Source organism: Macaca thibetana, chromosome X (assembly GCF_024542745.1).
Source record: "Macaca thibetana thibetana isolate TM-01 chromosome X, ASM2454274v1, whole genome shotgun sequence".
Taxonomy (NCBI): Eukaryota; Metazoa; Chordata; class Mammalia; order Primates; family Cercopithecidae; genus Macaca; species Macaca thibetana.
This window is the reverse complement of record NC_065598.1, coordinates 79,649,217-79,793,395: the sequence shown is the minus strand read 5'-3', so window position 1 is coordinate 79,793,395 and position 144,179 is coordinate 79,649,217.

Here is a 144,179-nt window from a genome sequence, read left to right as displayed (position 1 = left end):
AGCTATATCACCTTAAATGCCTATATGTACACAAACCTGTCCTAGGAAATAATAACAGAAATAACACAAGTCAGAGAATTATAATTTCCAAAGAATTGTTTTCAAAACATTCAGCACATAAAAAGAAACTTTTGTACACATAAATGATGCCAGCTTTAAATGCAAAAAAAGTTCTTAAGGAAAATTAAACATAATACTCCAGGGAACACATAAATGTTAAGTTCATTGCAGCACTGTGCACAATAGTAAACACATGGTATCAACCTAAGTGCCCATCAATGGTAGATTAGATAAAGAAAATGTGGGAAGTGCTGGCAAGATGCCCAAATAGGAACAGTTCTGGTCTGCAGCTCCCAGCAAGATCAACGCAGAAGGCGGGTGATTTCTGCATTTCAAACTGAGGTACCTGGCTCATCTCACTGGGACTGGTTAGGCAGTGGGTGCAGCCCAAGGGGAAAGCCAAAGCAGGGTTGGGCATTGCCTCACCCCAGAAGTGCAAAGGGTCGGGGAACTCCCTCCCCTAGCCAAAGGAAGCCATGAGGGGCTGTGCCCTGAGGAATGCTGCATTCCCACCCAGATACTATGCTTTTCCCATGGTCTTTGCAACCTGCAGACCAGGAGATTCCCTCGGGTGCTTCCACCACCAGGGCCCTGGGTTTCAAGCACAAAACTGGGCAGCCATTTGGGTGGACACCAAGCTAGCTGCAGGAGTTATTTTTTTCATACCCTGTGGCTCCTGGAATGCCGGTGAGACAGAACCATTAACTACCCTGGAAAGAGAGCTGAAGCCACGGATCCAAGTGGTCTAGCTCAGCAGATCACATCCTCAGAGAGCCCAGCAAGCTAAGATTCACTGGCTTGAAATTCTTGCTGCCAGCACAGCAGTCTGAAGTCCACCTGGGAAACTCCAGCTTGGTAGGGGGAGGGGTGTCTGCCATTACTGAGGCTTGAGTAGGCAGTTTTCTTCTCACAGTGTGAATAAAGCCACCGGGAAGTTCTAACTGGGGGAAACCCACCACAGCAAAGGCGCTGTGACCAGACTGCATCTCTAGATTCCTCCTTTCTGGACAGGGCATCTCTGAAAGCAAGGCAGCAGCACCAGTCAGGGGCCTATAAATAAAGCTCCTGTTTCCCTGGGACAGAAAAACTTGGAAAAGGGGCAGCTGTAGGTGCAGTTACAGGAGATTTAAAAGTTCCTGCCTGCCGGCTCTGAAGAGAGCAGCAGATCTCACAGCACAGCGCTCGAGTTCTGCTAAGAAACAGACTGCCTCCTCAAGCGGGTCCCTGAACCCCATGCCTCCTGACAGGGAGACACCTCCCAGCATGTGTCAAAAGACACCTTATACAGGAGAGCTCCAGCTGGTGTCTGGCAGGTGTCCCTCTGAGATGAAACTTCCAGAGGAAGGAACAATCAGCAATATTTGCTGTTCTGTAGCATCTACTGGTGATACCCAGGCAAACAGGGTCTGGATTAGACCTCCAGCAAACTCCAGCAAACCTGCAGCAGTGGAGCCTGTTAGAAGAAAAACTAACAAACAGAGAGGAATAGCATCAACATCAACAAAAAGGACATCCACACAAAAACCCCATCCAAAGTTCACCAACATCTAAGACCAAAGGTAGATAAATCCATGAAGATGAGGAAAAACCTAAAGGCTAAAAAATCCAAAACACAGAATGCCTCTTCTCTTCCAAAGGATCACAACTCCTCACCAGCAAGGGAATAAAACTGGATGAAGAATGAGTTTGACGAATTGACAGAAGTTGGTTTCAGAAAGTGGGTAATAACAAACTCCTCTGAGCTAAAGGAGCATATTCTAACTCAATGCAAAAAAGCTAAGAACCTTGAAAAGAGGTTATAAGAATTGCTAACTAGAATAACCAGCTTTGAGAAGAAGATAAATGACCCGATTGAGCTATAAAACACAGCACGAGAACTTTGTGAAGCATACACAAGTATCAATAGCTGAATAGATCAAGCAAAAGAAAGGATATCAGAGATTGAAGATAACTTAATGAAATAAATGGTGAAGACTTGATTAGAGAAAAAAAGAAAGAAAGAAAAAGGAACAAATAAAGACTTCAAGAAACATAGGAGTATGTGAAAAGCCCAAACCTACACTTGGTTGGTGTACCTGAAAGTGACGGGGAGAATGGAACCAAGTTGGAGAACTCTTTTCAGCATATTATCCAGGAGAATTTCCCCAACCTAGCAAGACAGGTCAACATTCAAATTCAGGAAATACAGACAACACCACAGAGATACTCCTCAAGAAGAGCAACCCTAAGACATATAATCATCAGATTCACCAAGGTAGAAATTAAGGAAGAAATGTTAAGGGCAGCCAAAGAGAAAAGTCGGGTTACCCACAAAGGGAAGTCCATCAGACTAACAGCGAATCACTCTGCAGAAACCCTACAAGCCAGAAGATAGTGGGGGCCAATACTCAACATTCTTAAAGGAAAGAATTTTTAACCCAGAATTTCATATCCAGCCAAACTAAGTTTCATAAGCAAAGAAGAAAGAAAATTCTTTACAGACAAGCAAATGCTGAGAGATTTTTTCACCACCAGGCCTGCCTTACAAGAGCTCCTGAAGGAAACACTAAATATAGAAAGGGAAAACTGGTTCCAGCCACTGCAAAAACATACCAAATTGTAAAGCGCATCGACACCATGAAAAAAACTGCATCAACTCATGGGCAAAATAACCAGCTAGCATGATAATGACAGGATCAGATTCACACATAACAATATTAACTTTAAGTGTAAATGGATTAAATTCCCCAATTAAAAGACAGTCTGGAAAATTGATTAAAGAGTCAAGACCTATCTGGGTGCTGTATTCAGAAGACCCATCTCATGTGCAAAGATGTACATTGACTCAAATTAAAGGGATGGAGGAATGCTTACCAAGCAAATGAAAAGAAAAAAAAACAGGGGTTGCAATCCTAGTCTCTGATAAAACAGACTTTAAACCAATAAAGAGTTAAAAAGCCAAAGAAAAGCATTACATACTGGTAAAGCAGTCAATGCAACAAGAAGAGCTAACTATCCTAAACATATATACACCCAATACAGGAGCACCAAGATTCATAAAGCAAGTTCTCAGAGACCTACAAAAAGACTTAGACACCCACACAATAATAGTGGGAGACTTTAACATCCCACTTCAATATTAGACAGATCGACGAGATGGAAAATTAACAAGGGTATTCAGGCGTTGAACTCAGCTCTGGACCAAAAGGACCTAATAGATATCTACAGAACTCTCCACCCCAAATGAACAGAATGTGCATACTTCTCAGCACCACATTGCACTTATTCTAAAATTGACCACATACTTGGAAGTAAAACACTCCTCAGCAAATGCAAAGGAACCGAAATTATAACAAATAGTCTCTCAGATCACAGTGTAATCAAATTAGAACTCAAGATTTAGAAATGTATTCAAAACTGCACAACTACATGGAAACTGAACAACCTTATCCTGAATGACTAACAAAATTAAGGCAAAAAAAAAAATAACAAAATTAAGGCAGAAATACATAATTATTTCAAACCAATGAGAACAAATGCACAATGTACCAGAATCTCTGGGACACAGCTAAAGTAGTGTTTAGAGGGAAATTTATATCACTCAATGCCCACAGGAGAAAGCAGGAAAGCTCTAACATCAACACCATAACATCACAATTAAAATAACTAGAGAAGCAAGAGCAAACAAATTCCAAAGCTACCAGAAGACAAGAAATAACTAAGATCAGAGTAGAACGGAAGGAGACAGAGACATGAAAAACACTTCCAAAAATCAATGAGTCTAGGAGCTGCTTTTTTGAAAATATTAACAAAATAGATAAACCACTAGCCAGACTAATAAAGAAGAAAAGAGCGAAGAATCAAATAGACACAATAAAAAATGATAAAGGGGATATCACCACTGATCCCACAGAAATACAAACTACCACCAGAGAGTACTATAAACACCTCTACACAAATAAAGTAGAATATCTAGAAGAAGCAGATGATTTCCTGGATACATACACCCTCCCAAGGCTAAACCAGGAAGAAGTCAAATCCCTGAATAGACCAATAATATGTTCTGAAATTGAGACAGTAATTAATAGCCTACCACCCAAAAAAATCCAGAACCAGAAGGACTCACAGCCAAATTCTACCAGAGGTACAAAGAGGAACTGGTGCCATACCTTCTGAAACTATTCCAAACAATAGTAAAAAAGAGATTCCTTCCTAACTCATTTTACGAGGCCAGCATCATGCTGATACCAAAACCTGGCAGAGACACAACAAAAAAAGAGAATTTCAGGCCAATATCCCTGATGAACATTGATGCGAAAATCCTCAATGAAATGTTGGCAAACTGAATCCAGCAGCACATCAAAAAGCTTATCCACCATGATCACATAGGCTTCATCTCTGTGATGCAAGTCTGGTTAAACACATGCAATTGAATAAACGTAACACATCACATGAGCAGAACCAATGACAAAAACCACATGATTATCTCAACAGGGGCAGAATAGGCCTTCAACAAAATTCAACAGCCTTTCATGCTACAAACTCTCAATAAACTAGGTATTGATGGGACAAATTTTAAAATAATAAGAGCTATTTATGACAAACCCACAGCCAATATCATACTGGATTGGCAAAAACTGGAAGCATTCCCTTTGAAAACTGGCACAAGACAGGGATGTCCTCTCTCACCACTCCTATTCAACATAGTGTTGGAAGTTCTGGCCAGGGAAATCAGGTAGGAGAAAGAAATAAAGAGTATTCAATTAGGAAAGGAGGAAGTCAAATTGTCCCTGTTTGCAGACGACATGATTGTATATTTAGAAAATCCCATCGTCTCAGCCCCAAATCTCCTTAATTTGATAAGCAACTTCAGCAAAGTCCAAGGATACAAAATCATTGTGCAAAAATCACAAACATTCTTATACACCAATATCAGACAAACAGAGAGCCAAATCATGAGTGAGCTCCCAATCACATTACTACAAAGAGAATAAAATACCTAAGAATCCAACTTACAAGGGATGTGAAGGACCTCTCCAAGGAGAACTAAAAATTACTGCTCAAGGAAATAAGAGAGGACACAAATGGAAAAACATTCTATGCTCATGGATTAGAAGAATAAATATCGTGAAAATGGCCATACTGCCCAAAGTAATTTATAGATTCAATGCTATCCCCATCAAGCTACCACTGACTTTCTTCACAGAATTAGAAAAAACTACTTCAAATTTCATATGGAACCAAAAAAAGCTGTATATCCAAGACAATCCTAAGCAAAAACAAAACAAAACAAACAACAACAACAACAACAAAACAAAGCTGGAGGCATCATGCTAACTGACTTCAAACTATACTACAAGGCTACAGTAACCAAAACAGCATGGTACTTGTACCAAAGCAGACATATAGACCAATAGATCAGAACAGAGACCTCAGAAATAACACCAAATATCTACAATCATCTGATCTTCAAAAAATCTGACAAAAACAAGCAATGGGTAAAGGATTCCCTATTTAATAAATGGTGTTGGGGAAACTGGCTAGCCGTATGCAGAAAACTGAAACTGGATCCCTTCCTTACACCTTATACAAAAATTAACTCGAGATGGATTAAAGACTTAAACTTGAGACCTAAAACTATAAAAATCCCTAGAAAAAAACCTAGGCAATACCAAAATGACAAATGGGATCTAATTTAACTAAAGCTCTTCTGCACAACATAAGAAACTGTCATCAGACTGAAGAGGCATCCTATAGAATGGGAGAAAATTTTGCAATTGATGCATATGACAAAGGGCTAATATTCAGAAACTACAAAGAAATTAACAAATTTACAAGATAAAAACAAACAACCCCATCAAAAAGTGGGTGAAAGATATGAAAAGACACTTCTCAAAAGAAGAGATTTATGCAGCCAACAAACATGAAAAAAAGCTCACCATCACTGGTCATTAGAGAAATGCAAATCAAAACCACAATGAGACATAATCTCACACCAATTAGACTGGTGATCATTAAAAAGTCAGGAAACAAAAACTAGAGAGGATTTGGATAAATAGGAACACTTTTACACAGTTGGTGGGAATGTAAATTAGTTCAACCATTGTGAAAGACAACGTTGTGATTCCTCAAGGATCTAGAACCAGAAATACCATTTGACCCAGCAATCCCATTACTGGGTATATACTCAAAGGATTATAAATCTTTCTACTATAAAGACACATGCACCCATGTGTTTATTGCAACACTATTCACAATAACAAAGACTCGGAACCAACCCAAATGTCCATCAAAAATAGACTGGGTAAAGAAAATGTGGCACATAGACACCATGGAATACTATGCAGCTATATAAAAAGATGAGTTCATGTCTTTTGCAGGGACATGGATGAAGCTGGAAACCATCATTCTTAGCAAACTAACACAGGAGGAGAAAACCAAACACCATATATTCCTATTCATAAGTGGGATTTGAACAATGAGAGCACATGGAGACAGGGAGGGGAACATCACACACTGGGGCCTCTTGGGAGGTTGGGGAGGGTTTGGGAGGTATAACATTAGGAGAAATACTTAATGTAGATGACGGATTGATGGGTGCAGCAAACCACTATGTCATATGTATACCTATGTAACAAACCTGCACATTCCGCACATGTATCTCAGAACTTAAAGTATAATAAAAAAGTGTGGTACATATACACCATGGAATACTATGAAGCCAAGAAAAAGAATCATATCCTGTCCTTTGCAACAACAAGGATGGAGTTAGAGGCACTTATTCTTAGCAAATCAATGTAGGAACAGAGTAATCCAAATACCACATGTTCTCACTTAAGGAGCTAAATTATGAGAACACATGGACACATAGAGGGGAACGCCACACACTGGGGCCTATCAGAGGGCAGAGGGTGGGAGGAGGGAGAGGATCAGAAAAAAAAAAAAAAACTAATCGATACTAGGCTTAATGCCTGGTTGATAACATAATCTGTATGACAAACTCCCATGACTCAAGTTTACCTATATAACAAACCTGCACAGGTATTTCTGAACTTAAAATAAACGTAAAAAAATTAATGAAACAGCCTTATTGCTTACATGGAGAAAATTTTAGTGATCTGACTAGAAGATCAAACCAGAAGCAAAATTCTCTTACTCTGTTTATAATATAATATTTACAATATTAGTAAGTATATGTGTAACAATATATAGTACTATATATAATATCTAAAACTGTTTTATTGTATGTATTTACACATTATACAAAATTATATATTACTATTTGCAAATTATATATATTACATATGAGAAACTGTTATACACACATTATTTTACTCCTTGTCCTAGTAGTTGCAGGTTTATTATTTGTACCGTGTTATTCATTTACTCATTCAATACATATTTACTGCCCATATAGTAGGATCTCAATCATTATTTTTTATTAAATAAATGCATATAAAACATCATGACAGAGACTGGAAACAGAAAAGTAAATATTTGATGGTCTCTCTCTTGACTAAGATAAGATGACTATAAACACATGAAATTAACACAAATACAGAACCATCTATGAGACAGTGTTATGATGCACATATGCACAGGTTGCTGTGGGGATTCATAGCAAGTGATCAGTTTTGTTTTAGTAATTAATGAAGGCTGAGAGGAGTGGTGATACGATGAAGAGAGTATACCCTTCAAAGTCCCAGAGATAAAGATTTGAATTTTAATGCTGATGCTAGCTTTGACACTGTACTCAAGGACTCTAAATTCTGTAAGAGGAGAAGCACAATGGCTTTTGCTTACAGAATAGAGCATGAAAACACTCAGAACAATACTTGGCAATTCATATCAATCCAGTATGTCCTTCTTAGAAGTGAGTGTATATTAGCTGTCCATTGCTGCATAAAATGTATCCCCCAAAACTTAACAGCTTAGAATCCACATTTGTTATCTCAGAGTTTGTGCTGGTCAAGAATATGGGCACGGCATATCTAGGTTCTCTACATCATGGTCTCTCATAAGACTGCAGTCAAGATACTGGTCAGGACTAGGGTCTAATCTGAATTTTTGTCAAAGGAAGGATCCATTTTAAATTAAATGTACCTCTTTTAAAATCTGAGAATGGGCAATTTGGTTACAAAGTAAAGTGATACATAAAGCAGCTGCGATAGATATTCTACAACCTAAATATTCTGTTTTTTCAATAATATCTTTTTATCTGCTTTAAGTTAACCTTATCTTTCTATTTATTTAACTAGAATATTGAGCTTCTTGCATTGTACATATTAGTACAGAAAGCCTGATGTTTGCTACTTCAGTTTTGACAAAGTATTACAGAAGGTATAATGATTTTGAAGTACATCTTATGAGGAAAACATCATGTGGAAGTTGCGGAAGCATATTAGTTTTTTAACGCTGCTGTAAAAAAAAAAAAAACCCACAAAATTAGTAGCATGAAATAAAAATGTAATATTTTACAGTTCTGAAGGAACGAAGTCTTAAATTCAAGGTATTGGTAGGGCTGCATTACCTCTGTAGACACCAGAGGAGAATGTTATTCTTTTTTCCATCTTCTAGAGGCTACCTGCATTCCTTGGCTTGTACCCCTTCTTCACATTACTCCGAACTCTTGCTTCCATCATCCTGTTTTCTACTATTAACTCTGATCCTCCAGCCACCCTCTCATGAGGAACGTCACTACATTGGGCCTATCCATATAAGCCCAGATGATCTCCTCATCTCAAATTATTTAGCTTAATCACATATGCAAATACTCCTTTACCATGTAAAATTATATACTCGTAGGTTTCAGGGATTAGGATATAAAATCTTTATTTAGACTACCACATGGTTTGCAAAATGCAAGACAGAACAGTGAAAGACAGCGGGTGTCTATTGATAGATTTTTAAAGGTGTCTTTGTGCTCTTGAAATAATATGTAACAGCCATTAATCTAGACTATATAAACATATGAAACTTTAAGCTGCATTTAAAACTCCATAGATACTAACCACAATGACATTTTCTTCTTTTACTAATCTCTTTTGAGAAATAAATTGATAGACCCTGAGGAAAGAAAAACCAAATTTCTCAGAAAATTGTAGTAGGCATGGTTTTATTTTTGCAAAAGTACAGTATATGTGGAATAGAAATGTAAATTAAGTTGTGTAGCTCCTGTGGACAAACACAGTAGTAATAAGTGAAATTATAGAGAAGTACACTTTAACCCAAGGATATACTGCCTAGTAATAAGAGTCATTTCCTTCAGAAGAAAGTGACTTTTCAATGATTAGAATAGTTTTCGAAGAACCTGAATAACCAATGTATTAGATAAGCATACTTAATTCAGAGATCAGTGGATCTCAAACTGTGAGAAATTTTTAATTAGAATATATTAAAATAAAAAACTTTACACATACCGGGCCTATCGAGGCATAGGGGGCTGGGAGAGGGATAGCATTGGGAGAGATACCTAATGTAAATGATGGGTTGATGGGTGCAGCAAACCAACATGGCACATGTATACCTATGTATCAAACCTGCACGTTGTGCACATGTACCCTAGAACTTAAACTTCTTAAAAAAAGAAAAGAAAATTTTATGGTCTTATCATAAAAATACATTAACCAAATGTAAAGCTCTTTGTATCTAAATATCTTATTTAGATATTATGTTTTCTTTAATTTTAGAAATAAAATGACCTTTATTTTATGAAATGATTATAATATATTATAATAATTGTGGTTGCTGTGACTATACATGACAACTAAAATATTAGAAACCATAACAGGAACACCTCTCTTTATTGTACTTTGCATTATTGCACTTTGCAGATATTGTGATAATTACAAATTGAAGATTTGTGGCAATTCTGTGTCAAGTAGGTCTATTGATAAATTTTAAAACAGCATGTGTTCATTTTCTGTCTCTGTCACATTTTGGTAATTCCTGCAATATATCAAAGCTGTTCACAGTTATTACATCTGTTATAGTGATCTGTGATCAGTGATTTTTTTTTTTTTTTTTTTTTTTTTTTTTTGAGACAGAGTCTCTCTCTGTCCCCCACGCTGGAGTGTAGTGGCGCGATCTCAGCTCACTGCAAGCTCCGCCTCCCGGGTTCACGCCATTCTCTCGCATCAGCCTCCTGTGTAGCTGGGACTACAGGCGCCCGCCACAGCGCCCGGCTAATTTTTTGTATTTTTAGTAGAGACAGGGTTTCACCATGGTCTCGATCTCCTGACCTTGTGATCCGCCCGCCTCGGCCTCCCAAAGTGCTGGGATTACAGGCGTGAGCCACCGCGCCCGGCTGATCAGTGATTTTTAATGTTACTATGGTAATTGTTTTGGAGCTCAATTGTGCCCATATAACATGGAGAACTTAATCAACAAATGTATGTGTTCTGAGTGAGCAGCTGACTAGCTTTTCCACTATGTCTTTTCCTCTTCTTGGGATACTTTATTTCATGACACATAATAGTATTTAAATTAGACCAATAATAAACTTAAAATGGACTTCATGTGTTCAAGTATAAGGAAGAGTAGCATATCTTTCGCTGTATATCAAAAGTTAGGAATGATTAAGCATAGTGAGAGTGAGGAAGTCAAATTGAAATACAAGATAGGCCAAATTATAGGCTTTTAACCCCCAAACAGCCACATTTTGAATGCAAAAAAAAATTTCTTGAAGGAAATTAGATGTATTACTCTAGTGAACACATAAATGATAAGAAAGTGAAATAGTCTTATTGCTAATATGGGGAAAGTTATAGTGGTCTGAATAGAAGATCAAACCAGAAACAATATCCCGTTAAGCCAAAGTCTAATTCAGAGTAAGGACCCAATTCTCTTCAATTCTGTGAAGACTGGGAAAGGTGAGGAAGCTACAGATGGAAAGTTTATAGCTAATAGATATTAGTCCATGAGGTTTAAGGCAAAAGGCTACCTCTTCAACATAAATGTGCGAAGAGAAAAAGCAAGTGCTGATGCAAAAGCTACAGCATGTTGTCCAGAGCAAATAGCTAAGATTATTGATGAATGTAGCTACACTAAGTAACCGATTTTAAGTTTAGACAAAATATCTTTGTACCGGAAGAAGATGTCATCGAAGACTTTCATAAACAGAGAGGAGAAATCAATGTGTGGCTTCAAAACTTCAAAGGACAAGCTGATTCTCACATTAGGCATTAGTAATCTTGGTGACTTTAAGTTGAAGACAATGCTCATTTACTATTCTGAAAATCATAGGACCCTTAAGAGATATGATAAATCTACTATGTTTGTGCTCTATGAGTGGCACAAAAAAATCTCAATGACAATACAGCAGTTTTAAACATTGGTATACTGAATATTTTAAGCCCACTGTTGAAACCTACTGCTCAAGAAGAAAAAAGATTCCTTTCAAAATATTACTGCTCACAATGCACCTGGTCGACCAAAATCTCCGCTGGGGATATACAAAGAGATTCATGTTGCTTTCATGCCTTCTAACTCAATATAAATCTTGCCGCTCATGAAACAAGGAGAAAATTTGACTTTCAAGTCTTATTTAAGAAATATATTTTATAGGCTATAGATGTCGTAAATAGTGATTCATCTGATGGATCGGGACAAAGTAAATTGAAAATCTTTTTGAAAATATTTAACATTTTAGATATCCATAAGAATATTTTTGATTCATGAGAAGAGGGTAAATTATCAGCATTAGCAGGAGTTTGGAAAAAGTTGATGACAAGGCTCATGGATAACTTGGAGGGATTCAGACGTAAGTGGAGGAAGTCACCATAAATGTGGTGGAGATAGCAAGAGAACTAGAATCAGAAGTGAAGTACAAATATCTGACTGAATTGCAGCAATCTCATATTGAAACCTGAATAAATTAAGAGTTACTTCTTATAGATGAGCAAAGTGATTTCTTGAGCTGGAATCTACTCCTGGTGAAGATACTGTGAATATTTACAAAATAACAACACAGGATTTAGAACGTTAAATATACTTAGTTGTTCAAACAGTGACAGGGTTTGACAGTATACACTCTAATTCCTTTTACTTCTCTCTTTATTCTAACCTCCACCCTCAAGTAGATAGTGGTGTCTTTTGTACCATTCATCGCAGGCCTGTGTACTCACTGTTTAGCTCCCTCTTAGAAGTGAGAACGTGTAGTATTTGGTTTTCCGTTCCTGTGTTAATTTGCTAGGATAATGGCCTAGAGCTCTATTCATGTTGCTACAAAAAAACATGATTTCATTTTTTTTTGGCTGCATAGTATTCCACGGTGTATATGTACCACATATTCTTTATCCAGTTCACCAATGATGGACATCGAGTTTTGTTCCATGTCTTTGATCCTGTGAATAGTGTTATGATAAACATACTAGTGCATGTGTCTTTTTGGTAGGACAATTTATATCACTTTGTATATATAACAAGTAATAGGATTGTGGAGTTGAATGACAGTTCTGTTCTAAGTTGTTTGAGAAATCTTCAAACTGCTTTCCACAGTGGCTAGACTAATTAAATTTCCACAAGCAGTGTATAAGTATTGCCTTTTCTCTACAACCTCTCCAGCATGTGTGTATTAGTTCATTTTTGTATTGCTAAAAGAACTATGGGAAACTGGGTAATTTATAAAGAAAAGAAGTTAAATTGGCTCATGATTCCACAGGCTGTATGGGTAGCATGGCTGGGGAGGCCTCAGGAGACATATAGTCATAACAGAGGTGAAAGGGAAGCAGGCATGTATTACATGTCTGGAGCAGGAAGAAGAGAGAGCAGGGGGAGGTGCTACACATTTTTAAACAACCAGATCTGGTGAGAACTCACTTACTATTACTAAAAGGGCATGCAGGAAGGCCACCCCCATGATCCAATCACCTCCCACCACTCCCTCCTCCAACACTGAAGATTACAATTCAACATGAGATTTGAGAGGGACACAAATCCAAACCATACCAATCTGATATTATGTTACTTTTTAAAAATAGCTATTCTGAATGGTATGAGATAGTATCTCACTGTGGTTTTGATTTGTATTTCTCTAATGATTAGTAATGTTGAGTATTCTTCATATGTTGGCCACATAGTATACCTTCTTTTAAGAAGTATCTGTTCATGTTTTTGCCCACTTTTTAATGGGATTGTTTGCTTTTTGCTTGTTTATTTACTTTTTAAATATATTCTGAATATTAGACCTTTGTTAGATGCACAGTTTGCAAATATTTATTCCCACCCTGTAGGTTGTTGGCTTACTCTCTTGATAGTATGTTTTGCTGTGCAGAAGCTCTTTAGTTTAATTAGCTCTCATTTATCTAGTTTTATTATTAATTATTATTATTTTGCAACTGCTTTTGGAGACTTTGTCATGAAATCTTTGCCAAGACTTATGTCCAGAATGGTATATCTTAGGTTTTCTTCTAGGGAATTAATGCTATCGGGTTTTACATTTAATTTTTAATTCTTTGATCTATTTTTTTTTTTTTTTTGGAAAGGGGGTCTCATTCTGTCACCCAGGCTGGAAGTGCACTGGTGCCATCTCAGCTCACTGCAACCTCCACCTCCCAGGTTCAAGCAATTCTCCTGCCTCGGCCTCTCGAGTAACTGGGATTACAAGAATGCCTCATGATGCCTGGATAATTTTTCTATTTTTAGTAGAGATGGGGTTTCACCATGTTAGCCAGGCTGGTCTTGAACTCCTGACCTCAAGTGATCCTCCTGCCTCAGTCTCCCAAAGTGCTCGGATTACAGGCATGAACCACTGTGTCTGGTCAAGTCTTTAATTGCTCTTAAGTTGATTTTCGTATATTTTGAAAAACGGGGGTCCAGTTTCAATCTTCTGCACATGGCTAGCCAATTATCCCAGCACCACTTACTGAATAGAGAGTTCTCTCTCCATTGCTTGTTATTGCCAGCTTTGTCAAAGATCAGATAGTTGTGGGTGCTCAGCTTTACTTCTGGGTTCTCTAATCTGTTTCATTGGTCTACATGTCTAGATTTCTATCAGTGCCATGCTGTTTTGATTACAGTAACCTTATATTATGGTTTGAAGACAGATAGATTGGGGCCACGAGCTTTATTCCTTTTGCTTAGGATTACCTTACCTATTTGGGTTCTTTGTTGGCTTGATATGAATTTTAGAATAGTTTTTTCTAATCATGTGAAACATGACATTGGTAGTTTTACAGAAATAGCATTGAACTTGTAAATTGTTTTGGGAAGTATGGCCGTTTTTACAATACTGATTATTCCAATCTATGGTTATGGATTGTTTTTCCATTTGTTTGTGTCATGCATGATTTCTTTCAGAAGTGTTTTGTAGTCCTTTTCGCAGAGAACTTTCGACTCCCTGGTTAGATGTTTCACTAAATATTTTATTATTAATGTGGCCATGGTGACTGGAATTGAATTCTTGATTTGGCTCTCAGCTTTGACATTATATGTATATAAAAGTGCTACTGATTTTTGTATATTGATTTTGTATCCTGAAACTTTACTAAAGTTGTTTTTTTGTGATCTAGAAGCCTTTGCACAGAGATTATGAGGTTTTCTAGGTATACAATCATGTCATCTGAGAAGAGAGATCGTTTGAATTTCTCTAATCCTGTTTGGATGACTTTTCTTTATTTCTCTTGCCCAGCTGCTCTGGCTAAGTCTTCTAGCACCATGTTGAATAGTAGCAGTAAGAGTGGGCATCTTTGCATTTGGCCAGTTGGCAGAAGGAATGTGTCCAGCCTTTGCTAATTCAGTGTGACGTTGGCTGTGGGTTTATCATAGGTGGCTCTCATTATTTTAAAGTATATTCCTTTAATGCCTAGTTTGTTGAGGGTTTTTAATATAAAGAGATGTTGAATTTTATTGAAAACCTTCTTTATGTCTATTGAGATGATCATGAGATTTTTATATTTACTTATGTTTATGTAATAATTGTCATGTATTGATTCAACCAATCTTGCATCCCTAGAGTAAAGCCTACTTCATTATGGTAGATTATCTTTTTGATGTGCTGCTGAGTCTGATTTGCTAGTACTTTGCTAAGGACTTTTTGCCTAAATTCATCAGGGATGTTGACCAGTAGCTTTATTTATTTGTTGTGTCTTTGCCAGGCTTTTGTATTGCTGTTATGTTGGCTTCATAGAATGAGTTAGGGAGGATTCCATTCTCCTTGTTTTTTTGAAAAAGTTTCAGTATGATTTATATCAGTTCTTCTTTATACATCTGGTTGTATTTTGTTGTGAATTTAACTGTTCCAGAACTTTTCCTGTCTTGAAAGGTTTTATTATTGACTCAATTCAGAACTCCTTATTGATTTGTTCAGGATTTTAATTTATTTCTGGTTCAAACTTGTGAGGTTTTATGTCTCCAGGAATTTATCAATTGCTTTCAGATTTTCTATTTCGTATGCACAGAGGTGTTCATAATAGTCTCTGAGAGTTTTTTGTATTTCTTTGAGGTTCCTGATAACATCACCTTTGTTGTTTCTGACTGCATTTATTTGGATCTTCTATCTTATTCTTTATTAATTTAGCTAGCTGTCTATAATTCTTATTTATTCTTTCAAATAACAAACTTTTGCTTTTGTTGATATTTTGAATCTGTTTTTCTGTCTGAATTTTGTTTAATACAGCTCTGGTTTTGCTTTTTTTTTTTTTTCTTCTGCCATCTTTTAGGTTAGTGTATTACTCTGTTTTCATGCTGCTGATAAAGACATACCTGAGACAGGAAAGAAAAATAGGTTTAATTGGACTTACAGTTCCACATGGCTGAAGAGGCCTCAGAATCATGGCAGGAGCTGAACAGCACTTTTTACGTGGCGGTGGCAAGTGAAAATGAGAAAGAAGCAAAAGCAGAACCCCCTGATAAACCCATCAGATCTCATGAGACTTATTTACTACCACAAGAGTAACATGGGGAAGATTGGCCCCACAATTCAATTACCTCCCTCCCACAACATGTGGGAATTCTGGCAGATATAATTCAAGTTGAGATTTGGGTGGGAACACAGCCAAACAATATTATTCCACCCCTGACCCCTCCAAACCTCATGTTTTTACATTTCAAAACTAATCATTTCTCCCCAATAGTACCCAAAATCTTAACTCGTTTCAGCCTAAACCCAAAATCCATAGTCCAAAGTCTCATTTGAGACAAGGCAAGTCTCTTCTGCCTATAAGCCTATATTTCAAAAGCAAGTTAGTTACTTCCTAGATACAATGGGGGTACAGGTATGGGGTAAATACAGGCATTCCAAAAGGGAGAAATTGGCCAAAACAAAGGGGATAAGGGGTCCATGCAAGTCCAAAATCCAGCAAGGCTGTCAAATTTTAAAGTTCCAAAATGATCTCCTTTGACTACAGTTCCCACATCCAGGTCATGCTGATGCAAGAGGTAGATTTCCACGGTCTTGGGCAACTCTGCTCCTGTGTCTTTGTAGGATACAGCCTCCCTCCTGGCTGTTTGCATGGTCTGGCATTGAGACTCTGCAGCTTTTCAAGGCACACAGCACAAGCTGTCTGTGGATTCACCATTCTGGTGTCTGGAGGACGGTGGCTGTCTTCTCACAACTCCACTAGGCAGTGCCCCAGTAGAGATTCTGTGTGGTGGCTCTGATCCCACATTTCCCTTTCAAACTGCCCTAGCAGAGGTTCTCTATGAGAGCCCTGCGCCTGAAGCAAACTTTTGCCTGGGCATCCAGGCATTTTCAGACATCTTCTGAAATCTAGGTGGAGGTTCACAAACTTCAATTCTTGACTTCTGTGCACCCACAGGCTCAACACCACATGGAAGCTACCAAGGCGAGGGGCATCACCCTCTGAAGCCACAGCCTGAACTCTAGGTTGTCCCTTTTCAGCCATGGCTGAATCAGCTGGGATGCAGGGCATCAAGTCCCTAAGCTACCAATGGCACGGGCACTCCGGGACTAGCCCAGAAAACCACTTTTTTCTCCTGGGGCTCTGGGCCTGGGATGGGAGGGCTGCTGTGAAGGTCTCTGACATGGCCTGGAGACATTTTCCCCACAGTCTTGGAGATTAACTTTAGTCTCCTTGCCACTTATGCAAACTTCTGCAGCCAGCTTGAATTTCTCCTCAAAAAATGGATTTTTCTTTTCTACTGCAGTGTCAGGCTGCAAATTTTCTGAACTTTTATACTGTGTTTCCCTTTTAAAATGGAATGCTTTTCACAGCAACCAAGTCACCTTTAGAATGCTTTGCTGCTTAGAAATTTCTTCCACCAGATACCTTAAATCATCTCTCTCAAGTTCAAAGTTCCACAAATCTCTGGGGCAGGAGCAAAATGCTGCCAGTCTCTTTGCTAAAACCTAATGAGACTCACCTTTGCTCCAGTTCCCAACAAGTTCCTTATGTCCATCTGAGACCACCTCAGCCTGCGCCTTATTGTTTATTTCACTATCAGCATTTTTGTCAAAGCCATTCAACAAGTCTCTAGGAAGTTCCAAACTTTCCCATATTTTCTTGTCTTCTTCTGAATCCTCCAGACTGTTCCAACCTGTGCCTGTTACCCAGTTCCAAAGTAGCTTCCACATTTTCAGGTATCTTTTCAGCAGTGCCTTACTCCACTGGTACCAATTTACTATGTTAGTCTGTTTACATGATGCTGATGAAGACATACTGAGACTGGGAAGAAAAAGAGTTTTATTTGACTTATAGTTCCACATGGCTGGAGAAGCGTCAGAATCATGGTGGGAGGTGAAAGGCACTTCTTACATGGTGGTGGCAAGAGAAAATGAGAAAGAGGCAAAAGCAGAAACTCCTGATAAACCCATCATACCTCGTGAGATTTATTCACTATCACAAGAATAGCATGGGAATGACTGGTCCCATGATTCAATTGCCTACACCTGGGTCCCTCCCACAACATGTGGGAATTCTAGGAGATAAAATTCAAGTTGAGATTTGAGTGGGGACACGACAAAACCATATCAGTTAATTTTCTCTTTTTTTTTTCTTGATCTTCTAGTTGTGATGCTAGGTTGTTAATTTGAGATATTTCCAACTCCTTGATGTAGGTGCTTAGCACTACAAACTTTTCTCTTAACACCTGTGTCCCAGAGATTCTGGTATATTGTATCTTTGTTTCATTAGTTTCAAAGAATTTTTTTTCATATTCTCCTTAATTTCATTGTGTATCCAAATGTCATTTGGAAGCAGGTTGTTTACTTTCCATGTAATTTTATGATTTTGGGAGATGTTATTGGTATCTATTTCTATTTTTATTGCACTGCGCTCTGAGATGGTAGTGTGGTTGGTATTATTTTTGGGGTTGCATTTTTAAAAAATTGCTTTATGGTTGAACGCGATCTTAGAATATATACTATGTGCAGATGAGAAAAATGTATTTTATTCTATTGTTGTTGCATGGAGTATTGTGTGGATGTCTTTTAGGTCCATTTGGTCAAGCATCAACTTTAGTTCTTGAACATTTTTGCTAGTTGCCTGCCATGATGATCTGTCTAATACTGTCAGTGGAGTATTGAAGTCTCCCACTATTATTGTGTGGTTAGTTAAGTCCCTTTGTATGTCTCTAAGAACTTGTTTCATTAATCTCGGTGCTCCAGTATTGGGTGCATATATATTTAGGATAGTTAAGTCGTCTTGTTTAATTGCACCCTTTATCCTTATGTAATGCCCTTTCTTGTCCCTTTTAATCATTGTTAGTTTAAAGTCTGTTTTGTCTAAATTAAGAATAGCAACTGCTGCTATTTTTTTGTTTTGTTTTTGACTTGCTTGATAAAACATTCTCCATCCCTTCGCTTTGAGCCTATGGATGCCATTTCATGTGAAATGGGTCCCTGAAAGACAGCATACAATCGTGTCTTGCTTTTTTTTTTCCAACTTGCCACTCACTGTCTTTTAAGTGAGTCATTGAGCCCATTTATATACATAGTTAATATTGATATGTGACAATTTGATCCTGCCATCATGTTATTAGCTGGTTGTTATGTAGACTTGATTGTATAGTTGCTTTATAGTGTCAGTGGGCTACGTACTTAAATCTGTTTTTGTAGTGGCTGGTAGCAGTATTTCATTTCCATGTTTAGCTCTTCTTTTGGGGCCTCTTGTAAAGCAGGACTGGTGGCAGTGAATGCTGTTAGCATTTGCTTGTCTGAAAAGTATTTTATTTCCTCTATTATGAAGTTTCCTTTGGCTGGATATGAAATTCATGGTTGGATTTATTTTCCTTAATGATGCTGATATTAAGCCCCTCATCTCTTCTTCTGGCTTTTAGGATTTCTACTGAAAGTTTGCTGTCAGCCTGATAGGATTGCCTTTGTATTGATGTCCCTTCTCTCTAGCTGTCTTTGAGATTTTTTCTTTTATGTTGACTTTAGATAATGTGATGGCAGTGTGTCTTTGGGATTGTCCTCTTTTGTAGTATCTCTCAGCAGTTCTCTGAATTTTCTATATTTGCATCTCAACCTCTCTAGTGAAGCTGAGAAAATTTTTATGGTATCCTCAAATATATTTCCCAATTTTCTTGCTCTGTCTCCATCTCTTTCAGGAATGCCAGTGATTTGTAGCTTTGGTCCATTTACATAATAACATATTTTTCAGAGTTTTTCTTCGTGTTTTAATTTTTGTAAATTTTCTCTCACTTTGTTGAGTTGAGGGAGTGATCTCCATGCTCAAATTATTTCCTGAGATTGGTCATTTCTATTATTAATATTTCTAATCATATTCTAATTTTCCTGCAGTGATTTCTTTTTATTTTCAGAAATTCATTTTGGTTCTTTCTTAAAATAGCTATATAGTCTTTCAACCCTTGGACAAATTTACTGTATTCCTTGGATTGAGTTACAACCTTGTCCTGTATGTCTATGAAATTTCTTTTCATCCAGATCCTGAATTCTAGGTCTGTCACCCCAGCAATTTCATTCTGGTAAAGTCAATTGCTGAGAAGCTAGTGTGGTCATTTGAATGTGGGAAGACACTGGCTTTTAGTTACCAGAGTTCTTGCACTGGTTCTTTCACATCTGTGTTGGCTGACATTAAATTTTTGAAGTTACTGTCTTTTTGGTGGAGGTTTTTGTTATTATATTAATATTATTTTATGTCCTTGAAGATTTAACTTTTGTAAAAGTTGGGTTTAGTTGATTGGCTTCATTTATGGATGCTTTCAGGGAGCCAAGACTCAGCTCAGCACTCCTAGTCTATGTATTCTAACCTTGGGAGTCTGGGACCAGGCTTGCAGCTTTCTTTTCTGAAAACTCAGGTTTAAGCTGACAAAGGTTAGAGCATCGTAAAGGATTATGGTAAGGATTCACAGAATGGCTCCACCACAGCCATTCCCATGCAAATTCTCTGTAGTTCTTTGCCAACTGTCTGGGAAGATTTCTTTGCCAGTTCAGATATCTGTGGGGTCCATAGGGTCTCCACAGCTAGGATTCCGGACGCCTATGGTGAGAATGGCCATTCCAGGCCTATATAACTCATTCATTCCCTAGAAGTTTCTCAGTGCCAGGAAAAATTCCTGGTGTCTGTCAACTCTGTGCAGCTTTCCCATCTTCTAGCTCTTTCAGCCTAGGTTCTGCATCCACCCTGCATCCACTCTCAATGCCTTGTTTCCAAAGATCTGTTTGGAGCATGCTGGTCTACTTGATGCTCTGATGACTTTCACTGGGAGAAGCTCTTCCTGGCTGCATCTAGTTGGCCATCTTAGCCTTCTGTGATTGCAGTTTTGAAATAAGTTCTACTGTGTGTAAACTGCTATGAAATAGCATCACATGTGATATAGAAATATTTAGGGACTAGATGTAGCCAGGTGGCACAGCTCCCATCAAGGAATTGAAATGACTGTCATGCTCCTACAAGACCCTCAAGGGGAAGGCACTAAGAGTCGAACAAGGGAAGAAAAACAAGCTGAACTAAATGGAGAGAAGGCCAAGAACCTACAAATGGTTACAGTGCATCCAGATTCATTCCTGGCACCCAAAGACTCTGGGGAAATGTGTGAGGTGAACTGGCAAAGAGCAAGCCACTCTTACTATGATCCTGTGGAAGCCCAGCAGGAGGGACAACTTGACCACCATGGACAATCAAGTTGGGAGGGAGAGCTGCTTAGATAAGTGATAGGAGCAGCAAGCTAGCTGATGTAGAGCCCAAAAGGTTTGGTGCAGGAACACCTGTAATAGAGCATGGCTAGGGATGGTTATACCCCTAGGAGACTTTAGTCATAGGGAAATTGCCAGTCCTCAATTCTGCAAGGCACTATTACCCATCAGACTGAACCAATTTGATTTGAGCACCCCTTGGTCTGCTGGCCTCTCCCAGAGCCGCAGCATGGCCATGCCTGCTTGCAGGGCAGCCTCAGGTTCCCTATGGGCCCACACCATGGCTTCTGTACTGGTGGACCATTCCTGAATGGTAAACAGCTCCAGTAGGGCAACCTCTATGGCTACTAACCAGCCCACAGGCTTCCCCGACACACTGCAGCTTCTGTCCTGCCCATGGCAACCCCCTATATAGTTTTGCTGGTGTATAATTGCATAGGAAGGCTTTGCCATCCATGCCCTGCCAGCATGGGGGAGTACAGAGAGAACCTTCGTGGGCATAGAGCCAGCCAGCCCCACCCCACCAGTCCCTGACCGTGGCACTAACAGCAAATCCTCCCCACCCCTGGACAACCACTCCTGCTTATAGGACACAAATAAGCCACTTAGATCTGCACCTGCCAGCATCCTGCCCCCAAGCCAACACGACCTCCAGTGCAACCATGCACACAGTCCAAAGCAGGGAACTCCCACCCCACCCAGCTGCATTGCCTCTGCCACTGTGGTGAACACTCACAGGAAGGCAGGCACCCCAGCACCCACTAGCACTCTGAGGCATCTGCCAATACTGCTGCTTCTAGCATGTGTAAATGAGAACAGAATCCATTGTCACTGCACTACAAAACACTTTGGTTAATACCATCTATGAGTGTGCAGTTACCACAGTCCAGGATGACCTCAGCCTCCCCAGAGCAGTAGATTTCTAACCTCAAGGATCAAGGGAACAAAATCAGGGTCCAGTAAAAATAATCAAGAGTTAGAACATGTAGTCCAGGAGTGGGGAGATAACTTTGGATGCCTAAAATCTCCCAGAAATGCATCCAGTCAGCTGAATCCACCTTATACTGTAATCAAACCCTCAAGGTAATAAAATGAAATAAAAGAAAAAAATCCCATCCAAAGTTCAGCAACCTGAAACATGAAAGGAAGATAAGCACACAAAGATGTGAAAGAATCAGTGCAAGAATGCTAACAACCCAAAAAGTCAGAGTGTCTTCATTCCTCCAAATGACTGCGTCATCTCTCCAGCAAGGGTTCTAAACCAGGCTGAGATAGCTGAAATGACAGAAATAGAATTAAAATATAGATAGGAACAAAGATCATTGTGCTATGGGATTATATTAAAACCCAATCCAATTAAGCTAACAATTATGATAAAACAATGCAGGAGCTAACAGACAAAATAGCCAGTATAGAAAAGGAAACAGCCTACCTAATAGAACAACAACAACAACAAAACTGCAAGAATACCGTAATAAAATCACAAGAATCAATGTGAATAGCAGAATATACCAAGTGGAGGAAAGAATCTCAGAGCTTGAAGACAATTGTCTTTCTGAAATAAAGCAGACTAGAATAGAGAAAAAGAGAATAAAGAGGAATGAACAAAACCTCCAAGATATGTGGGATTATACAAAGAAATCAAATCTATGACTCACTGGTATCCCTGAAACCAAAGGGGAGAATGGAATCAACTTAGAAAACATATTTCATAAAATCATCCACGGGAAGTTCTCAAACTCAGCAAGAGAATCCAACAATCAAATTCAGAAAATGCAGAGGACCCCGATAGATGCTTTATAAGAAGATCATTCACAAGATACATAATCATCAGATTCTTCAAGGTTGAAATGTAAGAAATTACATTAAAGGCAGAAAGAGAAAATGGTCAGGTAATCTACAAAGGGAAGCTCACCAGACTAACAGCAGACCTCTCACCGGAAACCCTACAAACCAGAAGAGATTAAGGGCCAATACAGAACATTTTTAAGTAAAGAAATTCCAACCCCAAATACATTCAGTACAACTAAGTTTCCTATGAAAAAGAGAAATAAGATCTTTTTTGGAAAAGTAAATGTTGAGGGAATTCTTTACCAGCAGTCCTGCATTATAAGCACTCTTGAAGGAAGCATTAAATATGGAAAGAAAAGGCTGTTACCAATAACTACAAATACACACTGAAGTACACATACCAGTGACCCTATAAAGCATCCACATAAACAAGTTGGCAAAATAACCATCTACCATCATAATGAAAGTATGAAATCCACACATATCTATACTAACCCTGAATATAAATGGGCTAAATGCCCCAGTTGAAAGAAACAGAGTGGCAAGCTTGATCAAGAACCAAGAACCATTGGTTTGCTGTCTTCAGAAGACCAGTCTAAAAGGCAATGACACACATGTGCTTAAAATAAAGAGGTGAAGAAAAACATATCAAACAAATGGAAAACAGAGAAAAGCAGGGATTGCAATCCTAGTTTCATACAAAAGAGACTTTAAACCAACAAAAATAAAAGAAAGAATGACATTACATAATGGTAAAGCATTTGATTCAACAAGAAGGTCTAATTATCCTAAATATATATGCACTAAACACAGAAACACCCAGATTTATAAAGCAAGTTCTTAGAGACTTTCAAAGAGATTTAGACTCCAAAAATAATAATAATAATAATAATAACATTGGGAGACTTTACCACCCTTCTGAAAGTATTAGATCATTGATAAAGAAAGTTAACATATTGATGTTGTGAACTCAGCACTGCATCAAATGAAATTTATAGACATCCACAGAACTCTGTACCTAAAATCAACATGATATACATTCTTCTCATTGACACATGGCACATTACCTAAAATCCATCACATAATTGGAAGTAAAAAAACTGCAGAAAATGCAAAATAACTAAAATCATAACAAACTCTCAGAAATCAGCACAATTAAATTAGACATCAAGACTAGGAAATTCACTCAAAATTATACAATTATATGATAATTAAATAATCGGTTCCTGAGTCACTTTTGGATAAATAATAAAATTAAGGCAGAAATCAAAAAGTTATATAAACAATGACAACAAGGACACACGTCAGGACCTCTGAGACACAGCTAAGGCAGTGCTAGGAGAGAAATTATAGCACTAAATGCCCACATCAAAGAGTTAGGAAAATTTCAATTTAACAACCTAACATCACAACTAAAAGAACTAGAGAACCAAGAGAAAATCAATACTAAATCTAGAAGAAGACTAGAAATAATCAGAATTAGAGCTTAGGCTCTGGGCGTGGTGTCTTATGCCTGTAATCCCAGCATTTTGGGAGGTTAAGTTGGGTGATCATTTCAGGTGAGGAGTTAGAGACCAGCCTGGCCAACATGGTAAAACCCCGTCTCTACTAAAGATACAAAAATACAAAAAAATAAACAGGCATGGTGACAGGTGCCTGTAATTCCAGCTACTTGGGAGGCTGAGGTAGAATTCCTTGAACCTGGGAGGTGGAGGTTGCAATGAGCCAAGATCATGCCACTGCACTCCAGCCTGGGTAACAGAGCAGGACTCCATCTCAAAGAAAAAAAGAAAAAAAAAATTAGAGCTGAACTAAAGGAGATTGCGACATGAAAATCAATTCAAATATCAACAAAATCAGTAGCCTAAAAAATAATTAAATAGATATACCACTAATTGAATTAATAAAAAGTAAATGTAAATAAACACAGTCAAAAATGACAAGGCAAATGTGAGGACTGATATCACAGAAACATAGCCATAGAATGAAAAATTATCATCAGAGAATATTATGAAAACCTCCATGCACATAAACCAGAAAATCTAGAAGAAATGGATAAATTCCTTGACAGAGTCTCCCAAGACTAAAAAATAAAGAAATCCCTGAACAGACCAATAACAAGTTGTAAAGCTGAGTCAGTAACAAACAGCCTACCAATCAAAAAAGGCCCAGGGCCAAACGTATTCAAAGATAAATTCTACCAGCTGTACCAAAAAGAGCTGGTACAATTCATGCTGAAACGATTCCAAAAAAATGAGGAAAAGGAACTCCTCCCTAACTCGTTCTATAAAGGCAGCATCATCCTGATACAAAAACCTGGTAGAGACACAACAAAAAAAGAGAAACTTTTAGGCCAGTGTCCTTGATGAACATCAATGCAAAAATGTTCAACAAATACTAGCAAACTGAATTCAGTAGCATACAAAAAAGTTCATCCTCTATAAAAACATAGGCTTTATCCCTGGGACACACGGGTGATTCAACATATACAAATCAACAAATGTGATTCATCATATAAACAAAACTAAAGGTAAAAATCACATGATTGTCTCAATGGATGCAGAAAAGCCTTTCAATAAAACTCAACAGGTTTCATGTTAGAAACATTGAACAAACTAAGTATTGAAGGAACATATCCCAAAATAATAAGAGCCATGGATGACAAACTCACAGCCAACATCATCATGAATGGTTAAAACTAAAAGCATTCCCCTTCAAAACCTGCACAAGACAACGATACCCTCTCTCACCACTCTTAATCAACATAATATTGGAAGTCTTGGCCAGAGCAATCAGGAAACAGAAAAATAAATGAATAAATACATTAATTAATGGCATCCAAGTAGGAAGACAAAAAGTCAACCTATCCCTGTTTGCAGATGACATAATCCTACATCTAGAAAACACCATAGTCTTAGCCCAAAACCTTCTTAAGCTGATAAACAACTTCAGCAAAGAATCAAGATTCAAAATAAACTTGCAAAAATCACTAACATTTCTATACATCAACAATAGTCAAGCTGACAGCCAAATCAGAAAGGCAATCCCATTCACAATTGCCACCAAAAGAACAAAATGCCTAGGAATACAGCTAACCAGAGAGGTAAAAGGTCTCTACAAGGAGAACTACAAAACACTGCTCAAAATAACCAGACATGACACAAACAAGTGGAAAAACATAACATGTTCATGTATAGGAAGAATCAATATCCTTCAAAGGGCCATACTGCCCAAAGCAATTTATAGATTAAATACTATTCCTATGAAACAACCACTGACTTTCTTCACAGAACTAGAAAAAAAACTTTTAAAATTCATATAGAACTAAAAAATAACCCAAATAGCCAAGGCAATCATAAACAAAAAGAACCATGCCAGAGGAATCATGCTCCCCAACTTTAAACTATTCCACAGGTCTACACCAACCAAAACAGCGTGGTACTGGTACAAAAACAGAAACATAGACTAATGGAACAGAATAGAGAGCCAAGAAATAAGGCCACACATCTTCAGCTGTCTGAACTTTGGCAAACCTGACAAAAACAAGAAATGGGAGTCTGTTCTATAAATGCGGCTGTGATAACTGGCTAACTATATGCAGAAGATTGAAACTGGACCCCTTCCTTACACCATTATACAAAAATTTGCTCAAGATGGATTAAAGACTTACATGTAGAACCCAAAACTATAAAATCCCTAGAAGACCGCCTAGGCAATACCATTCTGGACATAGAAACAGGCAAAGATTGAAAGATAAAGTCACTAAAAACAATTGCAACAAAAGCAAAAATTGACAAATGTGAACTAATTAAACAAAAGAACTCCTGCATAGCAAAGGAAGCTATCAACAGAGTGAACAGACAGCCTACAGAATGGGAGAAAATGTTTGCAAAGTATGCATCTGACAAAAGTCTAATATCCAGCATCTATAAGGAACGTAAACCAGTTTACAAAAAAAAAAAAAAAAAAAAAAAAAAATACAACCCCATTAAAAAGTGAGCAAAGATATAAACAAATAGTTTTCAAAACAAGACATATATGCATCCAACAAGCACAACAAAGAGCTCAACGTGACTGATCATTAGAGAAATGCAAACCAAAACCACAGTGAGATACCATCTCATACCTATCCGAATGGCTACTATTAAAAACTCCAAAAAAACAAAACAAAACAAAACAAAACAAAAAACAAAAACAGATGCTGAAGAGGTTGCAGAGAAAAAGATATTCTTATACACTGTTAGTGGGAGTATAAATTAGTTCAACTATTGTGGAAGACAGTGTGGTGATTCCTCAAAGACCTAAAAACAGAAATACCATTTGACCCATCAATTGCATTACTGGGTATGTACCCAAAGGAATATAAATTCTTTCATCATAAAGGCACATACATGAGTATGTTTGTTGCAGCAGTATTTACAATAGCAAAGACATGGAATCAACCTATATGCCCATCAATTGTTGACTGGATAATGAAAATGTGGTACATATACACCATAGAATACTATGCAGCCATAAAAAAGAATGACATCATGTCTTCTGCATGAACATGGATGGAGCTGGAGGTCATTATCCTCAGCAAAATAATGCATGAATAGAAAACCAAATACTACATGTTTTCACTTATAAGTGGGAGCTAAATGACAAGGACACGTGGAGATATAGAGACAAACAACAGACACTGGGGCATACTGGAAAGTGGAGACTGGGAGGAGGGAGAAGATCAGGAAAAATAAGTAATGGCTACTTGGCTTAATACCTGGGTGACAAAATAATCTGTACAACAAACGCTCATGACTTAAGTTTATGTATATAAAAAATCTGCACATGTATTTATGAACTAAAATGTTAAATTATAAAACATAAAAAATGAAATATTTAATGCAAGTAAGACTCAATTCACGTGATAAACTTAATTGTCTTACTTTCAGGAATTGCCACAGGCACCTCAATCTTTAGGAATCACCAGGCTCATCAGTCAGCAGTCATCAACATTAAGGCAAAGCTCCAGTAAAAGATTACCACTCACTAAAGTCTCAGATGATCATTAGTTTTTTCAGCAGTATTTTAAAAATTAATATATGTACTTTTTAGACATAGTGCTACTTTATACTTAATAGACTATGATGTGGAGTAAATATAACTTTTGTATGTACTGGAAAGCTGAAATAATTGTGTGACTACTTTTATTGCAATAGTCACTTTACTGCAATGTGTTGGAACTAAACCCAAATTATCTCCAAAGTATACATGTGTTTGTTCCCAAAATGTTAATGTTTTAGTCTTACTTATTGTGACACTGGAATACTAGAACTTCTATGCCAGATGGCAGCTAAAGTATCTCAAACTATTGAGATTCTTTGATTCCATGACTTATTGGATTCCGTTATTTCAAACAGTATGCTGCTACTGTTTATAGAGTACTCAGTATGTGACATACACCCTGATAGGCATTTTCTATATATCATCTCAAATTCTAATAATAAATTGATACTTATTATATATTATCATTTTACACTTGATAAAACAGAGGCAGTGAGATTAAATAACTTGCATTGGCAAAATTAATAATAAAGCAATGATTCAACCATAGATTTATCTGACACAAGGCTATTATTTTTCCCTTGACATATGAGCTCTCTTTATTTGCTATTTAAACTGCAACTCTCCTCCAAAAATGTATCATCCTTACCATTGGAAAACTTCTACTTATAATAAAGCAATCTTTTAGCTTCACAATAATAGCTAAAAGCTTCAAAGAATGAATATATTTGAGTAGGAACTTTTCAGATATTAAAGAAGTTATACTTACTTGGGCTCTGGTAATTTGATTTTCTCTGATAATGTACTCTTTGACACATTCTTGCTAATGAACCTAACTTTTATACAAAAAAGAAACACACCAAAAACTAAGATTCCACATACACACACAAACCTGTTAGAACTAATAAAATCAGTAAAGTTGTAGGAAACAAAAATCAACAAAACAATTAGTAGCATTTTATATGCAAATAAACTGATAATGAATTTAAGAAAACCATCCCATTTATGGATAAATAGATAAATAAAATGTGGTGTATATACACAATGGAATATAATTCAGTCCATAAAAACATGGATGAACCTTGGAGGACTTTGTGCTAAGTGAAACAAGCCAGAAAAAGAAGCAAAAAATATTGCAATATTTCACTTATTTGTGAAATTTTAAAAAAAGATACAAAAATAGAGAATAATTCTGTAGCTACCAAGGGCAAAGGAGGGGGAGGAAATGGGAAGATTGTCAGAAGATACAAAGTAGCAGATACGTAGGATAAACAAGTCTAAATATCTAATGCATAATATAAGCACTATAGTTAACAAAATTATAGTTTATTTTAGATTCATACTAAATTAGTAGATTTTAGCTGACCTTGCCACAAAAATATTTGAAAATGGGTAACTAAGTGAGTTGCTGGATATGTTAATTTGCTTTACAAGAGTAATCTTTTAAACTATCTGTATGTATATATGTATCCAGTAAAATCTTATCATATACCTTATGTATACACAATAATTTTTTTTAAACAATTAGTGTTTTTTGCTTCACTAGGTAATATAGTATAATACTTTATCTTCTTGAAATTATTGACTTTATAAGTTTTTCTGCACTACTGTACACTTGCCATTCTATAACTTGCATAATATTTCACATCCCAGTGTGCTTGTTTTCCTACTAAATAGCAGACATGCCCTAGATCATGGAGTAATCTGCACTCACTCTATAAGAGGCTTTCGAGGTAACTTCAAAAGTACAGTCACAAAAGTCTCAATCTATACATTTTTTATTCAAAATTACAATTTTGTATTTGGTTTTTAACAAATATTGTGTATTAAATGACTATTCATAGTAAAATTTTCTACAAAAATTGAAAATACGTAGTTTATAAAAAGTTAGATATTTCTGGATTTTTTTAGACCAATGTGTGCTATTTCATCAAAAATGAGTAACACTTCATCCTCAACTTTAGTTCAATCCATATAATATTTATTGCATGTACACTGGATGACAGCCGACAGAATAATTGACCAGAGCTAGGAGAAAAAACTATTTTTAAAAATGGCTGAAAGAAAGGTGGGGGGTCACTAACAATAGCTTTTTCTTCCTCTTTCAGAATTTTGCCTAACTCTTCATGCAGGGCTTTATCCAGTGGGGTCTGCCAGACTCAATAATATAATATTTAAATAAACATAACATGGAGATCTATTAACTACAGTAGAAATATTATGCTCATCATTCATACGCTTCTCTAAGGAGAGGCCTCCCATGTTTTTTTCTAGAGAAACTGGAATTAAACCCCTATGAGAAGGATAGAATATGGAAGACCTTAGCAGATAAGCTCCTTACAATTTGTGGGAGAAATGCTTTCAGCATGTCAGCTCTTTTAAAGGATCCCAATGCAACAGACTAGAAATAATTGTCACATCTGCATTTTTGGAAATTTTACTATCAAAGTGTTACTATCAAAATATTAAGAGTTTTTCATGATCACCTTATACTTAAAAAATATGTATATACAAATATAGGTTCAAGATGGATAATTAGATGAAGCTAGGGTGCACCTCTTCCATGGGGAAGAACCGAAATAGCAAGTAGATATTGAAACTTCAAATAAATAGTCTACAATAAAACAATGGAATTCAACAGCTAGGAGTTACAATCTGAGGATAAAAGAAAAGGAAGCAAGGCTGCCTGCTTGATCAGAATTGCTGGGAGACAGGAATAACTTCCAGACTTGAGGAAGGAGTAAGTGAGAGATTTCTGGGGCTCCACATTGCCTTACAGACCTTTATAATCCTAGGTATAGAAGAGGTACTTGACCATTAGGTTCCCAGACTGGTGTAGAAAGCTGTCCAGAGATTGTGCGGGGGCATTTCTCAAACTTACATGGAGTTCTACAGGCTTCCAAGCACTGGGTAGCTGCAGCCTGGCATCATTCTGACAGCCCATCTCCAAAAGCTCTGCATCCTGCCCTGGGGATGCTGCGGCCGCCACCAGCTACAGCAACTGGTGCCAGGGAGGGAAACATGAGAGTGAGCACTTTCACACACCCCAAGGATAATTACTGATACTGCCACTGCAGGCTACTGAGAGACCAACGTGCAAACAAACCACATGCCTTACACCTATCTACCTCCCTCAAAGTTGTTTGCCTAGATGTTCCTTCTGAGAGGGGCCTGCTCTTCCTTATGGAAGGTCCAGAGTGCAACCATTATTGCCCTACCTGAATATTCCATAGGTGGCCTAGGACCATTCTGCCCCTTTCTGTCACAGCCAACTCCTGAACCCAGTAGACCTGTGGACAACTTCACTAACATGATCCCATCCTTCCGATAATTGAGCATGCCATCCAGGGTCCTAGGAATAAGATTTGTTACCCGATCTCTAGTGGAGGAGGACCCTCCATAGTCAGAACTGAGAGGAGAGTATAGCATGGGTTTATGCTGTGGCATAGGAGCTGAGGACCATGCTCTTCACTAAACTGGACCAGGAAGGATATGGCCTGGGAGCTGCAATTTCTGCCCAGGGCAAGAGTATTGCAGCCTGGGGTCCTTTAATAATCTCTAATGCAGACCACGTGGGTCTGTGTGAAAAGTTTTGGCCAGCTACCAGTAGCCAGACACTGGTTGGAAACTCACTTGGTCAGAAGCATGAGAGTTAGGAGAGTCTCAATATCACTTCCTGGGACAGTAGAAACTGGGCAACCCATCTGTCCCTGTGTGGGTTCTTTGGCACGTAAAAGATGCTTCCACCCCTCCCTGGAAATTTGTTACAGTGGCTTGATAAATGCTCTTGAAACCCATTAGGGTCTGTGCTTGCAGCTGCTGTTAAGGAGCCTGGGCACAGGCTTGCCCAGCCCAGCCCTACCCAGCCTTTTCTTCCCCAACCTGTCTCAATGGCAAAACCTAGGACAGAGACCCCGAAGAGTTCCACAGTCCTGTACATCACCTCGTAAACCAGAGGAGTTCTCCCAACTAGAAAAGTTCCAAAAACCTCACTGCCACCACCGCAGCTGCTTCTTTCCAGAAAATGTCATTTACTGGCCAGGAAGTCCAGCTGCAAAGCCCATTACAACATCTGCTGACACTAGTGCAGTGTTTGGCTAGTTCTTACACACAAGCACCACCTACTGGTATGGAAGTTGAAATGCATAATTCAATGCAAACTCCTGATATAAGTGCAATGGTGGATTCACTAGGGAATGAGATAAGCTTCCTGAAATCTCCACTGTACTAGCTCCACCAGAGGCAGAGGGCCTGCTCCCACATCCAGTACATTACTACTATAACCAACATTTATTAAGTAAACCACCCAAAAGCTATCTATAACCAAGAAACTCATGCAGACCCTTGTCAATGAAAGCACCCAGAACCAAAAACAAAAGGACCTACACGAGATGCATTAAACTTACATGCTTGTGGAAAAAACTACCATCAAAATGAAAGTAATTCAAAAATAATAATCAGACTGATGAGAAGGAACTCCAGAAACAATTCTGGAAGTAAAAATACACAGAGTGTTGCAACACCAACAATGGATCACATAAGATTTTTAGAAAATATTTTAAACAGAGATATAGACCAATGGAACAGAACAGAGTCCTCAGAAATAATACCACACATCTACAGCCATCTGATCAATATTTTAATTTTGCTCTGATATTTCGAATATTTCATTCTGTTTAAAATATTTTCACTTATAAGTGGGTGCTAAATATTAGGTACATATGAACATAAAAATGAAAACCATAGATGCTGGGACTACTAGAGAGGTGAGAGAAGGAGGGGATCAAGGGCTTAAAAACTAACTACCCATTGGGTACTATTGTTGTCGTCTCACCAATGCACCAAGATGTAGCAGGCTCTGGTGTTCTGAGAAAATACCCAGAGTCCTTTGTCTCACATCCAAGGTGATAAAGAAGTGTGGACACCAGGGTGAGGTTGGAGTGATAATTAAAAATATGCAGACATTAAATGCCAAGCTCAAAATAACCAACATATCTAAGAAAAAACTCAAAAGAAATTAGAAAATACTCTGAGATAAATAAAAATGAAAACACGAGGGATGGAGCAAGATGGCCAAAGAGGAACAGCTCCAGTCTCCAGCTCCCAGCGCGAGGGACACAGAAGACAGGTGATTTCTGCATTTTCAACTGAGGTACTTGGTTCATTTCACTAGGGAGTGCTGGACAATTGCTGCTGGTCAGCTGCTGCAGCCTGACCAGCCAGAGCTGAAGCAGGGAGAGGCATCACCTCACCTGAGAAGCACAAGGGGGAAGGGAATCCCTTTTCCTAGCCAGGGGAACTGAGACACACAACACAGGGAAAATCGGGTAACTCCCACCCCAATACTGCGCTTTACCAAGGGTCTTAGCAAATGGGCCCATGAAGAGATTATATCTCACACCTGGCTGGGAGGGTTCCATGCCAATGGAGCCTTCCTCATTGCTAACACAGCAGTATGCGATCTAACAGCAATGCAGCAGCGAGGCTGGGGGAGGGGCACCTGCCATTGCTGAGGCTTAAGTAGGAAAACAAAGCCCCTGGGAAGCTTGAACTGGGTGGAGCTCACAGCAGCTCAAGGAGGCCTGCCTGTCTCTGTAGACTCCACCTCTGGGGACAGGGCACAGCTAAAAAACAACAACAAAAACAAAAAGCAGCAGAAACCTCGGCAGACACAAACGACTCTGTCTGACAGCTTTGAAGAGAGCAGTGGATCACCAAACATGGAGGTTGAGATCTGAGAATGGACAGACTGCCTGCTCAAGTGGGTCCCTGACCCCTGAGTAGACTACCTGGGAGACATCCCCCACTAGGGGCAGACCGACATCTCACACCTCACACGGTGGAGTACACCCATGAGAGGAAGCTTCCAAAGCAAGAATCAGACAGGTACACTCGCTGTTCAGCAATATTCTATCTTCTGCAGCCTCTGCTGCTGATACCCAGGCAAACAGGGTCTGGAGTGGACCTCAAGCAATCTCCAACAGACCTACAGCTGAGGGTCCTGACTGTTAGAAGGAAAACTAACAAACAGGAAGGACACCCACACCAAAACCCCATCAGTATGTCACCATCATCAAAGACCAGAGGCAGATAAAACCACAAAGATGGGGAAAAAGCAGGGCAGAAAAGCTGGAAATTCAAAAAATAAGAGTGCATCTCCCCTGCAAAGGAACGCAGCTCATCGCCAGCAATGGATCAAAGCTGAACGGAGAATGACTTTGACGAGATGAGAGAAGAAGGCTTCAGTCCATCAAACTTCTCAGAGCTAAAGGAGGAATTACGTACCCAGCACAAAGAAACTAAAAATCTTGAAAAAAGAGTGGAAGGATTGAAAACTAGAATAATTAATGCAGAGAATGCCATAAACGAATTGACAGAGATGAAAACCATGACACGAGAAATATGTGACAAATGCACAAGCTTCAGTAACTGACTTGATAAACTGGAAGAAAGAGTATCAGCGATCGAGGATCAAATGAATGAAATGAAGTGAGAAGAGAAACCAAAAGAAAAAAGAAGAAAAAGAAATGAACAAAGCCTGCAAGAAGTATGGGATTATGTAAAAAGACCAAATCTACGTCTGATTGGGGTGCCTGAAAGTGAGGGGGAAATGGAACCAAGTTGGAAAACACTCTTCAGGATATCATCCAGGAGAACTTCCCCAACCTAGTAGGGCAGGCCAACGTTCAAATTCAGGAAATACAGAGAACGCCACAAAGATATTCCTCAAGAAGAGCAACTCCAAGACACATAATTGCCAGATTCACCAAAGTTGAAATGAAGGAAAAAAATGTTAAGGGTAGCCGGAGAGAAAGGTCGGGTTACCACAAATGGAAGCCCATCAGACTAACAGCAGATCTCTCGGCAGAAACTCTAGAAGCCAGAAGACAGTGGGGGCCAATATTCAACATTCTTAAAGAAAAGAATTTTCAACCCAGAATTTCATATCCAGCCAAACTAAGTTTCACAAGTGAAGGAGAAAAAAAATCCTTTACAGATAAGCAAATGCTTAGAGATTTTGTCTCCATCAGGCCAGCCTTACAAGAGACCCTGAAGGAAGCACTAAACATGGAAAGGAACAACTGGTACCAGCCCTTGCAAAAACATGCCAAAATGTAAAGACCATCGAGGCTAGGAAGAAACTGCATCAACTAACAAGCAAAATAACCAGTTAATATCATAATGGCAGGATCATGTGCACACATAACAATATTAACCTTAAATGTAAATGGACTAAATGGTCCAATTAAAAGACACAGACTGGCAAACCGGATAAAGAGTCAAGACCCAGAGAACAAAAAAAAAGCAGTGGTTGCAATACTAGTCTCTGATAAAACAGACTTTAAACCACCAAAGATGAAAAGAGACAAAGAAGGCCATAACATAATGGTAAAGGGATCAATTCAACAGGAAGAGCTAACTATCCTAAATATATATGCACTCAATACAGGAGCACCCAGATTCATAAAGCAAGTCCTTAGAGACTTACAAAGACACTTAGACTCCCATACAATAATCATGGGAGACTTCAACACTCCACTGTCAACATTAGACAGATCAACGAGACAGAAAGTTAACAAGGATATCCAGGAATTGAACTCATCTCTGCAGCAAGCAGACCTAAGAGACATCTACAGAACTCTCTACCCCAAATCAACAGAATATACATTCTTCTCAGCAACGCATCACACTTATTCCAAAATTGACAACATAGTTGGAATTAAAGCACTCCTCAGCAAATGTACAAGAACAGAAATTTTAACAAACTGTCTCTCAGACCACAGTGCAATCAAAATAGAACTCAGGACTAAGAAACTCAATCAAAACTGCTCAACTACATGGAAACTGAATAACCTGCTCCAGAATGACTACTGGGTACATAACGAAATGAAGGCAGAAATAAAGATGTTCTTTGAAACCAATGAGAACAAAGATACAACATACCAGAATCTCTGGGACACATTTATAACAGTGTATAGAGGGAAATTTATAACACTAAAGGCCCACAAGAGAAAGCTGGAAAGATCTAAAATGGACACTCTAACATCACAATTAAAAGAAGTAAAGAAGCAAGAGCAAACACATTCGAAAGCTAGCAGAAGGCAAGAAATAACTAAGATCAGAGCAGAACCGAAGGAGATAGAGACACAAAAAACCCTCCAAAAAATCAATGAATCCAGAAGTTGGTTTTTCGAAAAGATCAACAAAATTGATAGACCGCTAGCAAGACTAATAAAGAAGAAAAGAGAGAAGAATCAAATAGATGCAAGAAAAAATGATAAAGGGGATATCACCACCGACCCCACAGTAATTCAAACTACCATCAGAGAATACTATAAACACTTCTATGCAAATAAACTAGAAAATCTAGAAGAAATGGATAATTTCCTGGACACTTACACTCTCCCAAGACTAAACCAGGAAGAAGTTGAATACCTGAATAGTCCAATAGCAGGCTCTGAAATTGAGGCAATAATTAATAGCCTAGCAACCAAACAAAGACCAGGAGCAGATGGATTCACAGCTGAATTCTACCAGAGGTACAAGGAGGAGCTGGAACCATTCCTTCTGAAACTATTCCAATCAATAGAAAAAGAGGGAATCCTCCCTAACTCATTTTATGAGGCCAATATCATCCTGATACCAAAGCCTGCCAGAGACACAACAACAAAAAAGAGAATTTTAGACCAATATCCCTGATGAACATCAATGCAAAAATCCTCAATAAAATACTGGCAAACCGGATCCAGCAGCACATCAGAAAGATTATCCACCATGATCAAGTGGGCTTCATCCCTGGGATGCAAGGCTGATTCAACGTACACAAATCAATAAACATAATCCAGCATAGAAACAGAACCAAAGACAAAAACCACATGATTATCTCAAGATGCAGAAAAGGCCTTTGACAAAATTTTACAGCCCTTCATGCTAAAAACGCTCAATAAATTCGGTATTGATGGAACGTATCTCAAAATCATAGAGCTACTTATGACAAACCCACAGCCAACATCATACATGTTCATAAATCATCCATGGGCAAACCTGGAACAATTCCCTTTGAAAACTGGCACAAGACAGGGATGCCCTCTCTCACCACTCCTATTCAACATAGTGTTGGAAGTTCTGGCTAGGGCAATCAGGCAAAAGAAAGAAATCAAGGGTATTCAGTTAAGAAGAAGTCAAATTGTCCCTGTTTGCAGATGACATGATTGTATATTTAGAAAACCCTATTGTCTCAGCCCAAAATCTCCTTGAGCTGATAAACAACTTCAGCAAAGTCTCAGGATACAAAATTAATGTGCAAAAATCACAAGCATTCTTATACACCAGTAACAGACAAACAGAGAGCCAAATCAGGAATGAAATTCCATTCACAATTGCTTCAAAGAGAATAAAATATCTAGGAATCCAACTTACAAGGGATGTAAAGGACCTCTTCAAGGAGAACTACAAACCACTGCTCAGTGAAATAAAAGAGGACACAAACAAATGGAAGAACATACCATGCTCATGGATAGGAAGAATCAATATCGTGAAAATGGCCATACTGCCCAAGGTTATTTATAGATTCAATGCCATCCCCATCAAGCTACCAATGAGTTTCTTCACAGAATTGGAAAAAACTGCTTTAAAGTTCATATGGAACCAAAAAAAGAGCCCGCATCTCCAAGACAATCCTATGTCAAAAGAACAAAGTTGGAGGCATCATGCTATCTGACTTCAAACTACACAACGAGGCTACAGTAACGAAAACAGCATGGTACTGGTACCAAAACAGAGATATAGACCAACGGAACAGAACAGAGTCCTCAGAAATAATACCACACATCTACAGTCATCTGATCTTTGACAAACCTGAGAAAAACAAGAAATAGGGAAAGGATTCCTTATTTAATAAACGGTGCTGGGAAAATTGGCTAGCCATAAGTAGAAAGCTGAAACTGGATCCTTTCCTTACTCCTTATACGAAAATTAATTCAAGATGGATTAGAGACTTAAATGTTAGACCTAATACCATAAAACCTCTAGAAGAAAACCTAGGTAAAACCATTCAGGACATAGGCATGGGCAAGGACTTCATGTCTAAAACACCAAAAGCAACGGCAGCAAAAGCCAAAATTGACAAATGGGATCTAATTAAACTAAAGAGTTTCTGCACAGTAAAAGAAACTACCATCAAAGTGAACATGCAACCTACAGAATGGGAGAAAATTTTTGCAATCTACTCATCTGACAAAGGGCTAATATCGAGAACCTACAAAGAACTCAAACTAATTAACAAGAAAAAAACAAACAACCCCATCGAAAAGTGGGCAAATGATATGAACAGACATTTCTCAAAAGAAGACTTTCATACAGCCAACAGACACATGAAAAAATGCTCATCATCACTGGCCATCAGAGAAATGCAAATCAAAACCACAATGAGATACCATCTCACACCAGTTAGAATAGTAATCATTAAAAAGTCAGGAAACAACAGGTGCTGGAGAGGATGTGGAGAAATAGGAACACTTTTACACTGTTGGTGGGATTGTAAACTAGTTCAACCATTATGGAAAACAGTATGGCGATTCCTCAAGGATATAGAACTAGAAATACCATTCGACCTAGCCATCCCATTACTGGGTATATATACATAAAGGATTTTAAGTCATGCTGCTATAAAGACAGATGCACACGTATGTTTATTGTGGCACTATTCACAATAGCAAAGACTTGGAATCAACCCAAATATCCATCAGTGACAGACTGGATTAAGAAAATATGGCACATACACACCATGGAATACCACACAGCCATAAAAAAGGATGAGTTTGTGTCCTTTGTAGGGACATGGGTGCAGCTGGAAACCATCATTCTCAGCAAACTATCACAAGAACAGAAAACCAAACACCGTATGTTCTCACTCATAGGTGGGAACTGAACAATGAGACCACTTGGACTCGGGAAGGGGAACATCACACACCGGGGCCTATCATGGGGACGGGGCAGGGGGAGGGATTGCATTGGGAGTTATACCTGATGTAAATGACGAGTTGATGGGTGTTGATGAGTTGATGGGTGCAGCACAGCAACATGGCACAAGTATACATATGTAACAAACCTGCACATTATGCATATGTACCCTAGAACTTAAAATATAATAATAATAAAAAAATAAAAAAATAATGAAAACACAACAAGTCAAGACCTATGAGATACTTTTAAAACAGATTTCAGGAGAAAATTTATAGCTTTAAATACATACATTAAGAAAATGAAGGATCACTAATAAAAATTCTAACTTTGTACCTTCAGGAATTAAAACATAAAGCAAGCTAAAACCAATGGTAGCAGAAGGAAAAAATAATATTAGGGTGGCATTAAGTGGAATAGATCATAAAAAAATGGATAAAATTAGTGAAACCAAAAGTTGGTTCTTTGCTCACACCAATAAAGTTAACAAAAGTTTAATGAACTAACCAAGAAAAAAAGACAGAAGACAAAAATTTTGTAAATCAGAAATAAAATAGAGAACTTTACTACCAACTATAGAAATAAAAACGATCATAATGAAATACTGTGACAATTACATGTCAACAACTTAGATAAACAAGATTAAATGAAACAATTCCCAGGAAAACACAAACTATAGTTACTGACTAAAAACGAAATAAAAATCTGAATACATCTATAAGAAATTAAGGGATTAAACAAGTAATTAAAAATGAAGTAGAGTCGAGGAGTATATGGCTCACTGGTGAATTCTGAAAATTTAAATAATTAGTAACCATCCTTACCAAACTTTACCAAAAAAATGGAAGAGGAAGATATATTTCCCAATTCATTTTATAAGAATAATTTTACCCTGGTTTCAAAACCAAAGACATCATATAAAAAGAAAATTATGATGAATATCTCATGAACGTAAATGCAAAAATCTTCAATAAAATGCTAACAGAAAAACAATGTATAAGAAAAATCATACAACATAATCAAGCAAGATTTACAAAGAGATTCAAGGTTTATTAATCATATGAAAATCAACAATGTAATACACAACATTAATTGAAAAACAGGCAAAAGCCTCATAATTATCTCAATAGAGACGTAAAATTATTTGAAAAAAATCAACATCATTTTTCATAAGCACTCAACACATTAGAAACAAAAGGAACTTCGTCAACCTGATAAAGGGCATCTCAGAAAAAGCTACAACTAATATAATATTTAATGTGAAAGGCTTAAAGCTTTCTCCCAAGATTGGGAAAAGGCAAGTATGTTCCCTCTTGTCAACTTTATTCAATATTGTACTGAAGACTCTAGCCAGGGAAATTAGGCAAGCGAAAGAAATAAAAGACATCTAGATTGAAATTTAAGAATTAAAACTACCTTTATTTGCAGATAACATGATCCTGTACATAGAAAATCCTAAGGAATAGACACACACACACACACACACACACACACACACACAAGTCTATTAGAGCTAATAAAGTATTATAGTAAGGTTGCAGGATACAAGAGCAATATGAAAAAACAATCATATTTCTGTACACTTGCGATAAACAATTTGAAAATGAAATTAAAGGAACAATTTCATTTTCAATAGTATCAGAAATAATAAAATACTTAGAATAAACTTATCAAAATAAATGTGAGATGTGCACAAGGAAACTCCAAAACATCTTTGAAAGAAATTAAAGAAAACCTGAGTAAGTGGGAAAACATTCTGTGTTTATGCATTGAAAGACTAATTACCATTTAAAAAGTAATTCTCAACTAAATGATCTACAAAATCAAAGCAATTCTTAAACAAATTCCAGCTCACCGTTTTCATAGAAATTTACAAACTGACTCTAAAATTCGTATGTAAGTTCAAGGGACCCAGAAAAGCCAAAAAAATTCTGAATATTAAGAACAAATTTGGAGGACTTACATTTCCAGATTTTAAAACTTAGTACAAATAACAGTAGTCGAGACAGTGTGGTGCCGGCATAAGGAAAAACATAGATCAATGGAAAAACATAGATCAAAGTCCAGAAGTAAGTTGTCATATTTATAGTCACTTAATTTTCATCAAGTGTATCAAGATAATTTAATGGAGGAAGGATAGTTTATTCAAGAAATAGCTCTGTGTTAACTAGATATCCATATGCAAAATAATAAAATTAAACTCTTACCACATATCATATTTTAAAAATTAGCTCAAAATTGAGTACAGACCAAAAGGTAAGAGCTAAAACTATAAAATTCTTAGGAAAAAAGTGGCAAAATTATTTGTGGCATTGGATTAGGCCATGGTTTCTTAGATATGACAGCAACAGTTCAAGCAACGAAAGAAAAAGATAAATAGGACTGAATAAAGTTTAAATATGTGTTCATTAAATAGACATTAGGACGAAAGTGAAAGGACAAACTTCAGTGCAGAAGAACATATTTGCAAATCACATATCTGATAAGGGTCTAGTATACGGAATATGTAACAAGCTAAACAAAAGACAAATAATATAACTTAAAAATGAAGGGTCAGAATAAACATTTTTTCAAATAAAATGTACAAATGATCAATAGGCACATGAAAAAACGCTCAACATCAGTAGTCATTAGAGAAATACAAAGTAAAACTGCAATAAAAACTACTTCAAACCCACCAGAATGTCTGTAACAACAACAACAGAAATATCACAGAAAGTAACAAATGTCAGAAAGGATACAGAGAGATAGGAACCTTCATACATTGGTGGAATATAAAGTGATATAGTCACTGTGTAAAACAGTTTAGTGGTTCCTCAAATAGTTAAACATAGTTACCAAATTACTCAGTAATTTTACTTTTAGGAATATGTATGGAAGAATTGAAAACATACATCCACACAAAAACTTGTTCATGAATGCTTGTAGCGTCATTATTTCTATTAGCTAACAATGAAACAACCCAGATGTACATCAACAGATGAAATGGATAAATAAATTGTGATATATTCATACAATGGAATTTTATTCAGCGCTAACAAATCAAGTTATTTGTATCAAATTCTGTATTGATGCATGTTACAACATAGATAAAATTTGAAAATATCATGCTAAGAAGTCAGACACAAAAGGCCACATATTTTATGATTCCATTTATATAAAATGTCCAGAACAGGCAAATTCATTGACACAGAAATATTAGTGGGTGCCAGTGGATTGGAAAAGGGAAATTGGCAGTAATGCTAATGGGTACAAGAGTGATTAAAATGTTCTGGAATTAGATAGTGGTGATTGTTGCACAGCTTTGTAAGTTGTACACTGTAAAGGGGTTGGTTTTATGCTATGTGAATCATATCTCAATTTTTAAAATGCATGGGGAAGAGATAGTGTCAGCACAAGTTACAAACCATTATTAGTCTATACTCAAGGAAGATTTCATTGCCTCTTTCATAAATATTTGTATATTTGTAATTAACATCCTTATCTACTTTTATATTTCATAAAAGATTTGAAAGGATTTACATTAATGATGGATACTAAATATTTAAAATTAAAATTAAAAACTTGCAAAATATAAAAAAGAAAGGGGAGTTTTGGCAATTGAGAATCAGATATAGTTCTGAGATTTCTGGCAACCAAGACAAAAAAGGAAATAATAAACTGTATTAGGTCATAATCCAATAAGAAAAAGCATACTACTCATTGGGAGTGAGAAAATTTTCTTGTGTCCTCCTAAGAAGAATGATAGATCTCTAAGTTAGGATAACATAAAGTTATAAGTGTTAGACAATTTATATAACAGTACTTTTCACTCAAGTTGATGAATGTTTCAACTGTTTTCTCACATTGATTCTTGAGAAGGGCACTCTTGATGAATGACATCAGGTAAGCATATAAGTGAGTATTAGGCAGAAAACCAGTTGAGTTGGGAAGCTCAGTTTGTGCAGAAAGAGCCAGGTTAGGTGAATATGTGAATATGGCTGGGGCCTAGGTTGGAAATGCTGGTCAGTTTGTTTTGCTGGGCCCATTGGAGCCTTGGTACATTGGACTTCTATTTGTCTGTGGCATAAGGAGTATGTTGGGGAAAGTAAAGCTTTCAGCAAAGCAAGTCCCTTGCCTTTGAGTGGCATCAGTCACAAGCTCCAAGTTTGCCATAAAAATATGAGGTGACAACTTCTCTCCCAGAAACCCTGGAGGTCCTCCTGACTATAGAAGGAAGAGTGCTAGGAAGGCCTGCCTGTAAGGAAACTTGAGTCCTTCGGAATTTTACCATGGAGAAAGGAGAGTTAGTTGATCCAATTTTCTTTGATTCTTCCCTAACGTTAGACTAATTTGCCACTGAAGGACCCCTCCAGGGGCAGACCTGACACTGACTTTTATCTCCTGCAACCAGGTGGGCCATCTGTTCTTCTGGCTGATATCTGGCTGTTGGATAAAATAGAAGTCATGCACGGATGTGCTTTTCCAGTGACTGGTACCTAAAAACAGAGGTGACCACGTTGTCCCAGCACTTCTCCAAAGCTGTCACTAAGGAAGACTTAGTAGTCTATTTGCAAACAGATTTGACCCGTTATTCTCCTGAATTACTCAGCTTTGTAACTTTTAGTGGAATGCTGATAGCCTTTTCCAGTGGGCTGACATTAATATCAAAGGTTTCTTCTGGGCCTGGAATGGGAGCTCTGTTGAAAGCTAATCCTAAGGGGGTCTCTGCACAGCTGATAAGGGAAAAAAAAATACCACTGAGGCTTGAGTTTTCAAAATAAATGACACTAACTTATGTTGACATTTCCTGTACTTTATTTTAAAAACCTGAAAGAAAACTGTTAGTGAAGTCTGCTGTAATACAGACTGATAAAAGGAAAATATTTAAATTTTTAAAAGCAAACAGAAATAACTAAAAAAAAAATCCATCCTAAATTCAAAATAACCTGCAGACGCTTAGAATTCAGACTTCTGGCCTGTGAGACAGAAAACTGTGAGACAATAAATTTCTGTTGTTTAAGCCATCCAGTTTGTGATACTTCATTATGATTACTCTAGAAAACTAATACAATAAATTTAACATTTCATAATTACAGTTATGTTCTGCACAACGATATTTCACTCAATGACGGACCACATATACAACAGTGGTTTCAGAAGGTTATAATGGAGCTGATAAATTTTTGTCACCTAGTGACATGGTAGCAATTGTAACACCACAGTGTAGCACATTACTCATGTGTTTGTAGTGATGCTGGCATAAAAGAAACCTACTGCACTGACAGGCATTATAAAAGTACAATATAGAACATACAATTATGTACAGTTGTAATACTTGATAATGATAAACAACTGTTACTGGTTTTGTATTTATTATACTACACATAATATTGTTATTTTAGAGTGTACTTTTTCTATTTATTATGAAAAGTTAACTGTAAAGCAGCCTCAGGCATGGCGTGCAGGAGATATTCCAGAAAAAGTCATTGTTATCATAGTAGATGATAGCTCCATGTGCGTTATTACCCCTAAAGACCTTCCAGTGGGATGAGATGTGGAGATAGGGGACAGTGATATTGGTTATTCATGATCTTGATATTGTGCAGGCCTAGGTTCATGTGTGTGTTTGTGTATTAACATTTAAAAAAAAATTAAAAATTTTAAAAATTAAAAATAGAAAAAAGCTTATAGAATAAAGTTATAAACAAAGAAAATATTTTTATGCAGTTGCACAATGTGTGTTTTATGGTAAATGCTATTGCAAAAGAGTCAGAAAGTTAAAAAAGTTTATAAAGTTAAAAAGTTGCAGTAAGCAAAGATAATTTATTAATAAAGAAAGTTGTTAACGTAAGTGTAGTGTAGCCCAAGTGTACAGTGTTTATAAAGTCTACATTAGTGAACAGTATTGTCCTACAACTTCACATTCATTCATCACTCACTCACTGACTCACCCATAGCAACATCCAGTCCTGTAAGCTCCATTCATGGTAAGTGCCCTAGACAGGTGTGCCATTTTTAATCTTCTATACCACATATTTACAGTACTTTTTGTTTGTTTATATTTAGATACACAAATACATACCTTTGTGTTAAAATTGCCTCCAGTATTCAGTATAGTAACATGCTCTTTAAGTTATACAGGTGTGTAGCCTAGGAGCAACAAGCTATACCATATTAGCCTAGGTATGTATTAAGCTATACCATCTAGGCTTGTAGAAGTAACACTCTGTGATGTTTGCAGAGCAATGAAATAGCCTAACACATTTAGGCATTCTTACTTGGCTCATATGTAATCCATGCATGAAGGCATAAAATATGTTGACAGCAAAATTCCAGTGTGCCAGCAAGTGTGCAATTTGAGCTCCAGAAGCTTCTTAGGAACATGTATTAGGTTGGTACAAAAGTGATCGCAGTTCTTGTCATTACTTTTAATAACAACTATCTCATAAATAAGTTCTGAAGGTTAAATATAAAGTGCCTGTAATAGTACCTGATACAGAACATATGTGGTTTTAATGGCAAAAAAAAAAAAAAAAAAAAAAAAAAAAACACAATTACTTTTGCATTCACCTAAAGAGGGGGATTCATTTGACAGTGAAACATTGAAGTAACTGTAGATTAAATGACTTCTCAATTATTCAGTGGGAGATTCTTCCAGATAGCATTCAATTAGAAATTATTTTATTTCTGTTCAAAGTCAGACACATTTATATAACAGCAGTACAAGCAGACATATTTGCAGAATTACATTTACTTATATATGCTTATTGCAATATTGTATGCATTTCATCATGTCGTTCTGTTACATGTTAAAAGTTTTGAGTGGTGTGTGTATGGGTACGTGTGTATGTATGTATATATCTTCTTTTGCACACTGTGAAAACTCACATACTCCAGGAGAGGGGATCATAGTTTAAGATCTTAATTAGCAACTACCCAAATTAGTAGTGCATCTTTCAGCTGAAGGGATGAGGGAGGCAACATTTGGGAGTAGGTTGAAGACAGACTACAAAGATAGGAAAAAATTGGTTACATCTTTATCTAAGAACATTCCTGAAAGAGATAATATAGGTGAGAGAATACTAAGCAACTTGGTGTGCCCCAGGTAATCTTGCAACACACTGACATTTTTTACTTCTGTTCAGTTACTTCCTGCAGAAAGTATAATATGAACATTGGGTCGCCAGGAGTTGGTTTGCCTCGATCCCTGGGGTTGGGAGAATCGTAAAGAGTTGAAGTGGTTTAGAGTTTTTTAGAATTTTCTGGAATGTATTCTTCAGATCCTCATTGTAATAATGCCCCTGAGAAGATTTCCAACATATAAACTCTACTCTAGACCAGAAACTTTATTTAATAATTATGGATGTGTTTATCTGAATATGGAATCATTTGTATCTTGCCTGGTTGCTGTAAACTGTTAAACATTTCCTCTCCCGGTAACATTAACAATGGTCATATATTGTGTATTAGGTACTATTGTAGGGACTTTATATTTAACCTTCAAAACACCTTTATGAGATAGGTGTTATTATTTTCATTTTACAAAAACATTGAGAATTTATGGAAGAAGACAAGGATACCCACTCTAGCCACTGCTACTCAATACAGTTAACCAGGGAGATGAAAGATCTCCATGAAAATAATTACAGAATACTGTTGAAAGAAATTGAAGATGACACAAAGAAGTGGAAAAATAGTCCATCTTCATGGATAGGAAGAATTAATATTGTTAAAATTGCCATACTGCCCAAAGAAATTTACAGATTCAATGCTATTCCTATCAAACTCCCAATGACTTTCTTCACAGAACTAGAGAAACCTATGCTAAAATTCGTACAGAACCCAAAAAGAGCTTGAAAAGCCAAAGCATTCCTAAGAAAAAAGAACAGACCTGAAACATTACATTACCTGACTTCAAACCATGTTACAAGGCTACAGTAATGAAAATAGCATGATACTCATACACAAACAAACACATAAACCAATGGAACAGAAAAGAGAGGCCAGAAATAAAGCCACACAACTGCAATCATCAGATGTTCAACAAAGTCAACAAAAACAAGCAATGGAGAAAGGCATCCCTATTAAATAAATAATGCTGGGATAACTGGCTAGCCATATGCAGAAGACTGAAACAGGACTACTTTCTTACACCATTTAAGAATTTAACTCAAGATGTATGAAAGACTTTAATGCAAAATCTAAAATTATAAAAACCCTTGAAAAAAACCTATGGTTTACTATTCTGGACATAGGACCTGGTAAAGATTTCATGATGAAGATGCTAAAAGCAATTGCAAAAAAAAATTGACAAATGGGACATAATTAAACTAAACGGCTTCTATACAGAAAAAAAAAAAAAAATCATCAACAGAGTAAACAGACAACATGCAGAATGGAAGAAAATACTTGCATACTATTCCTCTGACAAAAGTCTAATATGCAGAATCTATAAGGAACTTAAACAGATTAGCAAGCAAAAACCACGCAAACCCATTAAAAACAGGACAAAGGAAATTAACAGACATTTCCCAAAAGAAGGCACACACACACAGCCAACAAGCATATGAAAAAATGCCCAACATCACTAATTACTAGAGAAATGCAAATCAAAACCACAATGAGACACCATTTCACACCAGTAAGAATGGCTATTATTAAAGAGTCAAAAATAACAGATGCTGGCATGGTTTTGGAGAAAAGAGAACATTTATACACTGCTGATGGGAATGTAAATTAGTCCAGTCATTGGGAAAAGCAATTTGGCAATTTCTCAAAGAACCTAAAACAGAACTACCATTCAACCCGGCAATGCCATTATTGAATATACACCTAAAGGAATATAAATCATTCTACCATAACAACACATGAACACGTATGCTCAACAGGATGATCTACTTAGCATTATGTTTAAATATAATACTTGGTGTCACTGTTCCCAAATCAATGGCGTGGTAGAAAACAAAGTGTAACGAAATGGGATTGAAGCTGGCTGAATTTAGAGATGAAGTAGCCTTAGAAGTAAGTGTTAGAAAGTTATCTTAAAACCTGGGTTTTTATGGGCCTACCGTCTTTTGTGGAGACAGACAGGGAAATAGATTTATTTCTTCCATTAAAACTGCACACTTTATGAACATGTGACAGCAATAACATTGGCTAACATCTATAGAGTACTCACTATGTATCAGCAGAGTCATCACATTGTCCAAATCTAAAAAGCATAATTCACGCTATATTCTATGTAAATGGCATCCCCTGAAATTGGGTAATTAGTAGTACTGGATGTGAGGCACTGTTCTAAACACTTTACATATACTACCCCAATATAATACTTATAACAACCCTAGGAGGTATGTACCATTATTATATCCACTGGACTGATGAAAGAGCTGAGGTATGGAGAATATAAGTAACTAGGTCAAGGTTACATAGCAAGTGACAAAAAGTAGATTTAAATATAGCCAATTTAAATGTAGAGGCCATGATCATAACCACTACACATACTGTCTCTACAAAACTAGAAAAGTGTTTATGGATTTAGAAATGAAGAGACAGCAGTGCTTGGATGAAGAGCATCTGAATGAAGTTAGGAGGTAAAATGTATGCCAATGCTTTTTTCACATTTGCTAAACCTGAGCCACACATTTGATTCTGAACTTTTGAGCTGTCAGTGCAGAGGGAAAACCTATCAACTGTATGAGCTGTAATATCTTAACAACAAATATTGTTACTAATGTCAGATAACTAGTCTCTCATGAGACCTTTTCAAGAAGACATTGTGAGCAGTATCAACAGGACCTTGACAATAAACACAGCAACTTGTTTAAGGGCTGTTTCTAACAATTTCCCTTATTTTACTTCAATGCCTTAATACCAAAATGATCTTCCATAAAAGATTTTATTGATCTATACTATGTCAAAATAAAGTAGCCCAGCAGTCCAGATTAACAATTCTCTGGTGACCTGGATTAAGCTAGAAATAGATTGTAAAGCATCCAAGGGGAAGTCTCCTTCAGGGACTTCACTATAAATACAAGCTTTCTCAAATTAGATTTTGAAAGTGGTGAGCAGCAATACATGCCAAGTTATTCTGTGTTAGAACCTGACCTTTCTCTTCCTTCCTTCCCTTCCTTCCTTCCTTCCTTCCTTCCTTCCTTCCTTCCTTCCTTCCTTCCTTCCTTCCTTCCTTCCTTCCTTCCTTCCTTTCTTTCTTTCTTTCTTTCTTTCTTTCTTTCTTTCTTTCTTTCTTTCTTTCTTTCTTTTCTTTCTTTCTTTCTTTCTCTCTCTCTCTCTCTCTTTCTTTCTTTCTTTCTTTCTTTCTTTCTTTCTTTCTTTCTTTCTTCTTTCTTTTTTCTTTCTTTCTTTCTCTTTCTTTCTCTCTCTCTTCTTTCTTTCTTTCTTTCTTTCTTTCTTTCTTTCTTTCTTTCTTTCTTTCTTTCTTTCTTTCTTTCTTTCTTTCTTTCTTTCTTCATTTATTTTTCTTTCTTTTTTCTTTCTCGATCTCTTTTCCTGAAGGTCTCACTCTCTCACCCAGACTGGAGGGCAGTGTAACCATAGCTCACTAAAACTTCAAACACCTGGGCTCATGTCATACTACCACCTCAGCATCCTGAGTAACTAAAACTACAGTTGCATGTCACCATCCCTGGCTATTTATTATTTTATTTTATTTTATTTTATTTTATTTTATTTTATTTTATTTTTGTAGAGATGGAGTCTCACTATGGTTCCCCGGTGGGTCTTAAACTACTTGCCTCAGATTTTGCCAAGATGGCTAACTAGACTCAGCAAGGTGGAACAGCTGCCACCAAGGGATGCAGACTACTAGCGTACTTCTAACAAATCTTCAGAGAGAAGGCACCAAGATGGATGGAGGGAAGTCACAGAAGCTGGGCTGAATGGGCAGGAATCTGGGAACTCTACCTGGAACTATTGTGCACCTGGATTCATTTCCTGCCCCCACAATGGATTCAGGGAAATAGGTGAGTTAACAAGGAGCAATGTATTCTCACCATGGGCCTCTGGAACTCCAGCAGGAGGAGATACTTCGACCACTATGGACACTCGGGTGGCAGAGACTGCTGCTTAGAGAAACGGTAGGGGCAGCATGCCAGCTGATGTGGAGCGCAGAGAGATTAGTGTGAGAGCATTTGTAGCATAGCACATCCAGAGACGGCCATCCTTTTAGGTTTGACTTGTCCCTATAGGAGACTTTAGCCCTAGGGGAACTGTCAATCCTGAATTCTGCAGGGTGGTCTTACCCATCAGACATGGCCAATCAGACCTGAGCACCACTTGGTCTGCTGGCCTCTACAGGGGTTGCTGGCTGGCTACACCTGCTTGTGGGGCAGCCTTGGGTGCCCTGGGGAGTCACATCATAGCTTCTGTGCTGGTGGACTGTGCTTATCCAGTGAAGAGCTCCAGCAAGGTGGCCTCCATGGTCATGCACCAGCCTGCATGCTCCCTTCCACACACTACAGCTTCCCCTAGACCCACGGCAACTACTCACATTACTTTTCAGGTCCATGTCTGCATAGGTGGATTTTGCTTTTTTGGCCCACCAGTGTACTAGGGTGCATGCACCCTTCCCTGCTACTACTGTGGAGGGAGTTCAGACACCCCTTGTACCCCTGCTAACTGCCATTGCAAATGGAGACTTGGCAGGAAAAGAGCCAGCCAGCGCCACCTACACCAGCACCACATCCTTGCACTAACACTGCCTTGGAAGTGAGATAAGGTGCAGAAAACAGCAGATACTCCCCTGTCCTGAGTGACTACTCCATTTTGTGACACACAGAGAAGGCACACAGACCTGGACCTGCTAACACCGAGCCCCTGAGAAAAGGCCACCACCAGCAGGACTGCACAGTCATCAGCAGGGACCCTCCCCCATACTCCCACCCATGAGATGCATTGCCTCCACGACTGTGGCGAATGTCTGCATGGAAGCAAGCACCCAAACACCCACTAGCACCCTGCAGCAATTAGTGAGTGTGCACCACACCATACTGCTGGCACATGTGAATGAGGATATATCCCACTGTTCACAGCACTATGAAATGCTTTGGCTGACATGACTCATCAAAGGGCAGTGGCCAGGGCATCTGGGAGCAACTTGGTTTCCCTTAACTCAGCACAGTGGGTTTCTAACCACAAGGAGCCAGGAGAAAAAAGTCAGGCCTAATACAAGTCCCTGAGAGTTAGAGCACACAATCCAGGAGTTAGGAGCTTAGTGTTAGCCCCATAAAACAATTCAGAAATGAAGCCAGTCGGCTGAATACAGTTTATACCAAAGTCAACATATCAAGATCATCGAATAGAATAAAAGAAAGAAACAACCATCCAAAGGTCAGCAACTTCAAAGGCTGAAGTGACATCAACCCACAAAGATGAGACAAAAATATATATATACAGCATGAAAACTCTGACAACTCAAAAAGCCAGAGTGCATACTTTCCTCCAAACTACTGCACTACCTTTCTAGTGAGAGTTCTGAACAGGGCTGAGATGGCAGAAATGACAGAAATAGAACTCACAAATATGAATAGTCACAAAGATAATTGAGATGTAGGAATTTCAGGAAGCTAAGAATCATGTTGAGACTTCTACGAGGGGCGGAGCAAGATGGCTGAATAGGAACAGCTCCAGTCTCCAACTCCCAGCGCGAGCGACACAGAAGACCGGTGATTTCTGCATTTTCAACTGAGGTACTGGGTTCATCTCACCAGGGAGTGCCGGACAATCGGTGCTGGTCAGCTGCTGCAGCCCGACCAGCGAGAGCTGAAGCAGGGCAAGGCATCACCTCACCTGGGAAGTGCAAGGGAGAAGGGAATCCCTTTTCCTAGCCAGGAGAACTGAGACACATAACACCTGGAAAATCGGGTAACTCCCACCCCAATACTGCACTTTAAGCAAACGGGCACACCAGGAGATTGTAACCCACACCTGACCGGGAGGGTCCCATGCCCACGGAGCCTCCCTCTGCTAGCACAGCAGTCTGCGATCTAACCACAAGGCAGCAGTGAAGCTGGGGGAGGGGCGCCCGCCATTGCTGAGGCTTAAGTAGGTAAATAAAGCCTCTGGGAAGCTCGAACTGGGTGGAGCTCACAGCAGCTCAAGGAAACCTGCCTGTCTCTGTAGACTCAACCTCTGGGGACAAGGCACAACTAAACAACAACAAAAGCAGCAGAAAACTCTGCAGACACAAACGACTCAGTCTGACAGCTTTGAAGAGAGCAGTGGATCTCCCAACACGGAGGTTGAGATCTGAGAAGGGACAGACTGCATGTTCAAGTGGGTCCCTGACCCCTGAGTAGCCTAACTGGGAGACATCCCCCACTAGGGGCAGTCTGACACCCCACACCTCACACGGTGGAGTACACCCCTGAGAGGAAGCTTCCAAAGCAAGAATCAGACAGGTACACTCGCTGTTCAGCAATATTCTATCTTCTGCAGCCTCTGCTGCTGACACCCAGGCAAACAGGGTCTGGAGTGGACCTCAAGCAATCTCCAACAGACCTACAGCTGAGGGTCCTGACTGTTAGAAGGAAAACTATCAAACAGGAAGGACACCGATACCAAAACCCCATCAGTACATCACCATCATCAAAGACCAGAGGCAGATAAAACCACAAAGATGGGGAAAAAGCAGGGCAGAAAAGCTGGAAATTCAAAAAATAAGAGCACATCTCCTCGGCAAAGGAGTGCAGCTCATCGCCAGCAACGGATCAAAGCTGGACGGAGAATGACTTTGACGAGATGAGAGAAGAAGGCTTCAGTCCATCAAACTTCTCAGAGCTAAAGGAGGAATTACATACCCAGCGCAAAGAAACTAAAAATCTTGAAAAAAAAGTGGAAGAATTGATAGCTAGAGTAATTAATGCAGAGAAGGTCATAAACGAAATGAAAGAGATGAAAACCATGACACGAGAAATACGTGACAAATGCACAAGCTTAAGTAACCGACTCGATCAACTGGAAGAAAGAGTATCAGCGATTGAGGATCAAATGAACGAAATGAAGCGAGAAGAGAAACCAAAAGAAAAAAGAAGAAAAAGAAATGAACAAAGCCTGCAAGAAGTATGGGATTATGTAAAAAGACCAAATCTACATCTGATTGGGGTGCCTGAAAGTGAGGGGGAAAATGGAACCAAGTTGGAAAACACTCTTCAGGATATCATCCAGGAGAACTTCCCCAACCTAGTAGGGCAGGCCAACATTCAAATCCAGGAAATACAGAGAATGCCACAAAGATACTCCTCGGGAAGAGCAACTCCAAGACACATAATTGCCAGATTCACCAAAGTTGAAATGAAGGAAAAAATCTTTTTTTTTTTTTTTTTTTTTTAATTTATTTATTATTATTATACTTTAAGTTGTAGGGTACATGTGCATAACGTGCAGGTTTGTTACATATGTATACTTGTGCATGTTGCTGTGCTGAACCCATCAACTCGTCATTTACATCAGGTATAACTCCCAATGCAATCCCTCCCCCCTCCCCCCTCCCCATGATAGGCCCCGGTGTGTGATGTTCCCCTTCCTGAGTCCGAGTGATCTCATTGTTCAGTTCCCACCTATGAGTGAGAACATGCGGTGTTTGGTTTTCTGTTCTTGTGATAGTTTGCTAAGAATGATGGATTCCAGCTGCATCCAAGTCCCTACAAAGGACTCAAACTCATCCTTTTTGATGGCTGCATAGTATTCCATGGTGTATATGTGCCACATTTTCTTAATCCAATCTGTCACTGATGGACATTTGGGTTGATTCCAAGTCTTTGCTATTGTGAATAGTGCTGCAATAAACATACGTGTGCATGTGTCTTTATAGCAGCATAATTTATAATCCTTTGGGTATATACCCAGTAATGGGATGGCTGGGTCATATGGTACATCTAGTTCTAGATCCTTGAGGAATCGCCATACTGTTTTCCATAATGGTTGAACTAGTTTACAATCCCACCAACAATGTAAAAGTGTTCCTATTTCTCCACATCCTCTCCAGCACCTGTTGTTTCCTGACTTTTTAATGATTGCCATTCTAACTGGTGTGAGATGGTATCTCATTGTGGTTTTGATTTGCATTTCTCTGATGGCCAGTGATGATGAGCATTTTTTCATGTGTCTGTTGGCTGTATGAATGTCTTCTTTTGAGAAATGTCTGTTCATGTCCTTTGCCCACTTTTTGATGGGGTTGTTTGTTTTTTTTTGTAAATTTGTTTGAGTTCTTTGTAGGTTCTGGATATTAGCCCTTTGTCAGATGAGTAGATTGCAAAAATTTTCTCCCATTCTGTAGGTTGCCTGTTCACTCTGATGGTAGTGTCTTTTGCTGTGCAGAAGCTCTTTAGTTTAATGAGATCCCATTTGTCAATTTTGGCTTTTGCTGCCGTTGCTTTTGGTGTTTTAGACATGAAATCTTTGCCCATGCCTATGTCCTGAGTGGTACTACCTAGGTTTTCCTCTAGGATTTTTATGGTATTAGGTCTAACATTTAAGTCTCTAATCCATCTTGAATTAATTTTCGTATAAGGAGTAAGGAAAGGATCCAGTTTCAGCTTTCTACTTATGGCTAGCCAATTTTCCCAGCACCATTTATTAAATAAGGAATCCTTTCCCCATTTCTTGTTTCTCTCAGGTTTGTCAAAGATCAGATGGCTGTAGATGTGTGGTATTATTTCTGAGGACTCTGTTCTGTTCCATTGGTCTATATCTCTGTTTTGGTACCAGTACCATGCTGTTTTGGTTACTGTAGCCTTGTAGTATGGTTTGAAGTCAGGTAGCGTGATGCCTCCAGCTTTGTTCTTTTGACTTAGGATTGTCTTGGAGATGCGGGCTCTTTTTTGGTTCCATATGAACTTTAAAGCCGTTTTTTCCAATTCTGTGAAGAAACTCATTGGTAGCTTGATGGGGATGGCATTGAATCTATAAATTACCTTGGGCAGTATGGCCATTTTCACAATATTGATTCTTCCTATCCATGAGCATGGTATGTTCTTCCATTTGTTTGTGTCCTCTTTGATTTCACTGAGCAGTGGTTTGTAGTTCTCCTTGAAGAGGTCCTTTACATCCCTTGTAAGTTGGATTCCTAGGTATTTTATTCTCTTTGAAGCAATTGTGAATGGAAGTTCATTCCTGATTTGGCTCTCTGTTTGTCTGTTACTGGTGTATAAGAATGCTTGTGATTTTTGCACATTAATTTTGTATCCGGAGACTTTGCTGAAGTTGCTTATCAGCTTAAGGAGATTTTGGGCTGAGACAATGGGGTTTTCTAAATATACAATCATGTCATCTGCAAACAGGGACAATTTGACTTCTTCTTTTCCTAACTGAATACCCTTGATTTCTTTCTCTTGCCTGATTGCCCTAGCCAGAACTTCCAACACTATGTTGAATAGGAGTGGTGAGAGAGGGCATCCCTGTCTTGTGCCAGTTTTCAAAGGGAATTTTTCCAGTTTTTGCCCATTCAGTATGATATTGGCTGTGGGTTTGTCATAAATAGCTCTTATTATTTTGAGGTACGTTCCATCAATACCGAATTTATTGAGCGTTTTTAGCATGAAGGGCTGTTGAATTTTGTCAAAAGCCTTTTCTGCATCAATTGAGATAATCATGTGGTTCTTGTCTTTGGTTCTGTTTATATGCTGGATTATGTTTATTGATTTGCGAATGTTGAACCAGCCTTGCATCCCAGGGATGAAGCCCACTTGATCATGGTGGATAAGCTTTTTGATGTGTTGCTGAATCCGGTTTGCCAGTATTTTATTGAGGATTTTTGCATCGATGTTCATCAGGGATATTGGTCTAAAATTTTCTTTTTTTGTTGTGTCTCTGGCAGGCTTTGGTATCAGGATGATGTTGGCCTCATAAAATGAGTTAGGGAGGATTCCCTCTTTTTCTATTGATTGGAATAGTTTCAGAAGGAATGGTACCAACTCCTCTTTGTACCTCTGGTAGAATTCAGCTGTGAATCCATCTGGTCCTGGACTTTTTTTGGTTGGTAGGCTATTAATTGTTGCCTCAATTTCAGAGCCTGCTATTGGTCTATTCAGGGATTCAACTTCTTCCTGGTTTAGTCTTGGAAGAGTGTAAGTGTCCAGGAAATTATCCATTTCTTCTAGATTTTCCAGTTTATTTGCGTAGAGGTGTTTATAGTATTCTCTGATGGTAGTTTGTATTTCGGTGGGGTCAGTGGTGATATCCCCTTGATCATTTTTAATTGCGTCGATTTGATTCTTCTCTCTTTTCTTCTTTATTAGTCTGGCTAGTGGTCTGTCAATTTTGTTGATCTTTTCAAAAAACCAACTCCTGGATTCATTGATTTTTTGGAGGGTTTTTTGTGTCTCTATCTCCTTCAGTTCTGCTCTGATCTTAGTTATTTCTTGCCTTCTGCTAGCTTTCGAATGTGTTTGCTCTTGCTTCTCTAGTTCTTTTAATTGCGATGTTAGAGTGGCAATTTTACATCTTTCCTGCTTTCTCTTGTGGGCATTCAGTGCTATAAATTTCCCTCTACACACTGCTTTAAATGTGTCCCAGAGATTCCGGTATGTTGTATCTTTGTTCTCATTGGTTTCAAAGAACATCTTTATTTCTGCCTTCATTTCGTTATGTACCCAGTAGTCATTCAGGAGCAGGTTGTTCAGTTTCCATGTAGTTGAGCGGTTTTGAGTGAGTTTCTTAGTCCTGAGTTCTAGTTTGATTGCACTGTGGTCTGAGAGACAGTTTGTTATAATTTCTGTTCTTGTACATTTGCTGAGGAGTGCTTTACTTCCAATTACGTGGTCAATTTTGGAGTAAGTGTGATGTGGTGCTGAGAAGAATGTATATTCTGTTGATTTGGGGTGGAGAGTTCTATAGATGTCTATTAGGTCTGCTTGCTGCAGAGATGAGTTCAATTCCTGGATATCCTTGTTAACTTTCTGTCTCGTTGATCTGTCTAATGTTGACAGTGGAGTGTTGAAGTCTCCCATTATTATTGTATGGGAGTCTAAGTCTCTTTGTAAGTCTCTAAGGACTTGCTTTATGAATCTGGGTGCTCCTGTATTGGGTGCATATATATTTAGGATAGTTAGCTCTTCCTGTTGAATTGATCCCTTTACCATTATGTAATGGCCTTCTTTGTCTCTTTTGATCTTTGATGGTTTAAAGTCTGTTTTATCAGAGACTAGTATTGCAACCCCTGCTTTTTTTTGTTCTCCATTTGCTTGGTAAATCTTCCTCCATCCCTTTATTTTGAGCCTATGTATGTCTCTGCGTGTGAGATGGGTCTCCTGAATACAGCAGACTGATGGGTCTTGACTCTTTATCCAGTTTGCCAGTCTGTGTCTTTTAATTGGAGCATTTAGTCCATTTACATTTAAGGTTAATATTGTTATGTGTGAACTTGATCCTGCCATTATGATATTAACTGGTTATTTTGCTCATTAGTTGATGCAGTTTCTTCCTAGCCTCAATGGTCTTTACATTTTGGCATGTTTTTGCAATGGCTGGTACCGGTTGTTCCTTTCCATGTTTAGTGCTTCCTTCAGGATCTCTTGTAAGGCAGGCCTAGTGGTGACAAAATCTCTAAGCATTTGCTTATCTGTAAAGGATTTTATTTCTCCTTCACTTATGAAACTTAGTTTGGCTGGATATGAAATTCTGGGTTTAAAATTCTTTTCTTTAAGAATGTTGAATATTGGCCCCCACTCTCTTCTGGCTTGTAGAGTTTCTGCTGAGAGATCTGCTGTTAGTCTGATGGGCTTCCCTTTGTGGGTAACCCGACCTTTCTCTCTGGCTGCCCTTAAGATTTTTTCCTTCATTTCAACTTTGGTGAATCTGGCAATTATGTGTCTTGGAGTTGCTCTTCTCGAGGAGTATCTTTGTGGCGTTCTCTGTATTTCCTGGATTTGAATGTTGGCCTGCCCTACTAGGTTGGGGAAGTTCTCCTGGATGATATCCTGAAGAGTGTTTTCCAACTTGGTTCCATTTTCCCCCTCACTTTCAGGCACCCCAATCAGACGTAGATTTGGTCTTTTTACATAATCCCATACTTCTTGCAGGCTTTGTTCATTTCTTTTTCTTCTTTTTTCTTTTGGTTTCTCTTCTCGCTTCATTTCATTCATTTGATCCTCAATCGCTGATACTCTTTCTTCCAGTTGATCGAGTCGGTTACTGAAGCTTGTGCATTTGTCACGTATTTCTCGTGTCATGGTTTTCATCTCTTTCATTTCGTTTAGGACCTTCTCTGCATTAATTACTCTAGCCATCAATTCTTCCACTTTTTTCTCAAGATTTTTAGTTTCTTTGCGCTGGGTACGTAATTCCTCCTTTAGCTCTGAGAAATTTGATGGACTGAAGCCTTCTTCTCTCATCTCGTCAAAGTCATTCTCCGTCCAGCTTTGATCCGTTGCTGGCGATGAGCTGCGCTCCTTTGCCGGGGGAGATGCACTCTTATTTTTTGAATTTCCAGCTTTTCTGCCCTGCTTTTTCCCCATCTTTGTGGTTTTATCTGCCTCTGGTCTTTGATGATGGTGATGTACTGATGGGGTTTTGGTGTAGGTGTCCTTCCTGTTTGATAGTTTTCCTTCTAACAGTCAGGACCCTCAGCTGTAGGTCTGTTGGAGATTGCTTGAGGTCCACTCCAGACCCTGTTTGCCTGAGTATCAGCAGCAGAGGCTGCAGAAGATAGAATATTTCTGAACAGCGAGTGTACCTGTCTGATTCTTGCTTTGGAAGCTTCCTCTCAGGGGTGTACTCCTCCCTGTGAGGTGTGGGGTGTCAGACGGCCCCTAGTGGGGGATGTCTCCCAGTTAGGCTACTCAGGGGTCAGGGACCCGCTTGAGCAGGGAGTCTGTCCCTTCTCAGATCTCAGCCTCCGTGTTGGGAGATCCACTGCTCTCTTCAAAACTGTCAGACAGAGTCGTTTGCGTCTGTGCAGAGGTGTCTGTGTGTCTTAGTTTACTGTGCCCTGTCCCCAGAGGTGGAGTCTACAGAGACAGGCAGGTTTCCTTGAGCTGCTGTGAGCTCCACCCAGTTCGAGCTTCCCAGCAGCTTTGTTTACCTACTTAAGCCTCAGCAATGGCGGGCGCCCCTCCCCCAGCCTCGCTGCTGCCTTGCCGGTAGATCACAGACTGCTGCGCTAGCAAGGAGGGAGGCTCCGTGGGTGTGGGACCCTCCCGGCCAGGTGTGGGATATGATCTCCTGGTGTGCCTGTTTCCTAAAGCGCAGTATTGGGGTGGGAGTTTCCCGATTTTCCAGGTGTTGTGTGTCTCAGTTCCCCTGGCTAGGAAAAGGGATTCCCTTCCCCCTTGCGCTTCCCAGGTGAGGCAATGCCTCGCCCTGCTTCAGCTCTCGCTGGTCGGGCTGCAGCAGCTGACCAGCTCCGATCGTCCGGCACTCCCCAGTGAGATGAACCCAGTACCTCAGTTGAAAATGCAGAAATCACCGGTCTTCTGTGTCGCTCGCGCTGGGAGTTGGAGACTGGAGCTGCTCCTATTCGGCCATCTTGCTCCGCCCCTCCGAAGGAAAAAATCTTAAGGGCAGCCAGAGAGAAAGGTCGGGTTACCCACAAAGGGAAGTCCATCAGACTAACAGCAGATCTCTCGGCAGAAACTCTACAAGCCAGAAGAGAGTGGGGGCCAGTATTCAATATTCTTAAAGAAAAGAATTTTCAACCCAGAATTTCATATCCAGCCAAAGTAAGTTTCATATGTGAAGGAGAAATAAAATCCTTTACAGATAAGCAAATGCTTAGAGATTCTGTCACCACTAGGCCTGCCTTACAAGTGACCCTGAAGGAAGCACTAAACATGGAAAGGAACAACCGGTACCAGCCATTGCAAAAACATGCCAAAATGTAAAGACAATCAAGGCTAGAAAGAAAATGCATCAACTGGCCGGGAGCGGTGGCTCAAGCCTGTAATCCCAGCACTTTAGGAGGCCGAGAAGGGTGGATCACGAGGTCGGGAGATCGAGACCAACCTGGTGAACATGGTGAAACCCCGTCTCTACTAAAAAATACAAAAAAAAAAAAAAACTAGCCAGGCGAGGTGGCGGCGCCTGTAGTCCCAGCTACTCGGGAGGCTGAGGCAGGAAAATGGCGTGAACCCGGGAGGCGGAGCTTGCAGTGAGCTGAGATCCGGCCACTGCAACTCCAGCCCGGGAGACAGAGCGAGACTCCGTCTCAAAAAAAAAAAAAAAAAAAAAAAAAAAGAAAAAAAGAAAATGCATCAACTAACAAGCAAAATAACCAGTTAATATCATACTGGCAGGATCAAGTTCACACATAACAATATTAACCTTAAATGTAAATAGACTAAATGCTCCAATTAAAAGACACAGACTGGCAAACTGGATAAAGAGTCAAGACCCATCATTCTGCTGTAATCAGGAGACCCATCTCACATGCAGAGACATATATAGGCTCAAAATAAAGGGATGGAGGAAGATTTACCAAGCAAATGGGGAACAAAAAAAGGCAGGGGTTGCAATACTAGTCTCTGATAAAATAGACTTTAAACCATCAAAGATCAAAAGAGACAAAGAAGGACACTACATAATGGTAAAGGGATCAATTCAACAGGAAGAGCTAACTATCCTAAATATATATGCACTCAATACAGGAGCACCCAGATTCATCAAGCAAGTCCTTAGAGACTTACAAAGAGATTTAGACTCCCATACAATAATAATGGGAGACTTCAACACTCCATTGTCAACATTAGACAGATCAACGAGACAGAAAGTTAACAAGGATATCCAGGAATTGAACTCATCTCTGCAGCAAGCAGACCTAATAGACATCTATAGAACTCTCCACCCCAAATCAACAGATTATACATTCTTCTCAGCACCACATCGCACTTATTCCAAAATTGACCACGTAATTGGAAGTAAACCACTCCTCAGCAAATGTACAAGAACAGAAAGTATAGCAAACTGTCTCTCAGACCACAGTGCAATCAAACTAGAATTCAGGACTAAGAAACTCAATCTAAACTGCTCAACTACATGGAAACTGAATAACCTGCTCCTGAATGACTACTAGGTACATAATGAAATGAAGGCAGAAATAAAGATGTTCTTTGAAACCAATGAGAACAAAGATACAACATACCAGAATCTCTGGGACACATTTAAAGCAGTGTGTAGAGGGAAATTTATAGCACTAAATGCCCACAAGAGAAAGCAGGAAAGATCTAAAATTGACACTCTAACATCACAATTAAAAGAACTAGAGAAGCAAGAGCAAACACATTCAAAAGCTAGCAGAAGGCAAGAAATAACTAAGATCAGAGCAGAACTGAAGGAGATGGAGACACAAAAAACCCTACAAAAAATCAATGAATCCAGAAGTTGATTTTTCGAAAAGATCAACAAAATTGATAGACCGCTAGCAAGACTAATAAAGAAGAAAAGAGAGAAGAATCAAATAGACACAATAAAAAATGATAAAGGGGATATCACCACCGACCCCACCGAAATACAAACTACCATCAGAGAATACTATAAACACCTCTACGCAAATAAACTAGAAAATCTAGAAGAAATGGATAATTTCCTGGACACTTACACTCTTCTAAGACTAAACCAGGAAGAAGTTGAATCCCTGAATAGACCAATAGCAGGCTCTGAAATTGAGGCAATAATTAATAGCCTACCAACCAAAAAAAGTCCAGGACCTAATGGATTCACAGCTGAATTCTACCAGAGGTACAAGGAGGAGCTGGTACCATTCCTTCTGAAACTATTCCAATCAATAGAAAAAGAGGGAATCCTCCCTAACTCATTTTATGAGGCCAACATCATCCTGATACCAATGCCTGGGAGAGACACAACAAAAAAAAAGAGAATTTTAGACCAATACCCTGATGAACATCGATGCAACAATCCTCAATAAAATACTGGCAAACCAGGTTCAGCAGCACATCAAAAAGCTTATCCACCATGATCAAGTGGGCTTCATCCCTAGTATGCAAGATTGTTTCAACATTTGCAAATCAATAAACATAATCCAGCATATAAACAGAACCAAAGACAAGAACCACTGATTATCTCAATAGATGCAGAAAAGGCTTTTGACAAAATTCAACAGCCCTTCATGCTAAAAACGCTCAATAAATTCGGTATTGATGGAACGTACTTCAAAATAATAAGAGCTATTTATGACAAACCCACAGCCAATATCATACTGAATGGGCAAACCTGGAAAAATTCCCTTTGAAAACTGGCACAAGACAGGGATGCCCTCTCTCACCACTCCTATTCAACATAGTGTTGGAAGTTCTGGCTAGGGCAATCAGGCAAGAGAAAGAAATCAAGGGTATTCAGTTAGGAAAAGAAGAAGTCAAATTGTCCCTGTTTGCAGATGACATGATTGTATATTTAGAAAACCCCATAGTCTCAGCCCAAAATCTCCTTAAGCTGATAAGCAACTTCAGCAAAGTCTCCGGATACAAAATTAATGTGCAAAAATCACAAGCATTCTTATACACCAGTAACAGACAAACAGAGAGCCAAATCAGGAATGAACTTCCATTCACAATCGTTTCAAAGAGAATAAAATATCTAGGAATCCAACTTACAAGGGATGTAAAGGACCTCTTCAAGGAGAACTACAAACCACTGCTCAGTGAAATAAAAGAGGACACAAACAAATGGAAGAACATACCATGCTCATGGATAGGAAGAATCAATATCGTGAAAATGGCCATACTGCCCAAGGTTATTTATAGATTCAATGCCATCCCCATCAAGCTACCAATGAGTTTCTTCACAGAATTGGAAAAAAGTGCTTTAAAGTTCATATGGAACCAAAAAAGAGCCCGCATCTCCAAGACAATCCTAAGTCAAAAGAACAAAGCTGGAGGCATCACGCTATCTGACTTCAAACTATACTACAAGGCCACAGTAACCAAAACAGCATGGTACTGGTACCAAAACAGAGATATAGACCAATGGAATAGAACAGAGTCCTCAGAAATAATACCACACATCTATAGCCATCTGATCTTTGACAACCCTGAGAAAAACAAAAAATGGGGAAAGGATTCCCTATTTAATAAATGGTGCTTGGAAAATTGGCTAGCCATAAGTAGAAAGTTGAAACTGGATCCTTTCCTTACTCCTTATACGAAAATTAATTCAAGATGGATTAGAGACTTAAGTGTTAGACCTAATACCATAAAAATCCTAGAGGAAAACCTAGGTATTACCATTCAGGACATAGGCATGGGCAAAGACTTCATGTCTAAAACACCAAAAGCAACGGCAGCAAAAGCCAAAATTGACAAATGGGATCTCATTAACCTAAAGAGCTTCTGCACAGCAAAAGAAACTACCATCAGAGTGAACAGGCAACGTACAGAATGGGAGAAAATTTTTGCAATCTACTCATCTGACAAAGGGCTAATATCCAGAACCTACAAAGAACTCAAACAAATTTACAAGAAAAAAACAAACAACCCCATCAAAAAGTGGGCAAAGGATATGAACAGACATTTCTCAAAAGAAGACATTCATGCAGCCAACAGACACATGAAAAGTGCTCAACATCACTGGCCATCAGAGAAATGCAAATCAAAACCACAATGAGATACCATCTCACACCAGTTAGAATGGCGATCATTAAAAAGTCAGGAAACAACAGGTGCTGGAGAGGATGTGGAGAAATAGGAACACTTTTACACTGTTGGTGGGATTGTAAAGTAGTTCAGCCATTATGGAAAACAGTATGGCGATTCCTCAAGGATCTAGAACTAGATGTACCATATGACCCAGCCATCCCATTACTGGGTATATACCCAAAGGATTATAAATCATGCTGCTATAAAGACACATGTACACGTATGTTTATTGCGGCACTATTCACAATAGCAAAGACTTGGAATCAACCCAAATGTCCATCAGTGACAGACTGGATTAAGAGAATGTGGTACATATATACCATGGAATACTATGCAGCCATAAAAAGGATGAGTTTGTGTCCTTTGTAGGGACATGGTTGCAGCTGGAAACCATCATTCTCAGCAAACTATTGCAAGAACACAAAACCAAACACCGCATGTTCTCACTCATAAGTGGGAACTGAACAATGACATCTCTTGGACTCGGGAAGAGGAACATCACACACTGGGGCCTTTCATGGGGAGGGAGCAGGGGGGAGGGAATGCATTGGGAGTTATACCTGATGTAAATGACGAGTTGATGGGTGCTGACGAGTTGATGGGTGCAGCACAGCAACATGGCACAAGTATACATATGTAACAATCCTGCACGTTATGCGCATGTACCCTAGAACTTAAAGTATAATAATAATAATAATAAGAAGAATCATGTTGAAATAATACAGGAGCTGACAGACAAAAATAGCCAGTATAGAAAAGAACATAACAAACCTGATAGAGCTGCTAAACATACTGCGCAAATTTTATAATGCAATCTCAAGTGTTATAGCAGAATAAACCAAGCTTAAAGAAGAATCTCTGAGTTTGAAGACTGACTTTCTGAAATAAGACAGGCAGATAAGAATAGAGAAAAACAATGAAAAGGAACAAGCAATACCTCTGAGAAATAAGGGATTATGTAAAGACGTAAAATCTATGACTCATTAGTGTTCCTGAAACAGGTGGGGAGAGTGTAAATAACTTAAAAATTATATTTCTGGATATCATTTATGAGAATTTCCCCAACCAAGATAAAAAGGAGAGGCCTGCTAAATATTCAGAAAATGCAGAGAACCTCATCAAGGTATTTCACCAAAGATCATCCCTAATGCACATAATCATAAGATTCTCCAAGGTTGAAATGAAAGAAAAAATGTTAAAGGCAACTAAAAAGGAATGTCCTATCACCTACAAAGGGAAGCCCGTCAGACTAAGAGTGGACATCCCAGCAGAAACCCTACAAGCCAGAAGAGATTGGGGACCAATATTCAGCATTCTTAGAGAAAAGAAATTCCAACCCAGGATTTCGTATATGGCCAAAGTAAGCTTCACAAGGGAAGAAATAAGAAAAATAAGATCCTTTTAAGACAAGCAAATGCTGAGGGAATTTATTACCAGCAGACCTGCCTTATGAGAGTTCCTGAGAGAAGCACTAAACATGGAAAGAAAAGACCATGACTGGCCAATACAATAACACATTTAGGTACACATTTAGGTTACTACGCAGATTCTATAAAGAAAACACACAATAAAGAAAACACACAAACGAGTCTGCATAGTAACCAGTAACATCCTGATGACAGAATCAAGTCCACACATTTCAACATTAACCTTGAATGTGAATGGAATAAAAGACTCAATTAAAAGGCATAGAGTGTCAAGTTGGGTAAACAACCAAGACCCAATGGTACACTATCTTCAAGAGACCCATCTCGTATGCAGTGACACACATAAACTCAAAATTTAAAAAAAAAAAATAAGGGGGGGGGGGAATCTACCAAGCAATGGAAAACAGAAAAAAGAAGGAGTTGCAATCCTAATTTCAGACAAAACAGACTTACATCAACAAAGATGAAAAAGACAAAGAAGGGCATTACATATTGATAAAGGGTTTAATTCAACAAGAAAACCTAACTATCTTAAATATATGTGCACCCAACACGGAAGCACCCAGATTCATATAGCAAGTTATTAGAGACCATAGAAGAGATTTGAGACTCCCACACAATAATAGAGAGAGAATTCAACACCACACTGACAGTATTAGACAGATCACTGAGGCAAAAAGTTAACAATGATATTCAGTACCTAAGCTCAGCAAGGGATCAAATGGTCCTGATAGACATCTACAGAACTCTGCCCCCCAAAACAACAGAATATACATTCTTCTCACGGCGTCGTGGTATGTAATGTGAAATCAATCACATACTCGGACATAAAGCACAACTCAGCAATTGCAAAAGAATTGAAATAATACAAACCGCTGTCTTGAACCACAGCACAATTAAAAAAGAATTCAAGACTAAGAAAATAGTTCAAAACCCAATGAGAACACATGGACACAGGGAGGGGAACATCACACACTGGGCCTGTTTGGGGGTGGGGACCTGGGGGAGGGATAGAGTTAGGAGAAATATCTAATGTAAATGACAAGTTGATGAGTGCAGCAAACCAACATGGCACATGTATACCTATGAAACAAAACTGCACGTTGTGCACATGTATCCTAGAACCTAAAGTATAATAATAAAAAAAGTAAAAAAAAAAAAAAGTTCAAAACCATAAAATTACATGGAAATTGAATAACCTGCTCCTGAATGACTTTAGGGTAAATAATGAAATTGAAGCAGAAATTAAGAATTCTTTTAAATTAATAAGAAGAAAAACACAACTTATCAAAATTTGGGGGACACAGCTAAGTCAGTGTTAAGAGGAAAATTCATAGCACTAAATGCCCTCATCAAAAAGTTAGAAAGATTGTGATTTAACAACCTGACATCATAATTAAAAGATCTAGAGAACCAAAAGAAAACTAACCCAAAAGCTAGCAGAAGACAAGAAAGGACCAAAATCAAACCTGAATTGAAGGAGATTGAGACATGAAAAACTATTCCAAAGATCAGCAATTTCAGTAGATGGTATTTTGAAAAAGTTAATATGATAAATAGACCACTACCATCAGAAAATATTATGAAAAAAAACCTATGCACATATAATAAAAAGTCTAGAAGAAATGGATGAATTCCTGAACACACAAACCCTCTCAAGACTGAACAAGGAAGAAATTGAATCTCTGAAGAGACTAATAATGAGCTCTAAAATTGAGTCAGTAATAAATAGCCTACTAACCAAGAAAATCCCAGGACCAGACAGTTGAGGAGGGGGAACTCCTCCCTAATATATGAGGCCAGCATCATCCTGTTAACAAAACCTGAGAGATACCCAGCAACAAAAACTTCACTCCAATATCCTTAATAAACAATGATGCAAAAATTCTCAACAAAATACCAATAAACTGAATCCAGCAGCACTTCAAAAACTTATCTAGCACAATCAAGCTGACTTTATCGTGTAATGCAAGATTGGTTCAACATACACAAATCAGTAAATCTGATTCATCATATAAACAGAACTAAAGACAAAAACTACATGATTATCTTAATAAATGCAGAAAGACTTTGGATAAAATTCAACACTCCCCCATGTTAAAAACTCTCAATAAAATAGGAATTGAAGGAATATACCTGAAAATAATAACAATCATCAATGACAAGCCCACAGCCAACACCATACTGAATGGGCAAAAGCTGGAAGCACTGCCCTTGAAAACTGGCACAAGACAGGTATATCCTCTGTCACTACACCTATTTAATACATTACTGGAAGTCCTGGCAAGAATCATTAGGCAAGAGAAAGAAATAAAGGGCATCCAAATAGGAAGAAAGAAAGTCAATTTATCCCTGTTTGCAGACAACATGAATCTATATTTAGAAAGCCCCATGGTCCCTACCCAAAATCTCCTTGAGGTGATAACTTTAGCAAAGTCTCAGGACACAAAATCAATGTACAAAAGTTGCTAGCATTTCTATACACAAACAACAGGCAAGCTGAGAGCCAAATCAAGAATGCAATCCCATTCTCAACTGCACCCCCCAACCAAAACAACAACAACAAAACATAAAATACCTAGGAGTACAATTAACCAGGAAGGTGAAATAACTGTAAAATGGGAATTATCAAACTCTGCTCAAAGAAATCAGAGATGACACAAATGGGAAAATATGTCTTGCTCATTAATAGAAAGAATAAATATTTTTAATATTTTTTAAATTGCCGTACTGCCCAAAGCAATTTATAGATTAAATGCTATTCCTATCAAACTACCAATAAATTGGAAAATCTACAAGAAATTGGGCAAATTCCTAGACACATACAACCTACCAACATTGAATCAGAAAGAAATTGAAAATCTGAACAGACTAATAACAAGTAACGAGATCAAAGCCATAAGAAAAAGTCTGTAAATCAAAGCTTGGGATCCATTGGAATCACTGCTGAATACTACCAAACATTTAAAGAAGAACTACTCCTGATTCTACTCAAACTATTCTGAAAAATAGAGGAGGAGGGAATACTTCCAAACTCAATCTGCAAGGCCACTATTACCCTGATGCCCAAATAATAAAAAGACACACCACCAAAAAAAAAAAAAAAAAAAAAAAAAGAAAGAAAAGAAAACTACAGGCCAGTATCTCTGATGAATAGTGACATAAAAATCTTCAACAAAGTACTAGCAAATCTTATTCAGCAATATATTAAAAAATTTTTTCATCGTGACGAAATGGGATTTATCCTTGGGATGCAACAATGGTTCTACATACACAAATCAATCACTGTGATACATTCATCAAGAGAATGAACGACAAAGACCGTATGATCATTTCGATTGATGTTGGAAAAGCATTTAATAAAATTTGACATTCCTTTATGATAAAAACAAAACTGTCAAAAAATTGGGTATAAAAGAAATAAACCTCAACAAAATAAAGGCCATATGTAACAGACCCACAGCTAGCATCTTTAATGGGGAAAAATTCAGGAAGACTTTCCTCTAAGATCTGGAACACTACAAGGATGTCCTCTTTCACCACTGTTATTCAGCATAGTAATGCAAGTCCTAGTTAGAGCAATTAGACAAGAGAATGAAATAAAGGGCATCCAGATAAGAAAGGAAGAAGTCAAGTTATCCTTGTATAAAGATGATATGATCTTACATTTAAAAAAAACCTGAAGATTCCACAAAAAAAAAACTATTAGAACTGATACACAAATTCAGTAATGTTGCAGGATACAAAATCAACACAGAAAAAAAAAATAGTAGCATTTCTATATGGCAACAGTGAGGAATGTGCAAACGAAATAAAGAAGTAATCCCACTTACAAAAGCCACATATAAAGTTAAATACCTAGAAATTAACTTGACCAAAGAAGTGGAAGAGCTCTGTAATAAAAACTATAGAATCCTTATGGAAAAAAATGGAGGAATACACCAAAAAATGAAAAATATTTTGTATTCATGTATTGAAAGAATCAATATTATTAAAATGTCCATACTCCCCAAAGCAATCTACAAATTCAGTGCAATACCTATCAAAATACCAATGGCATTCTTCACATAAATAGGAAAAAATCTATTCTAAATTTTATATGAAACCAGAAAAGACTCAAAATAGCAAAAGTTATCCTAAGCAAACAGAAAAAAGCTGGAGGAAGCACATTACCTGACTTCAAATTACACTACAGAGCTATAATAATGAAAACAGCATGGTACTGGCTCAAAAACTGAAACATAGACAAATGGGACAGAATAGAAGACACAGAAACAAATCCACACAGCTACAGTGAACTCATTTTCAATGAAGGGGCCAGTACATATGTTGAGGAAAAAACAGTCTTCTCAATACATGATGCTGGGTGGTACTGGTACCAAAACAGATATATAGATCAATGGAACAGAACAGAAGCCTCATAAATAACACCACACATCTGCACCCATCTGATCTTTGACAAACTTGACAAAAGCAAGAAATGGGGAAAGGATTCCCTATTTAATAAATGGTGCTGGGAAAATTGGCTAGCCATATGTAGAAAGTTGAAACTAGATCCCTTTCTTACACCTTATACAAAAATTAATTCAAGATGGATTAAAGACTTAAATGTTAGACCTAAAACCATAAAAACCCTATTAAAAAAAAAAAAAAAAGAAAAAAGAAAACCTAGGCAATACCATTCAGGACATAGGCATGGGCAAGGACTTCATGTCTAAAACACCAAAAGCAATGGTAACAAAAGCCAAAATAGACAAATGGGATCTCATTAAACTAAAGAGCTTCTGCACAGCAAAAGAAACTACCATCAGAGTGAACAGGCAAACTACAGTATGGAAGAAAATTTTTGCAATCTACCCATGTGACAAAGGGCTAATATCCAGAATCTACAAAGAACTTAAACAAATTTACAAGAAAAAAAACAAACAACTGAATCAAAAAGTGGGAAAAGGATAAGAACAGACACATCTCAAAAGAAGACATTTATGCAGCCAACAGACACATGAAAAAATGCTCATCATCACTGGTCTTCAGATAAATGCAAATCAAAACCACGATGAGATGCCATCCACAACAGTTAGAATGGTGATCATTAAAAAGTCAGGAAACAACAGGTGCTGGAGAGGATGTGGAGAAATAGGAACACTTTTACACTGTTCATGGGAGTGTAAATTAGTTCAACCATTGTGGAATACATTGTGGTGATTCCTCAAGGATCTAGAACTAGAAATGCCATTTGACCCAGCCATCCCATTACTGTGTATATGCCCAAAGGATTATAAATCATGCTGCTATAAAGACAAATGCACGCATATTTTATTGTGGCACTATTCACAATAGCAAAGACTTAGAACCAACCAAAATGTTCATCAATGATAGACTGGATTAAGAAAATGTGGCACATATACACCATGGAATACTGCACAGCCATAAAAAAGGATAAGTTCATGTCCTTTGTAGGGACATGGATGCAGCTCGAAACCATCATTCTCAGCAAACTATCACAAGGACAGAAAACCAAACACTGCATGTTCTCACTCATAGGTGGGAATTGAACAATGAGAACTCTCAGACACAGGGTGGGGAACATCACACGCTGGGACCTGTCATGGAGTGGGGGGCTGGGGGAGGGGTAGCATTAGGAGAAATACTTAATGTAAATGATGAGTTGATGGGTACAGCAAACCAACATGGTATATGTATACCTATGTAACAAACCTTCAAGTTGTGCACATGTATCCTAGAACTTAAAGTATAACAATAAAAAAAGATTGAAATTGTAATTAAAAATAAATAATAAAATAAATAAATAAATAAATAAATGATCCTGGGAAAACTAGATATCCATATGAAGAAGAATAACTAAATCCCTATCTCTCACAATATACAAAAATAAAAACAAAATGAATAAAAAGACTTAAATCCAAGACCTCATACTATGAAACTACTATAAGGAAACATTGGGGAAAATCTCCAGGACACTGGTCTTGGCAAAAAATTGTTGACCAATACCCCACAAGTGCAAGCAACCCAAGCAAAGATGGACAAATGGTATCACATAATGTTAAAAAGCTTATTAACAGCAAAGGATACAATTAACTAAGTGAAGAGGCAATTCACTAAATGGGAGAAAATATTTGCAAACTACACATCTGACAAAGGATTCATAACCACAATATAAAAAGAGTTCAAACAACTCTATAGAAAAAAATCTAATAATCTGATCAAAAAATGAGCCAACGGTCTGCATAGACATTTCTCAAAAGAAGACATAGAAATGACAAACAATCACACAAAAATATGCTCAATGTCATTGATCATCAGAGAAATGCAAATCAAAACAACAATGATATATCATCTCACTTCAGTTAAAATGGCTTGTATCCAAATAACAGGCAATAACAAATGCTGGCAAGAATGTGGAGAAAACTGAACCCTTGCACACTGTTAGTGGGAATGTAAATTAGTACTACCACTATGTATAACAGTTTAGAGGTTCCTCAAGAAAAGAAAAAAACTAAAAATTTAGATACCATAGGATTTATCTAGCAATCCCACTGCATGGTATGTACCCAAAAGAAAGGAAATTAGTATATTGCAGAGATATCAGCACTCCTATGTTTGTTGCAGCACTGTTTACAATAGTTAATATTTGGAAGCAACCTAACTGTCCATTAACAGACAAATGGATAAAGAAAGTGTGGTTCATATACACAAATGAGTAGTATTCAGCCATAAAATAGATTCAATTATTTGAAACAACATAAATGGAACTGGAGATTGCTATGTTAATTGCATTAAGCCAGGCACAGAAAGACAAATATTGCATGTTCTCCACTTGTCTGTGGGATCTAAAAATCAAAATAATTGAACTCATGGACATAGCGAGTAGAAGAATGATTACCAGAGGCTGGAAAAGGTAGTAGAGATTTGGGGGTAGGGTAGATGCTTAATGGGTATAAAAATAGTTAGAAAGAGTGAATAAGACCTACTATTTGATAACACAATAGGGTGACTATAGTTAATAACTTCACTTTTATTAAAACTTAAAATTTGTAATTTGGTTTTTTGCAACTCAATGGATAAATGCTTGAGTGAATGAATACCCACCCCATTCTTCAGGATGTGCTTATTTCACATTGCTTGCCTGTACCAAAACATCTCACGTACTCCAAAAAACATACATCTATTATGTACCCCAAAATTTTTTTTTTAATTTAGTAAAAAGCTTTTTGTGAGCTGCTATGATCCAGCTCTAGCACAATATCAGGTAGATTTCAATATTTTCATTTTACAAATAAAGGAATCAAGAACCAGATTAGTCAAGTAATGTGACCCGGAACCTAGGTCACACAGCTAGTAAGTGGCAGAACTCAGATTTGAACCCAGAAATTCTGACTCCAGAGGCTATTATCTTAATCACCTGCTTCTTCTGATAGGTTAAGTGATACTTGGATGAGAATTTTTTCTTTGGCTTTTATTTGTGACAGTGAAGCCTAGCAAGCTTTGTGGCCTCCTTTTTTCAGGAAGAATCTATCAAATACTGGATGGTCTACAGATGCAATATCTGGAAAATTTCAGATATCCTCTCTGTCCCGGATGAATGATTAGCTGACACAAGGATTCTGTCAAGTTTAAAATAATACTGTATAGGAATGTACTGCCACTTTAAACATCAATGTATTTATCTATAAAATGTAGATAATAAGGCTAAGTCCAGCAGAACCTTGCTTCTGAAGGGTGTATTTTTTGAAGGCCCACTAAATGCCAGGTACTTTTTGCAGTTTTTTTTAAGTGCCAGGTAATTTTTGCACATTTTCTTTAGAGAAGCAAAACTAATATTCCAATTTAAAGGTTAGACAACTAAAAATCTGGCTTACTATCAATCAATTAGCAAAATGTAAGAACCAGGTTTCAAAGTTAGGTCTATTTAACTCCAAAGCTCATGTTCTAGACCAGTAACAAGTTCTGAAATTGAATCAGTAATAAAAAGCCTACAAATCAGGGATTTCCCAGAACCAGATGGATTTACAGCTAAGTTTAACCAGATGTATAAGGAAGAACTAGTACCATTCCTACAGAAACTATTCCAAAAACTTTAAGAGGAGGGATCCCTTTCTAACTAATGATATGAGGCCAGAATCATACTGATACTAAAATCTGGCAGAGTCACACACAAAAATGAACTTCAGGCCAATATCCTTGATGAACCTCGATGCAAAAATGCTCAACAAAATACTAGCAAACCGAACCCAGCAGCACACCAAAAGCTTATCCACTGTGATCAAAGAGGCTTTATATCTAGGATGCAAGGTTGGTTCAACATGCACAAATCAATAAATGGGATTCATCACATAAATAGAACTAAAAACAAAAATCACACCATCATCTCAATAGATGCAGAAAAGGCCTTTGATGAAAAAAAAATAATCTTTTTAAACTTTATTTTAAGTTCGGGGGTACACAGGCAGGTTGGTTATGTAGGTAAACTTGTGTCATGGGTGTTTGCTGTACAGATTGTTATCACCCAGGTATTAAGCCTAATACCCATTAGTTATTTTTCCTGACACCTGTCCCTTCTCCCAATTGCCACTCTCTGATAAGTCCCACTGTGTTTCATTCTCCTCTATGTGACCATGTGTCCTCACCATTTAGCTCCCACTTATAAGTGAGAACATATGGAATTTGGTTTTCTGTTTTTGTGTTATTTTGCTAAAGATAATGGCTTCTAGCTCCATCCATGTTCCTGCAAAGGACATAATATCATTATTTTTTTGGATGCATAGTATTCCATGGTGTGTAGGTACCACATTTTCTTTATCCATGCTACAACTGATGGACATAATAGGTTGATTCCATGTCTTCAGTACTGTGAACAGTGCTGCAATGAACATATGGGTGCATGTGTCTTTATGGTAGAACAGTTTCAAATACATACTCAGTAATGGAATTGCTGGGTCAAATGGTAGTTTTGTTTTTAGGACTTTGAGGAATCACCACACTGTTTTTCACTATGGTTGAACTAATTTACACTCTCACCAATACCGTGTAAGCCTTCTCTTTTCTCCTCAACCTTGCCAGCATCTGTTATTTTTGTCTTTTTAATAATAGCCATTCTGAGTGGTGTGAGATGGTATCTCACTATGGTTTTGGTTTGTATTTCTGTAAAGATCAGTGATGTTGAGCTTTTTCTCATATGCTTGTTGGCCGCATGTGTTTCTTCTGAAAAGTATCTGTTCATGACCTTTGCCCCCTTTTTAATGTAGTTGTTTTTTTCTTCGTATATTTGCTTAAGTTCTTTATAGATGCTGCATATTAGACCTTTGTCAGATCCATGATTTATGAAGAATATTTCTTCAGTTTTGTAGGTTGTCTTTATACCATGTTGATAGTTCATTTTCCTATGAAGAAGTTCTTTAGTTTAGTTAGATCCCTTTTGTCAATTTTTGCTTTTGTTGCAATTGCCTTTGACATCTTTGTCAGGAAATCTTTCTTCATTCCTATGTCCAAAGTGGCATTTTGCCATCCGATATGATGTTGACTGTGGGTTTGTCATCAATGGCTTTTATTATTTTGAGGTACATTCCATTGATACTTAGTTTATTGAGAGTTTTTATCCTATTTGATGACCTTGGTGTTTTGATTATGGTGGAAGGTGTATTCTGCCAACTGGCTTCATTTCTGGAACATTTTATGGGGCCAACACACAGCTCCCAACTTCTGGATTATGTGGCCTAACTCGGGGACTGGTATTGGGTTCCAACTGTGTTCTTTGACTCCTCAAGGTTAGGAATCCATTGTGCTGGGGACTGAGCAAAGTTGCTACTGGGCCACTGATCACTAACCTTTAACAAGTGGTATAGGCCAAAGTGTTTTGTAATGTGGTGACAACAGAATCTATTCTCCTTTGCATGTGCCAGTAGTGGCAGCAGCATGGTGAGGTGCCCACTCATCTGCAGTGGCAGGGTGCTAGTGGGTTCCAGGGTGCCTTTTACCATGCAGACATTCACAACAGTGGCAAAAGTAGCACAGCTTAGGAGGCAAGGGCTAACTCCTGGTGACTGTGCATGTGGTTGTGCTGGTGGTAGTGTTAGAACGGAGGTTGATCACTAGTAGGCATAGGACTGTGTGTGCTCTCTGTGCTCCGCAGACAGGGGTGGCCACTCAGGGTATCAGAGGGTCAACTCTTCTCTGTGCCTAGTTTCACTCCCATGGATTGTGGGCACAGGGGCCAAGTGCTAGCATGGTGGGGCTTTCTGATTTTGTGCCCACCGAGGTTCCAAATGCAATGGTTGTATGGCAGTTTGAGGGGGCAGAGTGTACTCACAACACTTTAGTGGCCAGGCAGTGAGGGGGCAGAATGTACTCACAACACACATGCTGGTGGGGCAGTGAAGGCAAAACCAATGTGCACACATATGTGCTGACAAAGCAATGTGGAGGGTTGTCCTTCTCCCAGGAGAAGTTGTAATGAGGGGAGGGAGCAGGCAGGTTGCTGTGTGTCTGTGGGGGCTGCCACACTGGAGCTTCCTGCAGGTCAAGAGCAGAAGCCATTATTTGGGTCCCCAGGGCACCTGAGGCTGCCCTGCAGGCAGGCATTGCAAGGTTAGGGTCCCTGGGGAGGCCAACAGACCAATGAGTGCTAAAGTCAGACTGGTTCAGCCTGATGGGTAAGATTGCTTTGCAGAGTTTAGGTCTGACAGTTCCACTAGGGCTCAAGTCTTTTATGGGAGTAAGTCAAGCCTCAGGGCATGGCATTGCTACCAATGCTCCACTACAGACGCTTCCACACCAAACCCTCTGGGTGCCACATCAGGTGGCTTGCTGCCTCATCACTTCTCTAAGCAGTTCTCCCTGCCAACTCTATTGGCCATGGTGGTTGAAGAGTCTCCTCTTGCCAGGATTCCAGAGGCCTGTGGTGAGAATGGGCTGTTCCTTACCAGTTCAACTCACCCATTCTCCTGGAGTTGTTGGGGGCCATGAACTAGTCCCAGTGTGCAGTAGCCATGCGCAGGGTTCCCAGTTTCCTCCCCCTTTGGCCTCATTTCTCGGTCTTCACTCTCAGTGCCTTCTCTCTGAGGATCTGTTAGAAGTGCACCAGTCAGGGGGTTCCAACATGGCAGAATAGGAACAGTTCCAGTCTATAGCTCCCAGTGTGAGTGGCACAGAAGACGAGTGATTTCTGCATTTACAACTGAGGTACCAACTACATCTCACTGGGACTTGTTGGACAGTGGGTGCAGCCCATGGACTGTGAGCCAAGGCAGGGTGGGGCATCACCTCACCTGGGAAGCATAAGGGGTTGGGGAATTACCTATCCTAGCCAAGGGAAGCCATGATAGATGGTATATGGAAAATTGGGACACTCCCACCCTAATACTATGCTTTTCCAATGGTCTTAGCAAATGGCACACCAGGAATTATATCCCACACCTGGCTCAGAAGGTCCCATGCCCACAGAGCCTTGCTCACTGCTAGCACCTCAGTCCAAGATAGAACTGCAAGGCAGCAGCGAGGCTCAGGGAGGTGAGTCCACCATTGCTGAGGCTTAGGTAGGTAAACAAATGGCTGGGAAGCTCGAACTAGATGGAGCCCATTACAACTCAACAAGGCCTGCCAGCCTCTATAGACTCCACCTCCGGGGCCAGGGCATAGCTGAACAAAAGGCAGCAGAAACTTCTATAGACTTAAACGTCCCTATCTGACAGCTTTGAAGAGAGTAGTGGTTCTCCCAGCACCATGTTTGAGCTCTGAGAATGGACAGACTGCCTCCTCAAGAGGGCCCCTGACCCCTGTTTAGCCTAACTGGGAGACTTCTCCAAGTAGGGGTCGGCTGAAACCTCATACAACCCATGCCCCTCTGAGATGAAGCTTCCAGAGGAAGGGGCAGGCAGCAACATTTTCTGTTCTGCAATATTTGCTGTTCTGTAGCCTCCATTGGTGATACCCAAGCAAACAGGGTCTGAAGTGGACCTCCAGCAAACTCCAACAGATCTGCAGGTGAGGGTCCTGACTGTTAGAAGGAAAACTAACAAACAGAAAGGAGTAGCATCAACATCAACAAAAAGGACATCCACACCAAAACCCCATCTGTAGGTCACCATCATCAAAGACCAAAGGTAGATAAAACCACAAAGACAGGGAGAAATCAGAGCAGAAAAGCTGAACATTCTAAAAATCAGAGCTCCTCTTCTCCTCCAAAGGAATGCAGCTCCTTGCCAGCAATGGAACAAAGCTGGATGGAGAATGACTTTGACAAGTTGACAGAAGTAAGCTTCAGAAGATCGGTAATAACAAACTTTGCTGAGCTAAAGGAGGATGTTTGAACCCATCACAAAGAAGGTAAAAACCTTGAAAAATGATTAGAGACATGGCTAACTAGAATAAGCAGCATAGAGAAGACCTTAAATGAACTGATGAAGCTGAAAACAATGGTGCAAGAACTACGTGATGCATGACAAGCTTCAGTAGCCGACTCGATCAAGTGGAAGAAAGGGTATCAGCAATTGAAGATCAAAGGAATGAAATGAAGCAAGAAGAGAAGTTTAGAGAAAAAAAGAGTAAAAAGAAAGAACAAAGCCTCCAAGAAATATGAGACTATGTGAAAAGACCAAATCTACGACTGATTGGTGTACCTGAAAGTCACAGGGAGAATGGAACCAAGTTGGAAAACACCCTGCAGGATATTATCCAGGAGAACTTCCCCAACATAGCAAGGCAAGCCAACATTCAAATTCAGGAAATACAGAGAATGCCACAGAGATACTCCTTGAGAAGGGCAACCCCAAAACACATAATTGTCAGATTCACCAAAGTTTAAATGAAGGAAAAAATGTTAAGGGCAGCCATAGAGGAAGGTTGGGTTACCCACAAAGGGAAGCCCATCAGACTAACAGCCGAACTCTCAGAAGAAACTCTACAAGCCAGAAGAGAGTGGGGACCAATATTCAACATTATTAAAGAAAAGAATTTTCAACCCAGAATTTCATATCCAGACAAACTGAGCTTCATAAGTGAAGGAGAACTAAAGTCCTTTACAGACAAGCAAATGCTGAGAAATTTTGTCACCACTAGGCCTGCCTTACAAGAGCTCCTGAAGGAAGCGCTATACATGAAAGGGAACAACTGGTACCAGCCACTGCAAAAACATGTCAAATTGTAAAGACCATTGATGCTAGGAAGAAACTGCATCAACTAATGAGCAAAATAACCAGCTAACATCATAACGACAGGATCAGATTCACACATAATAATATTAACCTTAAATGTAAATGGGCTAAATGTCCTGTTTAAAAGACACAGACTGGAAAATTGGATAAAGAGTCAACAACCATCAGTGTGCTGTATTCAGGAGACCCATCTCAGGTGCAGAGACAAACATAGGCTCAAAATAAAGGGATGGAGGAAGATCTACCAAGCAAATGGAAAACAAAACAAGAAAAAAGCAGTGGTTGCAATCCTAATCTCTGATAAAGCAGACTTTAAACCAACAAAGATCAAAAGATACAAAGAAGGCCATTACATAATGGTAAAGGGATCAATTCAACGAGAATAGTTAATTATCTTAAATATATATGGACCCAATACGGGTGCACGCAGATTCATAAAGCAAGTCCTTAGAGACCTACAAAGAGACTTAAACTCCAACACAATAATAATGGGAGACTTTAACACCCCACTGTCAACATTAGACAGATCCACAGGACAGAAAGTTAACAAGGATATGCAGGAATTGAAATCAGCTCTGCACCAAGCAGATCTAATAGACATCTACAGAACTCTCCACCCCAAATCAACAGAATATGCATTCTTCTCAGCACCACATCACACTTATTCCAAAATTGACCACGTAGTTGGAAGTAAAGCACTCCTCAGCAAATGTATAAGAACAAAAATTATAACAAACTGTCTCTCAGACCATACTGCAATCAAATTACAACTCAGAATTAAGAAACTCACTCAAAACCTCACAACTACATGGAAACTGAGCTACCTGCTCCTGAATGACTACTGGGTACATTTTTTTTTATTATTATTATACTTTAAGTTGTAGGGTACATGTGCATAACGTGCAGGTTTGTTACATATGTATACTTGTGCCATGTTGGTGTGCTGCACCCATCAACTCATCATTTACATCAGGTATAACTCCCAATGCAATCCCTCCCCCCTCCCCCCGCCCCATGATAGGTGTCCTTTGTAGGGACATGGATGCAGCTGGAAACCATCATTCTTAGCAAACTATCACAAGAACAGAAAACCAAACACCACATGTTCTCACTCATAGGTGGGAACTGAACAATACTGGGTACATTTAAAGCAGCTTGTAGAGGGAAATTTATAGCACTAAATGCTATGTTTATAGAACTAAATTTATAGCACTAAATTTATAGCAAAAGAGAAATTAGGGAAGATCTAAAATCTACACCCTAACATCACAACTAAAAGAACTAGAGAAGCAGTTTTTTCCAATTCTGTGAAGAAACTCATTGGTAGCTTGATGGGGACGACATTGAATCTATAAATAACCTTGGGCAGTATGGCCATTTTCATAATATTGATTCTTCCTATCCATGAGCATGGTATGTTCTTCCATTTGTTTGTGTCCTCTTTTATTTCACTGAGCAGTGGTTTGTAGTTCTCCTTGAAGAGGTCCTTGACATCCCTTGTATGTTGGATTCCTAGGTATTTTATTCTCTTTGAAGCAATTGTGAATGGAAGTTCATTCATGATTTGGCTCTCTGTTTGTCTGTTACTGGTGTATAAGAATGCTTGTGATTTTTGCACATTAATTTTGTATCCTGAGACTTTGCTGAAGTTGCTTATCAGCTTAAGGAGATTTTGGGCTGAGACAATGGGATTTTCTAAGTATACAATCATGTCATCAACCCAAATGTCCATCAGTGACTGACTGGATTAAGAAAATGTGGCACATATACACCATGGAATACTATGCAGCCATAAAAAAGGATGAGTTTGTGTCCTTTGTAGGGACATGGATGCAGCTGGAAACCATCATTCTTAGCAAACTATCACAAGAACAGAAAACCAAACACCGCATGTTCTCACTCATAGGTGGGAACTGAACAATGAGATCACTTGGACTCGGGAAGGGGAACATCACACAATGGGGCCTATCATGGGGAGGGGGCAGGGGGGAAGGATTGCATTGGGAGTTATACCTGATGTAAATGACGAGTAGATGGGTGCTGATGAGTTGATGGGTGCAGCACAGCAACATGGCACAAGTATACATATGTAACAAACCTGCACGTTATGCACATGTACCCTAGAACTTAAATTATAATAATAAAAAATAATTAAAAAAAAAGAACTAGAGAAGCAAGAGCAAACACATTCAAGAACTAGCAGAAAGCAAGAAATAACTAAGATCAGAGCAGAACTGAAGGAGATAGAGACACAAAAAACCCTTCAAAAATCAATGAATCCAGGAGCTGGTTTTTTGAAAAGATCAACAAAATTGATAGATAGCTAGTAAGACTAATAAAGAAGAAAAGAGAGAAGAATCAAATAGACACAATAAAATATGATAAAGGGGATATCACCACTGATCCCACAAAAATACAACTACCATCAGGGAATACTATAAACAAATCTACACAAATAAACTAGAAAATCTAGAAGAAATAGATAAATTCCTGAACACATACACCCTCCCAAGACCAAACCAGGAAGAAGTGGAATCCTGGATAGACCAATAACAAACTATGAAATTGAGGCAATAATTAATAGCCTACTGATCAAAAAGTTCAGGACCAGAGGGATTCACAGCTGAATTCTACCAGAGTACTGAGAGGAGCTGGTACCATTCTTCTGAAACTATTCCAATCAATAGAAAAAGGGGGAATCCTCCCTAATTCATTTTATGGGGCCAACATCATCTTGATACCAAAGCCTGACAGAGACACACCAAAAAAAGATAATTTTAGACCAATATCCATGAAGCACATCTTTGTAAAAATATTCAATAAAATATTGGCAAACTGAATCCAGCAGCACATCAAAAAGCTTATCCACCATAATCAAGTTGGCTTCATCCCTGGGATGCAAGGATGGTTCAACACACACAAATCAATAAACATAATCCATCGTATAAACAGAACCAAAAAGAAAAGCCACATGATTATCTCAAGAGATGCAGAAAAGGCCTTCGATAAAATTCAATAGCCTTCATGCTAAAAACTCTCAATAAACTAGATATTGATGGGACACGTCTCAAAATAATAAGAGCTATTTGTGACAAACCCACAGCCAATATCATACTGAATGGGCAAAAACTGGAAGCATTCCCTTTGAAAACTGGCACAAGATAGGGATGCCCTCTCTCACCACTGTTATTCAAAGTAGTGTTGGAAGTTCTGACCAGGGCAATCAGGCAGGAGAAAGAAATAAAGGATATTCAATTTCAGGAAAGATGAAGTCAAATTGTCCCTGTTTGCCAATGACATAATTGTATATTTAGACAACCCCATCGTCTCAGCCCAAAATCTCCTTAAGCTGATAAGCAACTTCAGCAAAGTCTCAGGATACAAAATCAATGTGCAAACATCATAAGCATTCCTATACATCAATAACAGACAAACAGAGAGCCAAATCATGAGTGAACTCCCGTTCACAATTGCTTCAAATAAAATAAAATACATAGGAATCCAACTTACAAGGAATGTGAAGGACCTCTTCAAGGAGAACTACAAAGCACTGCTCAACAAAACAAAACAGGACACAAGCAAATGGAAGAATATTCCATGCTCGTGGATAGGAAGAATCAATATCATGAAAATGGCCATACTGCCAGAGGTAATTTATAGATTTAATGCCATCCCCATCAAGCTGCCAATGACTTTCTTCAGAGAACTGGAAAAAGATACTTTAAAGTTCATATGGAACCAAAAAAGAGCCCACATTGCCAAGACAATCCTAAGCAAAAAGAACAAAGCTGGAGGCATCACGCTACCTGACTTCAAACTATACTACAAGGCTACAGTAACCAAAACAGCATGGTGCTGGTACCAAAACAGAGATATAGACCAATGGAACAGAACAGAGCCCTCAGAAATGATTCCACACATCCACAGCCATCTGATCTTTGACAAACCTGAAAAAAAACAAGAAATGGGGAAAGGATTCCCTATTTAATAAATGGTGCTGGGAAAACTGGCTAGCCATATGTAGAAAGCTGAAACTGAATTCCTTCCTTACACCTTAAACAAAAATTAATTCAAGATGAATTAAAGACTTAAATGTTAGACCTAAAACAAAACAAAACAAAACAAAACAAACAAACAAAAAAACCTAGATGAAAACCTAGGCAGTATCATTCAAGACACAGGCATGGAAAAGGACTGCAGTGGTATCAAAAGCCAAAATAGACAAATGGGATCTAATTAAACTAAAGAGCTTCTGCACAGCAAAAGAAACTACTATCAGAGTGGACAGGCAACCTACATAATGGAAGAAAATTTTTGCAATCTACCCATGTGACAAAGGGCTAATATCCAGAACCTACAAAGAATTTAAACAAACTTACAAGAACAAAATCAAACAACCCCATCAAAAAATGGGCAAAGGATATGAACAGACACTTCTCAAAAGAAGACATTTATACAGCCAACAGACACATGAAAAGATGCTCATCATCACTGGTCATCAGAGAAATGTAAATCAAAATCACAATGAGATACCATCCACACCAGTTAGAATGGCGATCCCTAAAAAGTCAGGAAGCAACAGGTGCTGGAGAGGATGTGGAGAAATAGGAACACTTTTACATTGTTGGTGGGACTGTAAACTAGTACAACCATTGTGGAAAACAGTGTGGCGATTCCTCAAGGATCTAGAAGTAAAAATGCCATTTGACCCAGCCATCCCATTACTGGGTATATACCCAAACATTACAAATCATGCTGCTCTAAAGACACATGTACACATATGTTTACTGTGGCATTATTCACAATAGCAAAGACTTGGAACCAACCCAAATGTCCATCAATGATAGACTGGATGAAGAAAATGTGGCACATATACACCATGGAATACTATGCAGCCATAAAAAAGGATGAGTTCATGTCCTTTGTGGGGACATGGATGCAGTTGGAAACCATCATTCTCAGTAAACTATGGCAAGGACAGAAAACCAAACACTACTTGTTCTCACTCATAGGTGGGAATTTAACACTGAGAACACTTGGACTCAGGGTGGGGAACATCACACACTGGGGTCTGTCATGGGGTTGAGGGAGGGGGGAGGGATACCATTAGGAGAAATACCTCATGTAAATGACGAGTTAATGGGTGCAGCACAACAACACGGCACATGTATACATATGTGACAAACCTGCACGTTGTGCACTTGTACCCTAGAACTTAAAGTATATGTGTGTGTGTGTGTATGTTTGTGTATATATATATACACACACACACACATATATATGCGTGTATATATATACACACATATATATATACTCACACATATATATACACACACACATATATACACACACACACACACACACACACATATATATATGCGCCAGTCATCTAGCTCCCTCAATGGCAGCTATTCCACTTGGCTGTGTCTAGTCAGTCATCTTGTCAAGCACTGATTGATAAAGTTCGATGTCTCTTCACATGAAAAACCCTCGACAAACTAGGCACTGAAGGAACATACCTCAAAATAATAAGAACTATCAATGACAAACTCACAGCCAACATCATACTCAATGGGCAAAAGCTGAAAGCATTCCTTATGAAAATCAGAACAAGATGAGAATACCCCTCTCACCACTCCAATCTAACATAGTACTGGAAGCCCTTGTCAAAGCAATCAGGCAAGAGAAAGACATAAAATACATCCACATAGTAAAAGAAGAAGTCAAACTTTCACTGCTTGCAGACAATATGATTCTATACCTAGAAAACCCCATAGACCCAGCCCAAGAGCTCTTTGATCTAATAAAGAACTTCAACAAAGTTTCAGGATACGAAATCAATGTACAAAAGTCAGTAGCATTTCCATATACCAACAACATCCAAGCTGAGAAGGAAATCATCAATACACTCCCATTCACAATAGTCACCAAAAAAATAAAGTGCCAAGAAATACACCTAACGAGGGAGATTAGAGTTCTCTATAATGAAAATTACAAAACACTGCTGAAAGAAATCAGAGATAATACAAAAAATAGAAAAATATTTCATGCTCATGGATAGGAGGAATCGATATTGTTAAAATGGCCATACTGCCCAAAGTAATTATAGATTCAATGCTATGACTAACAAACTGCCAATGACATTCTTCACAGAATTAGAAAAAAAATATTTTAAAATTTATATGGAACCATATAAGATCCCGAATAACCAAACAATCCTAGGCAAAAAGGACAAAGCTGGAGGCATCACGTTACTGGACTTCAAACTACCACAAGGCTACACAGTAACAACAGGATGATGCTGCTACAGAAACCGTCACATAGGCCAGTGAAACAGAGTAGAGAGCACAGAAATAAAGCCACACACTTGAAACCATCTGTTCATTGATAAAAATCAAACAAGCAATGAGGAAAAGACTCTGTATTCAGCATATGGTGCCAGGATAACTGACGAGGCCATGTGTGGAAGATTGAGACTGAACCTCTTCCTGACACAAAATAGAAACTCCACCCCTTTCTTACATGATACAGAAAAATCAACTCAAGATGGATAAATACTTAAATATAAAACCTAAAACTGTAAATACCCTTAAAGATAACCTAGGAAATACCATTCTCAATGCAGGACATGACAAAGGTCTCCTGATGAAGACACCAAAAGCAATTGTAACAAAAACAAAAATTGACAAATGGTACATAATTAAATGTAAAAACTTCTTCACAGTGAAAGAAACTTTTAACAGAGTAAACAGACAACCTACAGAATGGAAGAGAGTATTTTCAAACTATTTCTCTAACAAAGATCAAATATCCAAAATCATAAAAAAACTTAAATAAATTAACAAGGAAAAGCAAACAACCCCATTAAAAACTGGGCAAAAGACATAGAAACTTTTCTTTTTTTCATTATACTTTAAGTTCTAGGATACATGTGCACAACCTGCAGGTTTGTTACATATGTATACATGTGCCATGTTGGTGTGCTGCACCCATCAACTCGTCATTTACATTAGGTATATCTCCTAATGCTATCCCTCTCCCCTCCCCCCACCCCACAACAGGCCCCGGTGTGTGGTGTTTCCCTTCCTGTGTCCAAGTGTTCTCATTGTTAATTCCCACCTATGAGTGAGAACACTCAGTGTTTGGTTTTCTGTTCTTGCAATAGTTTGCTGAGAATGATGGTTTCCAGCTGCATCCATGTCCCTACAAAGGACATGAACTCATCTTTTTTTATGGCTACATAGTATTCCAGCCATCCCCTTACTGGGTATATATCCAAAGGATTATAAATCATGCTGCTATAAAGACACTTTTCAAAAAGAGACATACAGTGGTTGTTACAGGTAGTTAGACAGGAATGGGCAGGGTAGGAGAGAGCTCTCTCCCCACCCATCAGGAATGACAGGGAATCGGGTGATGGTTTCACTAGTTATCACATTGCCTCTTTAAAAATGATAATTTGGCAGCAGGCACCAGGGAGAAGCAAAAGAGGTTTCCAATAAAATCTCATGTATTGGGCGAATAAGCCTGGGCAGGCTCATTAAGAGACAAAATGGTGATGTATAACCTTCTGGGAGCAGTCCACTGAAAAAGGGAAGAAAGCCTCAGACGGGCATGAATACAACTTCCTAAGCACACTGCGTGTGCTCACTTGCCATGTGTAAAGAGGGCACTGCACATGCGGGCAACCCACCCTAAGGAAAGAATCATGGGAAAAGGGTACAAGTCGCCGGAGGTGGGCCAGCCACCAAAGCCCTAGGATCATGGTTAAACACTGCACTTGACCTTCACGGTGCCCACTTGGGTCTCTTCCAAGTGTACTTTCCTTTCTTTCATGCTCTAAAGCTTTTTAATCAACTTACACTCCTGCTCTGAAATCTGCCTAGGTCTTTTCTTCCTTATTCACTTCAGTCAAATTCTTTCTGCTCAGAAGGCAATAATTGAGGCTGCTGCAGACCCATATGGATTTGTGTCCAGTAACTCAGATACCTTCCACTGGTAACATGGCCAGTAAGCATATGAAAAAATGCTCAACATGAGTAATCACTGGAGACATGCAAATCAAGACCACAATGAGATACAACTCATACCTTTAAATTGATATTGTTAAAAAATCAAAAACTAACAGATGTTGGCAAGGTTTTGGAGAAAAGGAAATGCTTATACATTGCTGGTGGGAATGTAAATTAATGCAGCCTTAATGAAAAGCATTTTGGGAATTTCTTAAGAAATTTAAAACAGAACTGCCGTTTAACTCAGCAATCCCATTATTGGGTGTACCCAAAGGAATATAAATTGACCTACTATGAAGACACATGCATGCATATGTTCATTGTAGCACTATTCATAATAGCAAAGACATGAGATCAACCTAAATGCCCATCAATGGTAGGCTGGATAAAGAAAATGTGGTACTTATACATCAGGGAATACTATGTAGCCATAAAAGTGAATGAGATGTTGTCATTTGCAGCAACATGGATGGAGCTGGAGGCCATTAAACACAGGAACAGAGAACCAAATATTGCATGTTCTCACTTATAAGTGGGAGTAAAACATGGATTACATAAGGAAAAATAGGAACAACAGACACCAGGTCCTACTTGAGAGTGGAGGGTGGGAGGAGAATGAGGACTGAAAAACTACCTGTGGGGTACTGTATTTATTACCTGGGTGAAAAAATAATCTGTACACCAAACCCCCATGATATGTAATTAACCTATGTAGCAAACCTGCCCTTGTACCACTGAACCTAAAATAAAAGTTTTTAAAAAGCTCATATTCTTTTGTTGTTGTTGTTGTTGTTTTCTAATTGACAGAAACAGTTCAAATTCTTTTCATCAGTTCGTGTTTTGGACCATCTATTCTCCCTTTCAGCAAAACAGGTTGTAAGAAAAAGATAATGAAAAAAAATTGTGAATATCCCTGAAAAGCTCTGAGATTTCTGTAAATGTAAACTGTGCCTAGACCACCCCCTCCACAGTGGGGAGGGAATTAGCCCTTTGGCGTGACCTGAGCACTGGTCTACTCTAGCTACACCCCATTCAATCCACTCCCTTTTGTCTACATCCTGAGCCTTGAAGAAGGAAGGAAGATTACTGGACTCATCTTTTGTTGCAAAGCAAACCTAAACATGTCTTAGTTATACTCATCTCCTCAGCACTTTCAATCCTCTAAAGAAGAAGCAATTAGCTTTTAATTTGAATACTTACTTGGCCTGCAAACTTTTAGCCCGAACAGGGAATAACGGAATCCTAGCTTTTAAGTAATGACTGTTTCCCTCAGGAGCAATTGCCTTTACACTTCTGTTTGTGCACTCTGGAATGGCTCAGTGTTGCTAGATAAATTTAATATGATCTGGCCAGGTTTTACAGCAGGACCCTTTTTAAGATAAATTACTGTTTTTTAAAATGTAATATAAAAATACCTAGGCCTCAACCACAATCATCCTTGTGTGATGAAATTTGTGGCAAGGGCTGTCATCCCTGCCTTCCTCTTCTTCTGAAATGTTGGTTGTTTAAACATTCAATTAATAACATGCTGCTTCCCAGAGACTTAAGTAATAACATATTTTAAACTGTAGTCTGAAAGCTTAGTATTGTTAATGATCTCATTCATCACTCAGCATTGTGATGTGTTAGGCAATGAGTTTAGTATAATTCAAAAGGCAGTTATTTGTGGTTTGTCACCATTGTATTTTAATGAGAAAGAAATATAAAAGTGAGATTCTTTATTTCTCCATCTGCTCAGTAAGCCTCCTCAACATTTTGCCTTTAATATTTATCTCCTTTGAAAGTCCCGAGGCCTATTAATTAAACTACTTCTGCTTGTAGGTTTAGATGTTGGTCTTTTTAACACCAATTTCTCTGTAAATCAGTAGCCAGTTTCAGCTAAGCAAAAAAGGTTAATTGAACACTTAGAGGATTCACTGAGCAATCCAATTCAAACTAAAATCTGTAGCCCTTATTGGTAGGAGCAAAGTTTGCTTCTTAATTATAGCCTTGCTTCTTATTTCTCAAAATTGACAATAATTGTTATACACCTATTTTGTCAGGAATATTTTGAGGATGTTAGCACATTTTTTATAAAGTGCGCTGAAACTCTACATTGTTAAGAATGTTCTATGTGTGAAGTATTTTTAAATGGGCTAATAGAAGGAACCCAAGCCACAGATACATTGTATTTGAAACCCAAACATTTTATCTTGAACAAGCTTATAACTTATGTGTGGCTGAAGCTTTGGTTGCAGTAATGTGTCATGAGACTAAGATCATGAGGCCCCCAATTCTCCTAGCTTCATGCTGTTCTGAAGTTCTTAGAGGCAAATTTTTTAAAAGTCTGGGAATCCTGGTGAGGCTTCTTAGCTTTTTACTGAAACAAATATGATACTAATCTTTAGAAATAAAACAAACAAACACAAAACTTCTCTAAGTTAGTCACCTAAATCGACCTAAGTCTAACACACTGGTAAAAATACACATGAATTTGCAACTTAAATGCAAATATAAATATTGATAAATGTCTACAGAAGGATGAACTATGAGTAAACATTATGGGGATGAAAGCCTAAATGGATTATTCCCAGCTGGCAGTTCTAGGAGCAGGAGATCATCTACAACAGGGTTTCTCAACTGCAGGACTACAAACATCTTGGGCTGCATAATTCATTACTGTAGGGGGCTGTCCTCTGTAGTGTCTTTAGTAGTATCTGCCTAGCCTCTTCCCACTAGAGGCTTGTAGCACTTTATTTGTAACAACCAAAAATGTTTCCAGACCTGCCAAATGTTCCCTCAGAGGACAAAATTACTACAGATTTAGAACTACTAATCTATATAGTGTGAATAAGACGTTCTAGCTTCTCTAATTTACTGTCTCACATTCAGAATTTCAACTGCCAAAGATTTTTTTTTTATTTCCGAATAAAATAAGGGAGTTCTCTTTGAAAATATAGACTCATTTAAGAGGATCAGCAAATCAAGCTCAACGTGGTCATTAGCATTTAGTAAAGATCCATATATAATGATTGCATTAACTGACGTCTTCCCATATACATTATCATATATGACTAAGAGATTGAGTTCTAGGATCAGACAAACTGAATTCTTGTATGGGAACTATCTCTTTCTTAACTGACTTGGGACAGATTCCACTAAATCTCTTTATACCTTAGTTTGTTCATGTGTAAAATGGGACACTAATGATATCAATTGTGTTGATTTTTCTCAAAGGAATAAAAAAAAGTTATGAACCCAAGGTATTTTGCACAGTATATGGCTCAATAAATATTAGTTCTGATGTTGTTATTTTATTTTTTGCTTAATAAGATCCTTGTAAGGAAGATAGTAGTATTATTTTCATTTGACAGATGACATATATAATATATCTGAAAACACTTTGCAAATAGTAGTTTATTATTTAGAGATAAAGTGTCCTATTCAAGGTTAAAACTGACTACTTATCTGGATTCAAATGCTGTTCTAACTTAAATCCTTTTTGCCTACTTAACAGAATGAAGAACCATAGGGAATGTAAAATTTGACTTGTAGAGGTGAAGGAAGGTGGGAGCATAACTTGAAGATCCAGAAAATGCCTATATACATCAGCCCTGGAAGAAAGCCCTGGGCACTGGGCAGCCAAGGGTGAGCACAGAGAACCCAGGTAAGGTACCCTGAGAAGATGGCAAGGTTAAAAATGTTTTGCGGTTAAACCAGTTTCATTTTCTGTCCTGTGATTGGCTAGCTGAGCTACACTGGTTCATGTAGGTGTACCTTTAACATTTTCCAGGCTGTGTTAGTCCATTTTGCATTGCTATAAAAGAATACCTGAGGCTGGTAATTTATAAATAAATAAAGTTTATTTGGGCTCATACATCTGCAGACTGTACAAGAAGCGTGGTGCTGGCATTTGCTTCTGGTGAGAACTCAGGAAACTTACAGTCATGATGAAAGGCAAAGGGGAAGCAGGTCTGTCACATGGTGAGAGAGGGAGCAAGTGCGATGTCAGACTCTTTTAAACAAGCAGCTGTCATATGTATTAATAGAGCAAGAACTCATTACCATGGGGAGGGCATTTCATGAGGCATCTACCCCCATGACTCAAACACCTCCCACCAGGCCCTACTTCCAAATTTTGGGGATCACATTTTAACATGAGATTTTGAGGAAACAAATATCCAAACAAGATCACAGGTACAGAGAAAGTATAAATGGAGGTAACTTCAAGCACACGGTTCATCATCCTTCACTTTCCATCCTCCTCCTCTGTCCTGCACCAAAAAGGCCTCTTGGAGATCTGTGTGTACACCCTCTTCATATAGTCAAGCTTCACCCCACCACAACTTACAAAATTTCGCATCTTGGCCACTCCTCAAGACCAAGGATAAACATATCTGTGGGTTAGTTCATCTTTGGGAGGATGCATACAAAAAAGGGGTCTTGGAAAGCAGGTTCATAATCACTTTTGTGGGAAATTATGCAATTTATACAATTTTGTGTACCTTGAGCATTGTTTAGAAAAGGGAGTTACGTTTTCAGGTGATGTACATGGTTTTGGAGACAGACCTCCAGTAAGATGTTGAAGAATGGACAACCCACGTAACAAGAAAAGTCTTGGGAAAATTACAAAAATTGTAAAATAAGAAGGTGGGATAGTATAATAACTAATCCCTCAGGAACTCTTGAGTCAGATTAAACATAAATTAACATCCTGGTTTTGGCGGTGACTAGCTACGTAATCCGTGGATACTTACTTAACTTGTTTACACTTTATTTTTCTCATAATTAAAATTAGCATAACAATTGCTGGTTTATAAGTTCATTATATAAATGAATTTGATCATGCCATTGAAACACCCAATATGGCGTTGGGCAGCTGGTAATTTCTAAATAAATAAGGAAATAAACAGACAAAAGCAACAAGATAAAATAAACAAAATCAAAATTCCAACTAGTTCATTACTAAACATCAGGTATATTTACAGAATAATATGTATTTTAATTTGCTTGCAGAATAGGCTTAAAGGGATAGAGAAGATAATACTATATATATAAATTCTTATAAGGTCTTATAAGTTATTTATAATTTGTCATCTACCCTAACATTAATTGCATTCTTAGTACACACTGAACTTCAGAGTCTAGGCTAAGGGATAAACTGTTTTCTCCAGGATAGTTAGTAATAAGGTGTCAGACACAAAGAAAGAGTTCTTAAGTCTACCTTAAGCATTGGAGAGCAACAAATAATTGCTTATTATTTTGTAATCAAAGGATCTTGTGTGTTAGAAACTGCTACTACAGAATCTTTATTTCAAATTTCAGGCAAGAACGTTGACGTGAGATTTTGACTTTCAATACCTTCCATCTGGCATGCAAATATTTCACCAGTTCTTCCAAAATGTCATAGAGAAAAGCTGTGCATCATAAATAGCATGAGGGTTATGAGCAAAATTCTGTATTTTTATTAAACTAACTAGGACTTAACCAGCCTATCCTTATGGACATGGGCCAGCACTCATGGACAACTAGCTTCAGATCTTGGCAGCAGTGGGTTATAGGCAAAATTCATCTCTTTAATCCTCTTACATCTTGTTTCAAGACATCTCTCCCTTTCCTGGAGGACATCATAATGTTTTTTGTTTTGTTTTTAATTCTGTTTATGTGGTAAATCACAATTATTGATTTGCATATGTTGAGCAAACCTTGCATGCCAGGGATAATGTCTACTTGATCATTGTGTAGATGCCTTTTGATGTGCTGCTGGATTAGGTTTGCTAGTTTGGTTGTGGAATTTTGCATCTACTTCTACTATGCATATTGGCTAGTAGTTTTCTTTTCGGTGCTGTTTCTGCCAGGTTTTGATATCAGGGTGATACTGGCTTTGTACAATGAGTTAGAATCCCCCCTCCTTGATTTTTTGGAATAGTTTCAACAGAATTGTTATCAGCTTTTTTCTGTACATCTGGTAAAATTTGACTGTTAATTCTTCTGTTTCAGGGCTTTCTTTGGTTGGTAGATTTTTTCTTTTATGAAATCTTTTATGAAATGGACATACTGCCCAAATCAATCTACAGATTGAACCCTCTTGCTGTCAAACTACCAATGTCATTTTCACAGGATTAAAAAAATATATTCTGAATTTTATATAAGACCAAAAAAAAAAAAAAAAAAGCCCAAATAGCCGAAGCATTCGTAAATGAAGAAAATAAAGATACAGGCATCACATTATCTGACTTCAAACTATACTATAATGCTGCAATAACTAAAACAGCATGGTATTGGTACAAAAACAGACCAGAAGCCAATGGAACAGAATAGAGAACCTGGAGATAAAGCCACACATCTACAATCATCTGACCATCGACAAAGTGAAAAAAATAAGCAGTGGGGAAAGGACTCCATATTTAATAAATGGTTTTGGGATAACTGGTTAACTATATGCAGATGAATGAAATTGGATCCCTACTTTTACCATATACAAAAATTAATCCAAGGTAGGTTAAAACCTTAAATGTAAGACTTCACACTATTAAAATTCTGGAAGAAACCTAGAAAACAGCATTCTGGACATAGGTTGTGGAAAAGAATTTATGTCTAGGTTCTCAAAACAATTGTAACAAAAACAAAAATTGACAAGTGTGAACTAATTAAACTAAAGAGCTTCTGCATAGAAAAGGAAACTATCAACATAGTAAACAGAAAACCTACAGAACTGAAGAAAGTATTTGCAAACTATGCATCTGACAATATGCAGAATCTATAAGGAATTTAAACAAATTAACAAACAGTAAACAAGCAACTCCATTAAGTAGTGAGCAATGTACATGAACAGACAATTCTCAAAAGAAAACATATAAGAGACCCACAAACATCTGAGAAAATATTCAACATCACTAATAATCCGAGAAATGAAAAATCAAAATCACAATGAGATACCATCTCATGCCTATCAAAATGACTATTGTTAGAAGGAAAAAATAATAAGAGATGTCGATGAGACTTTAGAGAAAAGAGAATGATTATACACTGTTGGTGGGAAAATAAATAGTTCTGCTTACCTGGAAAGCAACTTGGAGATTTCTCAAAGAACTAAGAGCAGAACTACCATTTGACCCAATGGTTCCATCACTGGTATATGCTCAAAGAAAAATAAATCATTGTTCAAAAAATACACATGCACGTGTTTGTTCATTGCTGCACTATTCACAATAGCAAAGACAGGGCATCAACCTAGATGCCCGTCCATGGTTGATTGGATAAAGAAAATGTGGTGCTTGTACATCATGGAATACTACGCAGTAAAAAAAAGAAGCTGTAGGCCATCATCCTAAGCAAATTAACACAGGAACAAAAAAAAAAAAAAAAGTAGTGTATGTTCTCACATATAAGTGGGAGCTAAACACTGAGTATACATGGTGGTACAGATGGGAACAGCAGACACCAGGGACTACTAGTGGGGACAAGGGCTGAAAAACTACCTCTTGGGTACTATGCTCACCACATGGGTGATGAGATTATTTGTACCCCAAACCTCAGTGTCACACAATATACCCATGTAACAAACCTGCACGTGTACTCACTGAATCTATAATAAAAGTTGAAATTATTATTATTATTATTTTTTAATTTACTTATTATTATTATACTTTAAGTTGTAGGGTACATGTGCATAACGTGCAGGTTTGTTACATATGTATACTTGTGCCATGTTGCTGTGCTGCACCCATCAACTCGTCATTTACATCAGGTATAACTCCCAATGCAATCCCTCCCCCTCCCCCCTCCCCATGATAGGCCCCGGTGTGTGATGTTCCCCTTCCTGAGTCCGAGTGATCTCATTGTTCAGTTCCCACCTATGAGTGAGAACATGCGGTGTTTGGTTTTCTGTTCTTGTGATAGTTTGCTAAGAATGATGGATTCCAGCTGCATCCAAGTCCCTACAAAGGACTCAAACTCATCCTTTTTTTATGGCTGCATAGTATTCCATGGTGTATATGTGCCACATTTTCTTCATCCAATCTGTCACTGATGGACATTTGGGTTGATTCCAAGTCTTTGCTATTGTGAAAAGTTGAAATTATTAATCCCATTGTCTCAGCCCAAAATGTCCTTGAGCTGATAAGCAACTTCAGCAAAGTCTCAGGATACAAAATTAATGTGCAAAAATCACAAGCATTCTTATACACCAGTAACAGACAAACAGAGAGCCAAATCATGAATGAACTTCCATTCACAATTGCTTCAAAGAGAATCAAATACCTAGGAATCCAACTTACAAGGGATGTAAAGGACCTCTTCAAGGAGAACTACAAACCACTGATCAGTGAAATAAAAGAGGACACAAACAAATGGAAGAACATATCATGCTCATGGATAGGAAGAATCAACATCGTGAAAATGGCCATACTGCCCAAGGTTATTTATAGATTCAATGCCATCCCCATCAAGCTACCAATGAGTTTCTTCACAGAATTGGAAAAAAACTGCTTTAAAGTTCATATGGAACCAACAAAGAGCCCGCATCTCCAAGACAATGCTAAGTCAAAAGAACAAAGCTGGAGGCATCACGCTACCTGACTTCAAACTATACTACAAGGCTACAGTAACCAAAACAGCATAGTACTGGTACCAAAACAGAGATATAGACCAACGGAACAGAACAGAGTCCTCAGAAATAATACCGCACATCTACAGCCATCTGATCTTTGACAAACCTGAGAGAAACAAGAAATGGGGAAAGGATTCCCTATTTAATAAATGGTGCTGGGAAAATTGGCTAGCCATAAGTAGAAAGCTGAAACTGGATCCTTTCCTTACTCCTTATACGAAAATTAATTCAAGATGGATTAGAGACTTAAATGTTAGACCTAATACCATAAAAACCCTAGAGGAAAACCTAGGTAGTAACATTCAGGACATAGGCATGGGCAAAGATTTCATGTCTAAAACACCAAAAGCAATGGCAGCAAAAGCCAAAATTGACAAATGGGATCTCATTAAACTAAAGAGCTTCTGCACAGCAAAAGAAAGTACCATCAGAGTGAACAGGCAACCTACAGAATGGGAGAAAATTTTTGCAATCTACTCATCTGACAAAGGGCTAATATCCAGAACCTACAAAGAACTCAAACAAATTTACAAGAAAAAAACAAACAACCCCATCCAAAAGTGGGCAAAGGATATGAACAGACATTTCTCAAAAGAAGACATTCATACAGCCAACAGACACATGAAAAAATGCTCATCATCACTGGCCATCAGAGAAATGCAAATCAAAACCACAATGAGATACCATCTCACACCAGTTAGAATGGCGATCATTAAAAAGTCAGGAAACAACAGGTGCTGGAGAGGATGTGGAGAAATAGGAACACTTTTACACTGTTGGTGGGATTGTAAACTAGTTCAACCATTATGGAAAACAGTATGGCGATTCCTCAAGGATCTAGAACTAGATGTACCATATGATCCAGCCATCCCATTACTGGGTATATACCCAAAGGATTATAAATCATGCTGCTATAAAGACACATGCACACGTATGTTTATTGTGGCACTATTCACAATAGTAAAGACTTGGAATCAACCCAAATGTCCATCAGTGACAGACTGGATTATGAAAATGTGGCACATATACACCATGGAATACTATGCAGCCATAAAAAGTATGAGTTTGTGTCCTTTGTAGGGACATGGATGCAGCTGGAAACCATCATTCTTAGCAAACTATCACAAGAACAGAAAACCAAACACCGCATGTTCTCACTCATAGGTGGGAACTGAACAATGAGATCACTTGGACTCGGGAAGGGGAACATCACACACTGGGGCCTATCATGGGGAGGGGGGAAGGGGGAAGGGGGAGAGATTGCATTGGGAGTTATACCTGATGTAAATGACGAGTTGATGGATGCTGATGAGTTGATGGGTGCAGCACAGCAACATGGCACAAGTATACATATGTAACAAACCTGCACGTTATGCACATGTACCCTAGAACTTAAAGTATAATAATAATAATAATAATAAATAAAATAAAATAAAAATAAAAATAAAAAGAAAAAAGAAAATGACAAAACATTTCAAAAGCCCTGAACAAGTTTCACATTTTTTTCTAAATATTATGCTTCTCAGAGCTTGTTTGCTTAGTGCAAAGTGAGATCTTGCACATGAAAGTGCTCTATAAACTACCAAAGTATTGCGCAGGCAAAATGGACGATCATGATGTTCCCTCAGATTTAATATTCTTTATTTAAAATCAGCTTTATTGGGTTTAATTTACATGCCTCAATTCACCAATTGTGAGTGTGTAAGTTGCTGTATTTTAAAAAATATATACAGTCACATAACCTCCATTACACTGATTATGTGGAACAGGTGTTGGCAAACTATACTCCTTGGGCCAAATGCAGCACCCTGCCTCTTTTTATAAATAAAGTTTTACTGAAACGTAACGATGCTTATTTGTTTACATGTTTATGTCTGCTTTTGTGATACAGTGGCCAATTTTAATAGTAAATAAATAAATAAATAATAAAAAAATAAACAGTGTCGACCAAAGAACCTAAAATATTTACTCTCTAATTCTGCTCTTTGCTTGTACGAGTTTGACTATTTTAGATACTTCATATAAGTGGAATCGTCCAGTATTTGTCTTTCTGTGCCTAGCCTATTTTACTTAACATGATGTTCTGAAGGGTCATCAATGCATGTTGTCATATATTTGTAACATATCATTCTTTTTCAAGACTAATATTCCATCACATGTATATACCATATTTTCTATTTATCCACCAGTGGAAAATTAGGTTGTTGTCACATCTTGGCTATTGGGAATGGCTATTCATGAATATGGAAGTGGAGAATATAACTTTTTGAGTCTGTTTTCTTTCATTTCTCCCAATGTCTTCAAAATTTATCCATATTTTTTAGTGTCCATAGTGCATGCTTTTTTAAAATTTTAGATTTAGTGGGTACTTGTGAAGGTTTGTTACATGGGTATATTTTTTGAGGCTAAGGTTTTGGCTTCTAATCATCCCATTAGTGCATGCCTTTTAATTTGGTTTTCTGTTCACCCACTGGGACACTGGAGTTTTCTCTAGTGTTTTGGGCAAGTATGACTAGAGCTGCTGTAAGCATTCATGTACAGGTTTTTGTGTGAACATAAATTTTCATTCTTTAGAGTATAGAGCCAGGCATAGAGTTTATGGGTCATATGGTAGGAGTAGTCTAACTTTATAAGAGATTACTAAACTGTTTTATGGAGTGGCAGTAAATTACTAAACTGTTTTATGGAGTGGCATTCCCACTAGCACTTGCTCTGCATTCTCACAAGTACTTGGCATTGTCAGCTATTTCTTTTTAATGTTTACTATCTTAGCTATTCTAATAGGTGGATAAAGATATATTTTGTGATTTTAATTTGCATTTCTCCAATAATAAATGGTTTTGAATTTTGTATTGTACTAATTTCACTTTTACATATTTTCTTTGTTGATATATCTGCTTATAATTTTCACTCAGGAGGATTGGAGCAAGATGGATGGAAAGAGACCTCTGCTGATCATCCTCCACAACAAGAACATCAAATTTAACAACTATTTAGAAACATCACAAGAACAAAAAATCAGGTGAGCAATGACGGTACCTACTTTTAACTTCATATCACTAAAATAAGGCATTATAGAGAGTAGGAAAAACAGTCTTGAATTCCCAATGCCATCCTCCCCCATCATCCAGCAGTGGCTATGTGGCATGGAGAGAGGAAATTTGTGCATGTGGAAGAAAGTGTGCACAGTGATTATGGGACTTTGCATTGGAACTCAGTGCTGCCCTGTCACAGCTGAAAGTAGTACAGACAGAACACAGTTTGCACCCATCAAGGAAGGACATAGATGAACCCTAGCCAGAGGAAAATAACCCATCCAAATGGTCAAAACCTGAGTTCAGGCAAGCCTCACCACTGTGGGCTAAAAGTGCCCTAAGGATCTAAATAAACTTGAAAGGCAGTCTAGACCTCAAGGACTGCAGTGTCTGGACAAGTGCTGGTGTTGCACTGGGCTTGGAAGCAGTGGACTTGAGGAGCATGTCACCTACTGGGACACGAGCTGGGGAGGTCAACTGAATGCTTGTGACACCCCTCTCCCAACCCTAGAAACACAGCTTGCAGCTCTGAGAGAAACTCCACTCTGCTTGAAGAGAGAAGATAAGAAAGTAAAGAGAATTTTATCTTGTGATTTTAATACCAGCACAGCAACTGTAAGATAGGGCACTGGGCTGAGTTCTGAGGCTTCCATTCCAGACCATAGCTTCCAGATGACAGTTATAGACATACCCAGGGCCAGAAGGGAAACCACTGCCCTGAAGGGAAGGACCCAGTCCTGTCTGGCTTCAACATCTGCTGACTAAAGAGGCCCTGGGCCCTGAATAATCAGCATATACACCATAGGCTTCTGATGAGATTCTAAGATTTGCTGGCTTTAGGTGAGATCCAGCACATTTCTAGCTGTGGGGCTACAGGGAGAGGCACAATCTACTTGAAAAAACAAAAAGAGTAAAGAGTAAATGATACTGTGTCTTGCAGCTTAGGTACCAGATTGGCCACAGTGGGGTGGAACACCAAGTGGAATCTTGGGGTCCCTGATTTCAGGCCTTGGCTCCTGAATGCCATTCCTGGACCTGCCCTGAGACAGAGGGGAGACCACTACCATGAAGGGAGAGTTCAAGGCCTGGAAATATTCACCAAAATTTGAATGAAGAGCCTTGGGCATTGAGTGAACATTAGCAGTAGCCAGGTAGAAATCACTGTGGTCCTGGGGTGGTGGTGGTCATAAAAACATAACTTATGGAACCTTGTGGAAAGGGAAAGAAAGAGAAGAAAGGGCTTTTGTCTTGTGGCTTTAGTGTCAGCTCATCCACAATATAATAGAAAACCAGGTAGATTGCTAATGTTTCTTACTCCAGGCCCTTCCTCCCATATGACATCTCTGGATAAACTCCAGGGCCAGGAGGAACTCACCACCCTAAAAGGAAGAACAAAAGCCAGACTGGCTTCACCATCTTCTGATTATAGAGTGCCAGGGACTACAGTGAGTATAGGCAGCATTCAGGTAGTGGTTAAAGTGGTACTTGGGCAAGACTCAGTACTATGCTGGGATCGGGTCTGACCCAGCGTTATCTCAGTGGTGGTGGTCACACATCCCCCAACTTCAGACAATTGAGCACAGAGAGAGGTACTCCATTTTTTGGGGAGAAAGTAAGAGAAGTAAACAAGGGTTTCTATGTGGTAATCCAGATAATTCTTCTGAAACTTAGGCAAGACCACCAAGATGGTACCTCTATGAGTTTGCAAGAGCCACAGTGTTACTGAACTTTAAATGCCCCCTAATGCAGATATGGCTGTAGTGACTGTAAACTTAGATCACAGCACCCAAGTCCCATTGAATACCTGAAAAGCCTTCCCGGGAAGGTACAAATAAGCCCAGACTGGGAAAACGACAGTAAAAATGTAACACCTCAATACCCAGACTAGGGTGAACATCCACAAGCATTAAGACCATCCAAGAAAACAACTCACCAAAAGAACCTAATAAGGCACCAGGGACCAATACTGGAGAAACAGTGATATGTGACCTTTCAGATAGAAGATTCAAAATAGCTGTTTTCAAGAAACTCAATAAAATTCAAGATAGCACATAAAGGAATTCAGAATCCTATCAAATAAATTTTTAGATACTGAAATAATTAAAAATAATCAAGCAGAAATGCTGGAGTTTCAAATGGCAATTAACATACCGAAATATGCATCACAATATCTTAAGAGAAGACTTTATCTTGCAGAAGAATTAGTGAGCCTGAAGATAGACACTTGAAAATACACAGTCAGAGGAGGCAGAAAAAAAATTAAAAACAATAAATAATAAAGTACACCTACAAGAACTAGAAAATAACCTCAAAGGAGCAAATCTAAGAGTCATTGGCTTTAAAGAGGAGATAAAGAGGAACATGGTGTAGAAAATTTATTCAAAAAGATAATAACAATGAAATTCCCAAACCTAGAGAAAGATATTAATATTCAAGTACAAGAAGGTTATAGAACATCAAGTTGATTTAATCCAAAGAAGACTACCTCAACATATTTAGTGATCAAACTCTAAAAAGATAAAGGATTCTAAAAGCAGCAAGAAAAAAATGAACAAATAATACACAATGAAACTCCAAAATATCTGGCAATAGACTTTTCAGTGGTAACCGTACAGGCCAGGAGAGAAGAGTATGACATATTTAAAGTGCAGAAGGAAAAATAAATATTCTATTATAGTATATCTGGTGGAAATATCTTTAATACATGGAGGAGAAATAAAGACTCTCCCAGACTAACAAAAGCTGAGGGATGCTGAGGGATTTTGTCATCACTTGTTTGAAAAAATCTCCTTGATTTTTTCAATCTGAAAAAAAAGGATGTCGGTGAGCAATAAGGAGTCATCTGAAGGTATAATAGTTACTAGTAATAGTAAGTACATAGAAAAACATGGAGTATTAAAACATTATAATTGTCATGTGCAAACTACTCATATCTTGAGTAGAAAGACTAAAAGATTAGCTGATAAAAAGCAACAACTACAACATCTCCTCAAGACATAGTGCAATAAGATAAAAGTAAAAACAACAAAAGGTTTAGAAGCGCAGAAACAAAGTTGAAGTGTAGCGGTTTTTGTTTTAGTTTTCTCTTTGCTTTTTTGTTAATTTCTTTGTTTATGCAGTCCATGTTAAGTTGTAATCAGTTTAAAATAGTTGGTTAAAACATACTCTTTGCAAGCTTCATGGCAACTTCAAATCTAAAAACATACAACAGACACACAAAAAATAAAAAGCCAGAAATTACAACACAGCACCAGAAAAAATCACCTTCGCTACAAAGAAGCTAAAAAGGAAAGAAGAAATACAAGACCGCAAAACCAACAGAAAACAAATCACAAAATGGCAAGAGCAATTCCCTACCAATATTAATATTGAATGCAAATGGAATAAACTCCCCAATCAAAAGATACAGGGTGGCTAAAGAGACTAAAAAACAAGCCCTAACAATCTGTTGCCTATAAGAAACACACTTCTCCTATAAAGACACATGTAGACCGAAACTAAAGGTATAAAAAAATGTATTCCATGTAAATGGAAAACAAAAAGAGCAGGCATAGCTATACTTATATCAGAGAACATATATTCAAGACAAAAAAGATTAAAAGTGACAAAGAATGTCATTAATAATGGTAAATGGGTTAATTTAGCAACAAAATATAACAATTGTAAATATATATGCATCCAATACTTGAGCACCCAAATTTATAAAGCAAATATTATCAGAGGTAAAGAGAGAGATCAATCCAAATATACTAATAGCTGGAGACACAAATACTGCACTTTCAACATTGGACAGATCATCCAGAGAAAAAACTAACAAAGAAACATAATGTCTAATCTGCACCATAGACAGAATGCACCTAATAAATATTTAAAGAACATTTCATTCAGCGACTGCAAAATACACAATCTTCTCCTTAGCAAGTGAATTATTCTCAAAAATAGACCACATGTTAGGCCACAAAACAATTCTCAGAGAATTCAAAACCATTGAAGTTATGTCAAGTTACTTCTATGACACAAAGGAATAGAGCTAGAAATCAATAATAAAGGGAATTTGGAAAACTATACAAAAACATGAGAATTAAATAATATGCTCCTGAATGCCCACTAGGCCAATGAAGAAATTAAAAATAAAATTTTTAAATTTTCTAAAACAAATGACAATGGAGACAGCATACCTAAACCTTTGGAATACAGTGAAAGCAATACTAAGAAAAAAGTTTATAACTATAAATGCCTACATCAAACAAGTAAGAAATTTCAAACAAAAAACTTAATGATGCATCTTAAAGAAGTAGAAAAGGGCACACGAAAGTCAAAATTAGTAGAAGAAAAGAAAGAATGAAGATCACACCTGAAATAAATAAAAATGAAATGAAGACAACAAAACAAAGATCAACAAAATAAAAAGTTGTTTTTCTGCCTTCATTTCGTTATGTACCAAGTAGTCATTCAGGAGCAGGTTGTTCAATTTCCATGTAGTTGAGCGGTTTTGATTGAGTTTCTTAGTCCTGAGTTGTTGTTTGATTGCACTGTGGTCTGAGAGACAGTTTGTTATAATTTCTGTTCTTGTACATTTGCTGAGGAGTGCTTTACTTCCAATTACGTGGTCAATTTTGAAGTAAGTATGATGTGGTGCTGAGAAGAATGTATATTCTGTTGATTTGGGGTGGAGAGTTCTATAGATGTCTATTAGGTCTGCTTGCTGCAGAGATGAGTTCAATTCCTGGATATCCTTGTTAACTTCCTGTCTCGTTGATCTGTCTAATGTTGACAGTGGAGTGTTGAAGTCTCCCATTAAAGATGTTCTTTGAAACCAATGAGAACAAAGATACAACATACCAGAATCTCTGGGACACATTTAAAGCAGTGTGTAGAGGGAAATTTATAGCACTAAACGCCCACAAGAGAAAGCAGGAAAGATCTAAAATTGACACTCTAACATCGCAATTAAAAGAACTAGAGAAGCAAGAGCAAACACTATCAAAAGCTAGCAGAAGGCAAGAAATAACTAAGATCAGAGCAGAACTGAAGGAGATAGAGACACAAAAAACCCTCCAAAAAATCAATGAATCCAGGAGTTGGTTTTTTGAAAAGATCAACAAAATTGACAGACCACTAGCAAGACTAATAAAGAAGAAAAGAGAGAAGAATCAAATCGACGCAATTAAAAATGATAAAGGGGATATCACCACCGACCCCACAGAAATACAAACTACCATCAGAGAATACTATAAACACCTCTACGCAAATAAACTGGAAAATCTAGAAGAAATGGATAATTTCCTGGACACTTACACTCTTCCAAGACTAAACAAGGAAGAAGTTGAATCCCTGAATAGACCAATAGCAGGCTCTGAAATTGGGGCAATAATTAATAGCCTACCAACCAAAAAAAGTCCAGGACCAGATGGATTCTGAATTCTACCAGAGGTACAAGGAGGAGTTGGTACCATTCCGTCTGAAACTATTCCAATCAATAGAAAAAGAGGGAATCCTCCCTAACTCATTTTATGAGGCCAACATCATCCTGATACCAAAGCCTGCCAGAGACACAACAAAAAAAGAGAATTTTAGACCAATATCCCTGATGAACATCGATGCAAAAATCTTCAATAAAATACTGGCAAACCGGATTCAGCAACACATCAAAAAGCTTATCCACCATGATCAAGTGGGCTTCATCCCTGGGATGCAAGGATGGTTCAACATTCGCAAATCAATAAACCTAATCCAGCATATAAAGAGAACCAAAGACAAGAACCACATGATTCTCTCAATAGATGCAGAAAAGGCTTTTGACAAAATTCAACAGCCCTTCATGCAAAAAACTCTCAATAAATTCGGTATTGATGGAACGTACCACAAAATAATAAGAGCTATCTATGACAAACCCACAGCCAATATCATACTGAATGGGCAAAAACTGGAAAAATTCCCTTTGAAAATTGGCACAAGACAGGGATGCCCTCTCTCACCACTCCTATTCAACATAGTGTTGGAAGTTCTGGCTAGGGCAATCAGGCAAGAGAAAGAAATCAAGGGTATTCAGTTAGGAAAAGAAGAAGTCAAATTGTCCCTGTTTGCAGATGACATGATTGTATATTTAGAAAACCCCATTGTCTCAGCCCAAAATCTCCTTAAGCTGATAAGCAACTTCAGCAAAGTGTCAGGATACAAAATTAATGTGCAAAAATCACAAGCATTCTTATACACCAGTAACAGACAAACAGAGAGCTAAATCAGGAATGAACTTCCATTCACAATTGCTTCAAAGAGAATAAAATACCTAGGAATCCAACATACAAGGGATGTCAAGGACCTCTTCAAGGAGAACTACAAACCACTGCTCAGTGAAATAAAAGAGGACACACAAAAATGGAAGAACATACCATGCTCATGGATAGGAAGAATCAATATCGTGAAAATGGACATACTGCCCAAGGTTATTTATAGATTCAATGCCATCCCCATCAAGCTACCAATGAGGTTCTTCACAGAATTGGAAAAAACTGCTTTAAAGTTCATATGGAACCAACAAAGAGCCCGCATCTCCAAGACAATCCTAAGTCAAAAGAACAAAGCTGGAGGCATCACGCTACCTGACTTCAAACTATACTACAAGGCTACAGTAACCAAAACAGCATAGTACTGGTACCAAAACAGAGATATAGACCAATGGAACAGAACAGAGTCCTCAGAAATAATACCACACATCTACAGCCATCTGATCTTTGACAAACCTGAGAGAAACAAGAAATGGGGAAAGGATTCCCTGTTTAATAAATGGTGCTGGGAAAATTGGCTAGCCATAAGTAGAAAGCTGAAACTGGATCCTTTCCTTACTCCTTATACGAAAATTAATTCAAGATGGATTAGAGACTTAAATGTTAGACCTAATACCATAAAAATCCTAGAGGAAAACCTAGGTAGTACCATTTAGGACATAGGCATGGGCAAAGACTTCATGTCTAAAGCACCAAAAGCAATGGCAGCAAAAGCCAAAATTGACAAATGGGATCTAATTAAACTAAAGAGCTTCTGCACAGCAAAAGAAACTACCATCAGAGTGAACAGGCAACCTACAGAGTGGGAGAAAATTTTTGCAATCTACTCATCTCACAAAGGGCTAATATCCAGAACCTACAAAGAACTCAAACAAATTTACAAGAAGAAAACAAACAACCCCATCAAAAAGTGGGCAAAGGATATGAACAGACATTTCTCCAAAGAAGACATTCATACAGCCAACAGACACATGAAAAAATGCTCATCATCACTGGCCATCAGAGAAATGCAAATCAAAACCACAATGAGATACCATCTCACACCAGTTAGAATGGCGATCATTAAAAAGTCAGGAAACAGCAGGTGCTGGAGAGGATGTGGAGAAATAGGAACACTTTTACACTGTTGGTGGGATTGTAAACTAGTTCAACCATTATGGAAAACAGTATGGAGATTCCTCAAAGATCTAGAACTAGATGTACCATATGACCCAGCCATCCCATTACTGGGTATATACCCAAAGGATTATAAATTATGCTGCTATAAAGACACATGCACACGTATGTTTATTGCAGCACTATTCACAATAGCAAAGACTTGGAATCAACCCAAATGTCCATCAGTGACAGATTGGATTAACAAAATGTGGCACATATACACCATGGAATACTATGCAGCCATCAAAAATGATGAGTTTGTGTCCTTTGTAGGGACATGGATGCAGCTGGAAACCATCATTCTTAGCAAACTATCACAAGAACAGAAAACCAAACACCGCATGTTCTCACTCATAGGTGGGAACTGAACAATGAGATCACTTGGACTCGGGAAGGGGAACATCACACACTGGGGCCTATCATAGGGAGGGGGGAGGGGGAAGGAATTGTATTGGAAGTTACACTTGATGTAAATGACGAGTTGATGGGTGCTGACGAGTTGATGGGTGCAGCACAGCAATATGGCACAAGTATACATATGTAACAAACCTGCATGTTATGCACATGTACCCTAGAACTTAAAGTATAATAATAATAAAGAAAAGTTGTTTTTTTCAAAATATAAACAAAATTGACAAACCTATAGTCAGACGAAGAAATACAGAGAGAAGACCCAAATAAATTGAATCAGTAATGAAAAGGAAGACATTAGAACTGATACTGCAGAAATTCAAAGGATCAGTAGAGGCTACTAAGGGCCAATAAATTGGAAAACGTAGAAGAAATGGATAAATTCCTAGACACATAAAACTACCAAGATTGAATCATGAAGAAATCCAAAATCTTAACTGATTAATAACAAATAATGGGATTGAAGCTTTAGTAAAAATTCCCACGGCTTCACTGCTGAATTCTACCAAACATTTGAAGAACTAATACCAAGCCTATTCAAACTATTCCAAAAAAACAGGGGAGGAGAGAAACTGCCAAATCCATTCTACAAGGCCAGTAATACCCTGATACCAAAACCAGGCAAACACACATCAGTAAAAGAGTATGTACAGGCCAATATATCTGATGAACAATGATACAAACTTCTTCAACTAAATACTAGCAAACTAAATTTAACAATACTTTTACAAACTTGTTTATCATGACCAAGTGGGAGTTATCCCTGGAATGCAAGCATGGTCCAGTATGTGCAAGTTAATCAATGTGATACATCGTATCAGCAGAATGAAGTGAAATAACCATGTATTTACACATTTGAGGATGAAAAAACATTTGATAGATTTCTTTTTTTTTTTTTTAAATTTATTTATTATTATTATACTTTAAGTTGTAGGGTACATGTGCATAATGTGCAGGTTTGTTACATATGTATACTTGTGCCATGTTGCTGTGCTGCACCCATCAACTCGTCATTTACATCAGGTATAACTCCCAATGCAATCCCTCCCCCCTCCCCCCTCCCCATGATAGGCCCTAGTGTGTGATGTTCCCCTTCCTGAGTCCGAGTGATCTCATTGTTCAGTTCCCACCTATGAGTGAGAACATGCGGTGTTTGGTTTTCTGTTCTTGTGATAGTTTGCTAAGAATGATGGATTCCAGCTGCATCCAAGTCCCTACAAAGGACGCAAACTCATCCTTTTTTATGGCTGCATAGTATTCCATGGTGTATATGTGCCACATTTTCTTAATCCAATCTGTCACTGATGGACATTTGGGTTGATTCCAAGTCTTTGCTATTGTGAATAGTGCTGCAATAAACATAGTGCTGGAGAGGATGTGGAGAAATAGGAACACTTTTACACTGTTGGTGGGATTGTAAACTAGTTCAACCATTATGGAAAACAGTATGGCGATTCCTCAAGGATCTAGAACTAGATGTACCATATGACCCAGCCATCCCATTACTGGGTATATACCCAAAGGATTATAAATTATGCTGCTATAAAGACACATTTGATAGATTTCAGCATCCCTTCATGATGAAAACACTTAAAAAAACTGGGTATAGAAGAAACATACCTCAGCACAATAAAGGCTATATTTGATAGATCTACAGCTAATACTACTGAATGGATAACAACTGAAAACCTTTCCTTTAAGATCTGGAACATGACAAGGATATCCACTCTCACCATTGTTATTCTGCATACTACTAACTTTCTAGCTAGAGCAGTCAGACAAGAGGAAGAAATAAAAGGCATTCTAATTGGAAAGAAAGAAGTCAAGTTATCCTTATTTGCAGATGATCTTATCTGATCTTTGATATTATATATGAAAAAACCTAAAGACTCCACCAACTAAGTAGTAGAACTGATAAAGAAATTCAATAAAATTAAAGGATACAGAGTCAACATACAAAAATCAGTAACATTTCTATATTCCAACAGCAAATGATCTGAAAAAGAAATCAAGTGGGTAATCACATTTACAATAGCTACAAATAAAATAAAATATCTAAGAATTAACCAAAGAAGTGAAACATCTCTACAATGAAAACTATAAAACTTTGATGACAGAAATTAAAGAGGACACAGAAAATCAAAAGATATTCTATGTTCATGAATTGGAATAATCAGTATTGCTAAAATTTCAATATTTCCCAAAGAAATCTACTGATTTAATGCAATCCTGATTAAAATACCAATGACATTCTTCACAGAAATAGAAAAAAATCCTAACATTTACATAATACCAAAAAAGACCGAGAAGAGATAAAACTCTCTTGAGTAAAAGAACAAAATACAAAGAATCACATTACCTGACTTCAAATTATACTACAAAAAAATGGCAGGGTACTGGCATAAAAACAGACACATATACAAATGGAACGGAATAGAGAACTTGAAATAACAAATCCACTCATATAGAGCAAATTCATTTTTGACAAAAGTGCCAAAAACATACAAAGGGGAAAGGATAGTCTCTTAAATAATTATCCGTCAATAAAGGATAGTCTCCGGAAAAATTGGATATCCATACTCAGAAGAATGAAACCACACTCCTATTTTTTGCCATATACAAAAAATCAAATCAAAATGAATTAAAGACTTAAATCTAAGACCTCAAGCTATGAAACTACTAAGAGAAATCTTTTAGAAAACTCTCCAGGACATTAGACTGAACCAGGATTTTTCGGGTAGTTTCCCACAAGCAGAGAGATACAAAACAAAAAATGGACAAATGGGATCACATCTAGATAAAAAGCTTCTGCCTAGCAAAGGAAACAATCAACAAAGTGAAAAGAGAACCCACAGAATGGGACAAAATATTTACAAACTACCTATCTGACAAAGGATTAATAACCAGAACATATAAGGAGCTCAAACAACTCTAGGAAAAACTCTAATAATTCAATTTAAAAATGGGCAAAATATCTGAATAGACATTTTTCAAATAAAGACATACAAAGACAAACAGGTTTATGAAAAGGTGGTCAACATCACTGATCATCAGAGAAATGCGAATGAAAACTACAATGAGGTATCATCTCATCCCAGTTAAAATTGTTTATATCCAAATGTCAAGCAATAAAAAATTCTGATGTGCATGTATACTATTAGTGGGAAAGTAAATTAGTACAACCACTATGCAGACAGTTTTCAGGCTTCTCAAAAAACTAAAAATAGAACTACCATACGACCCGACGATCTCGCTTCTACATATATACCCCAAAGAAAGGAAATCAGTATATCGAAGAGATGTCTGCACTCCCATGCTTATTGCAGCACTATTCACAATGGCTCAAAATTGGAAGCAACATAATTGACCATTAACAGACAAATAGATAAAGAAAGCAGACCTTTACCAATACTGTAATAACTTGGTTACTGTGGCTCTCAAGATAGTATTATATATCATTTATACACAATAGAGTGTTATTCAGCCATGAAAAGGAATCAGATCCTGTCATTTGCAACAACATGAATGGAAATAGAGGTCATTATGTTAAGAGAAATAAGCTAACCGCAGAAAGGCAAACTTCACATGGTCTCAATTATTTGTGGGATCTAGAAATTAAAACAATTGAACTCATGGAGATAGAGAGCAGAATGATGTTTATCAGAAGCTGCGAAGGATAGTAGAGTGTGAGGAAGTGGGAATGGTTAATGGATACCAAAAAAAGTTTGGTGAAATAAATAAGATCTAGTATTTGATACCACAACAAGGTGACTATATTTAATACTAATTTACAGTAGATTTTAAAATAAATAAAAGTGTATAGTTGAATTACTTGTAAGAAAGAAAGGATAAATGCTTGAGATAATGCATACCCCATTTACCCTGATATGATTATTATGCATTTTATGCCTGTATTAAAATATCTCATGTACAATAAATATATACAACTACGTTGCATCTACAAAAATTAAAAATAAAAATTAATTTTAAAACACTTTGCCCATTTTATGTCTTTTATTATGTTAAATTTTGAGTTCTTTATATATTCTGGTTAAAAATCCTTAATATATGTTATTTTAAATACTTCTTTCAGTGTTTTAATTCACTTAAATTTATTTTGCCAAGGAAAAATTTTAAATTTGGATAAAGTCCAATATTTTTTTATGTATCGTGGATCATGCTTTCTGTTTCACATTCAAGGTCTCTGCTCAATATAAAGATAGAAATACTGCCTTCCATGTTTTTTCAAAAAAATATAAATATCTTATCCATTTTACCTCAATTTTCTGTATGACTTATACTATTTGGATCAGAATAAATTCATGCTTTTATTTACTTAGTATATAGATGTCCAAGTATTTCAATACTATCTGTTGATAGGACTAAACTTACTCTGTTGAATTGCCTTGGTACTTCTGTCAAAAATAAATTGCGGGTCTCTTTCTGGACTCTCCATTATGTTCCATTGATCTAGGTTTCTAGACCTCTACCAATACCATAATAACTTGGTTACTGCAGCTCTCAAGATAGTATTATATATCACATAGTCTGAATTCTACAACTTTTTTCTTTTTCAAAATGTTTTAACTATTTTACGTCCTAGGAATTACTATAAAATTTTTAGAAGGCACTTGTATGAATCTATTAGAACATCTGGGATTTTGATTGAAATTGCATTAAATCTATGAATGAATATGGGCAGAAGTGATCCCTTAGCTATATAGAGTTTTTCAGTCCATGAATGCAATATGTTATTTGTTTAAACATTCTCTGGTTACTATTATAAGCATTTGTTTTTAGTATGCAGATTCTTCTAAGGTTTAGTTAGATTTACACTTAGGTATTTCATTTTTATGGAGCTCTTGTTCATGGTATTCTTAAAAATTTGATTTCGGATTCATCACTGCTATTATTAAATGTGATTGATTTTAACATGTTGACTTTTTGTCCTGTGCTTTGCTAACCTCACTTTTCAGTTCAAAGAGCATATTTTACAATTCCTTCTGATTATCTATGAAGACAATCATGTTATCTTCAAATAAGAACAATTTTAACATTCCTTTCCAATCTCTATGTCATTTCCTTCATTTTTTTCCAATTGCATTGGATAGAACATACAGAACAATGTTAAATAGCAGTGGTGAGAGCGGATATTCTTATTTTGTTTTTCATCATAGAAGGAAAATAATTTACTATTAATAAATAGAAGGAAATAATTTACTATTTTTTTTTATACTTTAAGTTCTAGGGTACATGTGAACAATGTGCAGGTTTGTTACATATGTATACATGTGCCATGTTGTTGTCCTGCACCCATCAACTAGTCAGCACCCATCAACTCATCATTTACATCAGTTATAACTCCTATTGCCATCCCTCCACCCTCCCCACTCCCCATAATAGGCCCCAGTGTGTGATGTTCCCCTTCCCATGTCCAAGTGATCTCATTGTTCAATTCCCACCTATGAGTGAGAACATACAGTGTTTCGTTTTCTGTTCTTGTGAAAGTTTGCTGAGAATGATGGTTTCCAGCTGCACCCATGTTCCTACAAAGGACACGAACTCATCCTTTTTTATGGCTGCATAGTATTCCATGGTGTATATGTGCCACATTTTCTTAATCCAGTCTGTCACTGATGGACATTTGGGTTGATTCCAAGTCCTTGCTATTGTGAATAGTGCCACAATAAACATACGTGTGCATGTGTCTTTATAGCAGCATGATTTATAATCCGTTGGGTATATACCCAGTAATGCGATGGCTGGGTCATATGGTATTTCTAGTTCTAGATCCTTGAGGAATCGCCATACTGTTTTCCACAATGGTTGAACCAGTTTACAATCCCACGAACTGTGTAAAAGTGTTCCTATTTCTCCACATTCTCTCCAGCACCTGTTGTTTCCTGACTTTTTAATGATTGCTATTCTAACTGGTGTGAGATGGTATCTCATTGTGGTTTTGATTTGCATTTCTCTGATGGCCAGTGATGATGAGCATTTTTTCATGTGTCTGTTGGCTGTATGAATGTCTTCTTTTGAGAAATGTCTGTTCATATGCTTTGCCCACTTTTTGATGGGGTTGTTTGTTTTTTTCTCATAAATTTGTTTGAGTTCTTTGTAGGTTCTGGATATTAGCCCTTTGTCAGATGAGTAGACTGCAAAAATGTTCTCCCATTCTGTAGGTTGCCTGTTCACTCTGATGGTTGTTTCTTTTGCTGTGCAGAAGCTCTTTAGTTTAATTAGATCCAATTTGTCTCTTTTGGCTTCTGTTGCCATTTCTTTTGGTGTTTTAGACAAGAAGACCTTGCCCATGCCTATGTCCTGAATGGTATTACCTAGGTTTTCTTCTAGGGCTTTTATAGTTCTAGGTCTAACATTTAAGTCTCTAATCCATCTTGAATTAATTTTCGTATAAGGAGTAAGGAAAGGATCCAGTTTCCACTTTCTACTTATGGCTAGCCAATTTTCCCAGCACCATTTATTAAATAGGGAATCCTTTCCCCATTTCTTGTTTCTCTCAGGTTTGTCAAAGATCAGATGGATGTAGATGTGTGGTATTATGTCTGAGGACTCTGTTCTGTTCCATTGGTCTATATCTCTGTTTTGGTACCAGTACCATGCTGTTTTGGTTACTGTAGCCTTGTAGTATAGTTTGAAGTCAGGTAGCGTGATGCCTCCAGCTTTGTTCTTTTGACTTAGGATTGTCTTGGAGATGCGGGCTCTTTGTTGGTTCCATATGAACTTTAAAGCAGTTTTTTCCAATTCTGTGAAGAAACTCATTGGTAGCTTGATGGGAATGGCATTAAATCTGTAATTTCCGTGGGCAGTATGGCCATTTTCACGATATTGATTCTTCCTATCCATGAGCATGGTATGTTCTTCCATTTTTGTGTGTCCTCTTTTATTTCACTGAGCAGTGGTTTGTAGTTCTCCTTGAAGAGGTCCTTTACATCCCTTGTAAGTTGGATTCCTAAGTATTTTATTCTCTATGAAGCAATTGTGAATGGAAGTTCATTCATGATTTGGCTCTTTGTTTGTCTGTTACTGGTGTATAAGAATACTTGTGATTTTTACACATTAATTTTGTATCCTGAGACTTTACTGAAGTTGCTTATGAGCTTAAGGAGATTTTTGGCTGAGATGATGGGGTTTTTTAAATATACAATCATGTCATCTGCAAACAGGGATAATTTGACTTCTTCTTTTCCTAACAGAAAACCCTTTATTTCTTTCTCTTGCTTGATTATCCTAGCCAGAACTTCCAACACTATGTCGAATAGGAGTGGTGAGAGAGGGCATCCCTGTCTTATGCCTGTTTTCAATGGGAATGCTTCCAGTTTTTGCTCATTCAATATGATATTCGCTGTGGGCTTGTCTTATAATTTTGAGATATGTTCCATCAATACCGAATTTATTGAGAATTTTTGGCATGAAGGGCTGTTGAATTTTGTCAAAGGCCTTTTCTGCATCTATTGAGATAATCATGTGGTTTTTGTCTTTGGTTCTGTTTATATGCTGGATTACGTTTATTGATTTGTGTATGTTGAAACAGCCTTGCATCCCAAGGATGAAGCCCACTTGATCATGGTGGATAAGCTTTTTGATGTGCTGCTGAATTCAGTTTGCCAGCATTTTATTGAGGATTGTTGCATCGATGTTCATCAGGGATATTTGTCTAAAATTCTCTTTTTTTGTTGTGTTTCTGCCAGGCTTTGGTATCAGGATGATGTTGGCCTCATAAAATGAGTTAGGGAGGATTCCCTCTTTTTGTATTGATTGGAATAGTTTCAGAAGGAATGATAGCAGCTCCTTCTTGTACCTCCGGTAGAATTAGGCAGTGAATCCATCTGGTCCTGGACCTTTTCTGGTTGATAGGCTATTAATCATTGCCTCAATTTCAGAGCCTGCTATTGGTCCATTCAGGGATTCAACTTCCTCCTGGTTTAGTCCTGGGAGAGTGTAAGTGTCCTGGAAATTATCCATTTCTTCTAGGTTTTCTAGTTTATTTGCGTAGAGGTGTTTATAGTATTCTCTGATGGTAGTTTGTATTTCTGTGGGGTCGGTGGTGATATCCCCTTTATCATTTTTTATTGTGTCCATTTGATTCTTCTCTCTTTTCTTCTTTATTAGTCTTGCTAGCGATCTATCAATTTTGTTGATCTTTACAAAAATCTAGCTTCTGGATTCATTGATTTTTTTGGAGGGTTTTTGTGTCTCTATCTCCTTCAGTTCTGCTCTGATCTTAGTTATTTCTTGCCTTCCACTAGCTTTCGAATGTGTTTGCTCTTGCTTCTCTAGTTCTTTTAATTGTGATGTTAGAGTGTCAATTTTAGATCTTTCCTGCTTTCTCTTGTGGGCATTTAGTGCTATAAATTTCCCTCTACACACTGCTTTAAATGTGTCCCAGAGATACTGGTATGTTGTATCTTTGTTCTCACTGGCTTCAAAGAACATCTTTGTTTTTGCCTTCATTTCGTTATGTACCCAGTAGTCATTCAGGAGCAGGTTATTCAGTTTCCATGTAGTTGAGCAGTTTTGATTGAGTTTCTTAATCCTGAGTTCTAGTTTGATTGCACTGTGGTCCGAGAGACAGTTTGTTATAATTTCTGTTATTTTACATTTACTGAGGAGTTCTTTACTTCCAACTATGTGGTCAATTTTGGAATAAGTGCGATGTGGTGCTGAGAAGAATGTATATTCTCTTGATTTGGGGTGGAGAGTTCTGTAGATATCTATTAGGTCCACTTGGTGCAGAGTTGAGTTCAATTCTTGGATATCCTTGTTAACTTTCTGTCTTGTTGATCTATCTAATGTTGACAGTGGGGTGTTGAAGTTTCCCATTATTATTGTATGGGAGTCTAAGTCTCTTTGTAAGTCTCTAAGGACTTGCTTTATGAATCTGGTTGCTCCTATATTGGGCACATTCATATTTAGGATAGTTAACTCTTCCTGTTGAATTGATCCCTTTACCATTATGTAGTGTCCTTCTTTGTCTCTTTTCATCTTTGATGATTTGAGGTCTGTTTATCAGAGACTAGGATTTCAACCCCTGCTTTTCTTTCTCTCCCTTTGCTTGGTAGATCTTCTTCCATCCCTTTATTTTGAGACTATGTGTGTCTCTGCATGTGAGATGGGTCTCCTGAATACAGCAAACTGATGGGTCTTGACTCTTTATCCAATTTGCCAGTCTATATCTTTTAATTGGACCCTTAGTCCATTTACATTTAAGGTTAATATTGTTATGTGTGAACTTGATCCTGTCATTGGGATATTAACTGGTTATTTTTCTCGTTAGTTGATGCAGTTTCTTCCTAGCCTCTATGGTCTTTACATTTTGGCATGTTTTTGCAATGGCTGGTACCGGTTGTTCCTTTCCATGTTTAGTGCTTCCTTCAGGATCTCTTGTAGTGCAGGCCTGGTGGTGACAAAATCTCTAAACATTTGCTTGTCTGTAAAGGATTTTATTTCTCCTTCACTTATGAAACTTAGTTTGGCTGGATATGAAATTCTGGATTGAAAATTCTTTCCTTTAAGAATGTTGAATATTGGCCCCCACACTCTTCTGGCTTCTAGAGTTTATGCCAAGAGATCTGCTGTTAGTCTAATGGGCTTCCCTTTGTGGGTAACTCGACCTTTCTCTCTGGCTGCCCTTAACAGTTTTTCTTTCATTTCAACTTTGGTGAATCTGACAATTGGAGTTGCTGTTCTCAAGGAGTATCTTTGTGGCGTTCTTTGTGTTTCCTGAATTTGAATGTTGGCCTTCCTTACTAGGTTGGGAAAGTTCTCCTGGATGATATCCTGAGGAGTGTTTTCCAACTTGTTTCCATTTTCCCCCTCACTTTCAGGCACACCAATCAGATGTACATTTGGTCTTTTCACATAATCCCTTATTTCTTGGAGGCTTTGTTCATTTCTTTTCCTTTTTTTCCTCTAGACTTCTTTTCTCTCTTCATTTCATTCATTTGATCTTCAATTATTGTTACTCTTTCTTCCAATTGATCGAGTTGGTTACTGAAGCTTGTGCATTTGTCACGTAGCTCTCTGTCATGGTTTTTATCTCTGTCAGTTCATTTATGGCCTTCTCTGCATTGATTATTCTAGTTATCCATTCTTCCATTCTTTTTTCAAGATTTTTAGTTTCTTTGTGCTGGCTACGTAGTTCCTCCTTTAGCTCTGAGAAGTTTGATCGACTGAAGGCTTCTCCTCTCAACTTGTCAAAGTCATTCTCCATCTAGCTTTGATCCGTTGCTGGCGATGAGCTGCATTCCTTTGGAGGGGGAGATGCGCTCTGATTTTTTAAATTTCCAGCTTTTCTACGCTGCTTTTTCCCCATCTTTGTGGTTTTATCTGCCTTTGGTCTTTGATGCTGGTGACGTACTGATGGGGTTTTGGTGTGGGTGTCCTTTCTGTTTGTTAGTTTTCCTTCTAACAGGACCGTAAGCTGTAGGTCTGTTGGAGATTGTTTGAGGTCCACTCCAGACCCTGTTTGCCTGGGTATCAGCAGCAGAGGCTGCAGAAGATAGAATGTTGCTGAACAGCGAGTGCTGCTGTCTGATTCTTGCTCTGGAAGCTTCGTCTCAGGGGAGTACCCAGCTGTGTGAGGTGTGAGGTGTCGGTCTGCACCTAGTTGACGATGTCTCCCAGTTAGGCTACTCAGGGGTCAGGGACCGACTTGAACAGGCAGTCTGTCCGTTCTCAGATCTCAACCTCCATGCTGGGAGATCCACTGCTCTCTTCAAAGCTGTCAGACAGCTGTCAGACTCCACCCAAAGGTGGAGTCTACAGAGACAGGCAGGCCTCCTTGAGTTGTGGTGGGCTCCACCCAGTTCGAGCTTCCCAGAGGCTTTGTTTACCTACTTAAACATCAGCAAAGGCAGGCACCCCTCCCCCAGCCTGACTGCGGCCTTGCAGTTAGATATCAGACTGCTGTGCTAGCAGTGAGGGAGGCTCCGTGGGCATGGGACCCTCCGGGCCAGGTGTGGGATATAATCTCCTGGTGTGCCATTTGCTAAGACCCTTGGTAAAGTGCAGTATTAGGGTGGGAGTTACCCAATTTTCCAGGTGTTGTGTGCCTCAATTTCCTTTGGCTAGGAAAAGGGATTTCCATCTCCCTTGCACTTCCCAGGTAAGGCGATGCCTTGGCCTGCTTCAGCTCTCACTGGTCGGGCTGCACCCGTGGGCCAGCACCAACTGTCTGGCACTCCCCAGTGAGATGAACCCGGTACCTCAGTTGAAAATGCAGAAATCACTGGTCTTCTGTGTCGCTGGCACTGGGAGCTGGAGGCTGGAGCTCTTCCTATTCGGCCATCTTGCTCCCGAACCCTCTTACTATTAATTTTTATATTATCCATGGGTTATATGTAAATGCCACTTATCAGGATTAAGAAGTTCACTTTCATTCCTAATTTTCTGAGTTTAATGTAAATTAATGTAGAGTTTATAACCTTTAACTTTTTTTTTGTATTTTTTAATTTATTTTTTATTATTATTATACTTTAAGTTCTAGGGTACATGTGCATAACGTGCAGGTTTGTTACATATGTATACTTGTGCCATGTTGCTGTGCTGCACCCATCAACTCTTCAGCACCCATCAACTCGTCATTTACATCAGGTATAACTCCCAATGCAATCCCTCCCCCCTCCCCCCTCCCCATGATAGGCCCCGGTGTGTGATGTTCCCCTTCCCGAGTCCAAGTGATCTCATTGTTCAGTTCCCACCTATGAGTAAGAACATGTGGTGTTTGTTTTTCTGTTCTTGTGATAGTTTGCTAAGAATGATGGTTTCCAACGGCATCCATGTCCCTACAAAAGACACAAACTCATCCTTTTTTATGGCTGCATAGTATTCCATGGTGTATATGTGCCACATTTTCTTAATCCAGTCTGTCAATGATGGACATTTGGGTTGATTCCAAGTCTTTGCTATTGTGAATAGTGCCGCAATAAACATACGTGTGCATGTGTCTTTATAGCAGCATGATTTATAATCCTTTGCGTATATACCCAGTAATGGGATTGCTGGGTGATATGGTACATCTAGTTCTAGATCCTTGAGGATTCGCCATACTGCTTTCCATAATGGTTGAACTACTTTACAATCCCACCAACAGTGTAAAAGTGTTCCTATTTCTCCACATCCTCTCCAGCACCTGCTGTTTCCTGACTTTTTAATGATCACCATTCTAACTGGTGTGAGATGGTACCTTATTGTGGTTTTGATTTTCATTTCTCTGATGGCCAGTGATGATGAGCATTTTTTCATGTGTCTGTTGGCTGTATGAATGTCTTCTTCTGAGAATGTCTGTTCATATCCTTTGCCCACTTTTGGATGGGGCTGTTTGTTTTTTTCTTGTAAATTTGTTTGAGTTCTTTGTAGGTTCTGGATATTAGCCCTTTGTGAGATGAGTAGATTGCAAAAATGTTCTTCCATTCTGTAGGTTGCCTGTTCACTCTGATGGTAGTTTCTTTTGCTGTCCAGAAGCTCTTTAGTTTAATTAGATTCCATTTGTCAATTTTGGCTTTTGCTGCCATTGCTTTTGGTGTTTTAGACATGAAGTCTATGCCCATGCCTATGTCCTGAATGGTACTACCTAGGTTTTCCTCTAGAGTTTTTATGGTATTAGGTCTAACATTTAAGTCTCTAATCCATCTTGAATTAATTTTCGTATAAGGAGTAAGGAAAGGATCCAGTTTCAGCTTTCTACTTATGGCTAGCCAATTTTCCCAGCACCATTTATTAAATAGGGAATCCTTTACCCATTTCTTGTTGTTCTCAGTTTTGTCAAAGAACAGATGGCTGTAGATGTGTGGTATTATTTCTGAGGACTCTGTTCTGTTCCATTGGTCTATATCTCTGTTTTGGTACCAGTACTATGCTGTTTTGGTTACTGTAGCCTTGTAGTATAGTTTGAAGTCAGGTAGCGTGATGCCTCCAGCTTTGTTCTTTTGACTTAGGATTGTCTTGGAGATGCGGGCTCTTTTTTGGTTCCATATGAACTTTAAAGCAGTTTTTTCCAATTCTGTGAAGAAACTCATTGGTAGCTTGATGGGGATGGCATTGAATCTATAAATAACCTTGGGCAGTATGGCCATTTTCACGATATTGATTCTTCCTATCCATGAGCATGGTATGTTCTTCCATTTTTGTGTGTCCTCTTTTATTTCACTGAGCAGTGGTTTGTAGTTCTCCTTGAAGAGGTCCTTGACATCCCTTGTATGTTGGATTCCTAGGTATTTTATTCTCTTTGAAGCAATTGGGAATGGAAGTTCATTCATGATTTGGCTCTCTGTTTGTCTGTTACTGGTGTATAAGAATGCTTGTGATTTTTGCACATTAATTTTGTATCCTGAGACTTTGCTGAAGTTGTTTATCAGCTCAAGGAGATTTTGGGCTGAGACAATGGGGTTTTCTAAATATACAATCATGTCATCTGCAAACAGGGACAATTTGACTTCTTCTTTTCCTAACTGAATACTCTTGATTTCTTTCTCTTGCTTGATTGCCCTAGCCAGAACTTCCAACACTATGTTGAATAGGAGTGGTGAGAGAGGGCATCCCTGTCTTGTGCCAGTTTTCAAAGGGAATATTTCTAGTTCTTGCTCATTCAGTATGATATTGGCTGTGGGTTTGTCATAAATAGCTGTTATTATTTTGAGGTACGTTCCATCAATACCGAATTTATTGAGGGTTTTTTGCATGAAGGGCTGTTGAATTTTGTCAAAAGCCTTTTCTGCATCTATTGAGATAATGATGTGGTTCTTGTCTTTGGTTCTGTTTATATGCTGGATTATGTTTATTGATTTGCGAATGTTGAACCAGCCTTGCATCCCAGGGATGAAGCCCACTTGATCATGGTGGATAAGCTTTTTGATGTGCTGCTGAATCTGATTTGCCAGTATTTTATTGAGGATTTTTGGATCGATGTTCATCTGGGATATTGGTCTAAAATTCTCTTTTTTTGTTGTGTCTCTGCCAGGCTTTGGTATCAGGATGATGTTGGCCTCATAAAATGAGTTAGGGAGGATTCCTCCTTTTTCTATTGATTGGAATAGTTTCAGAAGGAATGGTACCAACTCCTCCTTGTACCTCTGGTAGAATTCAGCTGTGAATCCATCTGGTCCTGGACTTTTTTTCGTTGGTAGGCTATTAATTATTGCCTCAATTTCATAGCCTGCTTTTGGTCTATTCTAGGATTCAACATCTTCCTGGTTTAGTCTTGGAAGAGTGTAAGTGTCCAGGAAATTATCCATTTCTTCTAGATTTTCCAGTTTATTTGCGTAGAGGTGTTTATAGTATTATCTGATGGTAGTTTGTATTTCTGTGGGGTCGGTGGTGATATCCCCTTTATCATTTTTATTGCATCTAGTTGATTCTTCTCTCTTTTCTTCTTTATTAGTCTTGCTAGCGGTCTGTCAATTTTTTGATTTTCCAAAAAACCATCTCCTGGATTCATTGATTTTTGGGAGGGTTTTTTGTGTCTCTATCTCCTTCAGTTCTGCTCTGATCTTAGTTATTTCTTGCCTTCTGCCAACTTTTGAATGCGTTTGCTCTTGCTTCTCTAGTTCTTTTAATTGTGATGTTAGAGTGTCAATTTTAGATCTTTCCTGCTTTCTCTTGTGGGCATTTAGTGCTATAAATTTCCCTCTACACACTGCTTTAAATGTGTCCCAGAGATTCTGGTATGTTGTATCTTTGTCCTCTTTGGTTTCAAAGAACATCTTTATTTCTGCCTTCATTTCATTATGTACCCAGTAGTCATTCAGGAGCAGGTTGTTCATTTTCCATGTAGTTCAACAGTTTTGATTGAGTTTCTTATTCCTGAGTTGTTGTTTGATTGCCCTGTGGTCAGAGAGACAGTTTGTTATAATTTCTGTTTTTGTACATTTGCTGAGGAGAGCTTTACTTCCAATTATGTGGTCAATTTTGGATTAAGTGCGATGTGGTGCTGAGAAGAATGTATATTCTGTTGATTTGGGGTGGAGAGTTCTATAGATGTCTATTAGGTCTGCTTGCTGCAGAGATGAGTTCAATTCCTGGATATCCTTTTTAACTTTCTGTTTCATTGATCTGTCTAATGTTGACAATGGAGTGTTGATGTCTCCCATTATTATTGTATGGGAGTCTAAGTCTCTTTGTAAGTCTCTAAGGACTTGCTTTATGAATCTGGGTGCTCCTGTATTGGGTGCATATATATTTAGGATAGTTAGCTCTTCCTGTTGAATTGATCATTTTACCATTATGTAATGGCCTTCTTTGTCTCTTTTGATCTTTGATCGTTTAAAGTCTGTTTTATCTGAGACTAGTATTGCAACCCCTCATTTTTTTTGTTCTCCATTTGCTTGGTAAATCTTCCTCCATCCCTTTATTTTGAGCCTATGTATGTCTTTGCATGTGCGGTGAGTCTCCTGAATACAGCAAACTGATGGGTGTTGAATCTTTATCCAGTGTGCCAGTCTGTGTCTTTTAATTGGAGAATTTAGTCCATTTACATTTAAGGTTAATATTCTTATATGTGAACTTGATCCTGCCATTATGATATTAACTGGTTATTTTGCTCGTTAATTGATGCATTTTCTTTCTAGCCTTGATTGTCTTTACATTTTGGCATGTTTTTGCAAGGGCTGGTACCGGTTGTTCCTTTCCATGTTGAGTGCTTCCTTCAGGGTCACTTGTAAGGCAGGCCTAGTGGTGACAAAATCTCTAAGCATTTGCTTATCTGTAAAGGATTTTATTTCTCCTTCACTTATGAAACTTAGTTTGGCTGGATATGAAATTCTGGGTTGAAAATTCTTTCCTTTAAGAATGTTGAATATTGGCCCTCACTCTCTTCTGGCTTGTAGAGTTTCTGCTGAGAGATCTGCTGTTAGTCTGATGGGCTTCCCTTTGTGGGTAAACCGACCTTTCTCTCTGGCTGCCCTTAAGATTTTTTCCTTCATTTCAACTTTGGTGAATCTGGCAATTATGTGCCTTGGAGTTGCTCTTCTCGAGGAGTATCTTTGTGGCGTTCTCTGTATTTCCTGGATTTGAATGTTGGCCTGCCCTACTAGTTTGGGGAAGTTCTCCTGGATGATATCCTGAAGAGTGTTTTCCAACTTGGTTCCATTTTCCCCCTCACTTTCAGGCACCCCAATCAGACGTAGATTTGGTCTTTTTACATAATCCCATACTTCTTGCAGGCTTTGTTCATTTCTTTTTCTTCTTTTTTCTTTTGGTTTCTCTTCTCGCTTCATTTCCTTCATTTCATCCTCAATCGCTGATACTCTTTTTTCCAGTTGATCGAGTCGGTTATGAAGCTTGTGCATTTTTCACGTATTTCTCGTGTCATGGTTTTCATCTCTTTCATTTCGTTTATGACCTTCTCTGCATTAATTACTCTAGCTATCAATTCTTCCACTCTTTTTTCAAGATTTTTAGTTTTCTGCGCTGGGTACGTAATTCCTCCTTTAGCTCTGAGAAGTTTGATGGACTGAAGCCTTCATTTCTCATCTCGTCAAAGTCATTCTCTGTCCTGCTTTGATCCGTTGCTGGCGATGAGCTGCGTTCCTTTGCCGGGGGAGATGCACTCTTATTTGTTGAATTTCCAGCTTTTCTGCCCTGCTTTTTCCCCATCTTTGTTGTTTTATCTGCCTCTGTTCTTTGATGATGATGGTGACATACTGATGGGGTTTGCGTGTAGGTGTCCTTCCTGTTTGATAGTTTTCCTTCTAACAGTCAGGGCCCTCAGCTGCAGGTCTGTTGGAGATTGCTTGAAGTCCACTCCACACCCTGTTTGCCTGGGTGTCAGCAGCAGAGGCTGGAGAAGATAGAATATTGCTGAACAGCGAGTGTACCTGTCTGATTCTTGCTTTGGAGGCTTCCTCTCAGGGGTGTACTCCACCGTGTGAGGTGTGGGGTGTCAGACTGCCCCTAGTGGGGAATGTCTCCCAGTTAGGCTACTCAGGGGTCAGGGACCCACTTGAACAGGCAGTCTGTCCCTTCTGAGACCTCAACCTCCATGTTGGGAGATCCACTGGTCTCTTCAAAGCTGTCAGACAGAGTCGTTTGTGTCTGCAGAGGTTTCTGCTGCTTTTGTGGTTGTTTACTGTGACCTGTCCCCAGAGGTGGAGTCTACAGAGACAGGCAGGTTTCCTTGAGCTGCTGTGAGCTCCACCCAGTTGGAGCTTCCCAGAGGCTTTGTTTACCTACTTAAGCCTCAGCAATGGCGGGCGCCCCTCCCCCAGCCTTGCTGGTTTCTTGCGGTTAGATCGCAGACTGCTGTGCTAGCAATGAGGGAGGCTCCGTGGGCATAGGACCCTCCCGGCCAGGTGTGGGATATAATCTCCTGGTGTGCCTGTTTGCTTAAAGCGCAGTATTGGGGTGGGAGTTACCCGATTTTCCAGGTGTTGTGTGTCTCAGTGCCCCTGGCTAGGAAAAGGGATTCCCTTTCCCCTTGCGCTTCCCAGGTGAGGCAATGCCTCGCCCTGCTTCAGCTCTCGCTGGTCGGGCTGCAGCAGCTGACCAGCACCGATTGACCGGCACTCCCTAGTGAGATGAACCCAGTACCTCAGTTGAAAATGCAGAAATCACCGGTCTTCTGTGTCGCTCGTGCTGGGAGTTGGAGACTGGAGCTGTTACTATTCGGCCATCTTCCTCCGCCTCCAACCTTTAACTTTTTAAAACTGTTGGTACAATGTAATAACCTAAGCTTTCAGTCTCTCACCTTTATGATGTTAGCTGTAGAGATGTTGCATCTTTTCAAAACTTTACTGTGTGCATTGATATTATTTTGTGTTTTTTTCTTCTTTTTTTTCTATTAATATGATGAATTACTAGTATGATGTATTACTATGATGGATGTATCAAATTTTTAAATACTGTACCAACTTTGTATTCTGGCATTGACTCTAGGTGCCATGTGTATACTGCTGAATTACATTTGCTTATACTTGTATTTTTAAGGATTTATTTCACCCATATTCTTGAAAACTATTTGGAGATATGCATGTATCTTCGTGCTTTTTCTTCTCTCCTTCTGGGTCTCTACTGGCACAAATGTTAGACTTTCTGGGATTTTTCTGCAGGCTATTGAGTCTCTGATCATATTTTCATGTATTTTCTTCTTGTTGTTCACATTATGATATTTGTGTTGATCTTAAGTTTAATTGATCTTTCTTCTATTGTTTCCATTTTGTTACTGAGCCCATCCAGTAAAACTTTTGTTTTGATTTTGATTTTTTTGTTCTAAAATTTTACTTTTTTGCTTTGATATTGTCTCTTTGTTGAGATGTTCTATCTCCTTTCTTTTCAAGAATGTTCACCCTGATTTTTTGTTGTATGATTATAATATTCCTTTATATTGTTAGCTGATAATTTCAACATCTGTATCACCTCAGGGTTTGCATGTGTTGATGGTCCTTTGCCTTGCAAGATGTTGAGTTGTTTTGTTGTTGCTGTTTATATCCTTTGGCAAATATTGGTATTTTCCCTTTAGCAGACAACCAACTCGTAGATTGAGATGAGTTCTGCTTTGTCTTTTGTCGGCAGTAGTTTCAATGTTTGTTCAATTTTTGACACCTTGACCCTGCTATTTGAATCTGTCTTGTGTGTGCACCACCTAATGTGCAGTCTAGCATGAAGGTGATTGTCTTCCTTAAAAGGTAATTTCCTTGATATGTTGTTTAAGATCAGATCTCTACTTTTGTAGCTCAAGGATGAGTTCAGGGGTTCATATACAACATGATGGTATTGTTTTCTTGAGATAGCTTTTTTTACAACCTTCCCAACTCTTTCCAGTTTCCAGAGGCATTACTTCCTGGTCTTCTGAGTGAATCTTTAGCTTCATTGTTCTGCATACTTCCTGTGAATTTCTCTGTATCCAGGATTAAACAGTGAAAATTCTCTCCTTCCTCTTAGATTCATGCTTCCTCTGATAATATAGACTAATCATCCATTGGAGTTTTAGGCACTTGCCTGGCCACCACTGGCATAATTGACATCACTGCAGGAGCTCCCTGGGGCTGAAGCAAGAGGGAATGAATGGAAACAAACAAAAATCCCAGAGAAATGTCCTCCACTCTCTCTGATTCTTTTCCTGCTTCTTGGACTAGAAATAGAAAATTTCTTTTGAAGTTATTCCTGTCAACTCTGGTACACAATTTTAACTGCCAGGCTGCCCTGAAGTCTGGGCTGGAAGAAACTAAGGAAAAATAAATGAAAAACTCACTTTTATTCTGCTGTATTTTAAGTTTTGTTTTCCTTTCCACATCTACCTGTTACCAACTACTTTTCAGAGTCCTCAGATAGCTCTTCCATAGATTCATGTAGAATTTTCCCCCATATGGTTTTTTCTAGTGTTTTTCTCATGATTAGATCAGAGTTATGGGTTTTTTAGAAGATTGACAATAAAATGAAACACATTCTCATTACGTCACATCAAAGGGTACACGATACCCACGTGATGTCAATAGTAATGTTAACTTTGATCTTGTGGTTAAGATAGTATTTTTTCCAGGTTTTCCATGTAAAGGTACTGGGTTTTTTTTTTCCTTTTTACATTCTGTTTTACAAGAAGCAAGTCACTAAATCCAGCCCACCATGAAGATAAGTGAGATTAATCTCCATATCCTAGAAAGGTAAGTATATGTATATATTATTAAAAGTTCATTTGTAAAGAATGTTTGTCTCCTCTCAATTATTTATGCAATCACTTATCTTTATCATTATAAATTCATGAATATTTATTTTGTACTTTGTGTTACAATTCAATATTATGTTACTCATTTCTTTTCACAAGTTTTTTCATCTTTGGACATTGGGAGCTTTTTCACATTGTTTATTGTATCCCTTTGACATGATTCCACTCCTTTACCTTTGTGCACTTCCTTTCTTTCTGTCACTACAAGAAACCCTAGGAATATTTTCTTTTCTGAGACCTAGAATCAGTCCTTTCTCTCAGAATTTTTGTCCCTTTTATTTATTTTCAAAAAGAAAAATATTCCTTTGCCACTAAGAAAACTTTGGGATATATTCACTGATTCAATTGTCTTGCCAGATTTTTCCATATTTTTAACTTCTCAAATTAGAAATATTATTCCCTAGGCATGTTTACTGTACTATTTATAGATTTTTACCACATCTAATTTGCTTCTTTCATGATTGTAATTGTGCCAACTTGGGGAAATATGTAGAGAGATATCAGAATACTTGCAGTTATAAGGAGCATGGATGAAATGCTTAGAGGTAAAGCATACATAAGATCTTATTTGACCCATTAAGTTTTCACATTAACCATATAATCACAACTAAAATGTTTGTTGCACTGAGAATCTGCATTCCTAGATCTACTAGATTTCTTTCTACCATGTTTATTCTTAAGAAAATAATTATTGCAGGTTATTGTACAAATTTTTGTAACTGCCCTCTCTGCTCAGACAACAACAAAAAAATGGGTATAAAATGATTTGTCTACTTGTAGAAAGAAATCTATTAGCATACAATTTCTGTTATCTAATTTGAGAACACCTGTAAAAGGTACTTGCTCAACAGAACAATTGGTATCTGTTGAGCTGAATTATTTTCAGGAATATGCTCTTAGAATAGTTTCTAGTTTTGTTTGAAAAAATAAAAACAGTAATACCAAAGCCTTTTCCTCAGCCTCGTATTCATAATTTATTTATGGAGCACCTAATAACCATAGTATTCTGCTACATCCTAGAAGTAGAGGTGGTGGGGAGGTTATGCAAGACAAAAATGTCAAAGGCCATGCTATCTGATAGTTATAAAAGGTAATGAGGAATGTTAAATTAATGTATGTGAATAAGTTTATAGAATGCAGGAGGATTTAGCAAAAAGAGAATGACCTGTAGGGGCAAACAGACCTGGTTTCAATTCTGTACTCAAACACATACCTGCTATTTTTTTGGCAAGCTACCTTAAGCAGATCATTTACGTTCCCTGAGACCAAGTTTGCAAATTAAAAAAAGAGAGAAGTATGCCTACTTGCAAATGTTATATAGAGAAATGAAGTATTATGTATGTCACAGTGTGTAGTATGGAATATGCAGATATTAGTTAATAGTCATTTTTGCTATCGCTATATTTTTGCTACATAATTGGTACTAAACATTCAATATGATAATCACAGAAAAGAGAGACTCTTAAAGGATTTGGGACATTAAAGATGGGAAGATTTTTTTGATAGGCAAGAAGGAGTGATTATAGATGAGGACAATATATACAAAGTTATAAAAGTGTGACTGTACATAGAATTGTTGATGAACTGCCAGTATAAAAACACACGTACATTAAAAAACTGAGATTTTAAAGTCATTGATAACTTTTATGTTTCAATCTTAGACAGTAACTCCTGACTCCTTGCCTTGAAAGAAGCACTGTGACATTCTTTATACTCCATTTACCATTTATTGATTTTGTGATACACATATGTGAAATATATATAAGATATATGGATATTATGTATCACATATGATATATAATAGATATTAGAATATATAACATTTACAACTTAATCAGAATATGTTACATTTACATTCTGATCTGTAACCATAAACCTTGTTTATTCTTAAGTTTATGATTAAATGGAATAAATATTAATTACCAGTTCTTTGTCTTAAGCTTTTATTTTAGGTTTGGGGGTACATGTGAAGGTTTGCTACATAGGTTAACTTGTGTTACAGGAGTTTGTTGTACAGATTATTTCATCACCCAGGTATTAAGCCCAGTATCCAATAGTTATCTTTTCTGCTCTTCTCCTTTCTCCTACCCTCCACCCTCAAAGAGACCCCAGTATCTGTTGTTTCCTTCTTTATGCTCATAAGTTGTCATCATTTAGCTCCCACTTAAAAGTGATAACATGCAGTATTTGGTTTTCTGGTCCTGTAATTAATTTGCTGAGGATAATGGCCTCCAGCTTTATTCATCTTCCCGCAAAAGACATTATCTCATCCCTTATTTATGGCTGCATAGCATTCCATGATGTATACGTACCACATTTTCTTTATTCAATCTGTCATTGATGGGCATTCAGATTGATTCCATGTCTTTGCTATTGTGAATTGTGTTGCAGTGAACATACACATGCATTCACTATGATTATCTCAGAATTTCCCTCAATTTCATTAATTTGATTTTTAGCAATTCTACTAAGTTTCCTACTTTTCTAGTTTAATAGCTTCTAAATTGTGGAGACTTTTTGTTCTCCATTTGTTTCCTAAGCTCTAAACCTTTCCCTTTTATCTTATGCTGCTGATTTTTATCTGGTCTTTGAACTCATTTTATATTTAGTTCATGCTTTAAATAAGTTATTTTATGTCCCTTAACACTAAGAAATTTTGAACTGGTTTCTGTCCTTCAAGTTATTTATTCTTCCTAAAAGGTCTTCATTTGTCATTTACATTTTACGCTCACATTTTTTTGTTTTTTGTTTTTTTGTTTTTTGTTTTTGTAATTTTCACCTTCTACTTTTTCTCAAGTATATTTGCATAGTTGTGATGTAGTTTTGTCTTATGTTTATGCCTAAAAGGGGTAGCTTTTAGAACTCTCTTTTTTCCAATTATTATTTTAGGCTAGTGGGTACATATGCAGGTATGTTATATAGGAAAATTACAAGTCATTGAGGAATGGGGTAGGATTGAATACACCACCCGAGTAGTGAGCATAGTACTCAATAGGTAGTTTTTCAACTCTCACCCCCAGTCAATCTTCCCACTTTAGTAGTCCCCAGTGTCTGTTGTTCCCATATTTATGTATATGTGTACCAAATATTTAACTGCCACTTATGATAACATGTGTTATTTGGTTTTCTGTTCCTGTGTTAATCTACTTAACTTTTAGCTCAGAATTGCTTTGGATATTTTCAGTCATTTTCTGTTCCATAAGAATTTTAGAATACTTTTCTAATTCTGTGAAAAATTACATTAATAGTTTGGTAGGAATAGCGTTAAATCTTTGGAACTCCTCTATTTGCCTTTCTGTGTTGTAGGTGTCCTTTCTTTGATCCTATTCATATCTTACACCTTCCATCTTCACTCCTTTCTTTTTCCACCTATATATTGGGGACAGATATATTAAATTTAGTCGACTGTTTTCTTAGCCTACTAACCTGAGCACAGATGGTGGGCATGAGATCTTCGGAAGCAATAAAACAGTATTGAAAAAGCAAAACAAATGAAAGGACTTGAACTTCTTGTTTCCAAGCTTACTGAAAAGTTGTAGGGGTCAAAACAGTGTGGTTCCAAAATAAGGATACATATGTAAGCCAATGGCATCGACTGAAGTCCAGAAATAAACCAAATATTTATAAACAATTGATTTTTATCAGGGTAAAACACACATGACTTTTAATTTACCATCTTAACAATTTTAAAATATTCATTATATTCATATTTCTCTGCAACAAATCTCTCATTATAACATTTCCACCTGGTTACACTAAAACACTCTATCCATTAAATACTAATTCTTACATCCTTCTGTACCCCGCCGACGCTAACTACCTTTCTACTTTCTGTTTCTGATTTTGACTACCTTAGACATTTCATGTGAATGAAGTCATATAGTATTTGTCCTTTTGTGACTGGCTTATTTCACTTAGCATAATGTCCTTTAGGTTCATCCATGTTGTGACATATGACGGGATTTATTCCTATTTTAAGATTGCATTATATTCCAATTTATGTATATACCACATTTTCTTTATTCATTCATCTATTGATGGGCATTTGAGTTACCTTCACTTCTTGGCTGTTGTGAATAATGTAACTGTGAAGAATAACGCACTGTGAGGAACGTGACTGTGGCAATATTCCTTTGATATCCTGTTTTCAATTATTTTGAATATATACCCAGAAATGGAATTACTGTGTCATACAGTAGTTCTATTTTCAGTATTTTGAGAAATATTTATATTGTTTTCCATATGGCTGCAATATTTCACATTACACCAACAGTTTATAAGGAGGGTTTCAACTCCTCTGCATCCTTGCCAACACTTGTTTTGTTTTGTTCTTTTGATAATGGCCATCCTGATAGATGTGAAATGATACCATAAAGACACATGCACAAAAATGTTCATTGCAGCACTACTCACAATAGCAAAGAAATGGAAATGATCTAAATGCCAATCAATGGTGGACTGGATAAAGAAAACGGGGTATGCATGCACCGTGGACTGCTCTGCAGCCATAAAAAAGAACAAGATTCTGTCTTTTGCAGCAACATCAATGCGGTTACAGGCCATTATCCTAAGCAATCTAACACAGGAACAGAAAACCAAATACTGCACTTTATAAATGGGAGCTAAACATCAAGTACACATGGACACAAAGAAGGAAACAACAGACACTGGGACCTACTTGAAGGTGGAGAGAGGGAGGAGGGTAAAGATCAAAAAATACCTGTTGTATACTATGTTTATTATGTGAATGACAAAATAATCTGTACACCAAACCGCTGTGACATGCAATTAACTTATATAACAAACCTGTGCATGTATCCCTGAACCTAAAGAAAAAGTTAAAAAAAAAATTTACTTAAAAAAAGAGTGTCATTTAATTTCCAAATATTTGATGATTTTCTCTTTTTTTATTTTCTGTTATTGATTTTAGTCTAATTTCATTGTAGTCAGATAACATGGTGTTTAGGGTTTTCATTCTCTTATATTTTGAGACTTGTTTTACGACAAACAATATAGTCTATCTTGTTACATGTTTCATATACACATGGAAAGAACATGTTTTCTGGTTTTGTGAATGGAGTGTTCTATAGAGTCAATTAGGTCAACTTATTTATATAATAATTTGTTGGGTCTTTTATATATTTAGTGATTTTCTGTGTACGTGTTCAATCAATTCCTTATAGAAGGGGTTTGAAGTCTTTCATTGTATGTGTGGATTTGGCTAATTTTCATTTCAGATATATTACTTTTTACTTCATACATTTTGAAATGTATTTCAGAAAGTTATATCTTGGTGAATTAAACTTTTCCATTATGTAAGTTATCCTCTATTTCTGGGAAATTTCAAGTTCTGAATCCTACTTTGTCTGCTATTTATACAGCTTCTCCAATTTTTTTTCATTTTTTACTCCTAATTTACATATATATGTAATTGTTGTACGTATTTATGGGGTAAATATGATGTTTTAATATAAGCATACAATGTGTAATGATGAGATCAAGGTAATTTGAATATATATTGCCTTAGATATTTTTTATTTCCTTGTGTTAGGAACATTTAAATTTCACTCTTTGGCTAGGCATGGTGACTCACGCCTGTAATCCCAGCAATTTGGGAAACCAAGGCCTGTGGATCATTTGAGGTCAGGAGCTTGAGACCAGCTTGACCAACATGGTGAAACCCCATCTCTAGTAAAAATACAAATACTTATCTGGGCGTGGTAGCACACACCTGTAAAGCAAGCTACTGGGGAGGCTGAGGCAGGAGAATCACTTAAACCTAGGAGGCAGAGGTTGCAGTGAGCCGAAATCGTGCCATTTGCCTCCAGCCTGGGTGACACAACGAGACTTCATCATAAATAAATAAATAAGTAAATAAATAAATAAATAAATAAATAAAATTTTACTCTGCTAGTTATTTTGCATACATAATAACTTATTTTTAACTATAGTCACCTTATTGGGCAACCAAACATTAGATTTCATTCCTTCTATTTAACTGTATTTTTGTAACCATCTATGAACCCATCTTTACCTCTCCCTCCCCAGTATACTGAGAGAAAGTAGAATAATGTTTGCCATTTGTAGACCTTCTTTGGAGAAATGTCTATCCATCTCTTTTGTCCATTTTTAATTAGATTATTTTTGTTGTTGCTGAGTCATGAAAGTTTCTAAAATGTTTGGATGTTAATCTCGTATTAAATATATGATTTGCAATAACTTTCTCCCATTCTATAGTTTTTCTTCTTGCTCTGTTAATCTCAAGCATGAAGAAGTTTTAAAATTTGAGAAAGTTTCATTTGTTTTTTATTTTGTTGCTGATGCTTTCGGTATTATAATAAAAAAAACATCATCAAATCTAATGTCTTTAAGCTTTTCCCAATGCTTTCTTTTGAAATTGTCATATATTTAGGGTTTATATTTAGGCCTTAAATATATTTTAAGTTAATTTTTGTGTATGCTGTAAGTTAAGGGTTCAACTTCCTTATTTTGCATGTGGATGTCCTGTTGAGTAAACTGTTCTTATGACCAATTCAATGCTAAAAAGGGTTTGCACACACAATTCAATGGGGAAAGTATAATTTTTTACCTTTTCATGCTAGAACAACTGGATAATTGCATACATAATAAAGTTAGTTCCTCACCTCACTCTATACACAATGGTTAACTCAAAATAAAGCAACAACCTAAGTATAAGGGTTAAACTATAAAACTATTAGGGAAAAGGTAAGGATAAATCATTATGACTTTGATAATTTATAGATTCAGTGCTATTCCTATTAATCTACCATTGACATTCTTCACAGATTTTGAAAAAAAAAAAAAAAACTCTTTTAAAATTTATATGGGACCAAAAAAGAGCACAAATAGCCAAGGCAATCCCAAGCAAGAAAGAACAAAGCTGGAGTCATCACGTTACCTGACTTCCATCTATATTATGAGGTTACAGTAACCAAAATAGCATGGTACTGATATAAGAACAGACATATACACCAATGGAACAGAATACAAAACTCAGAAATAAGATCACACACCTACAATCATCTGATCTTCAACAAACCTGACAAAAACAAGCAATGGGGAAAGGATTCCCTATTTAATAAATGGTGCTGGGAGAACTGGCTAGTCATATGCAGAAAATTGAAACTGGACCCCTTCTTTACTCCTTATACACAAATTATGTCAAGATGGATTAAAGTCTTAAATGTAAAACCCAAAACTATAAAAACCTTAGAAGAAAATCTAGGCAATACCATTCAGGACATAGCCAGGGGCAAAGATTTCATGACAAAAACACCAAAAGCAACTGCAACAAAAGCCACAATTGACAAATGGGATTTAATTAAGCTTAAGAGCTTCTGCACAGCAAAAGAAACTATCATCGGAGTGAACAGACGGCCTACAGACTGGGAGAAATTTTTTTCAATATATCCATCTGACAAAGGTCTAATATCCAGAGTCTACAAGGAACTCAAACAAATCTACAAGGAAAAAAAAAATAAACGAGCAACCCCATTAAAAACTGGCCAAAGGACATGAACAAACACTTCTAAAAAGAAGACATGCGTGTGGGTAGTAAACAAAGAAAACAAGCTCAACATCACTGATCATTAGAGAAATGCAAGTCAAAACCACAATGAGATACCATCTCATACCAGTCAGAATAGCAATTACTAAAAAGTCAAAAAAACAATAGATGTTGGAGAGGTTGCAGAGAAAAAAGAACGCTTTTACAGTGTTGGTGGGGGTGTAAATTAATTCAATCATTTTGAAAGACAATGTGGTGATTCCTCCAAGAACTAGAGACAGACATACCATTTGACCCAGCAATCCCATTACTGGGTATATATCCAAAGGAATATAAATTATCCTGTTATAAAGATACATGCATGTGTGTGTTCATTGTAGCACTATTCACAATAGCAAAGACATGGATTTGACCCAAATGCCCATCAAAGATAGATAAAATTTTTAAAAAGTGGAACATAAACACCATGGAATACTATGCAGCCACAGAAAGGAATGAGATCATGTCCTTTGCAGGGCCATGGATGGAATTGGAAGCCGTTATCCTCAGCAAACAAATGCAGGGAATGAAAACGAAACACCGCATGTTCTCACTTATAAGTGGGAGCTGCATGATGAGAACACATAGACACATGTGGGGAAACAACACACATTTGGGCCTGTCACAGTGTTGGGAGGAGGGAGAGCATCAGAAAGAATAGCTAATCGGTGCTGGGCTTAATATCTAGGCAATGGATTGATCTGTGCAGCAAATCACCATGACATATGTTTACCTAATAATGAACCTGCACGTCCTGCACATGTTTTTCTTCAACTTAAAAGTTGAAGGAAAGAAAATCATTATGACTTTGGATTTGGCAATGGATTCTTAGATTCCATACCCAAAACACAGAAAACAAAAGGAAATAAAAGGCGAATTGGACTTCATACAAATTAAAATCTTCTGTGCATCAAAGTATATTATCAAGAAAGTAAAAAGGCAATCTATAGAATGAGAGAAAATATTTGCAAATGATATATCTTTTAAAGATTGGTATTCATAATATATGAAGCATACAACTCAACATAAAAAGACAAATAATCCAATTAGAAATTGTCAAAGCATTTGCATAGACATTTCTTTAAATATAATATTAAAATGGTCAACAAGCACATGTATAGATGTTCACATCAATGGTCATTAAGGAGATTCAAATCAAAAGCACAATGAAATAATACTTTGCTGCCATTAGGATGGCTGTAGCGAGAGAAAAAAATAAATTAACTAGTAAGGATGTGGTAAAAAAAAAAAAAAAGAAAGAAACCTTCTATATTGCTGGTGAGAATGTAAAATGATACAGCTGCTACTGACTACTGTTTAGTTATGCTTCAAAAAGTTAAACAGAATTGCCATATAAACCAGGGATTCAACTCCTTGGTGGTCCAAGAGAAATAAAAACATGTGTTAATACAGAAACTTACACATAAGTGTTTATTAATTATGGCCAAAGATGTAAATAATCAAAATATTCATCAATGGATGAATGAACAAATAAATTTTGATATATACATACAATGAAATATTATTCAGTCATGCAAAGTGATGGAGTACTGGTATAAGCTACAATTTGGTGAACTTCAGAAACATTATGCTAAATGAAATATGACAGACACAAAAAATCACATATTGTATGATATTATTTTCTATAAAATACTCAAAATAGAAAAATCCATACAGACAGAAAAGCAGAGTTGTTGCTAGGGCATAGGGGAAATAAGAAATGGGGAATGATTACTTATAAATGCTGAGTGTTCTGGAGTAATGCAAACATTTTGAAATCACAAAGAGTTGGTGATTTCACAACATTGTGAATATACTAAATGCACTGAATTATTCACTTTAAAGCGTTTAAGTGTATTTTACGTGAATTTCACCTAACTTTTATAAAGTTACACTTGAGAGTGAATCAGGACTTAGTTTCTTTCTACTGTCATTAGCTTTCAAATTTATGGCATAAAAATACAACTTTGTTATTAGTTATTTAAAAAAATATTTATGTCATTTTCATTTCTTTTTCATATTTTTACTAGTTTGGTAGATATTGGAAAGGAGATTTTATTGTTTCATTTCATTCTACCACCTTTGTATGTAAATCTTTAATAACCATTTTGGAGAACAAGTTGGCAGTATATAACAAGAACACACTCTTTGAACAGTAATTCCACATCTGGAAATATATTCTAAGAACATATGTGATGAAGCTATAGATATTACTTACAGTCTTATTTGAAATAGAAAAATATTAGAGATAAGTGAAACACACAGTAAGAAGAGAAATGATTATGTAAACTGTGATATACGGTCAGCCCGCTGTATCCAGATGTTGTGTTTTGTGTGTGTTTGTGTGTATGTGTGTGTACATATGCTTTTATTATTTTTGTTTTTTCTATTTTTATGTTCAGGGGATATAAGTGCAGGTTTGTTACATGTGCAAATTGTGTGTCACTGAGGTTTGGGGTATGATCCTGTCACCTAGGTAGTGAGCATAGTACCCAATAGGTAGTTTTTTAGTCCTTGCCCCCTTCCTCATTTGTCCCCCTTTAATAGTCCTCAGTGTTTATTGTTCATAACTTTGTGTCCACCTATACCCAGTGTTCAGCTCCCACTTATAAGTGAAAACATGCAGTGTTTAGTTTTCTGTCCCTGCGTTAATGCATGTAGCATAATGGCTTCCAGCTCCATCGATGTTGCTGCAAAGGACATGATCTCATTTTTTAAAATGGCTGCATAGTATTCCATGGTGTGCATGTACCACATTTTCTTTATCCAGTCCACCAGTGAATGGGCATCTTGGTTGATTTCGTGTATTTGCTGTTGTGAACAGTGCTCTTATGAACATAAAAGTGCATGTGTCTTTTTGATAGAATTATTTATTTTATTTTTGGTATATACCCAGTAATGGGGTTGTTGAGCAGGATGGTAGTTCTCTTTTAAGTTATTTAAGAAGTCTCCAAATTGCTTTCCACAGTGACTGAACTAATTTACACTTCCACAGACAGTGTATAAGCATTCCATTTTTTCTACAACTTCATCAATGTGTATATTTTTTTTAACTTTTTAATAATAGTCATTCTGACTGGTGATCCACAGGTTCTGAATCTGAAGATTCAACCAAACTTGCACTGAAAATATACAATATGAGGCTGGGTGTGGTGGCTCATGACTGTAATCCCAGCACTTTTGGAGGCTGAGACAGGCAGATCACCTGAGGTCAGGAGTTTAAGACCAGCTTGGCCAACATGGTGAAACTCTGTCTCTACTAAAAATACAAAAATAAGCCAGGTATGGTGGTGCACGCCTGTAATCCCAGCTACTGGGGAGGCTGAGGCAGGAGAATCACTTGAACCCAGGAGGCGGAGGTTGCAGTGAGCTGAAATTGTGCCACTGCACTCTAGCCTGGGTGATAGGTGAGATTCAGTCTAAAAAAAAAAAAAAAAAAAAGAAATATGAAATACAACAATAAAAATAATACAAATTTTGAAATATAGTAAAACACTATTTACATAGCATTTGCATTGTATTAGGTATTATATGTAATTTAAAGATGGAGGATGTGGGTAGGTTATATGCAAATACTACACACATTTTATATAAGGAAGTTGAGCAGCCATGGGTTTCAGTATCCAAAGGGGGTCCTGGGACCAATACCACACTGATATTGGTGGTGGCTAGTAATTCCAGGAAAAATTGCAATGAAGAAGTATACTCTTTGGAGGGTAGTTTAAATCTAACTATTATATAAGTCATTTATTATGAAGACATAATTCATACACAGACACCACCTTGCCTAGAAATGGGTATAAACAATTTGTATTTCTTGTTTGGTATTCTGACCTATTGCCAAATTTTAATTATTCATGAAGTTTCTATGCATTGCATTTTACTGAAAATGGAGGCTTTAAAAATCACTGGTAATTTGAAAATCCAAACTGGGATGAGATAACATGCTCAGGTGCTAATTTATTTACATAAATTAATTTCAGGCCTCTGCTGTAAACCAATTAGCATCCATCACTTAATGGAGTCATTATCTGTCAGTTTAGCTTCTAGAAATGCTTGTCACTACTACAGGACTCAAAAACTTTGCTAATAAAAGTAACAGAATTAGTGGAGTCAACAGCATGGATAATGACTTAATGTGGAACATACAGTGTAGAAAGAGACTGGTCTTCAAAAAATAAAGATATCAGAGAGGAAGCTACTTTATTTTCCAGAAAATGAGTTTAAACAATGGTATTCAAAAAAATAAAAGTTATTTGTAGTCATTGTAAAATTGTGTCATAAGAAGCCATATCCAACCTTCTTGTCTAGTGGTCAGATGACATTGTGTGCAAATAGAAATGAGTTATGTTTTACTAGAGCTTCAAGTGGCTATTTCTAATGTCTTGAAAGGCCTAGAAGGAGAAGGTTTGGGGGGTTCAGTAACAATGTACCAATCAAAGGAAAGAGCCAGCAGTGCTCACAGAATGTCATGCAGCAAATTTGTACATATCACTAGTGGTGGGAAGAGTAATTTCAGAGGTAGACTGGAGTCAAAAAAAAAAATGCATTTGGGGCTCGGCGCGGAGGCTCACGCCTGAAATCCCAGCACTTTGGGAGGCCAAGGCGGGCGAATCTCGAGGTCAGGAGATCAAGACCATCCTGGCTAACACGGTGAAAGCCTGTCTCTATTAAAACTACAAAAAATTATCCGGGTGTGGTGGCGGGCACCTGTAGCCTCAGCTACTCGGGAGGCTGAGGCAGAAGAATGGCATGAACCCGGGAGGTGGAGCTTGCAGTGAGCCGAGATCGCGCCACTGTGCTCCAGCCTGGGAGATAGAGAGAGACTCCATCTCAAAAAAAAAAAAAAAAAAAAAAAAAAAAAAAAAAAAACAAAAAAAAAAGCATTTTGGTTTAGAGAGAATACAACTAAATATTAAGTATTCATCAGCAAGATATGTAGGCAGATACCTTTCACAACAAAACCCCATAAAAATTTGCAAATAATCGGTAAGATAGCTTTGCTCAGGATGGTAGAGCAAGTGAATTAGCACAAAATTCGGTCTCCTAAGAAATGTATACCTTTGTTGAAATACAATGTGAAATTTTCTTTTAAGTTTGGGCTATTCTGATTTGGCATTATCTATATTTCTCTCTTTATACTTTAGCACTGTCACACAGAACAAGAAGGAGTCTGTTATAAACTTGATCTGAACATCTAGATATTAGCTATAAGAACAATTGTGGGGACTAGTGATTTAATAGTTTACAAGTCTTATCATTAAATTGAGAATTTCTTTGGAGGCAAAGTGAGCATGCCAGGGGATTTATTTATTTTTTATTTTTTTATTTTTATTTTTTGTCTTTCAAATGTCCTAGTATGAGCTGTGCACAAAGTTTACCTTTAAGAGATTTTGTGAATTGGTTATCATTGAGTAACTAGCTTTTGACTACAATAGCACTTAATAAGTTAGCAGCTATTGATAGGAATTAACTTAGTTTATCTTAACCAACGCAATCAAAAGCTTGAGCTATAATTTTAGAATACATCTGGAGAGATTTTTAAAGTCTAGAATTACTTGGTATCCCTGTTTAGAATGCAGTTCCCTGGCCCCACTTCAGCCTTAAGAAACCAACATGTCTGGAGTTTGGCCCATAAAGCTCCAAATTAAACAAATGTAACAGAAGATTCTGATATAAACTATTATTTGAAAACTAGCACATGCTGATGGGTACCAAATTCATGTTGGTAGTAGGATATCTATCTGGTAACTAATTCACACCACTAAAACACAAATGGTACTTGAGGTAGTGAGCTGAATCTCATTCATATAATATTAGACCAATTACTTCATTTTACAAATTAGGAATTAAGTCCCAGTTAAGTTAATAACTTGCCTAAATTTATTGGCAGTGAGATTGAGACAAGACCTGACCAAGTTGGCTCCAAATTCAGTGCTTTTTCTATCACAGTGATGGAAATAGGAATGAAAATGAAGTTTGAAAATAATTGTGTTTGAATAAGGCAAAATAGTTGCTGAAGAATAAAATGATGTGGCTTATCAGTTTTACTGATTTTATTCAAAATTATTTTTTAATAATTATAATAAGTAAGGATTCATATACCCTGTAAATTGTAAATAAGGATTCATTGTTAATAAGTATTTATTGTAAATAAAGATTCATATACCCTGAGATTTCTAGACTCTCTTTGCATAGTTTAGGAGCTGTATTGTAAACAAAATAACCTTGAAGTCTTAAATGTAGATATTTGATGATAGCAATTCACAGCTACAAATGCTTTTAAGCAGCTTTCATTTTTTAAGTACTTTTTAAAAACTTTTGCTGTGGCAGTTAATGCATAGCAGTCTCATTAAGGAACTGGGGGAAAATAACGTCAACTACTCACACAGACATTTTAATATTAATGGTTATGGACTCTTTCTATAATTATGTACTGCAAAGACAATGATTTATTACTAAAGTACGGTCATTTAATTGTCAGTTTTAACCTCTACATCCTTGAAAATACCACAGTGCACAGTCTAATTAGCATTAAAACCATAACAGATCCTGCCAATGAGACACCAAATTTGACATCATGTCCAACAGTGGCTAAAATTGGAAGCTTCACTGAAAATCATACCTCACCCCACACCCAATGAACCTAATTGTGAAATACTATATTAAAGAAGAAAGTGTCTTCCTGACTTCAGCTGGTGATCAGTGTATGCCCTAAAACAAAAAAGATTAATAGTGCTTGTGATTGTATCATGGCTAGTGTGCCTGCGAACCTAATTTGTATATATCTAACTCCCTTTTTAACATCTTAGTAAAATTCAACAGTATCCTATATCAGTGGTTTTCACAGATCATAAAAAAAATTCAGCACCACAGATGATACAACACTAGTATTCAATTTGGGCAAACGAAGAAAAAGTAAAAATGAAAACAGTTTTTACATGTTTTGGATGCAATGGAAACAATTAACAAGAAAAATATGAGCCTTTTTCTTGAGGATTTACAAAACAATGTGATCTTGTTTGTATTCAAAAAGTGTTAGGTTATAGACTTGTTTAATCAAAGAAGGTTATTACTTATAGGAAGCTAGCTTTTTATTTAATAATGGTTAATACAATGCTCAATGACTCCTCCCATCCCTGCAGACATTTTAATTATACAATGCAGAATGTTGCAAAATTATATGAAAAATCTCTAATTTTAATATTTTTTTCACAAACTATCCCTCTCCCTTCAATGACAAATTACCCATGGCTATTCTTCTTTCTTCTATATATACTTTAAGTTCTAGGGTACATGTGCACAACCTGTAGGTTTGTTACATATGTATACATGTGCCATGTTGGTATGCTGCACCCATTAACTCGTCGTTTATATTAGGTATATCTCCTAATGCTATCCCTCCCCGCTACCACACCGCATGACAGGCCCCAGTGTGTGATGTTCCCCTTCCAGTGTCCAAGTGTTCTCATTATTCAATTCCCACCTATGAGTGAGAACATGCGGAGTTTGGTTTTCTGTTCTTGCGATACTTTGCTGAGAATGATGATTTCCAGATGCATTCATGTCCCTACAAAGGACATAAACTCATCCATTTTTATGGCTGCATAGTATTCCATGGTGTATATGTGCCACATTTTCTTAATCCAGTCTGTCACTGATGGACATTTGGGTTGGTTCCAAGTCTTTGCAATTGTGAATAGGGCCTCAATAAACATATGTGTGCGTTTGTCTTTATAGCAGCAAGATTTATAATCCTTTGGTTATATACCCAGTAATGGGAAGGCTGGGTCAAATGGTATTTCTAGATCTAGATCCTTGAGGAATTGCCACACTGTCTTCCACAATGGTTGAACTAGTTTACAGTCCCACCAACAGTGTAAAAGTGTTCCTCCTTCTCCATATCTTCTCCAGCACCTGTTGTTTCCTGACTTTTTAATCATTGCGATTCTAACTGGTGTGAGATGGTATCACATTGTGGTTTTGATTTGCATTTCTCTGATGGCCAGTGATGATGAGCATTTTTTCATGTGTCTGTTGGCTGCCTAAATGTCTTCTTTTGAGAAGTGTCTGTTCATATCCTTTGCCCACTTTTTGATGGGGTTGTTTTAAATTTGTTTGAGTTCTTTGTAGATTCTGGATATTAGTCCTTTGTCAGATGAGTAGATTGTAAAATTTTCTCCCATTCTGTAGGTTGCCTGTTCACTCTGATGGTAGTTTCTTTTGCTGTCCAGAAGCTCTTTAGTTTAATTAGATCCCATTTGTCAATTTTGGCTTTTGTTGCCATTGCTTTTGGTGTTTCAGACAGGAAGTCCTTGCCCATGCCTATGTCCTGAATGGTATTGCCTAGGTTTTCTTCTAGGGTTTTTATGGTTTTAAGTCTAACATTTAAGTCTCTAATCCATCTTGAATTAATTTTCGTATAGGGTGTAGGGAAGGGATCCAGTTACAGCTTTCTGCTAATGGCCAGCCAGTTTCTCCAGCACCATTTATTAAATAAGGAATCCTTTCCCCATTTCTTGTTTTTGTCAGATTTGTCAAAGATCAGATGGTACTAGATGTGTGGTATCATTTCTGAGGGCTTTGTTCTGTTCCGTTGGTCTATATCTCTGTTTTGGTACCAGTACCAGGCTGTTTTGGTTACTGTAGCCTTGTAGTATAGTTTGAAGTCAGGTAATGTGATGCCTCCAGCTTTGTTCTTTGACTTAGGATTTTCTTGGCAATGCAGGCTCTTTTTTGGTTCCTTATGAACTTTAAAGTAGTTTTTCCAATTCTGTGAAGAAATTCATTGGTAGCTTAATGGGGATGGCATTGAATCTACAAATTACCTTGGGCAATATAGCCATTTTCATGATATTGATTCTTCCTATCCACGAGCATAGAATGCTCTTCCATTTGTTTGTGTCCTCTTTTATTTCATTGAGCAGTGCTTTGCCGTTCTCCTTGAAGAAGTCCTTCACATCCCTTGTAAGTTGGATTCCTAGTTATTTTATTCTATTTGAAGCAATTGTGAATGAGAGTTCACTCATGATTTGGCTTTCTGTCTAATATTGGTGTATAAGAATGCTTGTGATTTTTGCACATTGATTTTGTATCCTGAGACTTTAGTGAATTTGCTTAGCAGCTTAAGGAGATTTTGGGCTGAGACGATGGGGTTTTCTAAAAATAAAATCATGCCATTGGCAAACAGGGACAATTTGACTTCCTCTTTTCCTAATTGAATACCTTTTATTTCTATCTCCTGCCTGATTGCCCTGGCCAGAACTTCCAACACTGTGTTGAATAAGTGTGGTGAGAGAGTGCATCCCTGTCTTCTGCCAGTTTTCAAAGGGAATGCTTCCAGTTTTTGCCCATTCAGTATGATATTGGCTGTGGGTTTGTCATAAATAGCTCTTATTATTTTGAGATACATTCCATCAATACTGAATTTATTGACAGTTTTTATCATGAAGGGCTGCTGAATTATGTCAAAGGCCTTTCCTGCATCTATTGAGATAATCATGTGGTTTTTGTCTTTGGTTCTATTTATATGCTGGATTACATTTATTGATTTGCATATGTTGAACCAGCCTTGCATCCCAGGGATGAAGCCCACTTGATCATGGTGGATAAGCTTTTTGATGTGCTGCTGGATTCGGTTTGCCAGTATTTTATTGAGGATTTTTGTATCGATGTTCATCAGGGATATTGCTCTAAAATTCTCTTTGTGTGTGTGTGTGTGTCTCTGCCAGGCTTTGGTATCAGGATGATGGTGGCTCATAAAATGAGTTAAGGAGGATTCCCTCTTTTTCTATTCATTGGAATATTTTCAGAAGGAACAGTACCAGCTCCTCCTTGTACCTCTGGTAGAATTCGGCCGTGAATCTTTCTCATTTTTTGAGGATTTTTTTGGTTGGTAGGCTATTAATTATTGCCTCAATTTCAGAGCCTGTTATTCGTCTATTCAGGAATCCTCTTCCTGGTTTAGTCTTGGGAGAGTGTATGTGTTCAGGAATTTATCCATTTCTTCTAGGTTTTCTAGTTTATTTGCGTAGAGGTGTTTATAGTATTCTCTGATGGTAGCTTGTATTTCTGTGGGGTCGGTGGTGATATCCCCTTTATCATTTTTTATTGTGTCCATTTGATTCTTCTTTCTTTTCTTCTTTATTAATCTTGCTAGCAGTGTATCAATTTTGTTGATCTTTTCAAAAAAACAGCTCCTGGATTCATTGATTTTTTGAAGGGTTTTTTGTGTCTCTATCTCCTTCAGTTCTGCTCTGATCTTAGTTATTTCTTGCCTTCCACTAGCTTTTGAATGTGTTTGCTCTTGCTTCTCTAGTTCTTTTAATTGTGATGTTAGGGTGTCAATTTTAGATCTTTCCTACTTTCTCTTGTGGGCATTTAGTGCTATAAATTTCCCTCTACACACTGCTTTAAATGTGTCCCAGAGATACTGGTATGTTGTATCTTTGTTCTCACTGGCTTCAAAGAACATCTTTGTTTCTGCCTTCATTTTGTTATGTACCCGGTAGTCATTCAGGAGCAGGTTATTCAGTTTCCATGTAGTTGAGCAGTTTTGATTGAGTTTCTTAATCCTGAGTTCTAGTTTGTTTGCACTGTGGTCTGAGAGACAGTTTGTTATAATTTCTGTTCTTGTACATTTGCTGAGGAGAGCTTTACTTCCAATTATGTGGTCAATTTTGGAGTAAGTGCGATGTGGTGCTGAGAAGAATGCATATTCTATTGATTTGGGGTGGAGAGTTCTGTAGATGTCTATTAGGTCCACTTGGTGCAGAGTTGAGTTCAATTCCTGGATATCCTTATTAACTTTCTGTCTCATTGATCTGTCTAATGTTGACAGTGGGGTGTTAAAATCTCCCATTATTATTGTGTGGAGGTCCACGTCTCTTTGTATGTCTCTAAGGACTTGCTTTATGAATCTGGGTGCTCCCAGATTGGGTCTATATATATTTAGGATAGTTAACTCTTCCTGTTGAATTGATCCCTTTACATTCGGTAATGGCCTCCTTTGTCTCTTTTGATCTTTATTGGTTTAAAGTCTGTTTTATCAGAGACTAGAATTGCAACCCCTGCCTTTTATTGTTTTCATTTGCTTGATAGATCTTCCTCCATCCCTTTATTTTGAGCCTATGTGTGTCTCTGCACGTGAGATACGTCTCCTGAATACAGCACACTGATAGGTCTTGACTCTTTATCCAATTTGCCAGTCGGTGTCTTTCAATTGGAGCATTTACCCCATTTATATTTAAGATTAATATTGTCATGTGTGCATTTGATTCTGTCATTATGATGTTAGCTGGTTATTTTGCTCATTAGTTGATGCAGTTTCTTCCTAGCATTGATGGTCTTTACATTTTGGCATGTTTTTGCA